The sequence below is a fragment of the Pararge aegeria genome, chromosome 9, assembly GCF_905163445.1.
Source record: "Pararge aegeria chromosome 9, ilParAegt1.1, whole genome shotgun sequence".
Taxonomy (NCBI): Eukaryota; Metazoa; Arthropoda; class Insecta; order Lepidoptera; family Nymphalidae; genus Pararge; species Pararge aegeria.
In genome coordinates, this window is record NC_053188.1 from 13,807,790 (window position 1) to 13,944,340 (window position 136,551).

Genomic DNA, 136,551 nt, shown 5'->3' on the forward strand with positions numbered 1-136,551 from the left:
AATGACCTTCTTATTTGGAATCTTAGGGAGATTCGGCTTTTCGAACTATTGAAGGTTACTAGTACAAACAGGTTTACTTGACGTTACAAATGTGGTTAGGTTTAAATGAGGCCTTTGTAAAACCAATGATTTTAAGCTCTAGTTAAGTGTCTTACGAAGAGCAATATATTGCGGAGACATCTAAGATAATAATACGACAGCCAGTGAAAAGCTTTAGTGCAATGTGTGTAAAAACATTTAATGCAATCCCAAAATCATCCGTATTACCGTATCAAAAATTTAAGAATACATTAAAAAAGTGACCATTGAGCAATGTATTTTATTCAATTGATGAATTTCTCCAATTTAAGCGTCACAACTAGATTCTTTATTTAAATTGACCAAATTTTGTATGTTGCCTGACCTGACATGTTCATACAAATAAATACATTTCATTTCATAACATGTAAGAACCGAGAAGCCTGTTTCTCCGTAGGTATATGTCGCAATAAAATGTTGCGAAGTGATTTCATAAATTTCCGAATTTCTAATGAAGTATATCATGGGTTCCATTACCTTATTGTAAATAAGTATTGTAATAATAAAAATACTACACGCTGAACTACGCGGTCTCGAAATAATGAAACAAAAGTTCTTTTGTGTAGTTAGAAATAAATAACCACGAAGGCTGTGGGGCGGGAACTTCACTCCGCTCTGCTCTCGTCAGACTGTTAAACCAATTACTTACCGTTTGTTGTTCCTTTATTTCGAGTTTTGAGAAAAATCAATATAACATCGACGTTTTGTTTGTTTTAGTGCCACTACACATAGGTACGTCGAATAAAAATGTCGTCATATTGGATTTGTGGTTTCTGTAGACATTTAACAAAATCCATGTGGTGATGGCAGAACAAAAATCGGCGGCATGCTTTAATTTTTTTTCTGATATGTGTGTAACTGGTGGTTAGTACTTTGGTTAATATACCGTAACCGAGCTGATTGGCGAGGTTCGGAAACTCATTATCATTTAATTAATTTAGGAGTCTACTAATTACTCTGTACATAGTTTGAATATTAAATACGTTACAAAAGCACGGCCTTGACTAAGCAAAGTAGGTACCTATTTGAATTGTTGATGATAGATCTAATTCTTGATAATATGTAACTGGTGGTTGGTAATTTTGTTAATATACCGTAACCGAGCTGGTTGGCGAGGGTCGGAAACTCATTATAATTGAATTAATTTAGAATCTACTAGTTACTATGTACAATATGTATGAATAGTAAATACGTTAAAAACTTGCACGGCCTTGACTAAGCAAAGTAGGTATCTATTTGTATTGTTCATATTAGATCTAATTCAACAAAGTTAACTACCTCGTTGGTCTTTTGGTGACCATTTTATTTATACCATGAGTCCCGTGTTCGATACTCAGGTTGGACCAATGAATAGTATTGGGTTTCTCTATTAAGAAATTCTTAGTACCAACACAGAGTTTGCAGATTGGTGTTTTATTTACTCGCGTGCATGTATAGAGCTTGTGAGGCTGTCGTAAGAAAAATTCCAATACCGAAGTAAATATTTATAGCTACGTATAATCGTACGACTAGTACTGAGAACATCTTCGTGAATATGAAAAATTATACGTTTAGTTATATTTACATCGTAAAAAATTATGAAAGGCGATATACTGATAAGCTTTTTATTCTACAACCGAGCTTGAATGAAGCAACGGAAAATTATCAGTGTAACCAATTCTACGTGACGGGGCAAATGGGCGAGGCGACGGAATTATAAGACACGTGTGAAGAACAAAGTTGTATTAAGAATTTACTTAGAATTACTTGACAGTCAAGAACAGTGTCCCTGGCGAAAGCACGTCCTGTAGGTTTCACTAGCAAGGTTCCTAACTACAGCGTCCGGCAAGTGTCTTCGAGAGGAAGACGTTTGCTGAAGCACTGCAGGCAGGTACCGCTAGTGATTTAAAATGGCGGAGTGATCGACAATGGTTGGCCGTGGCACCGTCTTGTACTGTGTGAAAAAATCTCTTTAGCGCGATTTACATTTCACGCAACTACAACTAACGCCATCTAGTGTTAGCGGGTCAGTATTGCGTTTTATTGTAATGCTACATGAGGACATTTAAGTAATACAGCATTTATGATATTCGTAGAACCTCTCTTGCATGCATAATAGGACCATGCTTTATTCAAAACTGCAAACACGTCTGTATTTATTTGGGCCATGCATGCTTAGAAACTTTAATTTTCTGTATTGCGTGCTATACTCAGAAACTTATACAACGTGTAAATGAAAACCGAAATAATACTTCACAGGCTTAAGTGGTACATTATGTACTATCGCCGAGACTTATCTGTGAACCGAAACGCTAATAGTTTTGAAGTAAACCACAGGCATAGTTTTTACTGAAATAAATTAGATACAGCCCTAACATGACGTGCGAAATTAAAATCATGTGACTATTGTCACTTTATTAGGTACGCTTCGCGTAGCGTAAGTACTTACGTATGTGCGTGTCGGACTTTTATCTTCATTAGGGTTGTCATAAGTGAAAACTTAGAATGTTTTGAATTCGTTTGTACCTATAATTGTAAGGGGATGGTGATAACTTTGTTCGCCAACTTAAACCTAAAGCTACGAGGGTTTCAAACGTGCTCTTGTCTAAGAAGAGCCCACAACAAATTTAGCCGGGTAATTTTATTTTTGTTATTACCATCTCACAGTAAATTTATATTAAGCTATGAAGTTAGAGCAATTCACACCCAGACTTTTCTGTCGTTTAAGTAATCCTTAACATTATAATAGGATTTTTCTGTAAGCTTACGTTTTATATAAACTTTGAACTTATTGAGAGACATCGCTATAGTTTAAGATATTCAAACCATTTTTTTGTCCCCTCATCTTGCGAGGCGGCTAATTTTGCTTTGAGATGAACGCCGGCCAAGTACTTGAAAAGGTTTTCCGATTTTCCGATCATGTCCGTTTTCTAAGAATTTCTAAATTGAAATAAACCCTACTAATTTGTCGCAATTTTTTCCTTTGAAATTCAATGCCACTATTTCGATGTTATTATTGAATCAATAGTTAAATTTCGTGGACCGCTGACATGTAGGTTCTGATCTTCAGGAATGTTTAGCAGTAGTGCGGCTCTGTGGATATTAACCTGGCCACAGAATCCAAAAAGACAAATCAAGCCAAAAAAATATAAATACACCCATAGTAACATAAAAGTAAAAAAAAACATCGTAATACTACTTTGACGTGGTCAAACATCTGAATACGATAAATACACAAAACTATTCATAGTAAAGCTATTTTAGCCGAAATGTACCTACCTACTCCTAATAGAAAGCTGCTAAGAAATCAGCTTATTTTAGAAACTTTTAAATATATATTTCGTAGTTTAGTAATAATGAATTATCAAGTTATATCTTTACATTTGGATGATTTACGTTTATTTACTTTTAGCTATGTCTGTAGCTTGATTGCTAGAAACGGGCACAGGCATCGCGGGAGAAGTTCGTAATTTTACCGAATACCAGAAATTTTGCGGAGACTAACTTGCTGCAGACTAATGATCGTTTTAAATATCGTCCAAAAACGCAATGCCTAAGTAGGTAACGCCTAATCAAAGATCGATTTTTATTAGGCAATTCATAATAATCTAGCTTGTCTTTGATTCTGGCCATAAGGTATTTTGTGTTTGTATTAAATTATATTTTATTTTTCGCATAAAAAGGAATTATATTTTTTTCATCTATCAAGTGTTAGTGTATAAGTTCACTAAACATTACGCACCGCTACGTAGTATCATATTAATCTGTACGAACCGCGGAATCGTTGTCTTAACTTTAGATGGCGCCTAGCGTCATTGTTCATGATTTAAGAGATGGTGAAACGTTTTATTATATAAGCATCTTCCAAATCATTAGGCGTCTGATTTAAGCGTTTCCTAGGTTTAGTGAAAACGGGAATATCAAAATAAAAGAACAAATTCATAGAAATAGAACATTTATTTTAAAAATTGAAGTGTATACATTATGGCACTTAGTTCCAGCCATTGGAAAATACCTTAAATCATAAGTTTACCTACTTACATAAATATTGTTATTAGACAACTATAAATACTGCATACAAAACACGTATTATTCATTTAAACACACCTACAACACATCTTTGTGGATTTATCACGTAATGAGTACCGTGAAATCTTACATCTTTGCCCGCTTTTTGTTTTTCGATCTACATTTTAGCACCATTCACATTTGGCCTTATAGGTAATCTAAGATTCTTAGAAGTCAACTGAAGATATTTACATATTATCAGGTATCGATATTGTAAATACATGAAAGATTTCTGTAATGTTGACAAATTAAGCTACATTAAATTTGGCTTTCAGTCAAGTTTCGGTATTGTGCAATGTTGCCTGTCACAGGCAAAGTTGTGATAGTTTCATGGTAGATTCTTATTTTCATTGATGCATTTTTTTATTATATTTCTAATACATTGTCTACTAGGTCTCCTAGATTTTTCCAGAGATTCTGAATTCGCTGAATTTACTATAATAATACTTTTTTTTAACTTTCATTAAACGACTAATTTTCCGTCGCTTACAGCAGTACGCAATGTAAACAAGGCGTAAAAATACTAAATCTCTACGAAAAATGCTTTGAACAGAACTGAATGCGGACGTCTCGTGCCAAACATACGAAATCCCAACTCCATGGGCATATTAATACGAACTGATTTTAACCCAAATACAGTTAGGTAAAATTGTATTTAGGATACTCCATCAATACGTCCAACTGATTTGCAGGCGTTGCAACAATACTTTTTAAAAGGTGGTACAACGCAGTTCCTCTCGAGCTGTTCTCTTGTGAAGAACTCGCAGTATTGCGTGGCGTCCTGCGCTGGACATGCTGCTGGAGGGCAGCGGCGTAAACGGCAGCGTCTGCGGCGTTCACGAGGCTTTGTGCCGCAGAGGGCATCGTTTGGCGCTGGGCAGACTAGTGGCCGGTGTGACATTCCTCGACCGCAGGTTGTAGAGCACTATACCATAAAAATATGATCATTATCATCATTTCAAACAATTAACGTGCACTGCTGGCTATAGGTCTTTTGTAGGGAGTTCCACAATACACATGTGTCTGGTACCCAAGAAGTTGAACATTGCCATTCACGGGCGACAACATCTTGGACACCCTGGGGAGATTTGTATGGCGTATATATTTGGAAAGATTTTTCGGATATTTTTTCTTTTTTTGACACATTGTAAATCATCCTAGTACTTTATGAGTTTTTTATAACTAAAATACTCACGTAAGATTGGTTGAGGAAAATGTATTTGGGCATGTCATCAAGTGTATCGTGATGGCAATATGTGTGGATGGATATCTGTGGATGGATATCTGTGGATGGATATCTGTGGATGGATATCTGTGGATGGATATCTATGGATGGATGCTGTTGGATGGATATCTGTGGATGTGGTCCTAGCTAACAGGAGCACTCTCACTTATCAGGTCCGCAGAAACATTAAGAGTTACAAGGACTATATAGGTTCGTAGGACCAGGTGAGAGGGATTAAGAGCATCGAATCGCTGCTCAAATACGGATTGGCAGGTGATTGACGACTATTATTACCGTACGTTTGTGATAACTAACCAATGTAACTAGGATTGATGATTTACGTGCTCTTTGAAGCAAAGGAAATTATTTTTTTAAATCTTTGATTGAGGTAACGTTTAGAAATGGCTACGTTTTGAATCTGTACCATGCAACTTATTTGGGCCGGCGACGTAAATTTTGATACCTACAAATCGTATTATCATTATTAATCTTAACGTAGGCTGTTAGAAATGTCTTATAGAAATGTTCGTTCGTAAACCTTCTAGCTTTTGTTTAACATTACAGTTCTTTTGCATAAGGCTAGACTATAATGTAGGTACCTGAGTCCAAGGCATCTCTTGCCAGTAAACCGGACAGGGTATTCGGCTGCAGGGCTGCTTCTTAGTTGGTTTAGAGGGAGGGCAGAGTGACGGCGATACACTTTGCCTTATCATATCTCTTCTTGTTATTAAGCTGCAAAGAAAATAATTGTCATAAAAACTACATTATACAACAAATTTAAATGAGCTTACTTTGTAAGCACTTTTGAAACGTAAAGTCTGTCGGCTTGTTAAGTCACCTTGCAACCCACTTCTACTTTAACTAACTATATATAAATATATATATATATGTGGGATATTATAAAGAATTGGGGCGAAACACTCACATTTTATATTTCTAGATGCAAACAAAAACAAAACACAGCGTACATCTTTTATTATATTTGACAATCACCTCTGACATTACATCCTTCAACGGTTGACATCTCGAGTGACAATGCTACCAAAGTACAACGACAAAAAAATAGTTGTTGTTCGAATCTCAGCACGCACCTTCAAAGTTATGTGCGTTTCAAGCAATTGAAATAACATTTTTTATTATTTCCTGAGAATGAACCCGGGACCTCCTTTATAAGACAACAGAGCGAGGTCATCGACTTCGATGACCTCGCGCTGTGGTCCTTAACTACATAGTTTCCATGTTAGAATCCTAAACTACATAGTTTAGGATTAGTTTAGCACAAAGAACTCGGATGCATTGTGCATTGTCGGATGAAAAGGATTTTAGTTTTCCAAATCACTTAAATGGATATACCTAGTTTAAAACTGCGCAGAACCTAGTTCGTGCCGAATATTAAGTTCGGGAAGGGGATGGTGGACGGCACTCGCATTCATTTTCATCGTTTGTTTTATTCTATCCTAAAAGCATTAAAAATGGTTCTATGCTAAAAGAAAAAAAAATAGTTTTCAATTGGTAATAATTCGAATCAATATATATAGTTTAGTGCGACGCTGACGCTGCGGGCTTAAGTTGGAGGTCCCGGGTTCGAATACAAGCTGTGGCAATTTGGGAATTCTTAACTTCTGAATTTTCTCTTTTTTGGTCTGATGGAAGCCTTCGGCCGCGGCTAGACATCACGCTACCGCCAAAGAGTTGCCACTCATCGTTTTAGCGTTCCGACACGACGTCGCGTAGAAATTCGCCACTTTGTGGTGGCGGCCATTATTATGGATCGTTTTTCATCAAACAGAGCTAAGAACACTTCCCACTAACTCACCTGTCTAACAAAATCACAATCAAAATCAGTTCATATGTTCGGGAAAACGATGCCACAAACAGACAAACATACTCACACATCCACTTCAAACTTATAACCCCGTCATTTTAGCGTCAGCGGTGACAAAAAAATAATAAAAAAGTAGACAAAATTACAAAAAAATTTGGAAAATCCAAAAGTGCACGCCTCATAATCTAATTTTTTACATGTTAATAATTACATGGAAATTTAACGACAGTGAATTGAACGCTCATATTAACTAAGAAATTATGTCGTGTGTTACTTTAGATAATTAAAAAAAAATTATTCCGATACGATCACTTTTTCGACCAATTTTGATGCCACATACACCCGTCCATACACGGACGTCCAGAAAAGATTATGTTTAATGTTATTATTTACTATGTTAAACAAAAAAATTGTTATTGAAATGTATTTTATGTGCCTGACAAATTATTTGACTTGACATTAGTGTACTCAAATTAACCTGTAAGTGCAATATAAATAACAAAAAATCAATTTCAGCTTCGAGAAAACTGCTGTTTTTGAAATGTCGAGAGTAGAGCACAACCTCAACGCTTCGCTTATGAGGCGTGCAATATCGCTTTTATAATATAAGCATGGATTTCTAATATATAATTTGTCCATAGAATTACGAACATACATAACCCTCATTCAGGGATTATTGCATACAGTGCAATGTGTCCATAAAACGCGAACTCGCCCCGCATTTATCTCACCACGCACCCGCGTAATTGCGAGCTCAAAAACTTTCCCATTTTCTCCACTTTATGGTATTTAGCACATAACACATTAGAGGTGAAATAATTACTATCGTTATATTACTTCGGGAGCACTACCAAAAGTGGAGTGGTCTTTAATGCTTCAATATTAGTCGCGTACACGGTTTCTGTGTGTTTTTAATTCTGTGAATTTATGTGGTATGTACTATTACCGTTCCAATAAGAAACTGGCCTAGAAGGAACTCGGCCTTATAGAAACTACCGTCTTCATAAAATGCTAAAAAGATCAAATAAGATAATACGAGAACATTACTTTCTTCCTTTACAGCAGACGTCGACTTACAAACTGAGTCAGTAGACATGCGAGATCTTTGGCATGTTATTGGAAATCGCGTTCTGTATGTAAATTTATAAGTAGCGAAACCTATATGATACAATAAGATGGGGAGCACACTTGTAGATACAGTACAGTGGTATTCCGGGATTTTCTTAAAGATAATTTTTGATTAAGATGGATAGATTTTTAATTTTCCTGTAGCCAGGCGCCATTTTTTTTTTTTAAAGGTACTTATGTCCTTTTTTATACTCTTGGCAAAGTAGATGTAACAGAACAAGAGAATGCCTAAGTTCATGATGTCAATAATTCCTCTTTTTATTTAACCGGAAAAAAGGGGGAGATTCTCAATCCTGTTGCATTTTTACTGATGTTTGTTAGCGCATCTGATTTATAAACTGATATGCTTTTTTTAAAATAATTGCATACCTTCCCACTAAAAAGCGGCAGAAAAATTGACAATACCGACTTTGTTATAAAGCAAGAAATAAATATTTTCTCCATCATTTTAAAGTCGGCGTCGGAATTTTTTTTTAGTGATAGTTACAACGTGTAAACGACTACAAATCTATCTTTTCAATTCTTTCAACATAAGTTATTGAAGACGAATTTAATTATTGCGAACCCAATAATCAATGCAGAGAATTAAAAAAAATGCCAATGATATTATAGTGACCCAACCGTCCTAGGACCCTACGATCCAACGTGTCGTATAGTGTACATTATATGTACATTTGATACTCACAGATAATAAACTATAATTAAGAGTATGATGATCGGTTCAGTAGTTAATGCGGGAGGCAAAGAAATCTTAATAATTCAAATCGGGCAAGCCGTTTCTGAGTTTTCAATGAATTAATTCATTTTTATTATAAAGTTTCCGTTTTGAGTAAAGATAACTATTGAATGAATGAATACACGTTCATGAGCCTAATTTTCTCCCCCGCTGGGCAAAAGCCTTCCCTCTCATAGCAGAGAGGATAAAATATGTAGAGCGTGAACAAACTAGGTGCTCTAATGCGTGCTCTAGTTTTTGCCCATGACTTCGTCTACGTGGATTTGTTTTCTCGGGATAAACAGTAGCCAACTAACTCGGTCTAGCGGTGATTGCCTAGTTATTAGGGCTTCCTCCTCCCTTTTGTGGGACGGAGTTCGATCCCCGGTACGCACCTCTAACTATTCGTGAGTTATGTGCGTTTTTAATTTATGCAATTAAATATCACTTGCTTAAACGCTAAAAGAAACCGTCGTGAGGAAACCTCAATTTTCGTTATCGCATTGAAACCTTAACTGACCACGTAATGCATTTATGACGTAAATTTTGACCTATCTACAAACTAGAATAATTATAAATGTTTACATAGATTGTTTTGGATAGAAATACTAGAAGCGTAATTTTGCGGATTTCACAATGAACATTAGGTCATAGATCGTGTAATTGAGTGAGTTACGTTCGGAATTTTAACGAAAATCCCGTATGAAATGCATTTTAAATTCGATCTTTTCAAGGCGTTAGTGTGTTTTCTTCCTAAACACAGAGTGAGGCTTTGATTCGTTTATCCATCTACATAGAATTTACATTCTAAAGTCTATGTACCATCCGCATTCATAAAACGTCTGACTGAAAGCTCCCAGAGTCAACGTGTTTGCACTGAGTCTATGTAATAAGATCGTTTCTATTTATTTTTTAATCCTAGGAGGGGTTATGTTATCGAAACATGAAATCTTATTATGCTAAATCTGATAACGATGAGAAAAGTTTTTGGAAATAGCTCTGACGTAGAACGATGTATTGAAAAGAAAATAAGGTACGCGCTCGAGGCAAACACGGCATTACGTCTTTAGGTGGCCCCGACATGTTCTAGATTCTAAACTAAGTTAATTGTCTCTATATCCGCCGTTATACCCCTTAACACGTCTAAAACTATAACAGAGCAACTTATGCTCGTTATCACTAAACCTAGGAATAGCCCTAAGAGGATGCCTAGTGTCTTCATTTAATTTCATTTCGGTGATTCCTAGAGGTAAACAAACGTTTCACGAACCATTTTAAATTTTTTGAATTTCTTATGTTATATACGTATAAAGACTAACGACTTTAGTCGTATATAACATAAGACTTAAAATATTAATTGCTTTATTCTTTTAATAACCTTTTATCGAAACGAAAAATGAAAAATATGATAATACAATAAGTAAGAAAAAGCAGACTGTTGACTATTTTATTTTAACATAATTGAGATGATACAACTTTGAGTTTATAAATAAATAAGTTATGCTGTAATTTGGTTACAGGGAAAAGTTTGTTTCGATAGAATGATAAAATCAATGTCAATACTGTAGTATAAAAAGCAAAAAAAAAAAACAATGTTGTTCAAACAATCTAATTACAGTTAGCCATTGACTGCAATCTCACATGGTGGTAAGCATGGTGGTAAGCATGATGATGCAGTCTAACTCGGTACCGTGCTTACCTGTTAGGAAGTATGGTCGATTATACCCATATCTCTAATGAGTTTCTACGCGGTAACTAGCCACGGCCGAAGCCTCCGACCAGACCAGAATAGGGAAAATTCAGAAAATAAAAATTCCCCAATTGCCTACCAGGAATCGAACCCGGCACTACTAACCACCACCACCACCACTGCGCAGGATGTCGTCAAAAGCACACGATTATTAAATTCCTTAACGACAAGGCTGCTTAGAAGCAGGCCACTCCGCTCTCATCTCTCACAAAACAGAAAAATTCTAAAGTTGGTTAAACTATAAAATGATGCTGGAAAGAGCAATCTCCTGAGTTTACAAACAGACTGACTTGACGTTTCAAGAAGTGCATAGAAACTAGGCCTACTGGAAATAATTTAGAATTTAGAATTTTGCTTCTACAAGCGTTTAACGCTAGGCTGCATTATCACTTATCACAAGCGCTAGTCTATATTTACATTAAAAACAATGCAGTTAGCTTTTATGGGAAAAAATCAAGTTCAAAAGCGAGTACTAAATTATTAGTACTTCATTATACGTGTAAAATGTGACACGTGCAACACAAAAGCTTATATTACAATAAAAGCGGCGCATAAAGCAAAGTATGATAAAATACGGCTCAAATACCTCACGTTAGCTGGAACACAGAATAGCTGTCTCTCCTGAATCCCCCCATCCCCGCAGGTGGCACTGCATCCCTCCCACTCACCCGTCGCCCAGGTGAAGTTGCAACTGCGAAACAAAACGCATCTTTATTTGTTTCTATTTTTAGGTTTTCGAACCTGGTAATGGGAAAACGGGACGCTTTATAGTATCGCTTTGTGCATTCGTCTATCGGTCCATGTACCTACTTGCTTGCAAAAAAGTCAGAGCGTGTCTTTCAAAGGCTCTTTTTCAAACATTTTCCAATAAAGAGGCTACTAGATTCGGTGCATTTTTTTAAAGTATCTTTGTTTTAAAGCTTTATAATGGTAAGGCAGATTTGAAGGTTCCGTATGCGAACTGTGCAACCGAAATATATTGCTAAGTCCGTCCATCCGACTACGGGCTGTATCTAATGAAGAATTTTTTTTTTTTTTTGCTAAAAGTTAGCCCTTGACTGCAATCTCACCTGGTGATACGTGACAATGCGGTCTAGGAAGGTGGCAGGCTAACCTGTTAGGGAGTATGGTGGTCATACCCCTAATCGGTTTCTAAGTGACATTGCACCGGACCATTATCTCGCTTAGCGGTACGTCTTTGGCGGCAGAGTGGTAACTAGTCACGGCCAAACCGTCCTACCAGACCAGACCAGAGAAAATTCAGAAATAATAAATTGCCCCTGCAGGAAATCGAACCCGGAACCTCCTACTTTAAATCACAGCGCTCACCGTTGCGCCAGGGAGGTCAACGTTCTGTTGTAAGAAATAATAAAAATAAATAAAATAGCAAATAAAGAGGGTGATACCATAAACGTTTAATTGCTGTTATTGCACTCTCATCTTAATGTTAATACTATAGTGTTTTGTATTGCACATTGGTACGGAACCTTTCACGTCCAACTTGTACTTAGCCTGTTATTAGAGTACCCAATAACTTAAAACACAACTATCTTATTAAGTATCGTGTTACCTCATGTTATGTGAATAAGTATTTTGAAATGGAGACATGGTTTTAAAAGCATCGTTTTTTTACTTTCCTGGACCGGTAGCGAGAGCTTTGGTCTCGTAAATGGTTCCAGGTTCGATCTCCGTCGGAGCAATTTGGGAATTTATAATTACTGAATTGATTCTGGTCTGGTCTGGTGGCAGGCTTCGGCCGTCACTAGAAGCTAAGCTACCGCGTGGAAACCGATAAGGATTTCGGGGTATTAATTTAATACCCTGAGAGCCCTGAGAGCCTCTCTTGAGATACTCTGAAAAGTTTTCCTTTGTACAATTCATGAATCATATGTTCACAATTACAATTTATGGTACATAATATATACTTATAATAAAACTGTAACTGGAAGATTTCTGTACATTAAATATATTTTGTAAATTTTGAACGGGAATGCTTTAATGGATACTGAGTCCAAAACAGATATAGTTAATTTTTGCCTGTCTGTCTGTCTGTCTATCCGGGCATCACGTGAAAACTAGGGAACGGATTTAAATAAACAAGGCAAAGTCGCGAGCAACTGCTAGTATTATAATAAATGTAAGAACGCTTCTTATGTGCTCACGAGAGGTCTATTTGAATTTGTTGTGAACCAACCTGTCACCTGTAACAAATAGTCGGGAAGCTGAAGTGGCAATAGGTGTGGCGAATAGGTCGGAAGAGTTTGCAATGTGGCGGATCAGAATACAGGTGTCCCCACTCAACCTGTACCCAGTGGCGTGCATAGAGGGTATGCACAGGGAATGCAGATGATATAAAATAAAGAAAAGCTTAAAGGTAGGTTTTTTATAACTCTTACAAAGCCTACCCTTAAGTTTTTTATAACTCATACTGGAGATTTTTTTCATTTTTTATCATCTAACCGGTCAGGGCATACCCTGTGCGTACCCTGTATGCACGCCACTGCCTCTACCTGCGGCCGCAGTGGCGTGCATAGGGTTTTTGATTACGGTATGCATAAAGCAGGTAGATGGAAATTTTCCCCTCCCATATGACTTATATATAATAATTTGGGTATGCAGTGCTTTTGAGCATGTATGAAGTGCACGCCACTGCCTGCGGGTGTCGTGCGAGGTGACTAAGGAAATATAACGGACAGCGAAGAGCAGCGCCCTCCGTTCTACTACCATCTACTGCGACTACCAACTGTCACGTTAGGAGAGGACTTTAGTCTAGCGGTGGACTTTTATAGGGCTGCTCGAATGGCGATCCCGCATAAAGTAAACGTATCCGCTGGTCACAGGATGCGTGTGGAAATCTCTGCATGAACTTTGTCCAGAAGTACTTCGTTGATACATTGATGATAAGCAAACCTGTGCGTATTGCAGCGCTCGTATCGCGACGGGCCGCAATGCTGGTCTCGTGGGCAGCGCGGTCGCACCACTCTAAGCCCACCACCGCAAGACGCCGAACATGGACCACGCTCACTTGACCACCTAAAACAATTTAAAATTACAAGTTCTAAATTCACCAATATTAATTACCTGTTTTATTTATTTTTATTTATTTATTTATACACATTATTCGTACACCACAAATACTAAAAAAAAAAAACAATGGACACAACAAAAATAAACTTAAAAAGTAGGATACAAAGGGCGGGACTTAAAGGGTAGATACCGATTGGTTGGGTGTATTATTATATACATACTTACGAACAATCACACACTAATACTTATCAAGATTACACACATAAAATACTATTAATAATAAATATAATCATTACTCTAGACAGTTTCACTCTAGACAGGGAGATTTTTATCGTCGATCATTATCAGCTCTTTTAATCCCAACCGACCCTTTAAAGTTTTGACAACCCTTTTAAGTTTTGGCGACGGACGTTTGAGTTGGAGATCCCGGGTTGGATTCCCGGCAGGGAGATTTGGGCGTTTCTGGTCTGGTCAGCTGTAAGTGACATTTTTTTTGGTCCTCGTCTAGTTCTCAAACAATAGTTTTTATCGGTACATAACGAATGTAAACTCTTTAAAAAAAAATAATGATCAAATAAACGAAAACTGACTGGCAAATTTATCTACTATCATACGATCTCGAGAATGAAATTTATATTCCTGTACATAATCAAAATTTCTCAGTAAACAGAATTTGACGAGGGGAAGACACTAATCCCCTTGAATTTGTGACTGAACAGAAATAAATTTGCCTTATCACATGATATGAGATTTTTCGGTATAATTCAGGAAAACGTTACGAGAAAGTTGTACTGGTTTTATTATATCTAATAGAGACTACACAACGAAACCCCCAATTTTGTAGCATATTATAAAGTTTTATCTGATTAAATTCTAGTATAGATAAGACTAATATAGTCTGCAATAGCACCTATCTAGGCCATTTTTATCCCAGAAAAATAAACGTTTACAGTGGGATCTGTATTTAAAATAAGTACTTACTGTAACCATCTAAACATTATAAAAAACGAAATTTATTTAAATGTCATTATATATTATTTTTATAACAAATCACCGGATAAAATCTTGAAGATTTATCTAAATAAGTTTTAAATTTTATAAATCGTAAGCTTACGTAAAAAATACTATTATAATAATGTAAAGAATTTCATTAACGATAAAAAAGCTTACGAAAGGCCTGTGTGTTAATTAATCTGACTGTATGAACCGACTGTAAGATACTCGTAGTTAGACCTTACAAGCCAGCTAAGTTTGTAGTGGGCTTCTTCTACCACCGGGGCGCTTTTGGAAATTAATTTCACGTTAACGAATATACCTTTAGCTATCTAATATCCTCACAATATAGGAAATAATATGTGAGAATTCCTCGAGTAAAGAATGAATGTCAGAAAATGTTTAATTTTTAAATATATAAAATTTAAATTTAAAATAACATTTTAACATACTGCAGAGTTCAGGTACATTGTTCTCCTAGCCAAGCCCTTTTATTTTATACCCATATTGAGGGAATTGTGAAGAAAAAAAATGTGATTCAACATTCTGTGTTGGCGGCCATCTTTTATTTTTAATTTGCCATAGTGTATAGTAGGTACTCGACTAGTCAATCGCACTCATTTGAAACCCATAATGAGGGAGTTATGAAAAAATATGTAATCTGCCATTTTGTTGCGGCAATCCGCAATTTTCATCACACATTGAATCAACTAAGAACACTACCGACTATTTCATCTTTTAAACAAAACACAAAATCAAAATTCGGTTTAACCATTCGGTAAATACGATGCTTTAAACAGACATACACACACACCCACACAGCCACAGACACATCAAACATATATATATATATATATATATATATATATAACACTCCGTCGTTTTTGCGTCGGGGGCTTTATATATCAACTATAAAAGTTAGTTGAAAAGGATCATATACTTTTTATGTTTTGCCTACTTGAATAATGGCTTTTTGATTTGATTTATTGGATGTTAGACATATAGTATGGAAACTATATCATTCGTCGGAAGATAGCCCAGCCAGGATATTAAGTCATGAATTAAAACAAAGTATTTCGCTCGCTCGCTTTCACAGCGGGCTATTTGGAAATGAAGAAGCGTAGATAATCTAACAGCAAATATTATGTCAGTAATTTCGCAGTAAAATAGCGGTCTTTGCGATTGCGCTTGTACTCTTGTCGTTTCAAGCTCAAAAGGATTTTACTTGGCAAGTTTTCTTACGTATTACGACGTGCTTTTTAAATCTTTACATTACTACGTTTTATTTCGTACTATTGCTGCACAAACAAACAATTACACCAACACTGAGTTCATTGTTGCATACTTCATGCAGTTTATTTTGCATACTTCCATAAATTAAAATTCAAAAAATGTTTTATTCATGTAGACCTTATCACAGGCACTTATGAAGCGTTTATACATTTAACATGTTACACTAATATTAGTGATGGTGATAACTGCATTCGTTAACTTAAAACTACAGCTAGGAGGGTTCCAAACGCGTCCTTGTCTAAGAAGCGTCCACAACAAACTTAGCTAGGTTGTTTTTTTTTGTTATCACCATCTCACAGTCTAGTTAATATTGAGCTATGAAGTAAGAGCAATCATACCCAAGATTTTTTATCATACATGTAATCCTTAATATTATAATATAATTTTTCTATTAGCTTACGTTTTTTATAAGCTATGAACTTATTGAGAGACATCTCAAGGATTTCATCTGGTATTTCGTTATAAAATTATATACAATTATCCTTAAATGAATTAGTAATTTTATGCAGCCTAGTAAACGACACTACAAGTTTATGTTTACTTCTTATATTTTTATTGTTACAGTCCACTTTATTTTTAAATTTTCAAATATGTATTGATTATGCACCGTCACAATTTTAGCTTCTTTGAATGTACCTCTTAAAGACTCTGTTGGGCCCAATTAATATACTGCTCGAACAGCCCTCTTCTGCAGTACAAAAATAGAATCAATATCAGCAGCATTACCTCATGCCGAAGGACATATTGCTGTGAAAGTTACTAAAATACACAAGCCTGGCAGTTTCTATATCTGTCATACTACGTATCTTTTTAACAGACACAGAGCTAAGTCTGTTCGACAATTTATTTATATAATGTGGGCCCCATTGAAGTATAGCATCTAACGTTATACCTAGAAATATTGTCGTATCCAAATGAATTTTGAATTTGACTGCTTGACTATTTCGTATCACCGTTTCCATGCACATGGATTGCTTGTCAATTTTGCTTAACGTTAATTTTATCAGCCTTTCAACAACGGAGTTTTTTTCAACAATTGAAGCGTGAAAGTGACATTGAAGTTGTATACATTTCATTTTGTTCATAAATTCGCCAAACTGCGCCTTACCCAATCTCCTACTATTTCAATGTAAACGTTTGACGTCATAAATGTTGATGGGGGTGGTGGGAGGAGGGTGGACAAAGGGATCAGACAAGAAAGGTCACTTTGGCCCGATGCTCTTTAAACACTTTGCATAAACAAATGGTTAAATATTTTAAGATACATCTGCCTATACACCAGTGATGTATGTTAAATTTTTAAAGAACTGATAGGTATAACCAGCAGTGGCGTGCACAGGGTTTTTGACCAGGGTATGCATAAAGCAGGTACATGGCATGAAATGGAAAAATTCCCCTCCAATTCGAGTTATATAAAATAATTTGGGTATGCAGTGCTTATCTGCATGTATGATGTGCACGCTACTGATAACCAGGGATGAATTTACGTGCGAAAGAACTCAAGTAACACCATCGGTTGTGCATTAGTGACAACCAATAAAAATATGGCTGTCAATATGCTATAACTGGAAAAATCGAACGCCAATGTAACAGATTTTAGATTCAATTAATTTTGTATGCAGATGGCAGGTCGCGACCATCACGCAACGTTCATGAATAATTTTCTAATCAGCGGGCAGATCGGTTTAGTAGTTTAGAAGCAAAAAAGAACATGCCTATCTAATATAAACACTTTTTACTAGCGCAGCTTAGGACCGTGTCATGACAGGATTCGATTTCAGAACGTTGCAAAGTAAAAGGCGACCTAAAATATTATTACTTGCTAAGTGCAAGTCTACTTCCACTTATATTTTTGGGAAATTTTGTTTGTATTGTTACAAAGAACCTTAATACTAGGAGCGTCAAGTTTATAATACTTAACGTGTTTGTGTCGGGAGAACGTTTGTACGATGCAACAATTTAATTCCGGGAATAAGGATACTTGATACGTTTCTAGATTTTTCCGTTTGTTTTTTCCGAGTTAAAGAAGTTATAGGCCGCGGCCTAAGATATCTATAGCATTATTAAACCTTACTTAGCAACTTATCAACAGGATACCGATAGATTGGATGTAGAAAATGAACGTAAGTCGACGTTTTTAATAAAAAGAAAGCCGCAAAATAGAATTAAATAAAGAAACATATTTAATGATGTGTGCCATTTTACAAGCTTATTTAATAACACAGAAGCTTTGTGTTACGACTTCGTTAGGCAAATGTTTTGAGTGAATGTTTCAGCAGCTTTTCGTTTACATTATTCACATGTTAAGTAACTCGAATACCTCTTCAAACGAATTCGTTTGTAATTAACATGTGAATAGAGATATAATTCTATTGCTGGGGGGTGAGCCTTTAATACTTTAAAGTTTTATCGAAAAATGCGAGTAGGGGGTAGTGCAATCGTGTCTGTTTTGTAGGGGTCTAAAAGAACAAGAACCCTTAAACGATCGCTGTCAGGACTTCACTCAGCGGCTTCCTTCTTAACTATTACTGATGACCTCCTTGGTGCATTGGTGAGCGCTATTGATTTATAACTAGAGGTCCCAAGTTCGATCCCTACAAGGATATTTTGGGAATTTATAATTTCTGAATTTTCTTTGGTCTGATCTGGTTTGGTGGGTGACGAGGGTTAGATACCAACCTACCGAACAAAGTGATTTAATGAAACCGGCTGAAACATAGCTCTCATATACCTAACAGGTTAGCCCGTTACCATTTTAGACCGCATCATCATTTACCATAGGTGTGATTGCAGTCAAGGGGTAACGTGCAGAGGAATGGAAGAAAAATTACAGTTTCACAAAAGGAGACCGCGCCCTCAACGCTATATCTCTTACCTGTATTCCATTGGCCTAGTGCGCCCAGCTGGTGTAGTGTAATTAACTGATACTTCAACAGCGGCCGTTTCGTCGACCGGTATCGGATGTTCGGGGACAGCCTGCAAAACAAATGTAATAATAATATTGGATAGAAGCAGGCGTTACTTTGTGGAAATCCATGATATATTATTATTATTACCATTATTCATTGTAAAGTCAACATCTCCTGAGGATGCTCCGGTTTCAAGGGTACATTTTTAAGGGTACATTGCCGAATACTGTTTGGTATGGAGTATAAGGATTGAAAAAATTATAAATTACACCATACTCCTAGATTCTCCTGCTTTTAGTATAGCAAATTCATCTTAATTTTCATATATGTTATAATATAATAAATGCTAAAGTGTGTTGTCCTTCCTTTATGCCCTAACTAAGCAACAATAAAAAATATTTATAAAATACTCTATGTATTTTATAAATATTTATATTTATAACATTCATGTTTATCACACAAACTTTTTGCAGTTTCACAGTACGGCCTTGGACTCAGAAATCAGGGTCGCAGCCCGTCAAAACCTATCAAAAAGTACAGAAGATAAACTAGACAACTTTTTTTTCTTTGAAAGCAAACGGTTCCAACGGGAGCCGGGTAATATCCCCGGCGGCCTAATAAAACAGGTTCTGTTACCTAAATCCGTACATGGATTCATAGCTTAACCGATTTCAGTAAAATAGACATAGATAGAAGATAGCTGGTATCCTGGAGACAGACAAAGGATACATTTTATCTCGGGAAACTATCAGTTTAAAAAATATGAAAAGACACGTAAGCTTGACCGATTATCATCACATTTTGGTGCCCAGGATCGTATGGTATTTTTTTACCGACCAAGCATATGACGTACCTGATGGTAAGTAAAAACCATCGGCTTTAAACAGAGCAACACTGGCAGGGTATACAAGGGACACGTCCTGCAACTTGCCTGTGCCGTGCTCCCCGAGACACGTGGGTGAACAATGCCAACTTCCTGCCTATTTTCTGGGCTGGCACTGAAAATTGCTTAATATAAAAAATTCAACAAGTTCTCAACTATAACTGGTAGTTTTCGGAATTCGGATTGTAGAATATATTATACAAATATACATATTGTTTCATATATCAGAATAAATCAACATAAAAGAAGCATCGGTGTATGAGGACAGTGGAGTTCCTAATTAACTTCAGTTGAGTTGAAAGCGTCCGTGAATAATTAACTGCCTCCGGACCCCGGGATCCTCATCGTCGAATGCCACGCTTCGTTTCACGTCACATAGTTCGCCCGCTTTTGTGCTCAAATCATATATTTTGTTAGTTCTTAAGACATCATTTCGCTTATTTCCCTCGAGATTAAACCTTATAACAATACTGAGCTTGAATACATTGAATGTATGAGCGAATATATGCCAAGCATATGAAACATTTTCAGGGATTTTGGTGTGCTAACAAAAATATATGAATATTTAGCAAACGGAGGCTTGGAAATCCGTGAACTTACGTACTTAGTATTTGATTAAAAGGGTATATTTACTAGTTGTCTGGGTGGGCTAAATTAAACAAAATTAGATTCGGTTATGTACTACGTAACCATAAAATAAAGCATAGGTACGCAGGTGTCATTTAAAAGTATTAAATAGATTTTATTTCGCGTTAGTAGTTATATAATACAGGTAGAATTTGTATACATCTAAATATATAGGTAGAGAATATGTCGAATATGCCATAACTGGAAAAATGTTTGTGTGATGAATATAAATGTTTTTCAGGTTGTGTTAAATATTATAAGTATTTATGTGTACTATATTCATAAAAATATTCATCAGCTAACTTAGTAGCCATAACTCAAGCTATGTTTACATTGGGGCTAGATGGCGATGTGTGTAGTGTCGTAGTATGTATATATTTATATTTATTTATTGTATTTATATTTATGATATAATATATGTTTATCAGTTCATTTGTAATCAGGCCACTCGAAACTATGAAAGTAGTTTTTACTAGTACTAATATAGGTGCTAAAGATTGAAAGAGATGATACGTCTTATCAGCACTTGTAGACAAACTGTGCGGATATACAGGCTTAAATTAAAAATACCAGAAGCTCTCGGTCTTTATTTGTTTCCATAAGAACTAACTTTTTTTTAAACTCGATTGTTTGTGAAATACTACTCTGTGATGTAACATCAGCAACAGCGAGCGAACTACGACTCTATCGTGCGTCACTGACCCGACTACGCGATGTTGTCGAATCACATGGATTTGGTTTCACAGTGTAATGTCACTTTACAGAAATATCACGATTTACAATTTTTTGTTATGAAATTTGCAAAGTGGTAAAACAAAAGTTGTTAGTTTTTATTTAAGGAACTACAAAGACTTTCTGTAAGAAATGGGATTCCTGGTATTTTTGGTTAACCCTGTATAAAAAGCAAGTTCGTACTGTAGTGTGTTTCAAAGTTTTGACAACCACCAAATAGGATCCATCCGACGAGAACATACTCGACATATCATCATCATAATGTACTAGAGGCCATACGGGGTGTGCCCATAATCACCACGCTAGGCAGATGGGTCAGTGATCCTAGGAGATGCTAGTAGTAACACAGAGTACGTTGCTGCCCGTTCTACGTTATTTTCCCTTAGTCGCCTCGCACGACACCAGCTGTATACTGATACGCCGAAACCACGACTTCGCGATATATAGAATACTAGAGGTCCCTCGGGACTTTGTCCGCGTAAAAGTCATCCTTAAAAGATAGACATATGCTGTCCAGTGATGAATTACGGATCAGAGACATGGTCGCTAACTATGGGCCTCATAAGAATCACTCAGCGGGCGATGGAGAGAGGTATGTTAGTATCTCTACGTGATCAAATCAGAAATGAAGAGATCCGTAGAAGAACTAGAGTTACCGACATAGCTCAGCGTGTCGCGAAGCTGAAGTGGCAATGGGCGGGGCACATAGCTCGGAGAACCGATGGACGTTGGGGTCTTGGAGAACTGGTGGACGTCGGGGTCTTAAGGTGCTGGAATGGCGAGCCCGCACTGGTAAACGCAGCGTAGGTCGGCCACCAACGAGGTGGACAGATGACACAGGCGAGTAGCTGTAAGCCGATGGAGGCAAGCGGCCCAGGACCGTGTATTGTGGAACTCCCTACAAAAATCTATGTCCAGCAGTGGACGTCAATTGGTTGAGGTGATGATGATGATTATGATATGCTGTCCCAGGCTTTCTTTAGAATTTTTAAAGGGGAACAACTTTTTCATACGTGATTTTATTGAAACTCTAACAGTTTACGCAGCTACGTAAGCTCTCAAAACCCTGATTTTGAAACATTCTTCATTGGTGCTAGGCTCTTATTAGTCCTAGCGTGATGATATATACTCTATAGCCTTCTTCGATACATGGGCTATCCAACACTAAAATATTTTTTCAAATCAAACTCGTACCTGTATAAATGAGTCATTTACTTGCAGTATAGATAAATAACCTAGACACCGACTGCAGCGCCATCTGTCGGGCTAATATGTGAATTTAAACCATCCAGGGTGCCAAACGCATACAAAAAATGTCATTAAAATCGGTTCAACCGTTTAGGAGCTTAGTGACATACACACGCATAGTAGAATTATACATATAAAGATATGTAAATCGATATGGCTTTTGGATTGTATATATTATACGAAATTTTATTCATTTTCCCAGTTTTTAAATGTATGCCACTTTTCCCCTTACCCTTAATATAACACAGTAATTCTATTTGGCGAAATTCTGGGTCAAATGTTAAACACATTAACACTGACGTCGTGTTCATATTACAATACGTTATACGGGTAACACCGTACACGTGAAATTGCGTATATGTATGTATTTATGTCAGCGTAGCGCCAGATTTAAGGCGCGCTAATATTACTAAATACTATATTCATCATCAAATTTGCGACTAGTATTGTATAATATAGAACGTTAATTAAAAAGATTGACCACAAAAAATATATCATTTGACTCGTATATTAATAGCTGATTTATGAAAGATTTGCAATGCGTCCTTAACCCGGCGTTTCTTTCAAAAAAATATGGCATTCAATTTGTGTTCAACATCAAGCCTACTTTTCTAGACAGATTTAATATGCAATAGGCATATCCAGTTGAGAAAGCTAGTTTTTACCAATGGGGTGCGATAGTTTCCGTAATAATAATTAGGAAAAACTTTAGTTCAACAACTATTTCCAGAGGTCAATACTTTTAGAAATTTGGTGAGAAAAATTAGATTTTTCATCTTTTAAGGAATTCTCTTTTCAAACTGGAGTTTTTTTGCATGTTCAACATGTGAAAAAAGCCCGGCAACTCTCTTTGGAACAGTGTGATGGGCAGTGTCGTGCACAGAAATTTGGACCAGGGTAAGCATAAAGAAGTAAAACGGCATAAAATGGCAAAATCCTCCTCATTTGCCAGTTACATGAAAATGTTAGGGTACGCAGTGCTTTTGTGCTTGTATGAAGTGCACGCCACTGGTGGTATATGGGTATATGCTTTAAAACCCTTTTTCAAAGAACAAAGTTTGTAGTAATTTTTTGTAGTTAAACAGACTAAGCAGACTGCCAACCTGATGATAACTGGAAAACCATCGCCTATAAATTAAGTAACACCTCGCAGGGCATGCAAGGAACACATACTAAAACGTGAAAAGTGGCGTGCATAGAGGGTATGCACAGGATATGCAGATGATATAAAATGAAGAAAATCTGCAATACGAGTTACAAAAAACTTAAGGATAGGATAGGACCGGAAAAACTTAATGCAATACAATGTGTTTGTCTTGTGCGAGGTTTCGGCCGTTGCTAGTTACCACCCTACCGACAAAGACGTGCCGCTAAGCGATTTAGCGTTGTCCTTTGGAAACCGATTAGGGGTTTGCGTTTGATATAACTGCCACATCCCAAAATGGTTAGCCCGTCAGCATGACTGCATCGTCACATACCAACAGGCAAGATTGCAGACAAGGGCCAAGTTATTGTGGAATAAACAAAAAAAATGAAGCTTGGCGGTAGAAATAAGCATGGTATCACTTCAACGACTCTGCTCGACGAGCTCTACTACTTGTTTTGTAAACAAACTCACCATAATCATCAAATCGCTGTGAAGTCGAGACGTGGACGTTAAGAACACATCGTTCTCTGTTTGCTTCCATCGAAGTAGACTGCCCGCAGCTATAACCTCACCCTCCCACGCGAAGTGGTCCCCTTCTTTGATATCAATTACATTGCTATCAACTTCGATAATCTGAAGGTTTTGCGGCACGTTTGGGTCGTATTTCAAATAGTTATCTTGTTTGTGTTCTAGTTCGACGCGTTTGGAGTGTTTGATCAGCTCGAGGATAGGACGGTCACGGCGGCGTTCTCGTATAGCGATGTTGAGAGCTATGGGCGTCCCGATGTGTACAGACAGCTGGTTTGCTTCGTGAGGAATGACAGTTAGCCGTGTCCAACCTGGTGAAGAAGATGAAGAAGAATTTTTGGATATATTATAACTTTTTTTTATTTGGATAGTTTTAAAATAAACAAGCGTTGAAAAATCTATTTATTCTTACTGGTCTTCTAATGTAAACAATTTTTCGTTACTGTTTCTTTAAGTGTAAACTTTACACGAAAAGTAACAATAACGAAGTAGTAAAGTAACAATATAATGGCATATTAAATTTTTAACAAAATAATAAAACACAGCTACGTATAGGAAATCTCATTCTACTGTTGTTTTTATTTATATTAAAAGTCTCGTTTTTTATATTTTTAGCCAAACTTTCACTAAAAAGTGAGAATGATGGAAAGATTGTTAACATTATAAGACAAGCAAGAAAAAAGGAAGTGTAGGTAGGTACGTACTTTGCAGAAATCCATTATATTAAAATTTGCTATAATATGTACCTAATCTGTGCGGTGTAATTTATATGAATTTCTTTTGGGTTCCGTACCCGAAGAGGGCTCACTACCAAGCCTTTGCGGGTCGTTTGTTCGTCCGTCTATCCGTCTGTCCGTCTCTCTAACAGCAACGGACTCATAAAAATATTGCAATATGGGGATGAAATTTACACAAAATGTGTATGTCTATTGCCGCTAAAAAATTGAAAATGCATTAAGTCTATCAGCCCGTTGGGAGGTTTCGGCCGTGGCTAATTACCATCTTACCGATAAAGACGCGCTGAGAAGGGATAAAGCGCTCCGGTACGATACCGTATGGAATTAATATAACTGCTATACCATTACCAAAGACAAGTTAGGTAAGTTTGCATTTGCGTTAAATGTCGAATGCGGTTAGCGAACTGTTGGCGCTACACATACATCGAAGAAGGTATTGGTGGGTATTCTCGTCACTTCTAGGTCAGTAAGAGTCACAAACCCCCTTCGAAATGAGGCTGGATAGTATTTTACATTTCCAGGAGGGATGCGTGAACGCAGTGAATTTCCCAGCGAGAAAAAAAAAAGGTTGCAACAACTGCTATCTTGTAGAGGAATAAAAACCACTGGTGCAGTCTAGACTACCTGCACGGCTTAAATAGGCAGGAGACAGAAATTAAATCCCCCGATTATAAAACGTATAACAGAATTACGAAATAATATTGCATAAGTATATTTCATAAGGAATCATCCTGTAAAATATTAAATCAAAAGAAGCATATTTATTTTTCCATACAAACGAATTCAAAACATTCTAAGTGTTAATGACAACCCTATTGAAGATAAAAGACTGACACGCGCATTGTACCTACGCTACGCGACGCGTACAGTACCTTCGCTAAGCGACACGTACCTAATAAAGTTTTAGGAGTCACATGATTTCAATTTTGCATGTGATGTCAGTGCTGTATCTGATTTCTGTCAATTAAATACTATGGCAGTGGTTTATTCAAAAACTATTAGGTTTCTGGTGTCACAGATAAATCACAGAAGCAGTACATAATGTACCTTGAAAGCCTGTGAAGTATTATTTCGGTATTCATTCACACTTTGTGTACCCTGTCAAAGTATAAAATGAACGTGACCACATGCCGAAGCACTGCAACAGGGAATAGGAGAAGTTTACCCCCGTTTATTGTTACATGTATATTATTTGGACATGATTTTCATCTGTGTGCCAGTGCTCAGAGAGCTGATAAAGCTGTGGTAAAACATAACATTTTGTCCTTTCCCCAGAGAGATTAAAAGTCTCCCGTCCATGCTAGCCGTGCTGTAAAAAAAAAAAGAGTAGGTACCTTTGCCAAGTTGTCTGGTATATAGATGTGTGTTATTGTTGCAGTATCCATCTGGGCACCAGTTGCAGGCGGGGTCGGAGCCGTTGCACTGGCCTTGTACACATGTGCCCTGTGATTCATGTTAAGAGGATATCAAACAATTATATTTATTACATGAACAATACATATTTTTTACTTGTAATTTTATTCGATTGATGTGTATTTTTTTCTCAGCGTCAGTCTCGAGGCAGCTGTGGAATAGCACGCTACCCTAAGATTCTGTGTTTGAACGATTTAAGCGGTAAAATCACTACTCAAATTATAAAGAAAAAATATAATGAATCTTCTTGGATTATATATATTAATTGATGTTCCATTAACAAGTCTTTAAATAGATTGATGTAACCTAATGTCCATTAAATAAGCGCTCTTTACGTAGGATTAAGCACGTGTACCGTTTTCGGTATACGGTTAATTATCAAGATTCTTAAATCTATCAATGTGTAGGTTACTTAAGACTTAGGCCTCATCTCTAATAAGAAGATAGAAGGTACTTATTTATGTGGGAAGAATCATCTAATGATAATGGGCGACTTTGGGATTTCTTGTACGGCACAGAGGATATCTTGTCAAAAAATTCCGATACCATAAAATGTTTGGTCCAACCCAGAAATCGAACCCTGGAACTGGACATACTCATCACTAATCTATTGAGGTCATCCAGTTTATATCCAAAACTTACTGAAACGTGTAATCACTTCGCGATTGTTTCAGTTTTTAACTCTGTAGCCTAAACTCAATTTATATTTCCGAATTGCGAAAATCGTAATCCATGGTAGGTATGCCAAGTTGTACGATAACAAATAAATTACCAGCCGATAATATGGCTCATCGTCTGTCATTAAAATGCAAATGTTTTGTTAATTATTTCTGAATGTCGAGATAATAATGACAACAACAACTTCAAAATCAATTAAATTATATTAATGGTAGCTTAAAATGACGTAGAAACATTATTTTATTAGTTAGGACTAGCATAACGCTCATTTGCGATAAGGAATACAAACTAAAAACAAGTTAGTTTTTAGTTAACTATGCTTAAATCTAAGTACAGAAACAGAATCTAGACTTAGTTACAATGAAGAGATATCTCGAAGATGTAAGTTTAAAGGCGGGAGAGAAAATGTGACTATATAGCTTTATAGACTTTTCGTTATAAAAATATTTTCTATACTCGTTGGTAATATATAAATTTCGTAGAAGAACCAAAGTTACCGAAGTAGTGTGGAGATTCGTAGAAGAACCAAAGTTACCGACATAGCTCAACGAGTCGCGAAGCTTAAGTGGCAATGGGCCGGGCACATAGTTCGGAGAAAGGATGGACGTTGGGGTCCCAAGGTGCTGGAATGGCAGCCCCGTACTGGTAAGCGCAGCGTTGGTCGACCCCCAACGAGGTGGACAGACAGTCGCAGGTAGCCGTTGGATCCAAGCGGCTCAGAATCGTGGAACTTGGAATTCCCTACAAAAGACCTATGTCCAGCAGTGGACGTCTATCGGTTGATGTGATGATGATGATGATGAATATATAAATTTTAAATTAAAAACACCCCCGAATTTCAATATCGTGTACATTATTTTAGTATAACTACTTCCTTTCATTTGTAAGCCGCCATTTTGTGGCAGCTGCCATCTTGGACCGATTTTCATCAAACATAAAATATGTTCATCCGTTCGGGCGCTACGATGCCACAGACGGACACACACATCCAGACACATCAAACATGTAATACCTACTCCGTCGTTTTTGCGTTGGGGGTTAATAATGCCCTTCTGAAATTTTTCCATTTTGAGATGTATTCTCATTGTCGCAAGAGTACAATTAAAACAATGCGCTACATTATTTTAATATATTACTCTTAGGCATATATAACTATGAGAGATTGTCAATTGTTTTCCTAAATTAATAAGTACCTGGTAGCAAAGATCGAATGGGCGCTCATAGCTGCAGGAGGTTCCATCCGGCAGAGAGCCAAAGCTCGAACCTTCACCGCCGGCATAGTCAACGCACCATATTTCACAGTGCTTGGATTCTGTTAAACAAATAATATCAAATACACAGAATTAAGAACATACAGACATCGTGTACACGACTAATATTGAAGCATCAAAAACTACTCCATTTTAGATTGGTTTTTAGAACAAACGGTTAGTCACTGCATACCATTTAGCAGTTGACAGTTATTTTACCCCTAATGTTCTTAAGGTTCACCATAAAATGGGAAAAAAAAAATTATTATTCGAGATTTGCGCTCACAATAAATACATAAAATGATTATTTTTATTATTATTGCACACGTGAAAACAAAATACAAGGAGAAACACATTAAAAAATAAAAGACAATAAAAAACTAGTTTAGGTGACCTACCAACATTCCGCGGATGTATAGAGCGACGCGCGCGGGGCTTTGTTACTTTTTTTGAACACTATAATGGATGGGATTCTGAATGTTCTTAATTCAATGATAATATATAGTATAGCATTGTATATTATATAGTAGCTATGTCAGAAGACGTTTCCGCTGCAGTGGCTATGTTCTGTTACGATGAACTATTGAATGGCTCTCAAAGCGACTAGAAGCACTAGAAGTTGTTAAACAAGGAACAACAAAGATGTAGCATTCGTTACGAGACACGCAAGGAGCATGTCTTGCGCCCTGTGTCCTGTGGCGTAGGTGTTTAGCCTAATGTGCCTGTAATTACACCGGCAGCCGCGTCCGGCTCACAGCATTGCAACACTGCTGCTTGGTAGCATACATATCAACATGGCGATAGTACTTAACCGGACGAGCAAAATCAATAAATAATAATCCCTACTAATATTATAAATGCCAATGTAAGTATGTTTGTTACGCTTTCACGCAAAAACTACTTAACCCGTCCTCATTAAACTTCGTACACATATTCTTGGAAGTAATAGAAGTAATATAGGATACTTTTTATCTCGACATTAAGCTCGGTTCCTTTGGGAGGGGGGATGAAAGTGTTTGACGATTTTACACCGTAACTCCGACAAATTATAACCGATTTAAATAATTATTTTTGTACTATAGAGGTTATAATATGTGTTTAATTTTTCCCAAACTTTGTGTAGATCTGATGAATGTGGTTGGAGATAGAGGACTCATCAGCGGACAGCAGCATAACCCTCATTTAAGGATTAGCGATACTGAATTCTTTAAAAACAAAATCAAAGGCAGACGAAGTCGCGGGTAACAGCTAGTAATAAATAAATATACAACGACAATTCACACATCGCCATCTAGTTCCAAAGTAAGTAACAAAAATAAATAATAAATAAATAAATATACTATGACAATACACACATCGTCATCTAGCCCCAAAGTAAGCGTAGCTTGTTTTATGGGTACTAAGACGACTGATGAATATTTTTATGAATAATATACATAAATACTTAGAATATACATATAAACACCCAGACACTGAAAAATATTCACGCTCATCACACAAACATTTTCCAATTGTGGGAATCGAACCCACGGCCTTGGACTCAGAAAGCAGGGTCGCTGCAAACTGCGCCAATCGGCCGTCAAAACAAGCTCTACTCCTACTAAAACTGCTATCACACCTCATAGTAAGTGATGGTGCAGCCTAATATGGTAGCGGGCTAACTTGTAAGGAGTAGGGTAGTTATCGGTTTCGACGAGATATCGTACCGTAACGGTAAAGCTCTTGGAACGTCTTTGTCTGTTGGGTGGTAACGAGCTACACCTACGCGTAAGAGTGTCAAATTTAAATGTATAAATTTCCAAATTGCTTCTAGTGGGAATCGAATCAGAGACCTGCTCACCACTGCCAGGGAGGTAGTCAAAAAAGCTAAAACCTTTCACCAAACATTCAAAGTCAAAGTGAATAGTTTATTTATTTAAATGACCTATAAAACTTTAAAATTACATGAAATACAAACATTTTTTCCGCTTCAGTGAGGTGATGGTCATAACTATATTTGTTTCTACGATACGCAGATTAATGAATATGCATCGAGTTGTATCCATATTAGGTTGCAGAGCTGAGCTTCACATTTGATTTGCTTAATTCAAGTCTGAATACATTAGCAACTGTCATCAGCAGTTAAGACAACGTGGCGATTTGAATTCACGGTTGGCATTACATGATTAATTAGGCTCTGTGTTTATTAATTAACTCAGGATATTAGATTATTAGAACAACACAGCTAATGTTTAGAGCTGTTGAGCAGACGGCCGATTGGCGCAGTGGCAGTGACCCTGCGCAGTGAAGTCCAAGGCCGTGGGTTCTATTCCCACAACTGGAAAATTATTGTGTGATGAAATATTGCATAAATTATTTTCAGTGTCTGGGTGTCAGTATCTATATATTAGAGATTATTTATATAAAGTATTCACTAGTCATCTTAGTACCCATCACACAAGCTGCGCTTTATTTGATGCGAGACTGTGATATATTTATTGTCGTAGTGTATTTATTTATGGTTTTTTTTTATACCTTCGGGATGTAAGTATGGGATGAGATGGCTGGCTTTCCGGAAGCATACATCAGCACGCATGTCCCTTATCGTACCGCAAGCATTTCCGGACCAACAAGTGGCTACCTGCGACCCGGCGCCTTCGCATGCGGTTTCTGACGTAGATCTGGGGAAAAAGGTCTCTTAAGTTTATTTTACATTCCACTACAGTCTGAGCTATAGCTGAATTCTCACTTCATAATGCCGTCTAAGGGTAGCGGGCTTACCTGTGAGGTTGTAGCAGTTATGTTAAATCCATACTCCTAAACGGTTTTTACGTAGCATCGTAAGGTGGTTAGAAGTCACGACTGAGAGTCCTACCAGACCAGACCAGAGAATATTCAGGCATTAGAAATTCCACCTAATTAGTTTCTCAAGGCTATTTTCTCAATCGTATCCGAAAGCTAAATCGCACAACAGTTTTATTAAATGAATACACCTATACAGCATCATACCTGAACGCTAAATATCTTGGTGACACATCTTTTTCAGTACCGAGTCAGACTAGAGAAAATCCAGAAATTACAGTTTCCCAACTTTGTGTCCCTAGGGGGGGTCGATATTGCGTAGTAACACTGCGCCAATGTTTGGGCTAGCTGATATTTTTATCCCTACCATATTCATTTTCCTACCACCTGAATATTTCTGCCACAAACTTGCAAATTCAAGAGCCATCTCCATTCTACGGTATTCCCGCAAAAGTACACTTTGAGATTGTTCAAGGTCATCAATCAGATCAGGATCAGGATCATAAATTCCTTAAAGTTTGCAATGCTTTATATTTAAGTAGCTTAGCTTAGCTACGTAGCCGTAAAAAAATAATAAGCTTCATACTTAGTAAGTATTCGAAGCTATAGATATTCATATGTACCCTTTATGTCGGCAACGCCGCATACGTGAACGTAGACCGTAACCGCAGTCAGCATTACATTTGCTCCAATCACTCCACTCCCCCCATTCTGGCTTAGACGGCGCTTCCTTGTTCCCTTTATTGTCCACAGCGTGTCCGGGCATCGGCTCACAGACTCGGTCAACGCACCACTTAACAAAAACAGGAACTAATTAGTATAGCAAGTAACGTACAGCAAGTAAACGATTAAGAAAGAGCTATCAGGAGAATAACAAAAGAATGGCGGAAGAAGCAAAATCTTTCAAGGTTATTTTCCGAGTGAATAAGCGTTATCCTCCCACGGTCTATAGAAAACAAGAATGAAAAATTCTGCGAGTATTTGCGCTTGAATTCTTAGCAGCTGCTTCATTTTAAAACGATTAAAGTCAGAAGTTGGCAGCATTCAAAGATTACTTTCTTTGTGTTTATCGCGCGTTTTCCAGCTGAACTTTATAAGCTTTTTTTGGGAACAATTCCTTTACTTTTCTAATAGGTAATTATTAAAAAATTTAACTCTAAAGTGAATTTTGTTACTTTTCTATACTAATGTTTTGATGGAATATATATATAAATGAAGTATTTGTAAATATACTACACTAAGTACTTGTAAGTATACTAGCAAGGCTAAGGCAGGCACTGTTGAATGTTTTTTTTTACGACAATACCATCAATACACACATTACACATAGCCATCCAGCCCCAAAGTAAGCATAGCTTGTAATATGGGTACTAAAATGACTGATAAATATTTTTATGAATAATATACATAAATACTTGTAATAAACACCCAGGCACTGAAAAACATTAATGTTCATGACACAAACATTTTCCAGTTGTAGGAATCGAACCCATGGCTTGGACTCAGAAAGCAGGGTCGTTGCCCACTGCGCAAATCGGCCGTATTTTACAGTTGTAGTGCGTAACGTATTCAAAGAATAAATATAATGATTGAAACTCTTTGGTTGGATATATGGCTCGGAATAACAGTACATTAAAAAGGGAAAAGTTAAAAGCACTAGTGCGTAAAATCGAAATTTTCATACGATAAACAGCTACAGTAAGCACCACGTTTAAGAACTGTGTTCAAAATAATAATTATACGGATAGAGATATGACCTTTGGCCACACGCCAAGAAGGACACCTAAACAAAGAGACGCGAAATGAAATCATAAAATTAACAGGTTCATCGTGACGGCACAAAAACCTTCATAATTATAAAGGATGGTGCCAAAAACAACACAAAAGTTGACTGTCGAGGTCGTTAGGTAAATCATGCTTTGTTTACAAACAGTTCTGATTGACAATATTATTAAACACATCATGAAGTCATCAATTTTGTGAGTATAATTTATCATCATGTTGAATTATAATTGCATCAATGATATTCACTAGCTCTGCCCCGCTGTGTTACCCGCGGTAAATTACGTGTAGTTCAGACTAATTCATCGCGTCGAGTGAAGGACGATATTTGGTTTAAAAAAGGGAATATTCTACAGGAATATTCCCTTTTTAAAAATTTAAATTCCTAAGTAGTTATTTTCTGATATGGTCGTTGTTCTTCAAATCAAGTTCAATTTGATGTTTTTTCAGGACCGAAAGTAGGAGTGAAATACCAGGATAGACCATCCTTTACAGTATATAAATATATCAACTGAACGGTTGCTGAGCTACAGCGAGAAGGAAGGACTAACAAACAATAACACTTTCGCATTTATAATATTTAGGATAAAATTCTTTCCATGCAAAGTTTTTTACTGAAACTTGTTTCTCTAGAATAAACACAAAAAAGCTCTAATTTAAACTTATTATATTCGCATTTGACTATTAAAGTGCTATTTTGAAAGCTACGTACATTATTTACCTCCATATTTGTGTCTATGTGTTAATAATTTCACTCTTTAACTTGACAAAGCTACACGCGTCCTGTTTTGAAAAGAAGCTTACAACTAACTTGGCCGGGTTCGGTTATTAAACTAAGTACATTGTTAGAGTAGTTTATTCCCAGGCTTTTATAATAAGATAGGGTTGATACGTAAGTCATATATTTTTAAGTTAAACATGAAAATCGAATGTTAGGTTAATCATATCAACCTATTACCGGCCCCCTACAATGCACCGGTACCTCCCCCAATTAGAAGGGGTTAAGGCCGTAGTACTCCTCATGTGGAGGCGTGTAGAGTCCACCATTCCGCACTGGGTCAGCTTGGTGGACTACGATTTAAACCCGTGTCATAGTGGAAAGACACCCATGCCCGGTAGTAGGTAGGTAGTATAGCCCGATAATAGGTTGATAGGATGATGATGGTGATACATGAGTATATAGTTAGTTACACATATACGTGATAACTGGAACCGATGCATAAAACGTTTTAATAAATTAATGCGCGCACACGGACCCTAAAAATCGTTGATGGAATCCCAAACAATATGGATATTGCTTTTTGATACAATTTGGAAATATTGACGTGGGCTTTAGCAATTATGTAGATGAAAGTGTTCCGAGAGATAAAATAAAATCGGAAAAGTCGTAAATCCCTCACACCTGTTGAACTTGTCACAACCCTAGAAAACTGGCTCTGAGTTGAAGCGAATAGGAGAAAATTTAATACTTAATTCTGCAATGGATGAACAAAAGCAAAGACTTCTGCTTCCTTAAAAGGATTCTTTAAAGAGAAAACTGATTTTATTCGTTTATAACGCTAGACTGAGTTGCTAATTGTCTTTTTTATTTAACTACAAGTTTGCTCTTGACTGCGAACTCACCTGATGGTATGCCAGTTATATTAAAACCATACCCCTTTGGTTACTAGAACGGTCAATCGGAAGAGTGGTAACCAGCCACTGTGGAAACCTCACACCAGACCAAATTGCCTCTGCCGGAAATCAAACTCGGTACCTACCTCTCACTTATTTCTACCTCACTGTGCCAGAGAGCTCGCCAAAACGACAAGAGGTTTTTTGATGAGTTCTAACTACGAAAAGAAACTTATCGTTTTAATTAATTTTCTTTTGAAAGACTGTTGAATAATAATGATTGAATTAGCTCTTAATAATTTATTCTGTCTGTAATTTGTTTATAATGAAAATGGAATGTAAATTTAACAACCAAGTACAAACTTCGAAACCTGCAGAAATAGATATGAGCTTAGCGGTTTGATGGCCCTGACCTCAATTTACAGAATGACCTATATTCCTGTATTTTTTTAATATGGAAAGCGGTAGTAAATCACGACCTAAGTATAAAGTATCTCCAGTACTCAATTTAGAGATCTGATTATAATGATGAGAACTTATAGATATGATTACAATGAAAAGAAAATGGACGTTCGTGTTATTAACTTATTAGATTTTTAAAGTACCTGCTTATTTATCCACTTATGATTTTTGTAAGTAGCAAAGTTATAAATATATTGGTTAACAAATTTTTTTTTTTTTTTCTATCAGTTATTTAAATACTTTTTTTTTAAATCGTCAACACTGAAATTATAACAGAAAAATAAAAACACTATCAAAATTTATAAACAAAAACCACTCCTCCGCTTGCGGGGCTTTTTAGTACCCAAGCAACCGGCGTTCAGGGCTCCAGAGTGAGGAACCTCCTCACAATACGCGCTGTTTCAAAGACTCCTGCCTTCTGATCGAACAACCAAGCGAACGCTACTTAAGCTGTTTGTCAAAGCTTTTCGCAAGAAGATCATTGACTGAAACGACGATCGGAACAACAGTCGACTCAACACCCCACATAGCGGTAATCTCGTGAGCAAGGTCCAAGTATTTAGATACTTTTTCCTTTTCAGCTTTCACCAGATTATCGTCATGTGGAATAGTAATGTTAACAGTTATTGCACAGAGCACTGATTGATCGACTACCATTATTATTATTATAACTTATTAACATTTAATTTAGTTTTTGATATAAACCTGTACAAAACATTTGTCAACCCCATACAAATCTTAATAACAAGACACTAGAAGTGTTGAGTACCATATACCCACTGGCGTGCATAGAGGGTATGCACAGGGTATGCAGATGATATAAAATTAAGAAAATCTCCAGTACGAGTTATAAAAAACTTTAGGTTTGCCATTGTAATAAAAAGCTTACCGTCAAGTATTTATAACTCGTACTGGAGATTTTCTTCATTTTATATCATCTGCATACCCTGTGCATACCCTCTATGCACGCCACTGCTGATATACCACGCCTTCCTTATTATGAGACGATAGTTTGCTATAGTGGGCCTTTAATCAGTGATTATGATGATGACGATGTATATAGAATATAAGTAAAATAAAATAATAAATAAATAAATACTACGACAATACACACACCGCCACCTAGTCCCAAAATAAGCGTAGCTTGTGTTATGGGTACTAAGATAACTGATGAATATTTTTATGAATAATTACATAAATACTTATAATATACATATAAACACCCAGACACTGAAAAACATTCATGTTCTTTACACAAACATTTTTCAGATGTAGGAATCGAACCCACGGCCTTGGACTCAGAAAGCAGGGTCGCTGCCCACTGCGCCAATCGGCCGTCTAATATATATAGCGTTCTCCTCCTTTTTAGATGTCGGTTCATAAAACGTTGCTGAAAACAATGTTATCGAATTAAATGTCAGCACCGTTATTTTTGGGCAAATAATGGAAACAACGCTTGCACGAGCTGACTGCTGATATTAATTTTACTGTGCAATTTGGGCTGTATGTTTTATCCATATATTATTCATTTTGTTTGTTATTACAGCGGTGGTAGCTTAGTGGTTTACACTTCGGCTTCGCTTTCGGGGGTATTCAGTTCTAACCCCGACCCCTCTAACTATTCCGTGATATGTGCGTTTTTAAATTATATTTAAGGAATTAAATATAACTTGCTTTACGGTGCTGGATAAGATCGTGAGGAAATCTGCGTGACTGGAAGTTCTCCGTACTTTCAAAGACGTGTGAAGTATACGCACCCGCATTTGGCCATCGTGGAATACATCCTAAGTCCTTGTTATTGTGAGAGGAGACCGGTGCCCTGTAGGTGGGCCGATAGTGGGTTTAAAATGATAACGATGATTCATTTAACTACGTTTAATACTATTATCCATAGAATTAAGAATATACAGAACCCTCACTCATTTTTAAGCTCATTAAAACATTACAGTTAATATAATAACTGTCAACTGCTAATGGAATACTAGAATGGATAACCCCATTCTTCTCTCTAACCGCCTGTTTGAGAAACATTACTAAAGTGGAGTGGTTTTTGATGCTTCAATATTAGTCGTGTACGGTTTCTGTATTTTCTTAATTCTACGTGTTACCTATCTGCTAACCTACCAATGTTATAAAAATTTCCAAAGACGCCAAACTCAAGTAATACCAAAGTTTTAATCCTTTTTTTAGCATGATTACCGGCAGGTAATCAAAGTAGCATGACGCAGGAACTCGCTCATATTTCCCGAGATAATAAGATAGCCTTTGTGCGCTCTTCCAGACTAAAATCTAATTTGTTAGATATATAGAGAATGCAACAAATTTCAGCCAAGTCGGTTCAATCGTTGCGATGTGGTTGAGTAACGAGCATACAAATTTTCGCCATTATAATATTCTAGCTTCTGCCCGCGAATTCGTCTGCGTGACTTTAGTATTGGTTCCGAAAATAAATGAAAAATGTTAAAGTAATAGAAATTCCCGAAAAAACTCTATTTCCTACGGGAGAACACGCTTAGAGCGTGATAACGAATAACACTCGGACGAAGTCGCGGGCGGAAAGCTAGAATGTTATAAAACAACAATTACATTATTAAAAAATTATTGTTGTGTAGCAATTATTTATGCTTTTCCCACGGGAATATTTTGTAAAACTTCAAGACGCGTGGCGTAGATTACAATAGTTTGTTAGTTGTTACTAACTAGTTTTTGCTTCAACCGTTGTCTGCATATTAACATAACTAGCTGACCCGTGATACTTCGTTGCACCAAATCGGTTATTTTCGGAAAACACGAATAAAATGACATTTTCTAAAATTGAATCCTAGCTAGATCGATTTGTCGCCCCCGAAACCCCCCTTATACTAAATGTCATGAAAATCGTTGAAGCCGATTCCGAGATTCCAATTAAATATATACAAGAATTGCTCGTTTAAAGATATAAGATATCATAATTCAAAATATTTAATTCATAGAAAAAATAAAATATATGAAGCAAATAGGTACGTTCTATATCGATAGAGGATACATTGACTTAATATTCCATTCAGTGTTCTGTATCCAATTCTTTTGTTTGAATAGCGAAAATGTGGCGAAACGGATGTTTTATTTAAGGTACAAAGTGATTGGCTTAGTTTTTTTATCCCACCGCATGGAGGAGTGAATGATACGAGTTTGTTAGACCCCCGCTCGGGGTTATGTACTTACATTTTATGCCTAACAATAAAAAATGGAAAAGTTACGAGCGCTAGAGTCGTTTTGTTTAAATTAAATAGTTCTCTTAACTATTTCTTTCAATACAGGAATAGTTAGTATAGACAAAGTTCAATATAATGTAATTTATTGCATTAATTATTTGGAGTTGACAATAAAATAAGAAAAAATAAAAAAACATATAGTTATATTTATAACTAGTGAGCCTATAAAGATAGTAACATATTAAATCAATTTCAGGGGTTATACTTCAAGTTAACTATCATCACTAATTTTAAAGTCATCGTCATCACACATCAACCAATGACCGGCCGACTACAGGGCATGGGTGTCCTCCCACAATAAGATGAGGTTAAGGCCACCACGCTGGCCCAGTATGGATTGGTGGACTCCATACACCTTGAAAACATTATGGAGAACTCTCATGCAGGTTTCCTCACGATATTTTCCTTCATGCGTCGAAGCAAATTATATTTTAATTGCTTAAAACGCAATTTCACTCGGCTCGGGATTTACTCGGCTGTTATTGCTTACAATACTCTACATCTATTCAAAACAAACACGTTACAGCAATATAGTTTCAATACCCCAAACATTTGTATAGTTATGAGTAAAGTTGGGTTTGTAATATTTGCACGTACTTATATGTAAATATACGAACAAAATTTGTGATTAAAACATCATCTATAAAATATTATAAATGCGAAAGTTTGTAAGGATGGATGGGTGTTTTTTACTCTTTCACGCAAAAACTACTGAACCAATTTGACTGAAGTTGAATGGCGATAGATTATAACCTGGACTAACACATAGGCTGCTTTTTATCCCGGCAAAATGTTCGGTTCTTGAAGGATGCATGAAAAATAATAAAACCGCGTATGAAGCCGCGGGCAACATCAATAAAATCAGACTGCAAACAGACAAGCATCACTTACTAGTTACTACCATGACATAAAGTAGTGTTATTTTAATATTGGTGACGATTTATTTCAGAATAATGCTTATGTTAAGGACGTCAAGATATGCCGAATAAGCTGTCATTTATAAAAAAATACTGCTTAAAGACAAGGTAAGCTCCCAGCAAGACTAGCACAGGCTCTGACAAGGGATAAAATTGACTTGTCCACCGGCCAAAGCACGGTAATAGCGAAAATAAGAAGCTTCATCACATCAACCCATTACAGGCCCACCATAGAGCACGGGTCTCTTTCCACAATGAGAAGGGGTTAGGGCAGTAGTCCATTACGCTGGCTCAGTGCGGATCGGTGGACTCCACACACCTTTGAGAAATTTAGGTGGAACTCTCAGGCATGCAGGTTCCACACGATGTTTTTCTAAACCGTTGAAGCAAGTCATGTTTGAATTACTTTTGAAAATGAAAAGTTAGAGGTGCGTGCTGGTATTCGAACTTGACCTTCCGAAAGTTAAGTCGAGCTCCTACACACTGCGCTATCACCGCTACTTCGCTGTTTCATATTACACGTAAATTATTCAGAGTGGATAAAACTGTAAGTACTGTAATTATTGTTGTGCAGAAATTATTAAGGGGGCTAATTACCAATGCTTAAGGCAGTATTCCGTCGTAGGACCGTAGTCCACCAAGCTAGTCAAGTGTGGATTGGTAGACTCAACAGAATATTTTTAAAAATTGAGAACTCTCAGGCATGTAGGTCATCGCGTCGTTTTCCTTTACCGTCAAAGAAAGTGATATTTAATTTCTTAGAAAGCAAATAACTGATCAAAATGTAACGCAGCTGTAATCGGGATTATAGTGATTGCATTATGATAAGTAAAAAATACTAACTTGACTGACTCCACAAGGTGTTCCTTCAAGAGGCGGTGCTCGTTTAGACCGGCATACGTGGGGCATTGAGCGGTGTGCACACCACAGTCGAGCGCAAGAAGACTTCACTTTCACCGACTTGCAAACTGAGAATCTGTTGAAATAAAATAAATATGATATAAAACCATAATCATCCTTAATCAATTAGTGTCCGACGGCTGCTTGCAGTCAATAAGGAGAAAGACTCACCGCGGTGTTTAAAGATTATTAGCACATGTTCTAAAATCCAGAGACAAGGCTTATGACCTCTGAACGAGCTCGTCATATCTTAGGTAGCACTCCAACAACACACCGCCACTAGACAGGTTCCGAGTGGTGGTGACAGGCGATCAGTATACAATTGTCACCAACCGCGGGTGTCGTATGAGAGTTACGAGCTGTTCTGGCCTGAACTATCGCTCGCGACCTTGTTCAGGATGCCCAGTTCTTAACCGGCAGTTTTAGCCTTGGATTCGATGCATTTTCCAAAGTTGAGATTGGGCGATATATTAATACCGTCCAAACTTCTTCATTCAAACACTTAATTCAATTCAAACTCGTCGTCTTTTCTATCTTCTTTTCCCATCTGGTAACTGTCAGTGGCCTTCTACCCAAATAAGCTAGTATGTTTAAGGTACGTACGAATGCTAATCTATTCCTGAAGTTTTTGGCCCTAGGATCTAGGACTATTAGGGAAAGTTCTACACTCGAAGGGTACTCCCTCCCTCCCAAAAGTCTAATTACTATTATTTGTTTGACCACTTCACTTTCGTAATGCTAAATAATGATCTTATTAGTAAACGGGGAGTCCCAGGTTCGATCCCTGGCACGGGGGCAAACTTAATGATTTCTGTAATTACTCTGGTAGGCGGTTTAAGCCGTGGCTAGTTATCACCAAGCAAGCAAGACGGCAAGAGATTTAGCGTTTCGGTACGATGGATAGCAACCGATAAGGGCTGAATTTAACTAGAATAGCCGACGATAATTAATATGTATTATATAATTAATTGTTTTATTTTATTTTATAGCTCTATAGCAACACAAAGTTAAATCTTTTGCGAGAATCGAACGCAATTCTGTGATTCGTGAAATCAAGAGCTGTAATCGTAAATGAATGGACCCTTATCTATTGTTCCCAATTATTGAGGGCGCGATCGGGGCTAACGAGAAATTCCTGCCATTCGTACTTACACGTATCAATACCTAGCAACCGGGTAAGGTTTCCATTGTGAATTTAATTATACTTTAATGAATATCTTTATCTTCGCCGTTTGTCCAGACTGCATATCCCCTTACAAACCTTGTCAACGGTTGTTGAATCACGCAAACAATTGCGTATTTTTTTTACTTTCGCAATTGTCTTTTTTTTGAGTACATGCGCATAAATTTTGAAGATAATAAAATTCAATACTTTTTTGTATTAAATTAAATAATAATTATGTTTAAAATACGTTAAATCAGATATGAAAAATTAGTAGGTACACGATGAAACAGCTTATTTTCGATAGGAAATAATCCGGCCAATTCCAATCACTTTTTAAGTATGTTAGGTTATTAAATTTACTCGAAAGAATTACGTAATAGTTAAAATATTAAGAGCGTATAGTATTATGGTATTCTTGATGTGCGTGTTTATTACATTCTTGAAATATAAATAATTAAAAAAATGCAAAATCAATTTAAAAAAGTTGTATTACTTTGACAGTTTGTATTAAAAGCAACCTGTTGCCTTCCCTGACATCTGTGTAAGCTAATATGATATAGGGATTTTATAAAAGTAGAAATCTTTAATAATAAAATAGATTAAGTTATGATAGGGCTGATATATTTTTGTAAAAAAATATAATATAAATATAAATCATATACAGGATCCCTTCAACAGATCCTGACCTGATAAAAATGGGACCACATGGGAAGTATACGGTTTATAAATGACAGAGTTCTGAGCTAACAAACATAAACACTGTGGACCTTCTCCTTTTTTGTAAGTCGGTTAAACAGATAATACATAAACACTTTCAACATATGTTACACACATTCATCTTCATTCTTCATTATTCTACTAGTCAAGCATTTTTTTTAATATCGAGGAAATTGTGAAAACATTTATAATACGCCATTTTGTTCTGGCAGCCATCTTGGACTAATTTTGATTAAACATAGCTAAGAAAATTGTCAAATAATGTACCTTTTAAACAAAAAAACAAATTTAAAATCTGTTCATCTAGCCGGAAAATACGATGCCACAGATAGACAGACACACACAGACACATCAAACCCCCCAGTCTTTTTTGCATTGGGGAGGTAAAAACAACCACAAATGTCGTCCCGTTACTATTAAGTCAGATATGCTAGTCATCACTACAAACTATTTTCTTGAGGTAGAAGGGCTTCATAACAATATGATGACGCCAGAGCTTTCCTCGAAAATAAGACTCACCCACGCTTTTATGAATAAGTATAAGACTATTCGCAATATTGACTTCCGAATTCTGTATTTATTCAATAAACATGTACAGATTTAGAGTCAACCGGAACAGTTTTATAAATATTTAGATATTTGTGAAAACTATTTTGTTTCTGGCTAAAAACTTGTTTTGATAGGTACGTTTGTGGTATCTAAACCTACCATAGCGCTGGGTGTTTTATTCTCCGACTATTTGCATTCAAATATCGAGCCATTACAGCCGATTTAGCGTAACGGCCAAATCAAATATATTGTTTAAATGTTTTAAAACCTATCAACGTTGAAAAGTCGCAGTACCTGTGGTTTTCTTGGTACGTTTTTTTTGCTTATTATATTATATTTTTGGTCATGGTTGCCAAAATCAGGCCCTTTTTATACTATGAAACAACTACAAAGAGTTGAAGAAAAAACCCGTTAACAGCGTGTTTTTAAAATGTACACTTAAATCGTTAAAGGCGGATTCAATTACAGCAGTTCTGTGACAAACTTCTCGCTTACACAGCGTGCTGTCTAGCTAAAATTGTAGCTAAAATCACATTAACCGTGAAATCCGATCAGCGATTTCTTGTTTATTCAGTTGGTACGAATAAGTGTGATGCAACATTAAAAGTTTGTTAAAACCACTAGGTAACTTATGTTTTCAGACAAACCTCTCCTGTATGAGAGAGAAGGTATTTTGTGTAGTAGGAGAAGATTCTTCTTCTTTTAGCCATGATGCTCTTCTTCAGTTGGTAGGAATAAGTTGGATGCAAAATTAAGAGTTTGTTAAAAGCTAGGTAACTGATGCTCGTGACATAGTTCCTTTCAGACAAACCTCTCTGGTATGAGAGAGAAGTATTTGTGTAGTAGTAGGAGATTCCGTTTCTTTTAGCCATGATCCTCTTTTGCGGTCAGGTCTTCTTCTGCATGCTACCTACCTACTTTACCTACCTTTACCTTGTTTAATAAGTTGAAGAAGTTCATACTTTTTGTTGTACCGCATCATATGTCCACAATATTGTATCACATGTCTAAAATCCATTAGTCGGAGATTGAATGATAAATTTTTAATTCCACTATTAGCCCCTGACTGCAAAATGGTAAGTGATTGAGCAGTCTAAGATGGTAACGGGCTAACCTTTTAGGGGCAGATATATTACACCCAAACCCCTAAGTTACATCGTACCAAAACGCTTTATCGCTTAGCACGCCCAAAGCCTCCCTCCCATCAGACCAGACCAGAGAAAATTCTATAATTATAAATTTCCAAATTGCCTCTGCCTAGGATCAAGTCCGGGACCTCCCACTTAAAACACAGCGCACACCGTTGCGCTAGCGATCGTCCAATGAAGATGGAATAATATAATGTACCTACTTAATTTAATAATACTTACCCTTCGCCAAATTCAGTGCGGCACTGCTCATCCATAGTAAACACATAGTTTGAGAGCTCCTTAGCACCACCAAGTTCTACCCCCTCGTCCCGACTCCTTTCATGCAGGCACCACCATTTCCTGAAAACAAATCACTGTATTTTCATTTGACCTTGAAAAGATTGCGGACGAGAATCGGTTCAACTAATTTCAAAGTTAGAGACTTTTAAATTGTATGACCGGCCATACCGGCCATAATGTAATATGACCGGCCGACCGGCCGGGCATATTACATTGGCTGAATGTTTTGCTGTTGTTCCTTAAAGAATTCCACCCGATATCTCCTTAGAGATTCAGGGTGGAGTACCCTGTAGCTCTAAGGAGATATCGGGTGGAATTCTTTAAGGAACAACAGCAAAACATTCAGCCAATGTAATAGTTGCAATATTAACTTGTGCTCTCTTTCTATGTTCTATCCACAATGGGAAGTGTTCTAAAGATTTGTTTTCATTTATGACACCATAACTTTTCTCTAAACGTTCTTACGCGCACTTGCAATTTGTAAATACTTATACATCTACTGTGAAAACTACAATTTAAGGAGGTTAAAGAGGCAATTCCTGAAACCAACAGCAACCAAAAGCAAAGTCAAACCTGTATCATCAACCGATTAAGACTTTGAGCTGTCAATCGACCCTTGTGTGTCGTGCCAATTTGTTTTATCGTGTTAATTCTTCTTCTCCACCGTTTCCTTTAGTTAATGAGATGATGATTTTTCGTGATGAGATAACACAAAAATACACCCTTCACGATTTTGCTGCTTATTTCTGCCTATTAGTGGCATATGAAAATTACTACAAATGGTCGGGTCCTACCAGCGGAAAATTTTTAGATTGCGAAAGCTTATTATTTTCATTTCTGGGGTTCAACTTAGTTGCTTTAATTTACTAACTTCGACTTTTCATGAAACTGCTCCTTGGAGCACGAAGACCAGGCATAGTTGTGAAGCGTTGCCAGTACAGTTGGCGCCATCACTGATCCTCTGAGCCCGTCCGTTTCACACTGTCCGTCGCCATCGTGAGTGAGACCCAACCTAGAAAAAATGTAACAAAAATTAAAAATATAATCCAACATAGAGATTCATTTTACAAAAATTCAACAGGCTAGTAGATTCTTTCTAGGAAATCCAAGATTTTGGTGTCATCATTTTCATGCTATGGTTGTTTTCACGGTGGCCAAGAACAAAAAAGATACTTCGTTCGGCCATCTAATATTTCAAAAATTATAACAAATTCGTTGTCGATTTTGTAAATAACAGCTGATCCAACGAAAACAAATTGCTTACAATCTGAAGACGACTTAAAGTACCTCCTTATCCCAGAAGAGCAAGCGTGCTATTCCAGCGGGATTCAAACAAATAAACTTTGTTACGACTTAAGAGGAAAACCGGTCATGACAAAATTTTAGTAAAAAATAGCTTCTTGCATTTTGAAGAAATACTTTATACTAAAAGGGTTGTAATAATGTAATTTTACTTTAGAATAATGCCTACAGGTTAGGTTAGTGATGATGCTGTCTAAGATGGCTCGATAGCTGGATAACCTGTTATGCGTATGATATATAATAGTATTATATTATATTGAATCCATAACGCTTAATCGCTTAGCTTAGCCACGATTTTGTCGGTAGGATGGTAATTTCACGGAGCTAAGGACCGAAAGCCTTGACCACACCATAGAAATGACCCTTGCCGGGGATCTACCGCGGGACCTGTAACTTATAAGACCACAGCGCTAACCACTGCGCCACGGAGGTCGAAAAGTTCAATATAAACTCGGTGTTGGAAAACCTTTGAGAAGTATTAGTTATGAATCAAACAATTACGGCGTTGATTCAATGAAAGCCACGCACAACGCTGCGCTTTTATTAATGTTGGGATGTGGGATGATTGAATATGCGGCAGTAGTGTTACCATGTCGTATTTTACTGTGGTACAAGTGTCAATTAAAAAAAATGCCTCGTTGGTCTAGTGATTAGCATGTCCAATTATAGATCCAGGAATCCTGTGTCCGATACTGAAAAAATGTATTGGATTTTTCAGTAAAACCTTCAGCAGTAGCCCAGGGTTAGGAAATAGATGGTGTTTTATTCCCTGACCATAGAATGCACAATAAGCAATCAATCCCGGTTGGATGACCTGCTATGTCATGCTTATGTTAAGGTCATCAAATTTTACTCACTTGCTCTATGTGTATATCTCTGTAACAAATTTTTTTTTTCTTCGGTGTACAATAAAAGTGTATTCATTCTTTCGATAATCATAGCCAGCTAAAATAAAGTGTCCAACTGCCAAAGCACGGCAACAGGGAATATGAGAAGTTTAGCCCCGTTTATATATTATTATTTGGATACAGTGGCGTGCACTTGATACACGCACAAAAGCACTGCATACCCTAAAATTGAAAAATAGCCCTTATAAGAGGAGGATTTTTTCCATTTTACGCAATTTTCCTGCTGTATGCATACCCTGGTAAGAAACCCAATGCACGCCACTGTTTGGATATACACGTATATTATTTGGATATTTTTTCAATGCGCCAACGCTCAAAGAGTTGATAAAACTGTGGGAAAAGATAACATTTTGTGTCTTTCTCCGGAAAGAAAAATATCTAATGTCCCTGCTAGCCGTGCAGATGTTTGCAGGCTGACGGTAATATAAAGTGGAAGCCACTTCATACACATCTAATTAAATGTAACGTGAGTGTAATGTCAGTTCCTTGCCAGCTTCCGCTGAGTAATTACGAAATACAAAAGTGACATTAGACAGCAAAGCTCGCAAGATTTACTTCTGTCGTAAGTCTGCCGTAAGACTCGTTATCACCTTCACAACGCACTACTTCAATTTTAGAACTGCGTAAGTTTTTTTGACCAAGTAACATTTTAATTTTATATTTAACTAGTTGAATGTAGATTTATAACAATATTTACCACCTGTGTGTTCTCGCTCACGTTGCCCTACACCTAAGCCTACCTGGAAGAGATCCCTGCTAAGCGATAAGGTCGCCTTCGAATCCTATTTCCATCTTTGTATTTCTATTCTTCTTTTATTTTCTTAACTTCGTAGTGAAAAAAATAAAGAGTTTAAATAAAACAAAAAAATAATTTCTGACACGCATACGCCAATGATGTTATGAGATAGACAGCTAAGAGCATATTGTGTGAATTCGATTATGATTTAATATATAGGTGTTAAAAGATACTGGATTTTATTTTTTTTAAAAACAGACAGCTGCCATAAATCTCAATGTTCTTATGCTAAAGCAATCTTTTCGAGGCGAAAGCAATTCGAGAATGTAAAGTGTAGCGGCGTAATATGCAAAACATACCTCAAAGATTTGTTAAGTCATTTAAAAATGCTACTATAAATATATATTTTTAACGTTGTTCCAGCCTAAAAAAAATTGTTGGAACCTATTTGTTTTTCGCACGTTCACTAACGAACTACCGTTACACAAAAGTTTAGCGAATTTTAATCGACAGGAAAAATCGAAAAGTTATTTCTGAAAAGTTAGCCGCTATAAAAGGGTTTTAGATTTCATTGTTTCATGGATCAGGTGACAGGCGTGAGTTTGGCATATCCAGATATACGAAACCTTTTATTCGAATCCGTAAATAGATTTTCAGGGCCTAGTATATAAGTTATCGATCAAAAATGGTAAAAATAATAGAAATTAGATTCCAAAAACCAAATCAAAAAGTAAAATACTTCTCGACATATAAATACATGCTTATTTATAATATTAAGTATGGATATATTGAGACATGGTTTTTGTTACTTATACTCGGCTACTGAAATTTCGCAATAATATAGCTTGCATCATAACGACGTAAAAAGTGAATAAAAAAAACCGTAACATAAATCATGTTCTGCCGCTAAACAGCATTGTCGCAATTCTTTGTTCCGATCTGCAGGGCGTGGTTGACGGTGTAATTAGTGGCACACAGATCTAAGCACTTACTCCTCCAGTTGTTGCGTTTTTCATAGGCAATGATTTTCCACATACCATCAGGGATATCTGCTTGTTCCGCCAATTATTACAATAAAAAAAGTTAAAGATGAATTTATTATGTCCTTCAAAGAAATGTATTACAGTGTTTATTATGCGATATATGATGTACGATGTATGATATATGATGTATAACACGATATATGATTATACGATTATGAATATGATGTCAAATTTAGATGTTTGGTGCAACAAAGTAACCAATTTACGCCAACGTTAGATTACATGAAAACATACATTATTCGTCAGGAGCATATGCTAAGGCTACTGAAGGTTCTGAGACCACAGTAATTCATAGAACGTCTTACGTTTACTATCTTTTGTCCCTTCTTCTGGCTTTACACAGATCAGGAGATGTCAGGTGTATAAATAGTAATAGTTGGAAAACTATAATATATAAATATTTTTATTCTATTCCCTCCCACAGCCACAATTTCCACGGGTGAGTATTTTTATTCTGTCATGTTATGTTAGATTTATTTTATTTATGTACCAATATTATAGTCTGTGGTTGTTTGTTATGCGTTGCACTTCACCAAATACTTAGTGTATTTGGTAAAGTGCAACGGTATATCAATTATTATCTAAAACATTATCTGTAGTAAACTTTACCGCCAAGAAGTACGAAACTTCATGGACGAGAGCTGACCAAATGATCGTGCTAAATTTGACAAAGCATAGTTATTTTAGTACATCCTCCATTTTTTTAACGTTTGGCGACTCTAAACCGAGGTCAATGTCAGACATACCGCCTAGTATTGTATTAATAAAAACCGTTATTAATGAAAGGCAGCTTCTTCTTATAGCTATCGATATTTTAGATTTACTGTAAGATATTTCAATGTCCGTCCAAGTAGTTATCTTATTAAATACCGTAATATGACCATTTAGATTTTTATCAGTGATCGCATTATTACCTTTGTCCAATTTGAAAAGTTATTTTGGAAACTTGACCTATAGAAGCGAACAGATGTCTGTATGTACCCTGTAACTAAATAGTGATGGCCTATCTGTATATATGTCTGCCCGCTAATTTATGCAATAATAAAAATCAAGATTATTTGCTATTAAATAATTATAAACAAAGCAAATAATACAATAAGTAATTATAAAATTTATTCTCGTAACAATTGGTTAGGCAATTATTTTTTTTTAACAGAAAATGCCAGTAAAACAATTTATAGTTTCTAATGTTTAGATATTAACCGCAATGCATACAATTTAAAATTTAAAATACTCTGACTTTCAATACATATATTATTCTACTAGTCGAGCCCTATCATTTGGTACACATATTGAGGGAGTTAAGATGAAAAATGTATTTCGCCATTTTGTGGTTGCGGCCATCTTGGATTTGAAATTGTCACAGTGTATAATATGTTACTAGTCAAGCCCTTTAATTTACCCATATTCTGGGAATTGTGAAAAAATATGTAGGTAATCCTATGTAATAAAAAATCATTGATCAATAAAAATCCTATGAACTGAAATTGATTTTCATCAAACATAGCTAAGAAAATTACTCCAAACAAATCCTTTCAGGCAAAAAAAAATCAAAATAGGGTTATCATTCATTTTAATACTTAAAACGCACGTAACTTAGAAAAGTTAAAGGTGCCTGCTGGGACTAGAACTCGGTCCCCGAAAGTGAAGCCGAAGTTCTACTATAAGTAAAGTTTTTAAACTATGTAAAGTAAAAAACAAATCTGTTTACCTTTAAATTCTAGTCATGGGCCTAAAAATTGTCACGTTCCGCGGAAATTTCGTCATCTGGTATTCCTAGTCATATGGCAATTACCAACTGAAACTGCCTGTCATGAATTGATAAAAACCATCAAAAGGACCGCCTCAGTAAGCGAAACTCGTGCGTATTTTAATACTCGTATAATGGAGATGATAATACCGAGGGCTTATGTAGACGGGCGACATTGGGAATTTAACTGTCTATCTTCCGTTTAAACCTTGATCGAGAGTCAACATCAAGTATTAAATTGAAAATTACATTATAATAAAGTTTTAATACTCGTATGTTGTCGCGGACTTTATTTTAGAACTTATAAAGGGGGGCGACTTTGTGATACATGATTTTATCAAAACTTGAACCGCTTACACGGCGCACGGAGCGGAAGCTGTCAAAAGAAAAAAAAAACCCTGGTTTTGAAACATTCTTCATAGGTGCTATGCTTCTGTTGGTCTTAGCATGATGATATATAGTCTATAGCCTTTCTTGATAAATGGGCTATGCAACACTGAAATAATTTTTCAAATCGGACTAGTATTTCTTGAGATCATCGCGTTCAAGTAAACAAACAAAATCTTCAGCTTTACATATAAGTATTAGATTGTCGTTTGGCCAAGATCGGTTTAGCTATGAAGCCGAGCATAAGTATAAAAGGCTATTTGTAAATCCCCTCGAAACCCGGATTACATAGTATCCTACGTCCATCTCTAGCTGGAAAGCTTTAATTATGTGTGTCAAAATGCATCACGATCGGTGCAGGGGATGACCCGAACAAATAGACAAACAGATACAATTACGCCTTTCTACGGATTGTATCTTAACAACTTAACTTTGGAGTAATATCTGTGGAATGTCGTTGTCGATGAAATCTTTAAAACGACAGAATGTGATTTCGGTTACAGTCTACAGGGTGCCTAGTGTGAGATTTGCTTAACGTTTACTTAATCGACCGCGTGAAATTTTATTATGATGCTATTATATGGCATCAAATTAAGATCGCCATATAATTATAATACTTACTGTGGTGTATATTTTACGTATAAATATCGCGACCCTCAAGTATATTTTTCCATTTGAACAAGGTAACGCTTCCGGGGATACGGTCGCACTGTGATTGTTTTTATGGGTTCTTTGTTCAGAGAACCTACGAACTTAAGTGGCCTTAAGTATAAAGGATTACTTAGATCCAAAATAGATGGATTAAGGCCCTTTTCGCGGAAATAAAAGTCTTTAACTATCGTATTAGGTAAATTCAAATTATCTTGTACATCAACCCGGTTACCGGCCACTATCAGGCACGGGTCTCCTCCCACAATGAGAAGGGGTTATGGCCGTCGTCCACCACGCTGGCTCAGTGCCAGTACGGTGGACTTCACATACCTTTGAGAACATTATGGAGAACTCTCGGGTATGCATTTTATTCAGGTATTTATTTCCTCACGATGTTTCCCTTACCGATGAAGCAAGTGATATTTTTATTTCTTAAAACGCACATAACTTAAAAAAGTTAGAGGTGTGTGCTGGGATTCGAACTCGCCCCCCGCAAGTGAACTCAAGGTCCTACCCACTGTGCTATCACCGCTTATTTAACTTGTACACCGTAATTGACATATTATCCATCCAAAGGCTCTTTTCTTTGATAGTTTAATAGTCAAGCAACAGCTCGGGGATTCCCCTGTCCGTGTAACTATTTATGGGGATTAATTTCCTTTTAAGAGACAGTTGAGTATCAAACTTAATTCGAAACAGTAAACGTATTAGACTTATTTTGCTAGAGGCCCATACAAATAGATGGTGGTATCCTGGCATTTTAAAGAAAACGTAAATGTTAGTGATGAAAATGAGACTGAGGGCGAGATTGCCTCCCACGTATGGCCCTGCGGCTCTGTGTCTAAGTCTGCACGACAGACTGACGTAGGGAAAAATACGTAATAATAAACAATGAATGCCACTTTTATAAGTGAAACTGACATTAAGGCCATAATTTTGGGGAATTAGTTAAGTGGGAGGAAGATTTTAAATAGACAAAGAATATGATAAGCTAATACAATATTTTTACCAAAACAAACTAACTTTTAAAGTACCTATTCTACTATAAAGTTATCTCTAATTCAATCGAAATCCATTGAAGTAAAGGCAACATGTAAAAAAATATTTCACAGTACGCCTACAAATATTTTGAGTACGTATTTATGTTTATATGTTTGTGTAATAAACTTTAATATATACACGCATTAGCGCGTTTCTCATTCTCTCATATATTTAACACATCTCTCACAGCAGCCTCCCTACTTCTTTGCTTCCCCAGTATGTGAGAGAAGTGAACCGTCGCTACAATGAAAATACTGTGGTAATAAAAGCGCGAAGAGCGCTTTAAATTCTCTGACCGTTTTAGTATTGTTGCTATCGGTAATATTATTAACATACAAATTGAATAACGCTTATGGTTTCAATGCACCGAGCCATATTCATAGTATTTATTCTAGTTCAATCGCGTATGTGTCGCCTGTCGCATCGCAGCCTAATGTAGCCTTGGCCTACGAATACGCAGAACGAACGACAAACGAATATACAGATAGTCCTTAGCCTTAGTGCTCCAAAGCAATCGAGGAGTCGTTGTCGAGAATGGAAATAAAAACACAGACGAAATCTTATGAAGATTTCAATAAAGCTCAAATTTGCTCATTTGTAACCCAAAAATTCGACATATAGGATTTGCGATTCTAAAACGAGTTTTATTAGGTCCATTTTACTTTGACAATAAAAAGATAGATACGCGAAAACGACTCGAAACGACTCACGAGCAAATCATGTACTAAGGCTACTCTTGTTTAAACGCCACGCACGCAACTCAGTTCTAAAAATGTAATAATTTATATCATTTGCGTGCTTCGATAATAGTCAAGACCACATTATTTTTATGACACTACAAATTAGCCTATAAACTGCAATCTCACCAGGTGGTGAGCGATGATGCAGTCTAAGATGTTAGCATGCTAACCCCGACCCCCACACCTCTAATGGGTTTCTACGCGACATCACACGTCTTCATCGTCAGGGTAGTAACTAGCGACGGCTAGAGCCTCCCACTAGATCAAACCAGAGAAAATTCAGAAATTATAAATTCCCACACTTTATGAAGAAGAAAATCTAGTCTTTACTAATCTCTGCTAAGACCATTGTTCCTGAATACTATAACCCTGTGTTGTTCAGGAACTGAGGAAGTATAGATAAAGGCGATAACGATAAATTGGCGTTGCTATCGACGACGTAGCGTCGTTTCAGCTGACTGATTTCCATTTAAACTCGCTTAATGTTAACTATTCACGCTTCCTTAGATGAATAGTTCCCAAGCTTGACCAGCCATACGATTGATTTCGATTTCAACTCGCTTAGTATGAACTATTCCGGTTTCTTTTAGGTGAATAGTTCCAAAGCTCGACCAACCTTACCCTTACTTTATATACTTACCCTTCATACTACCCTTTATTGGAAAACAAATTATTAGCGCAGGCGGGCAATGCATCGAGTGTTTGGGTAGAATAGCGGATGTAAGTTTGTGTAGGAAAAAAATCACAGATGCGGGGTTATCACTAGTTCTTTATCACTATCAAAATAAATATTTAAAAAGTATTTTATGTATGTATAAATACATGCTCACGTTATATTTAAACGTCCACCGTAGTTTTTGAGAGGGATATCCCGGGCATATATATATTACCTTTGAGGCTTTGGAGATCGAAACGGGGGGAGATAATAATTTCTAAATAATATTCCTTCCCTCAAGTAGTCCAAAGCATATTACGCTTGGGACTATGTGACTATTGCGGCGTCGGCTGAGGCTTTAATTTTCGCCACGCCCGCCAGCATAACAAAAAATATGTTTACAGAAATAAATTAAAAATCATTCATTTGGCCAAAATAAAATAAGACATAATATTCACGTACCTACTAGACGTAAGTAAAAAATATTTTAAGTGTGTGTGTGTGTGAAGGTGACATGTTTGTGTATAAAGGCGAGAGATTCACCAAAAACTTGTGAATTTTCCGTATCCCCTACCCTCTGGCTCTATCTCTCCTACCTTGGTTATTTTGCTCTCATCTCAGACTGCACGATTTACACGTGTAATAGGCATTCCAAATATAGAACATAGTTTCTAGGGTGGCCTTTTTTGTTCGAGTACAGAAAAGGCTGAGTGGCTCCGATGAAGCACAGACCTATGACGCAACATGCAAGTTATGCATATCTTGCCATCGCTCTGAGCTTTGGCACAGTGGTTAGTTCGATTATAAATCACTAGTTCCCGGATCCGATTCCTGCCTGGTGCCCAAAACTAAAAAAAAAATCCAGCATCCAGCATTGACACAGCCTTAATTAGTGTCACCGTAATTCTAGAAGTTTTTCAGTTCCTTCTATAACACAGGTGAGACGGGATTTTTTCACAAGCCATCCGCATAGGGTGAAACAGGGGTGAAAGCTCGTTATCTAAAGAGCTAATTTGAATATAACTTTGAAATAATTTCGCAGACGCTCCCAGTCTTTGGAAGTTCAATAAACTGAAAAGTACTTACACGTTTATATTTAAATTGATGGAGCTTTCGTAATGTTCTCCGCAAAAGGTAAAATGTTATGTCGTTCCCAAAATGGAAAGCTTTAAACCTTACTTTTAGAAGCCCATCGTAAAACCTGTAAACGTGTAAAAGAACTGCGAGGCTTTGTTAAAAAATTGACTCATATACCAACGACAAAGACCTAGTTTTGCTTTCCCATTTATAATTTGTACACAACACAAAGTCCTAGACTGCTCTACGGACCTTGGTTTTCCCCACCGCTTATGATACGTTCAAATCTTCTAGATAAGCGTACACAACCTGTGATTGGATGATCACACCATTAAGCGTGATTGCAGCTAGTCTATAAATATAAAAAATAAATAAACTGTACCTGCATATTTTACATTTGTTAATAAAGCCAATCACTCAAATATTTAAGGACCTTCAAAAATTACCCTTATAGGTTATTTAAAAGGACTTAGCCATATTAGGTAGATATATCTCCCTTCCCCAGTCTACCCCACATATTTTGCGAGCATCTGGTCTGTAAAATGAACAAAGAAATTCGCGGCACTCTATGTTCGCATTGCGATTTCTGAAGTGACTATTATGTCCACCTGGGTTACACATTTGTAATTTACTTTGAAAAGATCGATTCTGAATAATTAAAACAAAAATTATCGGCTAGTACTCGTATAGCGTAATCTTTAAATTTTCTTTTATGCTATTGTTGCGTATATTATTGTTTTTGAGCTTGTGTATTTAAAAATGTGTGCATGCAGTTTAAAAAAGTGCGGTCGAACTGAAAACAGCCATTTTTGTAACTTTTCACGAATCTCAATACCAGGAGTGTAGAAATAGGAAGAGATTGCGCATGTAAAAGAATGGCTGATTCTTTAGCTGATGTTTATTATAGCGACTTAGTTTGGAATAATATGAGAAGTTTATGGCCTACCTAATTTTGAGTAGAAAAAATATCGCCTATAAACAAAGCGACATTTCGTAAGAAATGCAATCCACAGTGCCACCCTATGTCCATCAACCTGAGCGTATGTTTTAAGCCTCGTAAGCCTGTAATTACACCTGAAATCACGCCCTTCAAACAGTAAATCCCTTTTCAATTGTAAATCGGTAAGTCCATAGAATTTTGTATCATGGACGGAATCATAACGTTTGTTCTACCATACTAAACTCCAGCGTTTAAAATTCAAAGCGGTCTCGCCGGGTAATTTTATATAACACGAGCTGTTACCCGCGACTTCGTCTGCGTCTGATTTTGTTTTTATCGTATTCAGTGTCGCTAAGCCTTAAATGAGTACATGTGACTGTCAATTAATTATAGACAAATAATTTGCAATAAAATAAAATTGCGACTATAATTAAATATCTAAGCTATCCTATCTCTTAAGTTGGACCAGACTGCTCACGGTGTGCCAATTTAATTTAAAATCGGTTAAGTAGTTTAGGAGTCCATTGCGGACAAACATCGTGACAGGAGATTTATATATATTAAGATTGAAATCCGATTGCTAATTCAAAGGAAAACTTTGACGCTAGCCACTGAAACACGAAAAACCATTTACACTTTAACGGACCCATTTAACACGCACTTTTTATTGCCAGATACGAATTTAACGGTCAATTAAAAATTCCCCAACCACGATAGGGCCAGTAAAAATAACGAGGAGCTTTCCTTAAAAAAATATTAAGTCCGTTCCGGTTGAGGAGTCAGGTACCTACGCAATTTTATAACTTCACCTCATTTAATGTTAATTTATAAATAAAGCTTAGTATGTTGTAAAAGTTTTGGTTTTCCGTGCAATAAGATAGCTCCGTTTCCGTTCATAGCTTACACATAACGTATACTAATGTCTATACTTTATAGAAATGAATATTATAAAATCTGAACTGAAATATGTCATACCGATTTTCCAAAAAAGCTTAAAGACGTTTTTTAAATTTATATTTGTAATAAAAGTAGAAAAAATCTCCATACAAACTATAATTCCACGTTTCACACTTAATTATGGATTAAAAAAAATCCCTTTCATATCATATAGAATGTTTTAATTTATTATAAAAGTGACATAGTGACGAACAAGAAGAAGAAGAAGGTGTTAATTTTTTTATAAAAGGAGGAGAATAGGTAGAGCAACAATATAAACTCGTATGATACTAGAATGACACTCAAAAGTGTTCGTGTGATTATTCGTACCATTTTAGTTTTTCTATCTTTAAACTCTACAAACCTAAATAAATTTGATATTATTAATCAATAAATATACTACGATAATACACATATCACCATCTAGCCCTAAAGTATCCTATAGGTACTTAGATGAGTGATGAATGTTTTTTAATGTAGTTATACAGATAAACAACCGGACATTGAAAACCATGTCCACTACAACCATCACTCAAAAATTTTTTCAGAGCTACGGACTCAGAAAGCAGCGCCTAAGAAATCCAAATGTGTTTTAATCTTTAGCGAGTAAAACTGACAGAATGTGATGTGCAAATATCTTTCAGTCTTTAGCGGGTTGGACTGTAAATTGTAATCCCGAAACTCATTTACCTTCGTATGGATTAAGTTAGGGAATCGTAGATTAGATTAAAAAATCGAAACTAATAAGTATTTAAAAAAACCGAATGTTAATTTAGAATTGGGTAAGTGTTAATCTGTAAGTGAGCGGTGATAGCATAGTGGGCAAGGCTTCAGATTTCCTTTCGGGGGCACCGTACTATCCCGGCACGCACCTCTTGCTTTCAGAGTTTTATTATGAAAACTAAGCTTAATTTTCTATACTCCGCGAAAAGCAGGAAAATCTGTATGGTGTAATTATAATTTCTTCCACTTTGATAGTCCATACCAAACCAATCTTCGGCAATGTAGTATTTAGGTATGTTTGCCCCGACACTGGAGCATCCTGAGGGATAGTGTGATTTTTTTAAAGAAAAGTTAAAGAAATCATAATATATTAATAATTATTTTTAATAATTATTTTTTTATTTCTTATAGAAAAATGTATACAGCAGGAATCTTCTTTTGAACACAGTGATGCTCTATTGATATTTAATATACTTTTTAAGTTTCTTACTGCTGCGGGGCCCTATGAACTAACCCTTCATATACGCTTTGAGTGTGTAGTGCTGTTGTGTTATGAAATCAAAATCTCCTCAGGAGGGCGTGTGATGAGTCATAAATTAAACCATACAGATTCTCCTGCTTTTCGCGCAGGATAGCAAATTAAGCTTAATTTTCATAATACATCATGGAATTCCGAAAACGCCTGCTTCTTTCGAATATTTTCTGAGTTTTGCGTGTTTTTGATTTAATCTATAAAATATCACATGCCTTCATGGTGAAGGAAACCTTCATACCTGAGAGTTCCCCTCAATGTTCGCAAGGGCGTGTGAAGAATACTTTTCCTCACTTGGTCAGCGCGGTGGACTATTGCCTTAACCCCTCTCATTCTGATAGAAAACCCTTGCTCTATAGCGGGCCGTTAATGGGTTGATATGATGATGATGGTGAATGTAAATATAAAATCGGGTACTGTGTAAGTAACATTTGCGGATGGGTATATTTATAAAATGCTCAATCAATTGAATCGAAATAGATACGATCTGAATCTGCTCCGGGAACTGGGTCACGGTACATACCTAATCTAAACTTATTTTGGTATATCAGACACAATAATATGTTTTTCGTCTTCATCAGCAATATGCAGTATTTTATTTCAGTAGTAGAAGAGCTTTTTGTGACAGAGCTCGGTCGGGAAATTACTACCGCCACGCTTATTTTGCGGTCTGCTTGACCCGTTAATCTATTGATAAACAAAAACATTTTTATGGCTTCATTCATAAGGATCAAAATTGCAAGTTTCAAAGCTGCCTGTCCGCGGCTTAGCTCGTCAACAATTATCAATTTTCCCTCGGGAATTTCTTAATGAATCGTAATAAAAGGTAGCCTATGTTCTTTTCCATGTCAAAAGCTACATGCATGCCAAATTTCATCGAAATCCGATAAGCTTTTTTGCGTGATTGAGCAACAAACATCCACACTTTCACATTTATAATATTAGTTGGATTATTTTGTAAAACTTATACTTTATCATTATAGTCTTAGTATTTGTGTGATCTAAGTCTGTATATCGAACGCACAGCTCCTCTCTGTTCCTTATATAAATATGAGTATAGGTATAGTTTCGACAGACAAGAGACTTAGACTGTAAAACACATTATTTCCCATTCCTCAGTATTCCGTAGCGAAAGTTACCCAACTTTCGCTACAAAAGCAAAAAATAAGGAAAATCTTTCCGGCCATGAGCGTTATAAGATTTTTTCCGGCCGATGGGACTAGTCTCTAAGCTATTCCATGAAATTAAAAGAATTCCTTCTTCCAATTATGCGGATTCATTACTTAATGTTTACAAGTTGATTTTTTCTTTAGTTGTATCGTTAAAGTAGAATTAGAGACGAAAAAGTGAAACGTTAATCCTTCGGATTTTTTATCAAACATTTCGTAAGAAATACCAGTCACCCCGTCGGTCTACTTGTAGGAACGTCCAACTACAAATCACGTGTGTTGTGTTACTTAGTCAGATCAAAAATTTGATTGGATTTTCTGTGAAATAGTTCTTAATGTCAACCTAATAAGAAAATCGGCATTTTTTACCCCCCGTGCTTTAGCGAGCACGTTAAATCGTCGTTCCCGGTTTAAAGTAGCCCTGCGCAGTTTTAGGACAATAATTGGCTGACTATGGTCGTAATTAAAATACAATATTTAAACGTGAGAAAACTAAATTAATATAAAAAACCACTTACCAAAAACGTAAATATTTAATCATATAATTTTGAAAATTAAACTTAATTTGCTATACTGCGCGAAAAGTTAGCTTTTCGCGGAGTATAGCAAATAAAGCTTCATTTTCATAATATATCATGGAATTCCGCAAAGTAACGCCTGCTTCTATCCAATATTTAATCAGTGATTGAGTTGGAACAAAACGCATCTACCCAGCAGTATGTACAGAATAATTAAATTTTAAGCTGGACATCCACTATTCTTTCTACTTTCAGTACTAACTGCACTATGAACAAACAGTTCTTGGGCAGTTTCTGTAGCCTCTATTTTTCACTAAGAAGGAGCACAGAGCACTTCAAGTTCATGGACCGTTATTGCATCGGTATCATCATCCCAAGTAGCAAAAGCACACATACAACCTCTGAACAACGAAGAACCTCGATCCTCGTCGGCAAAGACGAGGCTCTGGATTTGACGACACCCAGACGTGTTTCCTATCTACGACTTCACGACCTGAAGTCTCAGTTCAATAACCATACCTTATAGTTCAATTGAGAGACTAGATCTCAAACACAGACGTAGCTTTGCGCTAACCCTAGCTCCGGCGACTCTTTTTCTTAGGTTAATGCTCTTGGATACCTTTTTAACGGACAAGCGAGGAGACGTTAGACATTAGACTTTTATCGGCTAAAACCCTACGGTGTTCCTAATTACGGTGTTCCATTAGTATAACATTTATACGCTTCTAATCGAATGAAGGTTTCGACTATCGACAATAATCTGTGGAATTGATGCACCTTGTTTAAAACCAATTTGTCTACACGTCTACGGGCTATTGGTAAAATAAAAAAACAGGATTACAGAATTTGTGACCGTAAAACGTGTTCCATTAGATCGATTTTACTTTGGCATTACAATATTTTGTTACTCAAAAACGACTCCACGATAGCGAGCAAATCTTATAACAAGCTTCCGTAAAAGCTTTCGCTCACAAGCGCAACTCAGCCGGAGGAAAACCCAACATGACGCTGGTCGACCATGCTAGAGTAAGCAGTTTCAAGCAACCCGAACTAAGCTACCGGATTGTGTACACTGTGGACTCTCAGCTTTACCAGACGAGTCTCCTGTTACACGGCACAGGAGAATTGGGTACTAATAGAGCTTGAATACTAATTAATGTCTGACAAAGGCGCCTTTGTTGCTCACACTGCAGCAATGATCACAGACAACCTACCGATGCATTCCTAAAGCGGTTTACGTGAATTAATTCGCTTCAGTAGTTTCATTAATGGTTATATTCCGATTTCTGAGGTCGTTGGTATACTCATATAACAAAATATTTTTAAATTATTTTTTATCCAAAGAATTACCCAATACTTCTACTAAAGTGCGGTCAATTTATCCGCGGACCAAATATGAATAAACAAATGACAGGTCATAAATATTTTAGATTAGGTTAAGTTAGGTAATTTTAGTATAAGAGTCTGACCTGACCTTTGCACCTCCCCGTGGTTCGAATGTGGATTTCCCCATGAAAACAAAAGGTCATTTAAGTATTATAGTAAAAACTGAGTAAACAACATATTTTCTGTTAATAACGGCCCAGTGGCGCAGTGGGCAGCGACCCTGCTTTCTGAGTCCAAGGTCGTGAGTTCGATTCCTACAACTGGAAAATGTTTGTGTGATGAACATGAATGTTTTTCAGTGTCTGGGTGTTTATCTGTATATTATAAGTATTTATGTGTATTATATTCAAAAAAAAATACTTACTTACTACTATACTTACTAATTACTTTGGGGCTAGATGGCGATGTATTTATTGTCGTAGTATATTTATTTATTTAATTATTTACAGAACATAAAATTTAATATTTATTTGTTTTTTTCAGAATACTAAAATGCTGCTTATATTATCACTTCACTAATGAACATGCTGACATTTGTTTATTTATTTAGATTTCACGCCACGCTAAAATATACGGTTCATGATCGGTTCATCATCACTTTACGGCACGTACTTAGACCGTAGTACACCAAGCTGGCCAAGTGTCGATTGATAGATTTCACACGTTTTTGAGAACCCTATGGCTTGCTGGCTTCCTTACTCTGTTTTCCTTCACTGAGAAGGTGGAATAGTGATAGAACTAGCGAATGTTCATGCAAGCGAAGTCGCGGGCAATTCTAGGATTGAATACAAAGTAATGGAAGGTTTCGAGTAACATTTTAATCAACCAAATACACTTTTTTGTGCATGTAAGTTTGTGCAATCATTCGTACTGACATATTACTTTACAAAGGGAATGTACAGTCAGCGTCAAAATCTATGGGCGTACTGGTTTTGTAATCGAAAATAATCTTATATCGCGCTATAGTTACTAATTCATCTACATTTCTTTCAGCGTTATGCGTATCCCAAATACATATATGTATTAAAGATAATAGAATATCTATGATTTAAATTAATTAAATAACTATTCTAACATATCCTAAATTTCATAACAACGGCTTTTTTTTATAAATAAACATGAAGGTTTAAATATCATGGTTCACTTGTCCCGATAACTAGAGCTTTTCGGAAACGTACAGTAGGACCTTTTTCGTTTAAAATGTGACCTATTTGAAATTGAATTTGAATTTAAACAACAAAATAGCCTTGTATAATATGTACCAACATAATTTTAACTGTGACTGTACTTTTATTTTTAGCCAGCAAAATACGAAGCCGAGACGGTTATCTAATTTACGATTGGTAGGTAGATATAATTCACATTTCCGTTTGATCATTCGGCTTTTCGACTTCAAATGAAGGAATAGATTTCCAATTCATATGCTTACTATTAACTGTAATGAAACTTGTTAATGCAGTAGTATCAAATCAGAAATGAGGAGTTAAGGAGGAGAACTAGATTTACCGACATAGCATAGCGAGTCGCGAAACTAAAGTGGCAATTGGCAGGGCACGTAGCTTGGAGACCCGATGGACGTTGGGATCTTAAGGTGCTGGAATGGCGACCCCGCACCGGTTAAGGTGGATTGGGGAACTCCCTACAAAAGTCCTATGTCCAGAAGTGGACGTCCATTGGTTGAAATGATGATGACTGAAAGTTTCGTTAAGCTTACTTAGACCACTTGGAATGGAAGTTATTTAATAATTAATTATCCAGTATACGAGTAAACCCGTGCTAGCGACTGCGATTCGCTTTTAACGCAGTTAAATAGAGAAAAACAGTCAAGAGCACTTGAAGTTTGATTAAAGGCATCCGATTTCGAGTTAAGTGCTTTTAGACCAGAATACTTTATGCCTATCTGGTGCTAGAAATATCTAGTTGATATCTAAGTAGGACTATAAAACTGTAGGTTTATACAGTTTTATAAGAAGTAACAATTAGAAAGCATTAATTATTTTGCATAGTTAACTACTAGTTTGTTTTTGTTTTTAAAGCATCCAGTAAACAGTTTATTGGAGAAATGTTTTGCAGTAACAGCAGCAAAGAATAGTCGATTGCGATTGGGTAAGCAACGTTAACTGGAGTCAGTAAATGGGTACCCAGTTTGGGGGTTTGAAGGACAGTTTAGTGTACCGACATCGGTTTCAACTTTTATAACTAACAACGAATAGTGACCGTTAAATTTAGAGATGAACTAAAATACGTATTCAGTATGCATTCAATTTAGGCGGAGTACTAAAGATATTTTGTTGCTATGTATTATGTATTGTATGTGGAAAAGTCGGGTGTAGTTTTAAAAATAACTTATTCAATTAAGTGTAGCTCTAAAATAACAGTTTTGTTTAGGTTAGGTTAGGATAGCCCTTGGCGATGGAAACGGGGATACTTTCGCCGGTCGGAGATAAGTCACACCCGGTGTTCCTGGTTTGCCTACGATGGCGTTTAGGGATATTGATGTGGTCTCAGAGGAGGGTCTGCCTCGGCGTTCCCATGACCCAGCACTGGACGGGTTGGAACACCATCGTAGGGTTTTAGTAGGTTAAAGCTCGACATAACCAATGCATCGCCCCGAGGTGGTATCCATGAGGAATTCCGAACAAAAAAACAAATGTTAGGTAGCCCTTGAATTTTTAAACTCAGAATAACTTCTAAATTCAAATGAAAAAGTATTTTACTCATATATAAATACCCTTGGTGATAAAACTACTTTTTTATATTTGTTTCTGCACTTTTGTACAACAGGCCTCTTACATTATTTGAAGCAAACATACATATATAAATTAGCTAGTAGATAACATTAAAACTTCCTCAAACAGAACTGATAAGAGTCGCTCAAAATGTACATTTTATTAATGTGTTAGTCTACTAATTGGTTTCCCTATAAACAAAGTCGGTGCGTTTACGAAACCGGTGTCTATCATTCATCGCGCACGCACAGAGAACGCTATTGGCGGCTCCATATGTTCTGCTGAGTTCAAGCATCCACAGATGTGCCAACAAGTTACCCGTCGACGTATAATTTCAGAAGCGGTGGTAGCCTAGTAGTAAGAACTTCGGCTTCACTTTCGGGCTTATTTATCTAAGTTATGTGTCTATTATGCAATTCAAATATCACTCTCTTCAACGGTGAAAGAAAACATCGTAAGGAAAGTTGCATGCCTGAGAGTTCTCCATAATGTTCTAAAAGGCGTGTGAAGTCCAGCAATCCGCACTAGGCCAGCGTGGTAGACTACGGCCTAAACTTTTGTTGCATTCTGAGAGGAGACCACCCTATAGTGGGCGTAATGATGTCCGGCTTCTTAGGCTTAGGTTTAAAAAAAAAAAACTTTTAGAGATAAGGCCGCCTTTGCACCCTTACTGAAGGTACTGTTTGTGTTTTCTTGTATTGTTTGATTGTTGTTTGTTTCAATACACAACGTACAATTTATCTGCATAGTAACAACACCTTTTATTTTTTCTGCATATTCCTTATCAGTATGTATAATTTATACAAACATAGATACTAAAATCTCTTTGAACTCTACTCTTAATGGTAGGTATGTGTTACCTGAGAAGTGTGTTTACAAAACTAGTCGCTGGTATTTGCTTACAGAACTATAAGTAGAATTTTTTTCACACGTGGCTTTTGAGACGTTCTGTCAGTAAATAATCATATCCTACCCTATCCTACTAATATTATAAATGCGAAAGTATATATGAATGGATTGATGGAGGTCTGTTACTCTTCCAGGCAAGAACCTCTCCACACATGAGAGTACATTGAAAGTCGCGCGCATCCGCTAGTAATCTATACTTATCTTACTACTATTATATATAAAGCTTAGCAATCTATGTTTGTAACTCAATCATATAAGTAACTAGCTTCTGCGCGCGACTTCGTCTGCGTTGACTTCAGAATTGGATTTAAAGCTTCTCTCGTTAACAAACTTTAATCCTACCACGCGAACTATTTGAGAAATCGGTATAGAAAGTTCAGGTCCTTTTCCATAGCATACCGAACTAAAATGTTGTCTGCGAACTAAAATGTTGTCTGCCCGTGCCTTAAACAATTTTCAATTTTCCCTGGGGAATTACTTAAGGTATCGAGATAAAAGGTAGCCTATGCCCTTTTCCATATCATAAGCTACATACAAGCCGAATTTCATCCAAATCCGTTCAGTCGTTTTTGCGTGATCGAGACATCCAAACTTTCACATTTTTAATATTAGTATCACATATTTAACCATTGACAACTAGAGCGGTTCTTTCAAGATTTGTGAATAAACCGTAATCAACGCGGACAAAGTCGCGTGCATAGTAGATAGTAGATAGTAGATCACGCCAGAACGCATTTGTTTGTGTTATTCTCATTTAAACACGTAAAACATTGTGTTTTGTGTAATAATAATTCTAACTAGACAAATTTATTTTATATTAATCTTATATTGGAAACACGATTAAGTATGTTTAAAGGACGCTAAACTGTCGTTTAAGTCGTTTTACGTTGGTACCTACATGCTATTGGAGTGTTACTATTTATAATTTAACGGTTTCGGTGAGTAAATATAGAGTTCACTCGAGCACAAATATGTTATTACGTATAATTCATTCACTGTAACATCCGTTTTTTGGCATAACAATGACGCGAGTTCGTCCGAAAGACTATTGATCAATCGGTTAATTTGAAGATGACGTAATCATGTAACATCATTTTAAACCCAATCTGATTCGTGGAAACACATCTTTAACTATCCTACGCCTAAGGATGCCCTGCAGAACTTTATCGTTATATTTAAGAATATGGTTGCAATATCTCAAATTATAGTAGTAGTTTGAGATATCGCAACCATATTCTTGAAATTTTATTAATGTATTGAGGATCTATACGTACCTGATTCATAAATAATGAATAGTCGTAAGTATGGAATATGGATGGATGTTTGTTACTCAATGATGCCAAGACGGCTGAACAGATCCAGATGAAATCAAGCACACCGATAGATAAACTATAGTCTGGAATTGATAAGCTACCGGTTTATCCCGGCATAATATATAAAGGGATAAATTTGGTTTTGTTTTTGTTTCTCGCAGAGCATCTGTTGCTCTGTCAAAATATCGTATCTTTTTTGTAGGTAGGTATATAGTGGTAGTTAAGGGGTTTGAGACTGAGATTAACATAGGAATACACAACATAGTTACATCTACGCGAATGAAGTCACGGGCAACGAATAAAAGAATTAAAAATCCTTATGTCTACCCAATACTCGGGCAAAAACAAGAGCTACACGCTTCCTCGGAAGGAACTAATACCATTACCATTATTTAGTATTACCATTTTCCGTAATAAAATGGTAATACAGAAGCCGGAAGGGCATTCAAGACATTGCAGTAAGTACAAGAAAACAGAAAAAGAAGCGCGTCGTACTCGTCAATGCGATAAAACCTACGTCGCAATGCAGGCATAGAATTAAGAACATACAGCACCCTCATTCAGTCATTATTGCATGAAGTGCATTGTGTCCAAAAACGCCCCGCGCACGTCTGACTTGTGTAAGTCAGATTTATACTTAATCATCAATCAAGTCTAATCTTAACAATTATTCATTGTCAACATCACCTGAGGATGCTCCGGTTTCGGAGCGAAACGTGCGTAGAGGGTACATTGCCGAGGATGTTTGGTGTGGAGTAGGTATACGGATTGAAGTAATTATAAATTTCACCATATAGATTCTCCTGCTGTTTGCGGAGTATAGCAAATTAAGCTTAATTTACAATGGTAAACGCAAGTTGGTAGACCCACAATTTTCTTTGGGTAGACCCTATAAAATGCGGCTTTGCAACTTTTAATGAGTCGCTGAACCGAGAGCACGAGACGGTGTCAGTTACACCGTCTCGTGCTCTCGGCAGCACGTACGAAAGACGCTATTTTCAGCTGTGAAATTAAATTGAACTAAATATACCCTGTTAGGGTAGTGCTGTCCTTTTAACACTGTAATTATGTACTGGAAAAGGATAGCGCTATTTTAAGGCTTAAATTAAATGTGTGTGTAAATGTACGCCGTGTGGTGACGGCGGATCAAAATACATTTGTCACCACCACTTCTCTTCCCGCGAGTGTCGTACGAGGCGACTTAGGGAATATATCGTAGAACAGGCGGCGGCATGCTCTGTGCTACTACTACCAAATGACCAATCCAGCGCGGGAGCTTGCCCACAAGCTCTCCGTTTGTGAGAGGCCTTTAGTGGACTGTAAGGCTGTACAACATAATTGGCATATCGAACAACTTTTACTGTAAAGTACATTTGTAATTCATCAATCATCAATAGCCTATAACAGTCCACAGCTGGACTAAAGGCCCCTCCCGTTATAAATTGTACGTAAAATTACTAAATATGGTATCTTCCTACTTACAGATGTGCCAATTCGTGAGCGATGACAAATGCGCTGGTCAGGCCTTCGTCTCTATCAATGGCAGCGGATCTTGTTCTGGTACAGACTCCCCCGACCGGGGCGAATCCAGAGGGCCCGCCGAGCGGTGCCCGCGTCAACCACACGGTTGCGTCCCACCCGGTGCTATCTGGACATAAAAGTTGGTAATTTATCGCTAAAGAACTGATAAAAAATGTTAGTTGTTCTCTTTTAGAAAAAGATCAGCATGGAGATTGAGTAATCGGAAATACTGGAGCTTTCGGAGTTTTTAGTTCGATCAGGGTAGAGCATGATATTCTTGTCATTCGGATTTGCTTACTTTATAATGCTTGCAGAAGCAGCTGGTTTTTTAGTTAATAATAATAATAATAATAAATTTTATTTCATTAACAATTACATTCATATCTTAATTATTACGCTGAGATCTCATTTTAAGCATATAATATACTTGTACCAGGAGGTCTCGCTCTTCTCTAACAAAATAACTGTATATTATTCATATTTTTTTTCGTGCTTCCATACAAACATGTGGAGTGTGTGTGTGTGTGGGTGTGAGTGGGAGTGTGTGGGTGTGTGTGTGATGGTGTTTGTGAGTGTATGCTTATGTATTAATTTATAAAATTGGCTTATTATTTATTTATTAATTTAGTTGTTCTCCTCATTCAAAAAACAAACACATGATCTCACATAACTTAGAATATATTTATTATTCGCTTTACTTGATTATCATCTCATCTCTTTTCGTTGTTAATTTTGTATTGTTGGCATAAATATTATTTCGCATGGTTACCTTCTAGTTAAACGATTAAATAAACAAATTCCTAAAAATTGTTAATCCAAGAGAGGCTACTACTTAGGCAGCAAACAAATATTAGCTTGGTAGGTCTAAGCTTTAAATCCCTCTTCCATATGAAAGAAGATACGTAGCTTTGAGATGATAATGACTACATACCTATATGTTTTCTTGTATACGTAAGCTCTCCACGTTGCCGTCCTAAGCAGGTATAGAGGTAAGCCAATCTCTTTACTTTGGCATGGTAAAATATCTTTAACGGAAAAGCTTTAAAATGTTTAAACATAAAAATACAAATAAATCATGCTAATTATACGTCAGACGAGACAAAATACTCTCTTGCTTGTTAGCGGGAAACCTACGAATCACATTAACCGGATGCCCAGTGATTTAGGTTATTCCTAGAAAAAAAAAACGTTTCACAGCGCTTATGTGATGTTTAACGACGTTAGACGCAGTCTGAAGTTACGACACCGAATTCCCTCCTATCCCCTTTAAAAGATCACTTTTAGTGATAAGGCCGCCTTTGCACCCTAGCACTAAATACTATTACTGTTTTCCTAGTATTTTTCCTTTTGTGTTGTGTTGCAATAAAGTTTTTCTATTCTATTCTATATCCATACGAAAGATGAAATATATGATAATAAGAACACCAAATATCACACCCTGTGGCAAGAGCTATAGACTAGTTACATTTTATGAGTTGCCTAGTAAAAAGCGATTGGTGACAGGTAAATGTATAGTAATCTTCGTTGATTAGGCGTTAGTGAACACGGGCATAAAAAAGGTTTCATAACTAATAGTGGAGATTTCTTAACATCATGGTAGTTTGATAAGATAAGATATTAAGGTTACCTTTAGATTAAAGTTTATTTGTTCTTAAACTAGTAGGCCCTAAATTTGACATGTTTATTTAGGTCACATAGAGGCATTTTATTGCTCTTCAAAAATTAGGCATGCATTCCACATGACCAAAAAGGATGTATCATCATCATTATAAATCTATAACCGGGGCACTACAGTGCACGTAATAAAGTGCCGTGTGATGACGGTAGATCAGATTACAGTTGTCACCACCCCTCCGTCGGGTATCAAGTCAAGTCAAGTCAAAAATATCTTTATTCAAGTAGGCCCATAGGTGGCACTTTTGATGCGCACTTAAGAATTACACGGTAGTGAGATGATGGCGATAACCACATTCGTAAACTTAAAACTAAAGCTACGAGGGTTCCAAACGCGTCCTGGTCTAAGAAGAAGCCCACAACAAACTTAGCCGGGTGTTTTTTTTTATCACCATCTCACAATGTCATTTAAAATTATTAGAAGAGCAACCTGGTTAGAGCAATAATTCACACCCAAGCTTTTTTATCGATTACGTAGTCATTTATACTATAATAAGACTTTTCTATAAGCTTACGTTTAATACAAACTTTGAACTTTTTAAGAGACATCTCCATCGTCAGAGGCGACTACGGGAAAATAACGGAGCACGAATAGCAGCGTCCTCTATGCTAAAACTACCATCTGCGATCACTAACCTGTCTGCCCAGCATGGTGATAATGCAAAAGGGTCTTTTTGAGATGACTGTTTTAAGCTATTGATGATGATGACAAGGCCCGGGTCTTCTCTGAGTATGAGAGGGATAAGGTTGTAGTTTACCACGCTGGCCAAGTGCGGATTACTGGACTTCACACGTCTTTTAGAACATTATGGAGAACTCTCAGGCATGCAACTTTCCTTACGATGTTTTATTTCACCGTTGAACCGATTGATATTTCAATTGCTTAATATACACATAACTTAGATAAATAAGCCCGAAAGTGAAGCCAAAGCTCTTACTACTAGGCTACCTTCTGAAATTATACGTCGACGGGTAGACTTCACACGCCTTTGAGAATATTATGGAGAACTCTCAGGCGTGCAGGTTTCCTCACGATGTTTTCCTTCACCGTAAAAGCAAGTGATATTTAATAGTATGTATCAAAGAAAAACGCACATAACTTTGAAAACTTAGAGATGCGTGGAGGGGATCGAACTCTGACCCCCAAAATGGAGGCCATATCCCTAACAACTAGGCAATTACCGCTTAGTAAGAACAGATAGCTATATTTTTATTATATCGATGACAAGGCAAGTCTAGGTCAAGCCAAGGCCTATTGCTTGTTCAATGATGTGCGAAATATGAAGCCTAATGCGATCTTCAACCACACAAACTTATGCCCTAAACGATAATCTTTATTAAAATTCCACTAATCTTTAATAGAAGTGCGTTAACCTGAAAAGGATATGACATTTTCAATAAATTGCCGCACAGATAAGAGATGGGTTCAATAACCATACCTCTTGTCGGTTTTACCGTGGCGTAGTACCGGTACGCTATAGCCTCAGGCCAAGACTGCTATAGTTTAAAAAGTAAAGAAAATTTAGATTTACGTGTTATTCTTAACTTTTTAAACTAAACGAATAAGATCATTGACTAACTGATTTATTATCGGACAGATCAAACAACTGGACGACTAGGGCTGAAATTTGTATACAGTCAGCTTTTATACGTAAAATAAAAGATAAAAGAAAAACATTAAAAGTTTCTCTCTTAAGCTTTCTTGTTTTTCTTCAATTAGGAGGATTCAATTCTGAACATGCTACTCTCATCGGAGCTACTTAAAATATCTTCGTTACTGCCTACACTTGATGGACACTTTATAGATATCATTTATATCTGGCATCTTTAGATAAAGGAAGCGCCAAAACAGTGTTACGGACACCCAGTTCCTACAAATTAAATTTTAAGTGAACCCTAAGCTAGAATCTTTCTAATTTGTTTCGGACACATTCCACCAAAATAGGATAAACAGCCTCGATAGCTTTGCACTTACAAGCTACAACTACATAACACAAGCTACGCTTACTTTGGGGCTAGATGGCGATGTGTATTGTCGTAGTATATTTATTTATTTATTTAACGTGAGAGAAGTCACGGGTAAAATTAGTATTCAATAAAGTCTTGGTTATAAAATCCTAAATAATTTAAAACTATTAGCATCTTGTTACGATATTAATATTTCATGAAACAATTAATACTAAGCACTTTATACCTCGGTTGAAAATAATAAACTTTTGTCTGTATTTGAAAAAGTGCTTTTAATAAAACATTTCGATTCAACATCTTCATTCGAGATAAATCTGTAGCAAATGTATACAAACTGAATAAAGGTTCACTCTGAGTGCGAAAGTATATAAAATTCTACTTTTCTATATAAATAAATAATTCATATACTACGACAACGCACACATCGCCATCTAGCCCCAAAGTAAGCGTAGCTTGTGTTATGGGTACTGAGATGACTGATGTATATTTTTTTGAATAATATACATAAATACTTATAATATACATATAAACACCCAGACACTGAAAAACATTCATGCTCATCACACAAACGTTTTCCAGCTGTGTGAATCGAAACCCACGGCGTTTTACTTAGAAAGCAGGGTCGCTGCAAACTGCGCCAATCGGCCGTCCAAAATATGTCTATTTAAACGGTTATTGATATTATAAATACTGTCCTTTACTGAATGACTTGGTTATCCCGGGCTAAAAAGAAGCCAGTAAATAAGAACGGTATTTTTTTAAGTTGTTTCGTTATTACGGGAAAGAAAGACAAACCAACAATCAATCATACTTTCGTATTGATAACATAAGCAGAAAACAATAATTAAATGATTGGGAAGTACTACGAAAGAGCGACGCAATCTTTTTTCTCGGTCGATCAATCAATCTCTTTGATCAATTGAATCATCCTGTATTGTGTTTATGGCAAAGATAAGAACATAATATTATTTTATCAATAAACGCGCGATACGCCCTGGCTTCGCACGGGTGCAATACTGATGTGGGGCTGTTTGGAATGATTAATATTATTAATGATTATTTATAACAGTTATCATGATTATTTTTAAACTTTTTAAAGGCACGCCATACGTCCGCAAACCACCGCGCTGCCAACCTGCGCCAGACGTTAGGCCCGATAGCGGCTCGGCCCTATCTTTGAATATCTGATATCCTCTTACATATTGATTTTAATGATATGCTGTAAAAGACATCTTTGATCGACATTAAATGCACGACCTACCTATTTAAAGAATAATACTGTATCGTTTAAAATAGTTTGGTACCTGACCCGTATTTTAAAATAAAGAAAAAAGACAAAAATGGCTACTGTGCGTCCTCCTTCCACAAAAACATGTACCATGTACCATGGATTGTTTTTTGATCTATTTAAGATATACAATTTTATACATTGATTCAATATGTCTTGAAGTTTTAGCCAGCGTTTGCAATGTAAGCGCACAAAAAGCGCAGTTTTGATGCGACATCATAAAATTAAGTTTTTTTTTAATTTCCGGGCTTTTGCTTCTTTAATACTACACGTAAACCTTTCTCTTGAATCACTCTATCTATTGCTGAAGCAGCATTAAAACTCGTTGCGTAGTTTAAAAGATCTAAGCGTACCAAGGGCGCGAGCGATTGTTTTTTATACTATGAGTACAGATGTAAAGCATAAAAAAGTTTCAACGACTATGATATCATATTAACTGTAGTATAATTGATACTTTGAGTGATTCGTTGTTTCGTGGAACTGTCTTTATTGGATATGTTTATCTCCTGAGTGATTTGAGAAGCATCTGCGAATTAAACATAGATAAAACTAATAACTAATTAGGATAGAAAAAATAAATAACTTTCAAAATAGTGTACTTTATTCTACTAGTCAGCCCTTACATTTGATACTCATACTGAGGGAGTTGTGAAAATAAACCGATTTGTTACCGATTTTCATCAGATGTAGCTAAGCATACTCCCGACTTTTCACCTTTGAAACGAAACAACAAAATCAAAATCGGTCCATCCGTTCGGGAAATAGGATGCCACACAACACAAACACAAGTCGTTTTTGCGTTGGGGGTTACAAAATTAATGTTTATATTTGAACTGCTTCCTTGAATAACGACAAGTATAAGGACAAGGTTGCTTAAGATCATCTAAATGAACGTTATAAGGTGAATTGTTGATGTTGGAAAAGAGCAACTTCTGAGCTTTTCGCTGGCTTTTTCTCGGTAGAATCTGCTTCTCGAGCTCGGGGTAGAGTCTCTCTGACAGACATGGCGCATCAAAATATATTTTAAGGAGTAAGCCTGCTTGAAAAAAAAAATAATTAGATATATTATTACATAGATATTATTATTACCTAAATAGGGTGAACAATAAACGATAAATAATAAAAATGCTGCTGCAAAACGCCCCTATAGATTTAGTATCGAAAAATAATATAATCCTTGTTACAAACAATACCGTTGCTTTGATTCTTCGTGTAAGACGAAAAAACACACTAACAAACATACAAAATAGTATTAGTATCTATGGATAATTAACTTAAAAAAACTAATAACTCGTACCTGTTGGTAATTTCATCAGGTGTCGGTAATTCCATTTGTTCACTGCTTCCAAAGATTTCTTTACATTCCCATACTTTATAACAGGATCTTTCTCTTCGTACATGAATAGCTTGTTGATAACGAGCGTCATGTTCGAACCCAGGGACTGGTCGTTGAAGATAGCACTGACCTTAAAAAATTACAACAATGTCTGAATAACCTAACGCACAATTGTCATTAATTGTATACAAGTTATAATTTCGACGTGGGAAAGCATAATTGTTGCAAGTATTTAATATTAAAAATATAACATTATCAACTTTAGAAGTGACTTATCTAAATGTTCTTTTTGATTTATTTCATTGAACCTTGGGGAAAGAAGAAGTAGAAGCTTTCTCATTTCAGGCTTTGTGAATAATTTTTGATACCATTTTCTTTCCGAACCTAATCGAAATCATTTTCGGTATTTAGCATACTTACAACAATAATGCTTTCTCACGTAGGTATGATGAAAGTTTCTTAAATCTTAAATTTGTGTACTTACGATGTTCATTATAGCTAAGATGTAATGTTTCACTCGCTCTCGACCGTGGAACTTCAGCATCGTATGATCAGCAACTATAGCTAATTCGAGCCACAATCCTTTCGCGCCTGCAACAATAAACACAATAATGTCGAAACCATTTAACTTTTCATGGATAACACTGCACTGGCACACACCTGAAACTGGTCTTGTGTAAGTCCGGAGTCCATTTCTGTGGTACTCGATATCTGAATGGTCGGTGTGTCGCGGGCGAACATGTATCGCTGGCATCACCTCGTCTTCATCGAAGTCAATGTCAAAGTCATTGACCATGTCACCGGTTAGGTTGTACGCTATCGGTTGCTCCGCCTGCAGCACATCCCGCCTTCGCAACACATGACCACCATCCGGCTTCGTCGGCTGCAGAACGAAATCCTCTCCGCCAACTTGGAGTAACCCGTAAAGCTGTCCCTCGCATTCCGTCACCGTCACTGTAGACTCTTCTTCGTAAAGCACACGTCCTTTGTAGAACTGGCACTGGTTGTAGTAGGGTGAGCGTATAGCGCGGTTTTCTTGCAGCTCCAAATGCCACCCGAGGATGTGAAGGTGGTGTATTGTATTTCGCGCGTGTCGGGGCACGCGGGAGTGTGAGATCGGGACTAGAAGAGGCTGTTGGGGTGGCCTCCACGCGTCCACTGCGAAAGCAGCGAAGAGCGTAGTTGCCCACAGCCAGCGCGCCATCGTCCGCGCGCCGCCGCGGGCAGCGCCTCTCTGCCTGCCGGCGTACGCCATGCGCTCACGCATCTACGCAAGTATACATTCGCGCGGCACGGAAGGTAAACGACTCCGCACTTAGATTGCATTGAGCGAGCGCCATGCGTCACTAGTAAACAAAGGGCGACGATTGCCTTATTCGCGACATGCCCATGCGTAATTAGATGTTTTATGTCCCCGGTTGGGCATACGCATGGCATACGGGTCTTGGTGATTGCATAATGTGGCGTTCAAATACCAGATAAAGTTATATATTTTTCTATTTTAAGATACGAGTAATTTTAACCAACCTTCGAAAGAGGTAGAGGATAATTATTTCAACACGTGGATATGTCTCTTAGAAGCTTTTATTTAGTTCCCGGTGTCTGTCTGTTTACTACCTAACCAAATCGTGCATGAAAATATCAATGAAATATTATAACAATATGATCTAAGTATGCAGCCGGAAAGTTGCTATAGAAAATCTGTAATGAAACGACGCAACCATCGTTTTAGGATTTGTCTTGACAGAGACACTGGATCTAAATTATGATAATTAAGTTGTTCGACTATTAAAAAAATGAATACAATATTTATACCATATGTTATTTCAGCTTGTTTTAAATTAGTTTCTTTTTTAAATTTGTATCCCTTTATTGACGGCCGATTGGCGCAGTTTTTTATTCAGCAGACGATTCTTACAACTGGAAAATGTTTGTGTGATGAGCATGAATGTTTTTCAGTGTCTGGGTCATTCATAAAAATATTCATTAGTCAGTCATTAGTAGAATTAGAATGGTTCAGGCCGTAGTTTAACAAGATGGCCAAGTGCGGATAATGGAGAACTTGCAGGCGTTCAGGTTTTCTCACGATGTTTTCCTACAGCATAAGGAAGTGATATCTAAATTATAATCCTTCCTTCAAATATAACCCATTAACTAGTAGATACCTACAAAACTATGGTTTTTTTTGGTGGCTAGCCCTAGGGCTCGTAGAAACCAGTAGATTCTCGGCCTAAAGGCGCCTAGTCGGGAGTCAGGCGATCCTAACTTATACGGTTACAGCTGAAAAGAGTAGGTTTGGCATTTGATTATACAAAATATAATCCTAAGATCGGTTTCTACACGAGACGCTATTGACAGCGTATATTTCGAAGGGTAACGATAGGTGGTGGAGCCTCCAAACGAATCAAGTCAAATCAAAAACTCTTTATTGAATGGGCCAATAACAGGCACCTTTGAAATGTTTATGCATAATTTTCATTATTGTGAGATGTTGTTGATTACCTACTAAGTAGGTAAATGCAATAACTTAAAACTAAAGCTACTGGGTTTCAAAACTCTTTCTAGTCTAAGAAGCCAGATACTTAGTCTGAATTTTATCTTTCTAGATAGAGTAATTCATAACCAATCTTTTAAGTCGATGATTAAATATATCTATGGTATATATGTATGATATATATGTTTTTCAGTGTCTGGGTGTTTATATTTATATTCTAAGTATTTATGTATATTATTCTTAAAAATATTCGTCAGACATTTTAGTACCCATAACACAAGCTACGCTTACTTTGGGGCTGAACGGCGATGTGTGTATTGCCATAGTAAATTTATTTTATTTATTTATACCATCATCATCATCATCATTATGTCTACTCATTACCGGTCTACTACAGGATAAGGATCTCCTTCCACTACGAGAAGGGTTTACTATACTATATGGACCAAAATGTCACTCAGTAGTTTTTATATTTAACAGTACATTATGCTCTTCAAACGTATTAGGTTTTATTTCATAGCTATATAGGCCTAAAAAACTGATCAGACCAGAGCTTATTATAGCGAAAATAAAAAAATAATAAACAATTTCAAACCAACTGTAGTTATCATATAATGTAAACACATTCTGGCAAATTATTATATCTGTTATTATAAATGTTTTCAAGACACGCTGACCACTTTGAGTAGATTATTATCATATTAATAAATAGGCACCGACGTCGGACTCCACCGCTAAAGGTAGAATTTCGTACCTATAGTGCTTAGCGAAACCGGTCTGATATAATCAAGAAGCGTCTCGTTCGTATTTCGCTTCAATCACTCTACAATACTCTACATGTAGGTATGCGGTCATCATTATAAAACAAGCAAAGGCCTCTGTGTAGCTACTCGTAGGTGACTGACCGGGATATTGTAAGTAATGGTAAGTGAAGGCAAATCGCTAATTGAAATGTAAGTCCATACTCGAGTTCGGTCAGTAAAGGCAAGTACTCATGACTCGATCGCTTAGCTCCATTTTCACAGTAACGATTAGGGTTTAGTAGACAATATGTTTTTGAATGTTTACATACTGGCCGATTAAGAAATTAATATATTACTTGCCTCGATGGTGAACGAAAACATCGTGAGGAAACCTGCATGCCTGAGAGTTCTCCATGATGTTCTGCAATGCTTGTGAAGTCCACCAATCCGCACTAAGCCAGCGTAGTGGACTACGGCCTAAGCCCTTCTCATTGTGTGAAGAGACCCGTCTCCTGTAGTGAGCCGGTAGGATTCTCATCACAATAGGCCTATGAATTTTGAAAACTGTCCGATGTTCAGAAGTATTTACTTTATCCGAAAATATCTTATTTTTGCATGCATTATAAGTTGATGATTCCAATTGCAAATTATGTTTTTAAAAAATATTTCCGGTTCCGGTATATCGCCGGTTGTCATGGCCATAGTCGTGACGTCATAAGCAAATTACAGCTACCTGCCTTAGTGAGTGCTTGTTTAATAGCTAATTATTATTAAATTTGTTATTGATAAGACAAAACTGAGCAATTCCAACTCCAGTTTGAAATCACAAATACCTAATAAAGGCAAATAACAAGTGCTAAAAGAGCAAATAAAAGAGAAATACCAATCTTACTCAGAATATGAAGTAAAGTTTTTCGTAATAAATGAGTCATGTATCATGAGATAAATACAATATATTTGCGATTCTATGTTATTGTCGTCATGCTTATTTGCCAGAAGAGCAATTTAATGTTGGACATGTCGCTTTACTGTGGAATTAAAAGACTTAATAACTTTTGAGAGTTAGGTACCATCTTGAGGCAAAATTCATGCCTGAGAGCTCGGTGCTAAATTTATTTATGATACTTTTCCATCTTTCATATCAAAAGTACGGATGTCGTAGAAATAATTTATTGCCTAAAATCTTAAATAGTAACTGCGCCCTTTAATGTTAAAAATGTACACAAAGTATAATATAAACTGAAAAAAGGATTGTTTTTGAACAACACACTTTAAATGGAAAAACATTTAGCAAAATATTATAATGAAATAACCTCGCTAATGCATGTGTATACATAAGGGCCGCAGCATACACGATACTCCTGATAAGCGGTATTATAGTTGCATCGATGCTGCTTCGCTTAACCGCCCGCCAAGCCATCATTAAATTGCTGCGAATGTGCGCGGAACGTAGCCCTCGCTACATCGCACTTACAAAATCATAAATAAACATGAAATGGCTACTGCTTGACATAGGTCTTTTATTTCAGGAAATTTCACACACCACGATCTTGTACTGACTGAGTAGTGAGTCAAGATACTACGCTCTTTTTTAGGATTTCAAAGCAGAGCCTTGCTTCATTTCTTATGCGTCGTATGTAGCTTTTTTACTAAGGATAGAATCAAGATATATGCTTTCAGGTTGAAAAAGTGTACTTCGATTTTATCAGGTTAATAAGAAAAAGATAATTTTTGAATTGATTGCAAATAGCCGTTGTAAGAATACAATGGCCATTTCCAATAAATTCATAAAGAATTATTTGCATTACATATACAGCATTTGCATTACATGTACAGGTTATTTATTATACGCTATAAGTTTGCTTTTCGTCCCTAACAAGATATCTCCCTGGTGGGTGAGATTGGATTCATTTCCCACCTATCTCTTCTAGTAGGGATGAGTATACACAATTTTTCCTATGTGTGTTGTGGCCCTAAGACAAAATGTTCGCAATCAAGCTTGCACTTTACGCTCGTGAGTGCTCGTCTCTATGTGGAACAAATGGCTGACTGAGTAGTGAGTCAAGACGCTACGTCCTTTAGGATTTCAAAGCAGAGTCTTGCTACATTTCTCAAGAGTCGTACGCAGCTTTTTCTTTACTGAGGATAGAATCGAGACGGTGCATGTGTTAAATGTGTGGAGGGCGTTTGATCAAATAAAAAAAAATCTTAAGACGCTATTAACAATACGTACTTCTGCGCAGGTTACACGCTTTAACTATGCTATTACTTTGCTTTACACAGGTCTCCAACCACATAGAGGTCAACCATTCCGCACTTGGTTGACAACGGCCTAAACCCTTCTCATTGTGCGAGGGACCCATTCCCCAAAGCGGGCCAGTAATGGGTTGATATGATGACACAGGTCACCTGAGAGTAGATTCCTTTTTTGCGAGAGTAATAAAGAGTAAAAATACTTTATAGTATGCATTAAGTAAAAAACTGATATATTTTACTTAATGCATAATAAATAAACATGATAAATACTATTTACGATTATATGGGCAAATTTAATCTTCTACCGTCTGCATAAATCCTGCATATTTCCTCCAACACATCTGTAAAATGCAAAAGTTTTACTAAAAAGTACGAGTACAGTTTTAAAGGTTTGCAAATAAAATCTCTGAGATACATTGACTGGCGCACAGACAGACATGATGACTAATTAATAAACGGCTTCCTCGTCTTACTACGGATATCAGAACTCTAAAAATAGGCGTAATTTTGAACAACGCATGCATGTAGGTATACAAGATTCATAAAACACGCTGATAAAACAAAACGGAATTTATAACGAAATATAAAACAATACCTCGGTATTATGTTACCGTTCCCAATTAAATAAAGCTCGTGTACGTACATTCGATACTGAACATAACTCTGCAGTCCGAACATAAATCATGTATGCATTTGTTTTTTAACCGACTTCCGACAAAATAGGTTTCTTTTTCATTCAATTGAAAAGGCATTTATTTCAAGTAGATCTCATTTCGCACTGAAATACATTGACTGGTTCGAAAAGCAGGTTCTATTGGGAAAAGTGGCAAGAAACTCGTAGTAATAAAAGTCGAGATTTTTGTGACAGAGCGCTTCCAGGGAAGATCTACCGCCGTGATTATTTCTGCCGCCAACCAGCATTGTTTCTCTCTGGAGTGAATGGTTGTTGGTTGTAATAAAAGTTGAGACTTAGCACAAGTCTCAGGTTCAACAAAAGACGGCACTTTGCTGGACTTGTTAATTGTTTATAGGCGATGGCGATTATATTTTTTTACTTGCTATCGGCCATCTGTTTGGTGCCTCAATTATGCGATATTTATAAATGAACTGCTTAGTTTTGCGGCGTCTTTTCTGTAATCCTGAAATCATTCACATCAGGTATATTTGTGGGGCAGTGCTGAAAAAACTAATAAAATAAAAATAATAAAAAACTAACTTAAAATGTCTTCAAATCATTCAAAATAAAATTATCAAAATTCTTTACAACTAACTATAAATTTCTAACACCAACAAAATAATAAAAAACTAACTTAAAATGTCTACAAATCATTCAAAATAAAATTATCAAAATTCTTTACAACTATAAATTTCTGACACCAACAAAATGGATTTATACCGAAACTAAATTAATGAACATACAACAACTATATTACTATAATACATGTATCCTTATAGAAAAAAAAATCCAGAAACATTCATACACAATTAAACTTTACAACTAAAAAGGAACATGGATAACAACTTCTTAGTGCTAATAACATTTGCTTAAACAAACCACGAACAAATTACGGTAAGAAAAACATAAGCTTTGAAGGAGCATTAATGTATAATAAATTACCTAACGACCTTAAAATAGAACAAAATTTCAATATTTTTAAGAAAAAAATCAGGTATGCAATTGTCTTTTAAAGTGACTTCCGATAGAATAGGATAATCATTTTTTTTAAATTAGTAATTGTATTTCAAAAAGTATTTTATAATCAATTTTGAAATGTCCATACCATTTGTTAGTAGTAGCTCTACCATGGTTCCCAAAAGGAGATTCTACCGAAAAGTCGACATGAACCCCAGCAGTTGCTCTTATTCGATATCTACATTCATAGATATTCTATCATGTAATAGTAATGCAAATGGAGTCTGCCGTCTTTAAGGTATCCATAAATTAAACCAAATATTTTCAGTCCGTAAAATAATACTTTAGCAATAAGGCAGCCTTTGCAAAAATCTGTATCGTTTCTTTATAGTGATATATTTATTCACTAAGAGGAAGCCTATATCCACGATTCAGGCAAATAATGACGTTGAAGACTATCTTAAAATTGATTAATGATCTAACCTAACTTCGTTTTTTAAATCCTATTTAGGTACGATTTGAACATCGCTAACATCGATATTTGACACCGATCGCTAATTAGCACGTAAATATGATGGTTTCTTGGATTTTTTTCATAACGCTATAGGTTTAGCCGTTTGTCTTTGTTCGACTTCGGTTGTTATTTCGCTAGTCTTGCATTTCAACAAACTTATCATTATGTACAGCAGAGATCCTTAAGAGCCTATTAATCTAATTGGAGGTTTCGGCCGTGGCTAGTTACCACCCTAACGACAAAGACGTGCAGCCAAGCAAAGCGTTCGTACGATGTCGCGTTGAAACAGGTAAGCCCGTTACTATTTAAATCTGCACCATCACTAAACAGAAGGAAGATTGCAGTCATGGGCTAACTTGTAGTGGAATAAATAAAAAATATTATTAGTTAACGTAATACTAAAACTGTAAATAAACGCGGTAAGTATTTATAGTTTATAGCATCTCAAAAACTTACACGGAAGTGGTATTAGTTTCAAAGACGCTCCGATTCAGCATCTGTGACAGACACGCCCCTTCCGTAATTATATTCTGACATGTGGCATTGATTATATTTTGGTCCAAGAGGACGTGGGCAATTTCGAGGAGGTGGTCTAACTGCGGATTACAAGGTCCTGAGTTTAAATCCCTTGCAAAGCCAAAATAAATAGTAGAAGTACAGCTTTTTGTAACATAGCTCGTCCAGGGAAATATAAGCGCCATGCCTATTTCTGCATAGTAGCATTGCTGTCACCAAGCAGCATTGTTTCGGTCTGAAGGGTGTTGTTGCCGGTTGTCAGTACCGGCACACGAGGCTTAGGCTGCCAGTCCACCGGAGCGGAGCGAGGCAACGGAGCCGAAAAACGGAGAAATATTAACCAATAGGATTGCACAAAATTTCCGCTGCTGTGAACCAGACACAGTACGCAACTGCGCTCCGCATTAGTCCGTTTCTCGGCTCCGCTGCCTCGCACCGCTCCGGTGGCTGGCAGCCTTAACACCTACGCCTCGGATTGATGGGCACGGCGCGGCGGTACTTTGACTGACGTGTCCCTCAAATACCTACCGAAGTATTGCTCTGTTAATAGGCGATATATACTTACCATATAGAAAAACGTTCTTACAAAGTTCACTTTAGTATAACACCCCCACAACAAATTTCACACCCTCTAGGCCTACTTGTACTGAAATACTATAAGACGCTAGATCCACAAGCGAAAATCCGTCAGAATTAACTGAACGTTCAGGATAATTATTTGATGATTGGCTCTTCATGTTAAAAATACAAAATATAAATATTTTTGTAATTTTTTTTTTTTTTACTTTAAATAAAATAATTGTTTAAAAAAAATATCAAATAAGTTTAAACAAATGGTTTTTCTTGATATATATATAATAATATTTTCGTATAAGTGTAATGTGAGAGAAATACAGTCATTTATACTACAGAAAAGAGCTGTGCGATCGATATATAAAATTAGATCACGCGAATACAAATTTAAAGAAATAGGTATACTTACAGTAGCCTCGCAATATTTTTATAACTAGCTGATCCGTGCAACTTCGTCTGCATCAAATCGGTTATTATCGGATTTAATATCTTTTAGCACTTCTATACCCGTAGTAACGTCTAAACGATAGGTCCAATTTGAATTACTATTTATTTGGATCTGATAGGACCATCTTAAGATTGTACCCGTGTTTTGATTGACAAATAATAATAAAAAGCGGTTATTGTGTCCTAACAATTAGGCATTCAGCCTCCCAGACATTTTTGTAGGTACTAATGATTACTTTAAACATGTCAATCCATCCATCCATACATTCTTACTCACAAACTTTCGCATTTATAATATAAGTAGGATGGTACGCATGCATTCGATCACTGTCCCATATGCTTTGCAACTCGCTGTTATCTGTGAATAGTTATGTCCTTTATCTCCGACAATATTTATCCGATCTTCATTAAAGTTACACAATACATGCTTGATAGTATACACTTTCAAATAACAAAAGAATTATTAAAATCGGTTCAAATTGAACGGAGCTATAAAGTAAAATTGATAAAAATTTTCATCTCATTTCCCGGGAGAAGCTTATTGTTTATCGGGATAAAAATATCCCTCCCTATACCCTATATGTTGACCCGGAATATCAGCTACCACTATACCAAATTTTATTTGAATCCGTACAGTAGTGTTCACGTGATGCCCGGACAGACAGACAGACGGACAAAAATTAAATAAAAATCTGTTTTTTTCAGTATCGTTTACAAAGCATCCCCCGGTCAAAATTTTCAAAATATATTAAATGTACAGAAATCTTCAAGTTACAGTTTTATTATAAGTATAGATAATATAATCTTTATTAAACAAAACATAAGTAATTATAAACAAAAAGTCGATTAAACAGTCGACTAACTAGAAACGGACATAAAATAGTGATATCTGCATATCGTCTGAGATAAGTACAGAAATCCTTTGTGGGGATGGGTACGTGCTTTTATAACATGATATCGAAGGTAATATTAGATCTACCTTTACCTAAGTTTAAACAATATATTAAAACACATTTAACAAATCGTGGTTACTACACGATTGATGAATTCCTTAACGACAAGGCTGCTTGGAAGCAGGCCACTCCGCTCTCATCTCTCACAAAACAGAAAAATTCTAAAGATTGTTAAACTTTAAAATGATGTTAGAAAAGAGCAATCTGCTGAGTTTCTTGCCGGCTCTTCTCAGTGGAATCTGCCTTTCGAACCGGTGGTAGAGTCACTACAAACAGACTGACTTGACGTTTCAAACGTGCTTATGAATTAGGCCTAATTGAAATAAATTAATTTTGAATTTCGAATTCTTAGAATTTTTAGTTTCGAAAAGTCCTTGACTTTCATTTATCGGGAGTAGAGCATCGCTTCAACGCTTTGCTTATGAGGCTTGCATTTATTCTTAGAAATATTATAAACGAGCTGTTGCCCGCGTTGTTCGTCCGCATTTACTATGGTTCATAGTAGTCCCATCACTCTCCGTCCCATTGATTTTATGTTACTAGTAGCTCATTGCTCCGTCCTTTCAACTTACTCTATACAAATTAAACAAGTTGATTGGTTCCTTAGGGCTTGAAAGAACCACGAACGAACAAACAAACAAACGTGCGCATTTATAATATTAGTTTAGGCGGCCTTATCGCTTAGTAGCGATCTGTGCCAGGCAACCTTTGGATTAGGACAAGATGAGCGAGAGCGGACAGGTGGTGTACACAGATTTATTTAGGTGTAGAATATTTTTACCTTTCCCAACCAGCTGGCAGTTTAACGCTGAGTTACGTACGGGTTGGGATGGTGCCTAAGTTTTTGGTATTTACTAATACGCTGTTGCAGTTCTTCTTTTACGTTCGCAATCGAACGTAACTAAATAAATAACCATTTCATTGTTAAGGACAAGAAAAAAAAAATTGGACTGGTACATTACTTATCTTTAATAGTGACCCGTGCCATTGAAAGAGTTAAACAATAAAGAGGATAAATAAACTATTCTAAAATAATCTTCAGGTATAAGATATTATTTGAATTTAACGAAACCGAAGAAGAACCGTGAGGGCACTGTAAGAAGTTTTCACCACCTGAAAATAAAGAAGTAGTTATAGTGACGTCCGCGTTTGTACAATATAGCGTGATTTACGCTAGGCCTGTCGGAAATACTAAACCCAATCCTGAACTGTCTCACGAGCGCCTGGATTTGTTTCTTATCATACATGGGAGAGCGAGTTAATCCGTGGCTCTCAGTTATTATTACAAAGATTTGATATAATAACCCATAAAGCCTGCCATTCTGTACTGAAGCCTCGTGGTGGATCAATTCTCTAATTCTCTCTCTCTCTCTCTCTCTCTATCCCTTATAAGCGCGGAAGCCTGTTCCTAGCTGTAGATCATTAATAGATTGAGATTCATTATCTTACTGTCGCATAAGCTTCCAAGGAAAGGTCGTACATTCCCCCAGCAGAAAGGCGCACGGGCTTGTTCGCGCGCGCCAAGATTAACAGGATCGATGTGCTCACCCCCGGCACCGTAACGATACCATTCTCCCAGCCTGAGTAGTACACCGCTTCACCGATCCCCTCACTCTAAAAAGTTCAAGCAGCTTGTTAAATATATCATCAAACAAATAGTCCCCATAAGGATCCTTTCGATGTCATAATCTTAAATAAATTAAGACTTAGTTTGTTTGGTTGAGTGCGCTAATCACAGGAACTACTGGTTCGAATTGGAAAAACATATTTCTGTTTGGTAGTCCATTTATCGAGGAAAGTTATACAGGCTATATCAAGGCTTTCCCCCGAATGAACGTAACCGACAAATCAAAAATTATCGAAAAGAAGGTTTAAAAAGTTTTTAAATAAACTTCATGTGCTGCTGTATAATGCTGTATTGTATAATTATATATTGTATAATTTCTTCAAATTTTTATACTCTACAACGGCAATGTACTCTCAACACAAGTTACGCTTTAGATGTTGATTTATGGAGAGGTTTATAAATATTAGGTTGTTCGGAAAGTCATTTCGTTTTTTTTGGGGAACATGAAAGACAGTTTTCGTATAATGAATAATCCATGCCTTTCAAATGGCCATAAACAGTTGAATTCGACAAATTTAACCTCTCACCGATCTCTCGTGTGGTGATTCGCCGATTTGCATCAACTAATGCCTTTATCGCATCTTTGTCAGCTTCGACCGGCCTTCCAGACCGTGGTGCATCTTCGACATCAAAATTGCCGGATCGAAATTTTGCAAACCAGTTCTGGCACTGGCGTACTGTTAACACGCCTTCTCCATACACATCCGTCAATTTTTTTCTCGCTTGGACAGCATTTTTACCTTTTCTGAAGTTAAAAAGTAAAATATGACGAAAATGCTGCTTATTGCTCTCCATATTTAAAAGGGCACCAACCAAAAACTACTGGGTAGAATTAATAGAACTTTTTCACACACAAGCCTTGCAATATCAGCTCTCAAGACATATAATGGTTATGGGGCTTAAGTGTGAAGTTAGTTTCGAAAAAACGTAATTAAGTCCTCTGGCGGGAAAAAACGAAATGACTTTCCGAACAACCTAATATATTCATCAGTTATCTTAGTCATCAGTCAGTACAATCCCATCACACAAGCTACGCTTACCTATTATTTATAAATATACACAAACACCGTGAGGAAAACATCGTTAGGAAATCTTGTTCTGGCCTGAGAGGTCTCCATACTGTTCTCAAGAGATTGTGGAGTCAACAAATCCACACTAGGCCAGCATGCAGGACTAAGGCTCCTCATTGTGGGAGGAGACCCGTGTCTTGTAGTGGGCCCGTAATGGGTTGACTTGACGGTTTAAAATAATAATATTCAGAAGGCTTAAAAACAAAACCTGAATTTTTATTTCCTCACACCATCTGCATATGACGTATTGAACGAACATGTTGTATCCCAAATAAAACACACTCATGAGCCATTTTGTCAAATTCACGTTCACTGACTGAAAATTTAATATTATTCATTAATTAATATGTAGCCTCGGGGATAAGGTAACTCGGTTAGGTAAAGGTAACCAAATTTGATACACACCGCCAAAATTTGCGGAGCATTTAAAATTAAATTATAACTCATTTCGAGGAGGACTCGTCGTTCGTCGTCGTTAGTCATCGCGGGTGTTTACTGCTAAAAGGTCCTGAGTGCGAAGTTTGAGATTTTCTACATACGTTTATTTATTCGATCACATGTAAATTAACTATTTATAAGTATTACAAAAGCGCCATCTAGTGAAAATACGGTATCCCAGTATTGTAACTAGATGGCGATCTTTCGACATGAAACATAGTTAAGTTTCCCGCATCCGAATATGTAAACGTAGGTTGAAAACGTCACACTAGTCATTCAGGAAGGCAAGCTTGAGCGCCACGAAAATATTATACGTACGAGTATCTACTCATCTTTTTCTCTTTTTGTCTCGCAGAAAAAGGACGAAGAAATACACATAAATATCTGTTACCATGACTGTTGGCCCTACAGGTCAAGGGATGTCCACATTACCACAGTTTCGTTTGTCTTATTTATCTACAGATGTCGATACTGCGGATTCGATTATTGGATCAGGCCAATATATTTATGGTATTGGGTTTTTCTGTGAAGAAAATCTCATTATCAGCCTTCAATATAACATGGCTAGGTCCGAGCTCGGTCATGATCCCTCTAATCTACCTGTCATAATAATCTTGAGACCACCTACCAACTCCTGGTGGCGAGTATTGTGCCGTAAACTTTGAAACCTTTTCATATTAGCATGATGTCACAAAGTGTGGTTAAAAGGTATATACCTTTCCATACTAAACAAATTCTCGCGACACGATTAATCCATACAAGGTTTACATTTAACGACAAATAACAGCCACGGTTGTTTGGTTGGGCAAATAGATTGCAGAGCCCTTTGTGTCAAATTTCGTCCAGGAAAGTATGTCCGCCATGCGTATTTCTGCCACAAAGCAGCATCGCTGTGTTCCGATCTAAAGGATGTGGTTTCCGGTGTAATAATAGGTAAATAAGGCTTAAACCTACGGCTTACATAGATTGGCACATTGTGGCACTTTGTAGTACGTTTATAGGTGATGATTTTCCACTTATAATCAGGTGGGTCATCTGCTTGGTCCGTCAATTATTACTACAAAAATATAAATAGGAAGTCAAACAAACTTTTGTATCCGATCACATGGAGGGAGTTGGTGAAGAGGTGCCTGATGCTTTGTTGCAAAGTAACGGGTTTACTCTGTTGAGCACACCAAGCGTTTTGGAAGCTAGTTTAGTTTTACCTTCCAAGTGAGCGCGGAATTGGACTTTGTTCGAGATTTAGACACCTCGATTAAAGTCCAATTCGAGAGCATCACCCGTGCTATCATCTGCATAACTAAACATATTATTATCCAAGGTGATAACACTGAACCCTGCGAAACGCCAGCATTAATTCGCTTGGAGTTGGAGCGAAAACCGTTGACTGCGAATTCAATGCTGCGACCATTAAGGAAGCTTGCTGTCCAAGCGCACAAAGTCTTAGGTAGCAAAAATGGTAGAAGTGCCTTATGTCATACCCGATCAAAGGCTTTTGGGTAATTGAGAGGAAAAGGAGAGGCTCTAGGCTTCTCTTTTGCTATCAATTGCCTCCGCCCAACGGTGGCTGAGATAAACCACGTCACCTGCTGATCTACCATGTCGAAACTCATATTGTCGGCGCTCTCCCAGGTATCTTAGCAATTGGGAGTTTATTATAGACTCCATCACCTTAGATATGAGGGAGGTGATTGCACTTCTCACTTTCCAAGACCCAAGACGAAACTATGCCGTCAAAGTAATAGTGCTGAAACAGACACGCACGTTTTTGCAATGGGTTTCTCATTGATTTGATAGCACAATTGGACCTGGTAGGTGGCGCTGCTTTACCAAATAGGAGGAACATATTTTTGAACCCTTAATGTAGCAAACAAATAGAAAAATATCTTTGGGGTCGGGTCTGGGTCTCAAAAGCATTTTCCTCGGCGTATGTACTATGATGTGATCCTTACAGTTGCCACTTGGAAACCGATGGAACAAATAAGCACCGTGCTGCAGATCAGCTGGGCTAACATCGGCGTGCTCATAATGTCACGGAGCTCGAGCGTATTGCTGGAAAAATAAAAGATATTATACAAAGCTTATTATCAATTTATGTGTATTAAATATTAATGTACCCGAGTACGTCGTTATTTTAAATGTACTCGAGTATTAGTTGTTACTTTTATGTAGAAAATTACCGGGTACTTACTTTGCTACTTTATAAAAGGAAATGCTATAGGAAGTGTAATTTTTACATTTACTTGGCACCGACTTAAAAGTATTGTAGAAAATATTTATTTGTTGAAAATATTTTAATAGTTGTTTAACAAAGTCGTTTTTAAGCAATTAGTGTTTAAAAACCCACTTTCTAAATGACCTTGTATGTATAATCTAATGGAGTCATTTTAACTTCCCGTAGTACCTATTAAATAAATCTTTAATGAGATTATGTTGTTTATTATAATTAGGTACAAGTGGCACTGGCACTCACTTCAAAATGAAAACATGTTGATCCACCAAGTTTCCAAGTCTTTTAATGTATTCTCGCCTGAACATTTCGTTTAAATGATCATTTGCTAGATCCATAGTATCTTCATCTGTTAAAAAAAACCTATAGATTTATAAGATACAGACTAACGAAGGATTTCTCCTTTTTAATTTTTCGCGTTTAATTTTAACAAATATTTTTTTAAAGATTATTATTGAATTTTATATCAAGCTGTTTCACCGCTTCTAACGATTTAGATGACTTTTAAATTATTAGATAGAAATATAAATATAAAAAGGTATATAAATATTAGGAATAATTACCTTTTAATAATAATTTACAGTCTGTCAAAATATTCTGAAAACAATCCTTCAGCACAGCAAACTGACAAAGCAAATGCATTAAATGCGACTGCATGATGAGGTCAGTTGACATCACAAAATAAGAAATGTAAAATAAAGCTATCAGGTTTCCCATGTATGCGTATGGATATCGTGACGGTGTTTGGTATTGAAAAGGCAGTCTGATCTCCAACAGTAGATTGTATTCCAAGTTATCCATTAGAGGGTAAATGAACCTGTCACATCAAAATTATAAATTAAAATTATTAAAATTTTCGACTAGTAGCATAATTCTAGATTCGAAGATGGCGATGAGTGAGTAGCCATAGCTTTTAAAAGTGCCAAAACTCGTGGCACTTAAGGAAATAGATTTAACTGGGGTTACTTTTTGATGATACAGGGTGAAGTGTGTGTCTTTCAAATAATATTTGACATAGCAAGATCAATTAATTAAAAATCTAACGTCTCTTTTTAAATCTATAACTCTTGTTTGTTTATTCCACCACAGTTAAAATGGTTGCATTTGGTAAGCGGTTTTCTGCCTCTCTTATAAAGGTATCGCAATTTATTCTCCCGTTTGCCTAGGGACTAAAAGGTCGTCATGGACAAGATATTAGTTACAATACACCGCAGGTGTACTGGAACAAAATACAGTTTAGAACCAACCATTTCATACAGCACTGTTCACGTATAATAGAATTGTCCTTTTTAACATGTGGAAGTATGAAACGTCGCAACCTTTAGGTTTTCTTTTTTTTTATTGCAATGTTTAAAAGATGAACCGATTAAAAAGCGTTATTCCTTAAAATTATTATTTAAAACAAATTAATTACCACGCAATAAGGGTACTAGATCCTAAGAACAAGAGTAGTTTCAACGACGACTCATTTCTGGTACGCCAAACATTTAGGATCACTTTTCTCTGATTCGTAGACAGATCGAAATTTTGTGATTCCATTGACGATGCAAGATTCTTGAAAATTTCTTTATTAATCTTCTAAAATTATAGAGGTTTAAACATGAGATACATATTTATCATTTTTTTTAGATCTTTATACTATTCAACGGTTATGAGTTCAGCGATCAAGTCATAACCAGATGTGATTGCTGGTGCTACCTCACTTTGATTGCACCGTACCTGATCTACCAACTGACACGCTAGCTTCCCTTCCTCTAATTATTTTGTTGAATTCCAAGTTGTCCACCGATGGGTTATTATGCTTAGTCTCCTTAATACCATCGCTTAGAGCTATTATCGCTTACTACGACCTCGAGGTAACAATTGCTCCATCTGAGCCTTAATTCAAGACTGAAGTGTACCTATATCATGAAAGTTCGGTTTAGTTTGCTATAGTCCTAAATTATATAATTTCTTCAATCCTTATACTCCACACCAAACAGATCTTCGGCAATGTACCTTCTACACACGTTTCGCTCCGAAACTGGAGCATCCTCAGGATTATAGCAAATTAAGCTTAACATTCATAATATATCATGGATTTCCGCAAAGTCACGCCTGCTTCTATCCAACACTGAAATGTACCACTAATGCACCCGTATTTATAACAAAATACGCACTGACACATATCATGAACATTCGTTGTACGGTAGTATAATTTTAATAATTTCTTGCAAACAATTCTATAAATTGAAAAAAGATTAATGGCACAATTGGAAAAAATCCTAATTAATGTCGGACACATGCCAAGTTATAGTTATCAAATGTTATTTATTTACCCATTTCGCAAAATTACTGATGCTTATTTAATTTTGTTGAAGTTTTGTTTCTTGATGTCAAAAAACGTAAACTTTAAACTAATATTGCTTTAAACGATGGCAGTAAGTCACAATTTTACAATAACTTACAATGTGTAGTCGACCTCCCTGGACTTCTTGTTTTTAGGTTGAAGGCCCCGGGTTCGAGGGGAGATTTGGTAATTTAATAATTCTGAATCTTCTCTTGTGTGTTCTGGTGAAAGGCTTCGGCTGTTGCTAGTTACCACCCTACTGACAAATGTTTTCTAAGGCGTATGGTGTCCAACAATACGCTCTGGGCCAGTGCGGTAGACTACGGCCTAAACCCACTATAATGAGTCATAAGTAAAAGCATAAGTAGTTACCATGATCTTGTATCTGTAGTAGGCACCAAATTGGATAAGTATTACGTTCATACAATTTGTAATTCCATCGATAGTCCAAGTTACTGAGAACAGGTACCATAGTTCGAAAGCTACCAATAAAATCTGCAATGTTTTCACAGCAGAACTGTATATCATATACGGCACCCCGCGGTCAGAAGCTGAAAGACCTGAAGTATTTCATTCAATTTATTATGTTGGTTCGGAATGATTACCTACTGTTTTGTTTGGGTATGAGGTTTTTGTATAGGGTTGTTGAGTAATATTAAAGTATATGTATTTTGTCTCGTGGTAAGGGAGGTCGACAAATCAGATCAGAAAGTCTTTTCGATTTCCGGTTAGGGTCATGATTAGTTATTTGAATGAATGAAGGAATGAATATACTTTTATTGCACACCACAAAAAGTACATAAAAAAAGAAAAGTAAAGTAAGGTATGACAAAACAACGTATAGGTACAATTTGGCGGTCTTATCGCTGCATAGCGATTTCTTCCAGGCAACCAATGGCGAAGAAAACAAAAACAGAAAATAGTTAGGTGGTGCATAGATGAATATACCCATAAAATAAATATTTCATCACTTAAATAAATATATATGAATGAATGAATGAATGAATATTCTTTTGATGCACACCACAAAAAGTACGTACAACAAAACAACGTATACAATTTATATAAATATTAAACAATATTTGATGTTTTGTTAAGAAGTTCTCTGTTTCGGTGAGGAGCGTAGAGGTTTAGCCTTATATGCCTGTAATTACGCCGGTAACCATATCCTGTAGACCGGATCAATGCTGCTTTTCTGCAAAAAGCATGGCGGTAGGACTTCCCCGGACGAGCTCTGCCACGAAAAGTTCTACTAGTACTTGAAACTTGCATTAAAAGAGCGTTGCCTGCAATCCTGGTTTCACAAGACAGAGAGAAGTCCTGTGTATAGTGATAGGATATATTAGGATGTCGATGATTAATTTCAGTTTAAATTATTTTCAATACCGATTAAAATAATATGCAGATCTGGGACAAAGAGTTCAGATACATTTATTATAACGAACACAATTTTCCTACCTGCGAAATAGATAACTCTATACACAGACTCAAAAAAATCTATTTCGAACTGTCCACTCGCTAACTCAAGAGCGTTTGTATTTGTGAGCTTCTTCCATACAAGACCCAGTACCTCCATTATGCCCTGGTACAATTTGATACGTTTTCGTAATACGGATATCTAAAATGATTTGGACAAAAACCAAGCTTAAATATAGACTTTGGCGCGTTTCCATGTTTGTTATTTTATCAGACGATAATGTACGATAAAATAATACAATTGTTCAATTTTTATAAAACTTCGTTACAATCATCAATGTAGTCTACTATAGTCGTAAAAATGTAATAGGCCCGTTTTGACATTTGTCATCGCGACGTAACTAGTTATGGAACCATAAGACTCTGTACTCGATACTCACGATAAATCAATTAAAGTTTGTATCAGTACTTGATTGATATTATTATGTATTGTAAAGTGTTCGTTCGTTCAAAGTATTCCTTTAACTTCACAACCAATACGCGTGACTGGCTGTTAATTATACGTCCACTTTTCAACATGTTGAAACAGACTTAGTACTATATAACAACAAACACAAAAATCGAGTCAAATCACTATGTTTAAATTAATGTCCAAATTAGAAGAGCCATAGTTAACGTAATAGTAAACAATATACATCAAACTTAAACGAGCGCACAGTCAACTTTACAAGATGAGGAACGAAAAACTGCGCAGTGCGCGCGGGGACGCTTCAGTCATGTGCCGCTTGGTCAGATACATCATCTCAGACTCATTATTTAGAACCCATTTTGAGAACCAAGCTCATTCTTTGCAGTAAAGATAACTACTCAATATTTAATTTCGATATTCAGTAAAAAAATGGTTACAGCTCTAGTATAAAAAAAAAAAGACTGAGAACGTAACTGTTTTCGGAACGTTTCGCAACAATTATAAATTGCATGCTACTATGAAGTAAGCGCAAAAAGAATACTCGCGATATATTCTTTCATATTATTTAACGTCCAAAAAAAATTTACGTATTTTTTAAAACACTGTATGTAATTGATTTTTATTTTTTTGTTTCTTTCAGTTTCGTTCCAAGTTACATTCTATGGTCTTGCACAAATGTCAAAACGGGCCTATTACATTTTTCCGACTATAATACTGCTCATAAGGGACATCAAAACTAATACCGTATTTACTCTAATAAATACAGTATTTGACCGACTGACAATAAATGACAAGGTAAAGTTAAGAAACATCACACGAAAGAAATGTTAATCTGTCAATTTTGTATGGAGTTTTCAAATTAAAATACTATATATATTAAATTAAAATACTATAGTGGAAGATTTAGGTACGAACTTTTGGTTAATCTGGAACACTGTTTATCATTTCACCCATCTCACAATCTCAATCTCAATCACATCGTCAGCACGATTTAAAATTATTTACATATAAAAAATAGTCTATAGCCCAGCAGTGGACTGTAATTGGCAACTGATTGATACCTTAAATAATAATGCCTCGTTGCTATAAGAATTTTCGAGAACTTTAAATCAATTTTTTATTTCGTTAACGCAAAGATAATGGAAACACCGGTTGAAATCACTGAAACTGTAATTAAGTTTCAATTCTGATTATTCATTCACGAAACTTAATCCATTTGGTCATTGCATGATCGCACAAATGAATCGTAATTAATAACCTATACGTATAACCTAACCGTGGGAAATGCTGCAGTGATTTTAACCTAAGCTTTAAAATATATTGTAGGACTATTAAATAATTTTATTATTTTAATACATACGAGTACTAGAAGCTAGGTTTAGAAGCTAGGAAAGTTAGGATTTTGGCGACACTTTTGGGGGTCGAGTTCGAATCCCAGGCACCTCTAACTTTTCTAAGCTACGTGCGTTTTAATCAATTTCTTCAAGCATACATATGCTTTATACAACGTGTAAATGAAAACCGAAATAATACTTCATAGGCTTTCGCAACATTATGTACTGTCTCTGAGACTTATCTGTGAAACCGAAAACCCAAAAGTTTTTGTGTAAACCACTGCCACAGTTTTTACTGAAAGACATCAGATACAGTCCCTCCTTACATCACATGCCAATTAAAAATCACCAAATGTGACTCCTGTCACTTAAAAATAATTTTTGTTGATTTTTTTCTTTTGTGTACCATAGAAAATGTAAATGAGTTGAGAATGAATTCCTGGACAATTTCTTCTTAAGGTTTTCTTTTAAATAAAGTCAGCTGTATGGATATAAAGATATTACGAATTGAAGTTGTTTAACGTATAGTGTTTGAATCCTCTTTGGTTTATGAAGTTTTATTTTTTACAGAAATTGCCAAGCGGAAGCGAACTGTTTTTACTTGCTTAGGAAAGATTTATTTTAAATTAACAAAAAATAAAAAAAATATAAGTAGTTCATGAATATTCGTGAAAAAAACGGGGTCGCGGTCGGCGCGGCCCTGTGTGAAGCCCGCCAATCCCCGCTGGTGGACTATGGCCTATACCCTTCTCATTGTGGGAGGAGACCCGTGCCCTGTAGTGGATCGGTAATGGGTTGATGTGGTGATAATGATGACTAAATACTTAGTGAGTTTATTTAGAATGAACATTATATTTAGTCTTATTTGCTTTATTCCGCGAAAACCAGTAAATCTTATACTCCACGCGTAACAGATGAATAATTGCTAAACGTACTTATTAATTGTCAAGGAAACATCTCCTGAGGATGCTCACACCGCCATCTAGCCCCAAAGTAAGCGTAGCTTGTGTTATTGGTACTAAGACGACTGTATAATATTTTAATAAATAATATACATAAATACTTATAATAAACAGATAAACACACAGGCACTGAAAAGCATTCATGTTCATATTCACACAAACATTTTCCAGTTGTGGGAATCGACGGCCTTGGACTCAGAAAGCAGGGTCGCTGCCGACTGCACCACTCGGCCGTCCATTGTCGGAGCAAACTGTGTGTAGAGAGTATTCGATGCATTTTAGAAGATCTGTTTGGTGTGGAGTATAAAGCTTGAACAAATTATAAATTGCTGCGTACCGATTTTTCTGGTTTTCGCGTTTTCAGCAAATTAAGTTAACTGTTCAATGAATATCATATAATCCCGAAAAGTAGCACCTGCTTCCATCAAATATTTTAAAACAGTGAATTTTACGTAACTTAAGTTGCAAGGAACGTCACCCAAAATTGGTAATTTAACTTTTCTTTAGCGCACGTTTAGAAAAAGGAAAGAGCGAAGAAGTGAAACCGTAAAAAGCTCTTAAATTGAATTTCAACTTTTTAGAAATTATTTTAAACTGAATACCTAGTGTATTGAATATGGTTATTAAAATAAGTAAAAGAAACAGTGTTACACACGTTGTTTACGAGTGGTTAGAGTTGTACAAAATACTAAACAGATAGGTCTAACTTTCTAAACTCATATCGATGTTGGGCGATAATTGTTACAAATAGTGCATTTTGTTGGTAACTTCTCAATACAAGACTAGAATTAGGTAATCGTCGGAAATAGTTGTCCCCCGTGCTTCAGAGAGCACGCTAAGCCGTCGTTTCCGGTTATTATCACCATCTTGTAATTATTATTGTTAAAGCCCGCCAATCGGTGGAGAATTTATGAGAAAAGATGCCTGTGTCCAGAGGTCTGAAGATGATGATCATGATCATCACCCTTAGCCTGCTGTGATGATGATGATGATAAATTAATAACTAAATACTAAGTAGAATTAAAAAATAATGATCATAATTTTTGTTCTTTCGTCCTATCGGAACTTAATCACCACGCAGGCCCAGTGCGAATTGGTGGACTTTGCCTTTGTGAAAGTACGGAGAGTTCTCAGGCATACTGGCGATATTTTTCTTCCGCATTGAAGAAAGTGATATTTTAATTACTTAAAACGCACATAAGCCAGAAAACTTAAAGGTACTGGGATTGAACTCTAACCCCCGAAAGTGTAGCAGAACTTCGAACCACTGGGATATCATAAAAATTAAAAATGATCACCTTAAGCAAAAATGTTAACTTACTTTTTCGTACTTAAACAGCTACTACATTCTTGTTCACCATATTGGACTACGCAGAGCTTACTTTTATGGATGTTTTATCACATGTTCACAAAACAGTCAAGTGCGTACCGGACTCGCGCACCAAACGTTCCGTATAAACTTCTCTCTCTGCTGTCTTGATACTCGGATTGGTCCCTTTACTTGTAAGACATTGGTTCTTGCCAAAATTTCAAGACTTTAGGGCTTTCCGTTGCCCTTGAACCTTGTTATTTTAGCACCCTTTCAGTTTAGATTCTCTTGAGAGATTCGAAATATGGTAAATAAAAAGGTCGACTTTTTTATTGTTTTGGCAATGGAGCCCTATTTTTTTTAATTACAGATTCCATATAGAAGTGAATGAATGAATACATTTTTTTGTCGCAGATCCGAAAGTTTGTTAATCTGAGCATTTCATGTTAATAATTGTAACTTGATACCTTCGACACGTTCTTGAGGGAAAAGGTATTGAATGACTTAACAGGCGGACAACGAAGTGATGAGTGACGCTTTTTTTTAGTACAGAACCCTAAAAAGCAGCCACGATTTACAGTCCATTTTAGTCACGATTACTAATGCTATCATTCTGTGATACTTACTCAGACATTAACATTTTTATCTCAGTAGGAAACTAGCTGTACCCCCAAATATGGTTATCTAACTCTAGCAAAACGTCAAAAGTTTTGCGTACAATTTTAGATTTTAATTTTTGTTTTGCAAGAGAACTTTACTAATTAAACATAAAATTTCAATGCTTTACAAAAACAGATTCCCAGAACGATCTACAAAGTAAATAAAATTTCATTTAAATATATTTAGTCCGTCGTTTCTTATGCCCGACCGATTCCAAATATTTACTTGTGCAAACAAAACTTAAGTTTTAGGTTAGGTACTTTCCGGTTTTTACTCCTGAGTTAAGTTTGGAAGTCGTTTATTTATTTGTCCAAGTGTCCATTGGCTACATTCCTTTCATGATTGGCAAATGGTATATTACTAGATGGTGCTACATGGCTAATAAATCCAAAAAAAATATTTCAAAAACGAGAGACTGGCGAGTAGTGTGTTTAATCTAACAAATAAACATCAGCTTTATAAATAAATAGATATACTACGACAATACACACATCACCATCTAGCCCCAAAGAAAGGTTAGCTTGTGTTATGGGTACTAAGATGACTGATGAATATTTTTAAGAATAACACACATAAATACATGTAATATATCTGTATATTATAAGTAATTATGTGTATTATATTTATAGAAATATTCATCAGTCATCTTAGTACCCATAACACAAGCTACGCTTACTTTGGGGCTATGTGGCGATGTGTGTAATGTCGTAGTATATTTATTTTATATTTATTTATATATATACATTTAAACAAACAGACACTGAAAAACATTCATGTTCATCACAGAAACATTTTCCAGTTGTGGGAATCGAACTCACGGCCTTAGACTCAGCAAGCAGGGTCGCTGCCCACTGCGCCAATCGGCCGTCAAATCATTATAGTTAGATAGATAAATGTTAGTTATAATTATTAAGACCAATGCAAAATTAGAAACTTTAGTCGTACAGCTATCCTGCTACCCAGTTTTCTTCATCATCATCATCATATCAACCAATGGACGTCCACTGCTGGACATAGGTCTTTTGTAGGGAGTTCCACAATCTACGGTTCTGGGCCTCTTGCCTCCAGCGGCTCCCAGCGACTCACCTGATGTCATCTGTTCACCGCGTTGTTCCCATCTGTACCCAGTTTTACATTAAAATTAATATTTAATCTGGTCATAGGAAATGATAAATGCTCTATTTCCTATGGGCAAAAGGAGTAACACTAATTTCAGCCGGCAGCAATCGTGATAATCACGATGTCATCATCAGTTGACTCACAGGAGTTTTATAAATGACAGTGTAAAACTAAAAAAAAACTTAAAACATGAAAATGAAAATTCTAATGAAAGTAAACCTAAAAGTGAAAAGAATGTTCCAGACTATAACAGTAAACCAGTGCTTGTTAAAGCTGAAGAGATTATGGATGCTGAGAAAAACTCCGAAACGAAAAGCGATGGATTTAATTACGAACTTAAAAACAAATCACACCCAAAAGATTATAACAATGAAAAAACAACAGATCAAGATACTACTGATAGCATATGCTCGGGCTTAGACAGTCCAGAAAATCCCCCAGTGCTATAAACTTATTTCGAAGTTAAAAAAAACTTTTATATGGATTTAAATAAGCGTTTAATAATATAATAACAATATAAAAGTTAATCGTAACGTGCATTCTATATTAGGAGCATGCCTTACAATGTCATTATTTTTTTTAAACTAATGCTTTTTCAGTGCAGTTTTTTTTAGTGTTACTTTTTTTTCTTCTAAATCTCAATTAGACCTAAGTAAAGACTAAGCACGCTTTACGGATCGCAACTTTAGTGTGCTTGGCTCATGCTAATCTTAGTGTTTAAAACAATATTAACCGATCAACTACTTTTTTTAATACAATTCAATTCTGTTGTAGTCTCCGTAAAACAGTGATGGCTGAGTAAGACGTCTTCACTAACTGAAATAAAAAAATAATACATTTCTATTAGGTATACTTCAATTTTGCTGCCTGTAAATTTTAAAAGATATATTAACTATTATAATTATAGATAAGCAATAATGTATGAAGACCTTAAAGCTACGGTGATAAAAGATTCGTCCACATCGCCATATTTTCAGGTACGAGTAAAACTCGCTATGTCCCTTCTGTGGTTAGACATCGGACTAACCATCTGAGAAGGAATATACTTATATACTTAAACACAGCACGCCAGTTTTGGTAAAATGCCGTTTATTTTACGACGACGACATTTTGTTTTAGGATCATCGCTGGACGCTATTGGTGGACTCATTAATAATTCCTTGGCTAATTAATTATTAATATAAAAATTATTAAAACATGAAAATTTGCAAATGGTACTGACTTTTGCTACGAAAGGACCAAAGTATTGAACAATTTACACTGATTAAATAAATAAATAAATATACTATGACATACTGATGTTATCTAATACTGATGTTATCTAATATTGCGCAACTATGTCTAGGGTACTCGAAAATTTTATCATTCATTCTGACAAACATTCATTCACTCAAGAACGAATCGCCGCCAAATGTTTGGCGCTTTAAATAGAAACAAAATGTATGCTGTGTTTTTATAGGGACAGCCAGCCAGGTCTGTGATCGAGTCTCACAGTGGTATACGAAGCGAGTGATAGGTCAAACAAGCCTCCCGCAGCGAGTACAAGGGGCTTGCGGGCCCTACTGGCCACGATGAGCAGAGTTGCGCGCACACCCGGAGTAGTGGCAAGACCTCGCTCCCAGCCGGAACAGTACACCGATTGGCCGATGTTTTCACTCTGAAAATAGTTCATCGTCACATTCTTCTTACATACTAGATAGGGCTTCAGAGCTGTTTCTTAACAGAAAAAATCAAAATCAACAGAATTTTTTTTAAGTGTCAGTTAAACTTCACGCGAGGGGTCCATACAAGAAAAAAACACTAATCTTCTTACATAGTAGGCAGGGCTTCAGAGCTGTTTCTTAACAGAGAAACTTAATAATTAAGCATATTCAAAATAAACAGAAATTTTTCTAAGTGCCAGTTCAACATCACACGAGGAGCCCCTACCAGGAAAAAACACGTTCCTTGTATATTTTATATTTTACACTGTTATTTTTCTATTGGCATATATGTCAACCCTCTACTTATTTCCGGTTCATGAGATCATAAGTTATGAGGTAATTAATTACGGGGACCTGATGGCACCCTACGGGTACTTTACCTAAAAGTTACTGTTTAAGAAAAGTGTACTGTTAAGCCAATAAGGAAGTTTATTCTTAAATTGGGATATCTCTAACAATTGTTAATTTAAATAATCTTTTCTTAACTATCTCGCTATATTGATGCAATCGGGAGGCCACCAAGATACCTAAAAATGAATCATACAATGTTAGTCTCTATTAGACCACGTACAAGAAAACGCATTATATATCAAGATGATACAGAAATAAGCTTAAATAAATCATTCACAAAAAAAATCGGTGAAACTATCTAATATAGGCATTAGGTTTTTTCAAACGTACCTGCAATTTTATTTCATCGCACCATTTGCAAAATATAGATAACTCGAATAGATTGTACATTAAGTACAAGAGGCTCATGAAAAATTTCACTTTATTTCGCCCAACAGTCTGCAATGAGGACAAGAATTAAAGTGGCAGCTATTCATCATATAATATTTATTATGTTGTCTATTGTATATACAACTTCTTCATTATTAACATACTAAGTTTGTTGGTTTGCGAGATTTTCGGGGTAAGCTGTGGATCTACTGAACCGATTTTGAAAACTCTTTCGCCAATATAAAACAACATTATTCGTGAGTGCCATTTGCTATATTATATTAACCTGAAAACTGAAACGGCCATTTTGTTGTAGTCAAATTTACAAAGTAAGTCGGAAAAAAAACGCTCGAACGAAAACATTTCTTAAGAACGCTGTCTTAACAATGAGAGATGTAATATAATTGATTTCTAGAGAAAAGTTGCAGAGCTTGATAATGCCTTCGAAATAATCAGCGATAGCACATACATAACTTTTATATTTAAGTGACAAAACGCGATATTTTATATTTAAAAAAAATATTTTTAATCTATTGGTCGTATTATAAAAAAATATGAATTCTTATCAAAATGAATAGTAAACTTATAGTCTCGAGTATTTAAAATAAAAGAGTTTTCCCTTTTACTGCACATAATTTGGACAAATTGCCAAGAGGAATAAAAAAAACTCACAGTGGTAGCTTGGTAGCCGACGAAACATATTAGCATAGCACTCGCTGCCAGCTGACCTAGCATCGGTACGCTCAGGGAGTGTTTTAGATCCGTTGTGTTGCTGTAAGGTACGGACATTTTTAAAATTAGTAGTTGCCCGGAAGAGATCACTACCAGTGATAAGGTCGCCCTGTATTGTTCTTTTTTATTATTTGGTGTAATAAAGAGTTTTAGTATTATTATTATACTTCTACAGAAGTAATACATTGCACTATTGTAAAACTAATGGCAAAACTCTATACCTCCAGCCATATAAATTATATACACAACAATTGGTTTCAGTTCTAACTTTTCTTGTTCTAACCAATATAGCACTTGACCATTAAAGTGGCGTTCAAATGTAACCGTAAGATTTGACGCTCAATTCTCGTGTAAGAAATTAACTGATTCGCTAATTAAATTAAAGTATTACTTCAATAAAAGCTTTGGGCATGTTTTTCATTTTGGTCGCGACTTACGAACCTGGTGTGATCGTCGATATGTTGTAAAACATACCCTAATTCGTAGTTCTAAGGTGCAACTTTGTTTGAGCGCTAATTGGCTAGGCATATAATCGCTAATTTGCTTAACTGAGCAAATTAACATTTTGCCATCTATACTGTGCTGATGGTAATGACATTTTGCTATCTATTCTGTGCTGATGGTAATGACATTTTGCTATCTAGTCGTGCTGTTGGTGAAAAACATACTGCAAACAAAACCACTGCACAGTTTGAGTGTAATTTGATGTTATCCTCTAAGGAGTACTGAGTATAACACCTCTTGTGATTACGTGTAATACTGTCCGACAAAGACGATAAGCGATTTAGCGTTTCGTTACGATATCGCGTAGAAACCTATTAGGGGTAAGGGTTTAATATAAGTTCCTCCACCTTACTCCCTAACAGGTTAACCCTCTTGGACTGCATCATCACTTACCACCGGGTGAGATTGCAGTGGAATATGACATACAAAAATATATTCAGGTTATTAAGGAAATAAAAGTAACAAACTTTAAAATTATTTTGTGTTGTTCCACCAAATTGCTGAGTCGCTTTAAATATCTATCCTTGAAAGAGTCCATCATGACAAATTTCATATGGTCCTTAGCTGAAAACAAAAATAGTGTTTATTTTAATTATAATTTATTATCTATTTTATTATAATTTACTTTATTAAGTTACAACTTAGTTGTAATGTGTGCACCTGCATATGATAATAAAGTATGCAGAGAGGACAATTTTAAAATAAGCTAAGTGATTAAAATTATAAATTTTAACAACGCACTTACAATTTTCATCCATGCAATCAGAAATAATGCCTTCAAAGCAATCCGCCAGTACGGTGTATTGGCACAGCAAATGCATGAGATGTGCCTGCATGATCAGGTCGTTCACCATCACGAACAGAGATGCGTAGTTGAAAACTATCAACACTATAGCATAGAATATGGGAAATCTTATCGGAGTCTGGTAATCGAAAGGAAATCGAGCTGATACCATTAGATTATAATCAATGTCGTCAACCAGTGGATAGATATGCCTGTGTAATAAAATGAGTTGATTATTCCTTAGCTTTTTACCCTAGACACCAAATGATTAAGAAAATAGAACCAGCTCAACACTTTCTGACCCTACAGATACGTTAACCCATCTTATTTTTTTACTACAGTCTCTGAAAGAAAATAATAAAATTCATACGATTATTTATGGTACTTTTACTCAACTGGCACTTTTTTTATTTTTACATAATGTGTACGGCAAAGATACGGCTGACTTTATACAACACATTAATTAAACTCGTGTAGCATGCTGTAATATATAAAGTCCTAACCTAAATCTGGAGTGATGCTTGTCATGTCATCATGACAAGCCTATAACAGTCCATTGCTAGACAAAAAGCCATTCTAGCGGGAGCATGTGCCCACAATCACCACGCTGTGCAGACGCTTTGTAGTTGTAGCACAGAGGACGCTGCTGCCCAATGTTCTATTACCCTAGTCTCTTCATACGATACCCGCGGGAAGAGAAAGTTTGGTGACAACTGTACCATTTGTTGTAACCAAAAATTAGTTCGAATTAATAATGCTTGGATTAACAGCGGCTACTATGGGCCTCATAAGAAGGCTCAGAGTCACTCAGCGGGTGATGGAGAGAGCTATTAAGAATATAGAGCTCGGAGTATCTCTACGCGATCGAATCAGAAATGTGGAGATTCGAAGAAGAACCAGAGTTACCGACATAGCTCAACGAGTCGCGAAGCTGAAGTGGCAATGGGCCGGGCACATAGTTCGGAGAAAGGTTGGACGTTAGGGTCCCAAGGTGCTGGAATCGCAGCCCCGAACTGGTAAGCGAAGCGTTGGTCGACCCCCAAAAGAGGTGGACAGACAACATTAAGCGCGTCGCAGGTAGCCGCTGGATCCAAGCGGCTCAGAACCGTGGAATTTGGAACTTCCTACAAAAGACCTATGTCCAGCAGTGGACATCTATCGGTTGATGTGATGATGATGATGATAACAGCGATAATGACACATATTAGTCGGTAGCGCTGGGTAAGCAACGATGACCTAAGTCAGAAAATTGAGGGGTTGGCCTGTCTTTGAAAGTTTGCAAGACAATTTGGTATCCAGTCTCTGATCCTATGAACTAACAAAGAATAGTACGTAATCGTAAAAGGAAGAATCGAAATCGCTTTTTAGTTGATTCGTTTACTAAAGGTTAACCAAGAAGATTTCTTATCTAACATTTTCCATTAAGTCTGTTTAATTTAACTCCTCAGCGGACAGCAGCAAACTCCTCATATAAATGAGGACTTCAGCACTGAAGTCCTCATTAATATGTAAACAATTCATGTATTTAGTATCGTAAAGCCAAAATGAGGGGTTTGCTACTGTCCGCTGAGAAGTTAAATTACAATGACCTAAAATTTTCTCCTTTACTTAATAAAGAAACAGGTCCCCAGGTTACTTGAGGAATTAATTGTTATAGATATTTTAATACTTTGCTAATAATATATTGTATACAAACTCTCAAGTCGAATATGTATATCTGGTTCAAAGTGAATCCTACAACTCATGCATTTTGTTTGAAAAGCTGAAAGCTCTCAGAAACTTCGTATTACAAAAATTTCAAACAAAGTTTAATATTTTCTTCCAGTTCATGAGAACCAGAAATAATCATGCAAGTCTGGAACTAAGCGTAGAAGCTTTTCAGCTCCTATACAAATATAAATTCAGAGCAAACAACTTCTCCCCGAATGTTAGGGAGAATTTGTGGAACAGGAGAACTTGTTTGCAGCGTGCAAAGTATTTCGTAAATACAAATGCTACTTACCAAGCACCCAATGTGCAAGAACCTAAAGCAAGGAGTAGTTTTAAGAATTTTTCGTTCCTAGCTGCCCAAAATTTAATCAAAGCCTTACGTCTGGATGTTGACGTGTCGAAATATGGCGATTCCATAGCCGATGCTAATTTCTTATAAATGGCTCGATTTTCACGCTGAAAAATTATTATTGTTAAACCTTTACTTTACTTTAGCTGAGATAATAAAATATAGCTATAGCACATTATTAATGCCTTACAGATTCTCTATCATAAGCGATGATAGCACAGTGGGGAGGAATTCGACTTCACTATTGGGGAGCCGAGTTCGAATCCCAGTCGTACGCACCTCTAACTTATGTGCGTTTTAAGCAATTAAAGTACCACTTGCTTCTACGGTGAAGGAAAACATCGCGAGGAAACCTGTATGACTTAGAGTTCTCCATAATGTTCTCAAAGACTCATGGGCCAGCGTGGACTACGGCCTTAACTCCTTCTTATTCTGGAAGAAGACCCGTTCACTGTAGTGGGTCCGTAATGGGGCACCCCATGATGACAGACAACTTACCATATTTTTGTATCTGTATAACGCAATGAAGTGCATAAGCGTTACGTTCACGTTATCGATGATGCCATCCAAGTTACTCGAATCACTAAACAATTGCCAAGTTTCACAGCAAATCAGAAAACCAACAGATGATTTTAGAATTCCGCTGTAGATATGGTACAATATGCTGCTGTCGAGAATTGACCATCCTAATAAAGAAGTTGCTAGTTAATAAAAGTGAATTATTTTAGACTTTTTAAGTGAAGTAACTATTTAACTAGTTGAGAAACTGAGATGTTAAATATAGATTATGAGATTTCTACGCTCCTAATCAAATCGTCAGTAGGTAAACATAGTATAAGATTTGCAATCTCGCAATCATAGAGTCGGTTTCTACTCTTTATACTCTCTAACGCCAAAGTATAATATTTTATTTATTGACATTATTTACACTTTCATAGCAAGAGCTCTTAGCAAAATAAAAACAGTATTACGGAATTTGCGACACTAATGGGAGGGAATTAACGTTCATTTTGCTTTGAGGTTACAGTGTTTCAATTCTCGTAAACGACTCCACGATTGCGAGATTCCAAATTTAATACTGTGTTAACTGACTATGAGTGGCAATGTATGTGGCTAGTTAAAAAGAAGGGATTGTTTATTAAAACGTAATTGATATCTTCACGATCCCCACGGTGCCCCAGACAGTCTCCCACCAGAGCAGACATCAGCCAATTCAGAATTAATACGTTCCAGGAAATATAATTTAGAATATCTCCCAAGGCAACGACATTCATCACTGCGTCGAAAAAATTTACAATAAGCTGACTATACTTATAATTTCATACGGTTATGTTCTACTAACACGTTCACACACTACACGCTCTACTAACCCTCCTTGTCCCTTAAAACTTGGTACCCCTATTGGGGCTTTAGAAATAAGTTTCTAATTTAATTTCCATCTAAAAAAGTTATTTAATAGTTTTGACTGTTTTCCACCAATAATTAAAGTTCTAATTATTTTCGACGTACTCCAGTTAATAGCATTAAAATATTAATCCAACCCTCAATCCCAGGATTACCTGCAAAATACGTTACACGGTAGACAGATTCGAAAAACAAAGTTTCGAGCTCGCCGCTTGACTCTTCTAAAGCTTTGCATTGGGTAGCTCTCCTCCACAGGCGGTGGAGGAACCCCATTATTTCAGCTTTTGTTTGAACTTCGAAAGCGAGCTCAGTAAATACGTCGGCTTTATTTATCTGTGTAAGTTTGCACTTTGCTATCCATTGTAAAATGTAAGTCTGTTTCCATTGTACTTATTTATTTCGGCTGGATAAACAAGATGTGCAGCTTTGTATTTTGGAGTATGACGCATTTACATTTTTCATCCGCCTACTAATGGGTGGATAAATTTATAGCGGTTTTTGTGAGGGTTCAATATGTCGGTTTTGACGAACAAAATAATACTATATATAGATTCAGTATATTATTGAATATTGTTTAAAAACAAAGGTGAAAGGTTTGACTGTCTAATTAAATTCGTAGTTTGCGTATGTCAATAAATATATATATAATATATATCTTATTTTAAAAACAATAACATTTATTACTCTTTTAAAAACAACCAACTTGTGGTTGTTATTTAAAAGTATAGTTTTTGAACATGTCTGCCTAGCAGTTTCTTTGTACCCGAATATTGTTTGAGAATGCAAATCTTATACAAGTTTACTGATGATGACTGATAATGGACTAGTAAAGTTTTTTGATTTTTCCATGGCATCTAACCGAAACACTGAATCGCTTTGTAGCATTGGATTTGGTGTATTGGATTCGATACATTGCGCTTGAAGACATATTGATTTCAAAGATTTAGAAAATAAATCCATATTCTGCATTCTGAAAACCAAGTTTTAAACTGAGTTGAAATAAGATCGGTTGGCAGATACAATTGCTAAATTTATAATAATTTGACGGCTGATTGCAGCAGAGCGCAGTGACCCTACTCTCTGACTGCGGATTCGATTCCCATAACTTGAAAATATTTGTATGATGAACATGGATGTTTTTCAGTGTCTGGGTTTTTAACTGTATATTATAAGTTTTTATGTATATTATTCATAAAAATATTCATTAACCATCCCATATATTTGTATATGGCTATAGTATGCATATATATAAAAATATTGGTTTGATCGTTATTCGATGGCCACTTACCGCAGTGGCTAGCTAAATTTGGTGTCAACTGAGACCTGCTGGTCTATTAATACAAATGTTTAAAGGATTTATTTTTGTTTCTCAAAAATATCGCGATGTCAATGGAAACGGCACATCAGAAATATTCATCACCACTTTGAAACTAGCAATAATTACAGGGCAGTAGATTAAATACGAATCTGTTTGATGTGACCGCATTACGCGTTCTATCGGCCAGCCCGCTATCGCAAAGTAAACGGAATAATTTAATGTTTTATTGCCATTTTATTGCGCAAATAATTACCTACGATGGAAAGTCCTGATTGCCTTCGCATCGGGACATAATATTGACAGATGAATAATTACCTTTACTTAGTAAGTACCTACCTTTTAGTTTCTCGGAATCTAAAATGTAAATATTTATGCGTTAGGATATAGTTGATTTATTTTTAAACGAACGACCTCCCTGGTGCAGCGTTGAACGATGTTGTTTTAAATGGAAGGTACCGAGTTCGAACTTCAATCCCAGGCAGGGGCATTTGGGACTTTATAATTTCTGAATTATTCTGGTCCGATCTAGTAGGAGGCTTCGGCCTTGACTAGACACTTAGCAGTGCGTCTTTGTCGGTAGGGTGATAACTAACCACGGCCACTACAACGGTTCGGACGGACAGAGGGACAGACAGGCAGACAGACCGACAGCGGAGTCTTAGTAATGCTTTTACCCTTGGGGCACAGAACCCTAAAAATCAACGACAGAAAATGCCACTATAAGATAAAATAAATAAGGAAAACTTTCGTTATAAATTCTTAAACAATTTCTAACGCTTGCTAATATAGATGAAACTCCCTGAATTTATAGTTAAAGTTTCTTGTACAATGTATAAAGGTACCTGAGTACTTGCGGATGATAAATCGTATGAGAGACCGACACCACGCACGCGAAACTGGTCAATTTATCAAGCTCTTTATTGAGTATTCCAGTAAGGAGACAATAATTCACACTTAATATAGGCCAAGGATAAGTGATCCTGTAATATTTTTGAAGTTATACTTCTTTTGGTGCGTTATGGGAAAATGATGAGAGTATTTTTTTACGATGCGCGCACACACCGTCACAAAAACCGACACCATGAAGTTATGTATAAGGTTTGACAGTGTAATTGTCAAAGTCTGCGGGCTCATTCCCGTGATTTAATTGATTCAATAGTACAAAAATCTCACATTTTAATGTTTAGTGAAACTTGGTTGTCCGAATGAGTCTATTAGTATTCCCAATTTAATTATGTTTATTATATCCATTTCTTTAATTATGTATTGTTAATGTCGTTTTTTCTACAAACTTAGAATAAAGAAAAAACTTTTGAAAAGATTTTTATTTTGTTACTCTAAAGAAATATAACTTATAACGCAAGTAGGAAAAACGTGTGTTTTTTTCTATATACTTATAATGAAGCTGAAAAGTTTATTTTTAAGTGTACAGCCTAATTTTTGATGAAGACTTTTAAATATATATTTTTTAAAGGTTATAAGGTTATCTCTAAGTGTGTAAAGGAAATAAAAGTTTATAATGTCATAATAGTCAGTAATAAGAACAAAAAAAAAATTATTTGGTTTGACAAACAAAAATCCTGTAAGGGAATATGAATTTATGAATATATCCGATTTGACCATCTTGAGATAGAATACCTCAAGATGGTCAAAGCGGGGGAGATATAAGTTCTATTAAAAAAAAATCGTCTCATTTGATTCTTGAGGTGTGGAGGCGGGTGGGTTGTCGCAGTGGGTCACGGTATTTATATTGTGTAGAATAAAGGAAGAAAGTTTTTATAGGAAACTTATCAGACGTTATACGCGAACGTAGTTTATACAATAAAATCCCTGCGATTTGCGACCTCTTTAAACGAGTGCATCAACAATTTAACACTGTGATGCTTATAAATGGCCGACAAGGGCACACAATTTTTACGATTACCGGCTTATTATTCGATTTATTATCGCCTGGAATGCGTACATCGCAAAAGCTAAATTTGGACACTGCCATACACTGCTTCTTTGGTGCAATTCGCATTTCGCACGTGCTGCAATGAGCCACAAGTGTTGAAAAGTTGTAAGACTTTGGATTTTTATGTACCTATAGATATTTATACTATTAAGTACCTTGAAATGTCTACCCCAAAGCAAGTTAAACCGTCGGTTATCATCACTTTGCATAACCGATAAAGTCCGCCAAACCGTATTGGAGCAACGGGGTAGTTATATAACATGTTCACCCTAACACACACACATTCTCTGTCTCTCACACTCACACACACACAATGTCACATTACCAAAAAAAAGCACTCCTTTGTGCACAAATCAATAGTAAGTATCACTGTGTCTAGTCCATAAAAAGTTTATGATGATATTTTAAATAACACTATACATAAGACACTGAAAATCATTCATGTTCATCACGCAAACATTTTTCCGGTGTTGCAATCAAATCCACAGCCTTGGACTCAGAAAGCAGGTTCGCTGTTCACTGCGCAAATCAGCCGTTAAATATTAAATATATATTAGGACGTTGAAAAGACAAACAAACAAACAAACACATCTACGTCTAATTATTATATTTGTAAGGAGTAAGGATTGACAAGAAGCAGAACGTTTGAAACAGTAACCTTTCCGGTTTTCAGCGCAACTTCCCTTTTAAAGTCACTTGTTTCGCCTTAGTTTCGCTATTATTAATGTACCTACTGCCGCCAACTTCATGTGGAACGTCTACTTCCATTGAAATATATGTGTAGGGAGGTTCAGAGCGAAAGTGGTAGTCGTTTACTCGTTTGTGAATTCCCGTCGCACTTATAAAGTAGAACTTTGCGACATTTCCTTCGCTCCATAAACGTTACACATTTTGAGCAGTGGCACTCCACTCACGTACTTAAAGCTCTGCCTACTCCAACATAAGCATATTAACTTTTGTCTGCTTCATTTTTTTAACCCTTCTTCACACAAAACACGCGTACAAGCGTGTTTTTTCGTTGCCACAGTAAATATACCTTATAGTGTAGGCATAGTCCGTTAAAAACACACATTCCAGTTATCATATTACTGGATTTTCCGCTCTGAGCCTAGTGTGAGATTTTTTACGTACGATTACAAAGGTCGCGTGGAAAATCAAGCGCCATCTAGTTAAACTCTGGAAAACATAAACATATTCTCACTAGTTGGCGCTATTTTAATATCAAATAACTTTTACGCAATCGAATAAGTAAACGTAGGTAGAAAATCTCGCACTATGCACCTTAACAAAACGTCAACGCCATTGATATAGTAGTTTGAATGGAAATAAATAAAGTAAAAAAAGTTTTTTTAAACTTAATTTTTTTTTGTGCATGGTCATGATTCTTGTTTATTAAGTTAGTTAGTAAGTTTTCAAACAGTGCACCGTGGTAAAAGTAATAGGTTAGTAGTTAAAGCTGCAAAGAAAACTTATTTTATGTACATAATAATATATTTTCTTTATTAATTAAGGAACCTTATTATTTTGTTACAATTTTACGTTTTTTATTTCAATAAGATACATTTTAACAATATTGTGTCACTTTATATATTGATATAACTAAGTAAAAATCACTTAAAATTTCTTACTTATATTAAAGCTACACACGCTGTTCATCCCTCGGCGCTACAGCTCTCTGTTTGTGTCGGTCTACCCTACTCTTTCTCCACTGGGTTCTCTCTTTGAACAAATTACACAAAGTTTTACACATATGTTGGACAATAAAGTCGATTTTTCTTTCATTCATTCCTTCTGCCACAATTTAATCTCTACCAACGCTCTAACAAATCAAACTATTAAATCTATGAAATTTAAAAAAAAACATGATTTAGGCACAATTAGCTAAAAATATCGGTCTTATACGATTTGTAACTTCGCAAGACCTCTTTATCTAAAAATAATCGATAAGCGAAAATATTCTTTACTTATATAATATCTTTAGATATATATTAATGATATATTTTTCCCTAGAACTTTAACAATAATTATCTGATGCTTAAAAAATAAAGAACATGAAAGTCAATATATCGAACTAAGAAAAAAATACTTGTGCTTACTACACTCTTGGTAAAGTATATTACGAAATTTAACTATAACAGCTTATACTAAATAAATTTTATTTACATTATACATTTAATCAATGTCTACAGATAGAATATATTGCATAACTAAACATAAATCATGCATACTTCGAATGTATTATATATATAATTGCAACCCAATTGGCCAAAATAATTGAAATTATTATTTAACAACAATATCTGCCTCAGTCTAACGATTAACATGTGTGACTGATAATTGCTAGCTACTGAGTTTGATACTTGGGTTAGGCCAAAAATTTACCGTAAGTACCTACTATGTTTTTCTATTAAAAAAAACCTCATCAGAAAAATGGACAGTTCCAACCCCAAAGTGCCCCGGTGTATTCTTTAGGTTTCCGACCAAGGTTATAATTTATTGTTGATAATAGTCGCTAAAGCCAGCCAATTTAAAACATCCGCCAAAGTATTCTCTAAATCCCTCTCTCCTATGAGAGAGGAGAGGCTGATAATAATGTTTTAGTTACGGATACAGTAAATCATCATTTTAAACTCGTAAACTCGTAAGTACCGTACTCGTTACCGCTTGTGATTCGCGAGTGTGCAGATAAATAATAGACACGATTAAAGACGGTAACATCTTTGGTGCTTTTTACAAATCGAGATAAGTGATCTTGGTAGCAGTGAATGCTGCGGCGCCTGCCAGCGTGGCAGCAACGGCTACAACTGCGGCTGTTGAACCGGTGATTTTCACCGCGAATCCCATGATCACCGATATGAGGAGTTGAGCCACAAAGACACAGCTGCTGACCACTGCAACATCGGTCCCGATGCCGCGCTCCTGTTCACTGCCACCTCCTTCGCTGTCCCACTGTAAAACCAAATATCCATATGAGTACTTTGGAGTACCTATAAAACCTAACGTGCTGGCCACGGGACAAATCGCGTCGCGCGAATTTTTGCACGATGTGTATACAGTAACGTGCACCAAGCTCTTGGAAAAACCCGTCTCCTTTATGAGACTTACAAAATTTTTAGGGTAGGCAGTGCTTTTGTACATATATAAAGTGCACGCCACTGCACTGAATGTATGTATGGGTACGAGGCACGGGTATGTAAACTGTAAAGTAATACAACAGTAAAAGTGTAAAGCTCGTAAGTAAAGAGTGTTTGTTTTTATGTCCTTCCTTCACGTCTTTATGTCTTTTCTTCAAAAACACGGACAACTGCTAGTATTTCCAAACATACATTTCAGTCATTAGACGCCTTACCGGTCACGTCTATTCCGTGACGCTACGAGCTTTATTAATAATAGTGGCATTCCGTTGCCCCTACTTATACCAAAGTAGCTACTTTTCACTAACAGCGTGGACTCTATTAAGCTAATCCACATGATATTTCATTCACACGTTCGTTAAAACCTGCAAATCGCGTTATCTAGCTTTATGCCTTATATGGCTTCTAATACGTTTATATTTCGTAGGACTATTGTAGCTGACGTATTATTGTAGCAGTAAGTAAAAAAGTCTGATCATGTGTTAGTACAGAGACTACAGTATCTGAGTCTTCCCGTCATAAAAATCAGTAAAGATAAGGCTATATCGCGTCGTTCACCCGTGTCCAATCCAAGGACGCGTACGAGCAAATGTCACCTGGTAAGAAATTGTCACCAGCCCTGAAAATGGAAAATTAGTGTCCAATCCCGTGCCTTGGAGAGCACGTTAAGCTATCGCTCGTCGGTCCCGGTTATCGTCACTTACATATGATTATGATATATAAGCCCACCAATCCGTATTAAAGCAGCGGTGTTGGTTTATGCTGTGTAACCCTCTGGCTAAAGGGGAGAGGAGGTAGCCTGTATCATTATCAAGGCATTACCGGCCCACTACAGAGCACGGGTCTCCTCTGATAACGAGACGGGTATATAGGCCGTAGACCACGATCTACAGTATTTAGTGGTGGTGTGCCTGACCTGTGTCTAACCGTAGGACAAAAATAGGCTGAAGTTGTTGATGATACGATCAAAAGCCAGTACAAAAATATTAAAAAAGTGATCATAACATTATAAGGGTTGTGCTATTTCTTCATATCTATTTGTGATACAAAGGAATCAACATCAAAAGGTGACTTATAAAGCTGTAAGCTGTACAATACGTATCTCATTTATGATGTGAGGTTTATTTATCCCTTTCGTAATTTTATAGCAATACCGGGATAAACATTTTCCAGTGAGTGATTTTATTAAATAGGCAGAATACTGATGGAATACATTTAACGTAGGAAATTAAACTCTCTATTCCAGGAGGTTAATACGACGGCTTAAACAGCGGTTTGTTTTGGTATAAAATAAATAAATCTGTCGATTAAACTGATTTTGTAACATCGTTTATGCATATCAGTAAATTGATGGATACTAGACTAGACATAGGATTTACTGAGTAACTCAAAAAATCCGTCCTAAACCCTGATAATCAACTTCTTTTTCTTATTTCGTAAAACACATAGTTAAATGTGGTTTTGTGTGCCTTCTTGTAAATAAGTTATGACCAAGAGCTCTACGCAAGTTTCCAAAGACTCAAACACAGGACACTACCGTTTCCGTTGATTTTTTCTAATATTTTTAGAAGAAGCTTACCGAAATTACTACTTTTGTTTTAATAACAGTAGATTCGCTCACTTTTATGCATTTTTTTGAAGTAAATTATTTTTTTGACCAACACTGGGAGAATAAATAAATAAATAAATAAATATATTACAACAATACACACGTCGCCATCTAGGCCCAAAGTAAGCGTAGCTTGTGTTATGGGTACTAAGATGACTGTTGAATATTTTTATAAATAAAATACATAAATACTTAGAATATACATATAAACACCCAGACACTGAAAAATATTCATGCTCATCACACGAACATTTTCCAGTTGTGGGAATCGAACCCACGGCCTTGGACTCAGAAAGCAGGATCGCTGCAAACTGCGCCAATCGGCCGTCAAATAATTTGAAATTTAAATCATCTCTCGTTTAAAGTCAAAAAAATGCGGACGTTCGAAAATATTCGAAATTACAATGTTTCCTACCAATAAAAGAGTTAACAGATGCTAGAGGCTGATAACAAGGCAATTATATATTAATTTCAGCATTGGTGCCTACCTAGCTTTGCAAACTGCCCAGGTTGGCAAAGCACTCAGAGCCCTAAGTGTTAAGTCAAGTTAAGTTACTCGTAACTCAATAGAATACTATTGAGTTAACTAATTTAACTTTGGACTAAAGTAATTCTGTCAAGTAGATTTGGAGTTGTCAAATTTTAACGTTTGATCATCCATAAAAAACTACAGATGTTCTCTAATGAGGATGTGTCATTAGCTCACATGAAAAATTATTATAAAATTTAATAATTGCAAACTTACCATGCCAGTAGCATGGTAGTGCGCTACCAGGAGATAAGGCATGGTGAAGAGAGTGGAGTACATGATACCCGCAGTCCAGCTGAACAGTATAACCGCAGCACGAGCTCGTAGGAGGCACAGCATCATCATTCCACAGCTGTACGTACATAGACCACCAACGTACACTTTCTTTGCCCTGTAATGAGATACAAAAAAGTGTATTTGTATTGTGTATTTTATTAGAAGCAGGACAGTTTGCCGTTTGGTGACGGCAGATTAGAATACAGATGTCACCCCCCTCCTCTACCTGCAGGTTTCGTACGAGACGACTAAGGGAAAATAACGTTGAACGTTCAGCAACGTCCTCTGTGCTGCAATTACTATCTACTGCAATCACCAATCCGTCTGCCCAGTGCGGCGTTGTGATTTTGAGCAAAACCTGAGAGAGGCCTTTATCCAGTAGTAGTTTTGATTGATTTGAGTTTTTGTGACAGTGCTCATACGGGGAAGAACTACATCATACCAGAACGCTAAACTACTCGGTGGTACTTAACGCTTGGTGGCACGACTTTGTCGATAGGGAGGTAGCCACGGTCTAGCCACGGTCTAAGAGCCTTCCATCAGACCGAAAATTCTGAAATTATAAATAACCAAAGTTCCTAAAAGCACTTATTTTGAAAGCAAAATAAAAATTATACAAAAGAAAATCTATATAGATTGTGTCTTCTTTCATGGTTACGACAAAGTTAAAAGAAGAAGGATTTTTTGCAGGATAACGTGCTGTTATATTAAAGCAAGCACTTCTCTCAGCGCCCCTTAGAATTCTTATAACACAAAATTTACTCTCTCGTCAGAAGACCTAATAAATACATTTATTTATAGACCTTGCATCGATAGTTTTTTGGCAAAACAAACAGACAGGCAGACTCGCAAAATTTCAAAAAAGGTAATTGGCGTCATGGCGTACTCAAAAAAAGCCGTCTTTACCCAGGGTTCAAGGGGTACGTTGCATCGGTTGGCAGGCTACATTTCCTACCCCGGCGCTGCTTATGCTTTTAAGTATGGAGGCAGTTCTTCCCCGGACGAGCTTTGTCACAAGTAACATTTAACAATTATGATTATTAGTAGGAATAGAGCTTTATTGCTACTGAAAATCATAATTGTTAAAATATTGGATAGAAGCAGGCGTTACTTTGCGGAAATCCATAATACATTAAGAAAATTAAGCTTAATTTGCTTTTCTCCGCGAACAGCAGGAGAATCTGTATGGTGTTATTTATAATTTCTTCAATCCTTTTACTCCACACCAAACAAATCTTCGGCAATGTACCCTCTAGGCACGTTTCGCTCCAAAACCGGAGCATCTCTAGGAGATGTTGACTTTACAGTGTAGGTGAAGTTAGCAGAGCATTTGCCAGCAGATCAAAAATAAAACGGAGTTCTCTTCGCATGCAGCTGAGTTCTAGAGTTCCTGATGATTTTTAGGAATAGTTCTGGCGTTTTTACCCCCAAAAAATGGGTGTCAAAAAATGATCTGCTAACTTCCGATAGCAGATCATTTTCGAGCAAATCAAAATTTGATGCTTGTTCTGGGCGCATGCAGCTTAGATCTATAGTTCCTGATACTTTTTAATAATAGTTCTGTCGTAAATACTGAAAAAAAAATTCTTAAAGAAAATAACCCTAAACATCCTATCGTACACAAAGACCTTTGAATAAAACATTTTTTAGACCCGTACTCTCTCGAAACTCTTTTCTTTCTCACACATCAGTATATAAACTATAATAAAAAAATATTAAAGTTCTTATAAATCAAGTTTCAGAGTCATCACAACAAACATGAAAATTTATTTTCTTAAATAATTACATAAAATAATACAAAACATTTGTTTTTGAAAACCCTACCTATTAAAGGGGTAAGAACTCTTTTGTTTCTGTTGAAGCATCATAACGCCTGAAACATAACATAAAACCAAGCCTCAAACACTGTTATTCGAGACTGCATATCAGACGTCAATATTTTAAATCCAAAAGAATTATATGAGCAATTATTTTTTTGAAAACCCTTTAAACTTCACAGCTTAGAACTCTTAAATTTCTGATAGAACGCTACTTACACTATAACACGATTAAAATTCAAGCCTAGAACACACGTACTTTAGACTGCATATCACACGTCAATATTTTAATGTCTAAAAAATTAAATAACAGAAAGTATAATTTTTTTTGGCAACCCTATAGACCACACAGCCTAGAACTCTTTAATTACTGATAGAACACTTCTTACACTATAATACAATTAAAATTCAAGTCTAGAACACTCGTATTTTAGACTGCATATCACACGTCAATATTTAAATTTCAGAAAAATTTTATTCCTTGAGTTGTATTTTTTTTTTAGCAACCCTTGACATACCACAGCCTAGAACTCTTTTGTTTCCGATAGAACACTACTAACACTATAACATAATTAAAATTCAAGCCTAGAACACTCGTACTTTAGACTGCATATCACACGTCAATATTTTAATATCGAAAAATTAGATTGCTTGAGTTGTTTTTTTTTTAAGAAACCCATCCTACAGCCTAGAACTCTTAAAATTCCGATAGATCACTACTAACACTAAAACATAATTGAAATTGAAGCCTAGAACACCCGTACTTTAGACTGCATATCACACGTCAATATTTTAATATCGAAAAATTAGATTACTTGGTTTGTATTTTTTTTAAAGAAACCCATCCTACAGCCTAGAACTCTTTAATTTCCGATAGATCACTACTTACACTATGACACAATTAAAATTCAAGCCTAGAACACTCGTACTTTCGACTGCATATCACACGTCAATATTTAAATTTCAGAAAAAATTTATTACTTGAGTTGTATTTTTTTTTAGAAACCCACGACATACCACAGCCTAGAACTCTTTTGTTTCCGATAGAACACTACTAACACTATAACATAATTAAAATTCAAGCCTAGAACACTCGTACTTTAGACTGCATATCACACGTCAATATTTAAATATCGAAAAAATTACATAACAGACAGTTTAATTATTTTTGGCAACCCTATATTCCACACAGCCTAGAACTCTTTTGTTTCCGATAGAACACTACTCACAGTATAACATAATTAAAATACAAGCCTAGAACACTCGTACTTTAGACTGCATATCACACGTCAATATTTTAATGTCTAAAAAATTAAATAACAAAAAGTATAATTTTTTTTGGCAACCCTATAGACCACACAGCCTAGAACTCTTTAATTACTGATAGAACACTTCTTACACTATAATACAATTAAAATTCAAGTCTAGAACACTCGTACTTTAGACTGCATATCACACGCCAATATTTAAATTTCAGAAAAAATTTATTCCTTGAGTTGTATTTTTTTTTTTTGCAACCCTTGACATACCACCGCCTAGAACTCTTTTGTTTCCGATAGAACACTACTAACACTATAACATAATTAAAATTCAAGCCTAGAACACTCGTACTTTAGACTGCATATCACACGTCAATATTTTAATGTCTAAAAAATTAAATAACAGAAAGTATAATTTTTTTTGGCAACCCTATAGACCACACAGCCTAGAACTCTTTAATTACTGATAGAACACTTCTTACGTGACGTGTGATATGCAGTCTAAAGTACGAGTGTTCTAGGCTTGTATTTTAATTATGTTATAGTGTTAGTAGTGTTCTATCGGTAATTAAAGAGTTCTAGGCTGTGTGGTTTATAGGGTTGCCAAAAAAAATTATACTTTCTGATATTTAATTTTTTAGACATTAAAATATTGACGTGTTATATGCAGTCTAAAGTACGAGTGTTCTAGGCTTCAATTTCAATTATGTTTTAGTGTTAGTAGTGATCTATCGGAATTTAAAGAGTTCTAGGCTGTAGGATGGGTTTCTTAAAAAAAATACAACTCAAGCAATCTAATTTTTCGATATTAAAATATTGACGTGTGATATGCAGTCTAAAGTACGAGTGTTCTAGGCTTGAATTTTAATTGTGTTATAGTGTAAGAAGTGTTTTATCAAAAATTAAAGAGTTCTCGGCTGTGTTGTCTATAGGGTTGCCAGAAAAAATTAAACTTTCTGTTATGTAATTTATTCGATATTAAAATATTGACGTGTAATATGCAGTCTAAAGTACGAGTTTTCTAGGCTTGAATTTTAATTATGTTATAGTGTTAGTAGTGTTCTATCGGAAACAAAAGAGTTCTAGGCTGTAGGATGGGTTTCTTAAAAAAAATACAAACCAAGTAATCTAATTTTTCGATATTAAAATATTGACGCGTGATATGCAGTCTAAAGTACGAGTGTTCTAGGCTTGAATTTTAATTATGTTATAGTGTTAGTAGTGTTCTATCGGAAACAAAAGAGTTCTAGGCTGTGGTATGTCAAGGGTTGCTAAAAAAAAATACAACTCAAGGAATAAAATTTTTCTGAAATTTAAATATTGACGTGTGATATGCAGTCTAAAGTACGAGTGTTCTAGACTTGAATTTTAATTGTATTATAGTGTAAGAAGTGTTCTATCAGTAATTAAAGAGTTCTAGGCTGTGTGGTCTATAGGGTTGCCAAAAAAAATTATACTTTCTGTTATTTAATTTTTTAGACATTAAAATATTGACGTGTGATATGCAGTCTAAAGTACGTGTGTTCTAGGCTTGAATTTTAATCGTGTTATAGTGTAAGTAGCGTTCTATCAGAAATTTAAGAGTTCTAAGCTGTGAAGTTTAAAGGGTTTTCAAAAAAATAATTGCTCATATAATTCTTTTGGATTTAAAATATTGACGTCTGATATGCAGTCTCGAATAACAGTGTTTGAGGCTTGGTTTTATGTTATGTTTCAGGCGTTATGATGCTTCAACAGAAACAAAAGAGTTCTTACCCCTTTAATAGGTAGGGTTTTCAAAAACAAATGTTTTGTATTATTTTATGTAATTATTTAAGAAAATAAATTTTCATGTTTGTTGTGGTGACTCTGAAACTTGATTTATAAGAACTTTAATATTTTTTTATTATTGTTTATATACTGATGTATAAGAAAGAAAAGAGTTTCGAGAGAGTACGGGTCTAAAAAATGTTTTATTCAAAGGTCTTTGTGTACGATAGGATGTTTAGGGTTATTTTCTTTAAGAATTTTTTTTTCAGTATTTACGACAGAACTATAAATAAAAAGTATCAGGAACTATAGATCTAAGCTGCATGCGTCCAGACCAAGCATCAAATTTTGATTTGCTCGAAAATGATCTGCTATCGGAAGTTAGCAGATCATTTTTTGACACACTTTTTTTGGGGGTAAAAACGCCAGAACTATTCGTAAAAATCATCAGGAACTCTAGAACTCAGCTGCATGCGAAGAGAACTCCGTTTTATTTTTGATCTGCTGGCAAATGCTCTGCTAACTTCACCTACAGTCTTAACTCAAAATGTCTTAATAATTATTCATTGTCAAGTAAACATCTCAAAGATCAGTTTGGTGTGGAGTATAAGGATTGAATAAATTAGAAATAACACCATACAGATTCTCCTGCTGTTTGCGGAGTATAGAAAATTAAGCTCGATTTTCATAATATATAATTGTTAAAGCCTGCCGCATTAAAACAACGTTGCGGATTCAATCGCTGGATTCAGTGGAACGAAAATTAGGACGATAAACGTACTTCGTTCGCATTATTAATAAAGTTTACTAGGAGAGCTAGTAGAAAACTAATTACGGCAGAATCTTAATTAAACTTGAACTTGAGGAAACTATCACAAATCGTTTCCACTTTTATAAACTTAAGCGAATTCTTACCTTGGTTTTATAACTTAAGGAATTATTTATGAATGAACTTGATGAGGCCTTGACAAAACGTTGTTTACAGGAATTAAGTAACTGTTTATATTTTATAACTATGTATTAAATTAACTTTTACTTAATGGTCGGAAAACATTCATGACCAAGGTTCAGTAAGTTTTCAGGAACCTAATCTGTTCAGGCATTGAGAAGCTATGGTCGAACAATTATACATACATACATTCATACATAGTACAAACATTCACAGAAGAACCTTAGACACAACGGCAGTATACGGTCAGAGAACAGAAACGGTGCAGTAGGTAAAATAAACAACTCTTCAGAACACCTCAGTTACAAAGTCGATAAATCTTACAATGATAGAATATTTTTGGTACCCTATTCTCGTGATCTATGTTTTCCTTGATTTGAAATGCTGAAGATTCTTTTAATTAGCCGATTACTTGAATATAAGCCAGCTAAGCTTAAATTATAATATTGGCTAACAGCTACGGTTTTATCATACACGGCTAAAATATTAGACTTAGATGATAAACAAAACTAAGTAGGTAGATGATAATATTTGTAACTGATACTTCGATATAATACACTCCAGCAATTTCATAAATTCACAAACACTTCCCTTACAAAAGTCTTACACGTGCACAAAACAGAATATGGCTTCACATCGAATGCAGTGTTTGTATACTCTTTGGCTTCGTAATCTGTCAAGTTTCCCCGGAACTACTTAAAGTTACACACAGATAAGATACAAGTGCTGTTAGGCATTGAATTCTAAAGGTGCATTTAAATCTGGAAACCTCCCAAGTGCTGGCTGAAAGTCAAGGGCCGTCTGATCTTGTTATAAGGAAGTAAAACTGCAGTCAAGTTGAAGGGTAAGTAATATAAGCACCCTCGGTTTATATGCTTAGAGTCAATAGGTCTAGTTAAAATGGTTTGCTTCATATGCGATTTTTTGCGTACCGAGCAATAATACCTGTTAAAGGTATTACGTTCGTTATGCTTATTTTAAAGAACGACCGAAGGGTACCTACCAGTTTACACTTCACACAAAAGAGATGTCAGATGCTGGACTCCTTAGGCGATTTGGCGTTTTGAATGGCGCCCTCGCAGCGGACCCCCCAATCGGTGGACAGATGACACAAGTGGCAGGGAGCCGCGGGATTTAGTCAAAGGGCCATACAAAGTTCTAACGATCACCCTGGCGTAGTGCACACCCGCTATGCTCTTAAAATTGGGAGGTCCAGGATTCGATCAGGAAATTGGCAATTTATAATTTTTAAATTTTCTTGGGTCTCAGCTGTTGGGCTTAATACCCGTATCAAACGTCTGCATCATCACTTACCACCATGTGAATTGGCAGCCAAGGGCTAACTTGCTGATGAATTCAAAATTTATTTCAGTAAGTATTTATTGGTAAAAAACAACATATATAGTTAAAAATCTTAAGTACAATCTTTAAATGTCGTTTGGTATAAATATATTTTTTTTAAATTACAGATTTCCATTTGTGTTGGATTGGATATACCGGATGTTTGGTGCATCGTGTGCCAAATCGAATCTGATGATTGGAGGGGTCTTTGGCTATCTCTTCAGCCCTCGTAAAAAAATCTTGCTCAAACGGTTTTTTTTATACTGATTTTAAATTGTTTTTTTAAAAATTGTAAAAATTCTACATTTAAATTTTAATAAAAAATAAAGTTGTTAAGTATTAATTAATTTTCTTTTTAATCTTTAATTTGTAACGTTTTACGCTTCTTTTGAAACTAGAATTACACGCCAGCAACATCTAGTTTTTGTTTTACAGCCCCGCAAAGTTTTTTTTACGTAAAAAAATAAGCTTGAACGTCAACTTTCGGTTTTAATAAAAAAAAAACTAAAAGTGATCATGTTCTTCCAATTTTTTTAAAACATCTCTGGACTGTCCCCTTTCTAATGGTGTGCAATATGCCATGAAAAGTAATTAGTAACATCACTAATTTTCAAATTTTCTAAACTTGGTCGCAATTTTCTACGTCAAAGATGTCGGGCCTGCATTCGAAACAGGGGTGAACAATTTGAGCAGAATTTGTAAAAATTATGAAATAAATGTTTCAAATGCAATGTATTATTTTTATTTCAAGTAAAACCTACGAAATTTAAAAATTTTACCTGCTTGTGAGTTTTATTTACGCAAACCCTTGTTTTTCTTTCACCTGTTGAATATTAGAAAATTGCGACCAAGTTTAGAAAATTTGAAAATTAGTGATGTTACTAATTACTTTTCATGGCATATTGCACACCATTAGAAAGGGGACAGTCCAGAGATGTTTTAAAAAAATTGGAAGAACATGATCACTTTTAGTTTTTTTTTTATTAAAACCGAAAGTTGACGTTCAAGCTTATTTTTTTACGTAAAAAAAACTTTGCGGGGCTGTAAAACAAAAACTAGATGTTGCTGGCGTGTAATTCTAGTTTCAAAAGAAGCGTAAAACGTTACAAATTAAAGATTAAAAAGAAAATTAATTAATACTTAACAACTTTATTTTTTATTAAAATTTAAATGTAGAATTTTTACAATTTTTAAAAAAACAATTTAAAATCAGTATAAAAAAAACCGTTTGAGCAAGATTTTTTTACGAGGGCTGAAGAGATAGCCAAAGACCCCTCCAATCATCAGATTCGATTTGGCACACGATGCACCAAACATCCTGTATTTTGTGAATTTTGAGCAATGTTTACGTTCATATGAGTTTTCAGATTTTTGAAATCCTTAAGGTTTTAACTTTACCTTCCTTGTTGGTTTCGCCCATGTTATAAAACAGCACTATGATAAATACTAAGTTTATACTAGGAATGCCTGATTATTTGCTTTAAATCGATCTTCTGGATCGTAATGGATCGTAACTTCGGAAATCGGACATCCCTAGTTTATACCCTGTGAGTCGGGTAGTTACTAAATCATAATTTTAAAAAGTATCTTACCCAAGCATTTTTATAAGCTTTTCAATAATAGTAGAGTAGCAAGCGCAAGATAACGAGTACATCGCCATCCCCCAGCATCCGAAACGGACCCCAGCTTCATAATTTATACGACTTTCACTTCCCACCGGCGCCTGCAATAAATTAGGAGCAGTTTTTCAATTTACTGTAAATGATATTACTTCGCGTCAGGCTCTTACAGTAATAGAAAATTTTAGAGTTAAATATTTTCCATCCTATAAAATATATTTTGATTGCTTTTTAGAACCTACTTGGCCTAGGTTTCATTTTTTGATTAGGAGTAGATGAATGAAATGGGAACTTTATCAAGTACAAACAAACACACTTCCGCATTTATAATACTAGTAGCAGGTATGGATTTCCAAATAAAACAGAAACTGAAACATTGTAAAAAAAAAATCATCAATAAACACGATTTTTTAATGTAATTAGGCACCGTGATCGAAGTCTCAGTATCTACCTACGTACTGACTAGGTTAAATTATAGGTTAGCCTACTTTAAGTTGATGAGTCATTATAAAGTTAATCTAAACGACAACATTATATGAAGCCATTTTGCTAGGCGTTAATCCTTATTCTAGCTAATGTAATTTATCTTTGTTTACTGACTGAATCACTTTACTGAATTTTTATTAGTACGTAACATATAAAGGAAAGAAAAAGTGACCTATAATTATAATATGAACACGTTAATGTACTACAAATCACTTTAGATTACAAGTCATATGCTAAATTTAAATTCTATATATGTTTAGTTTGCTTATCAAAAAAATGTCTGTCACTTCAGTGCAAGTCATTCATTTATATATAGTAAACAGTCTAAGGTACAATAAAGAAAGTATCAACATGTGAACAAAAATGTAGAGAAATTGATACTCACAGCAGGGTTTCCTCCAAAAACTGATTCTCCGACAAAATCAGTGAAATAAAGAGAGTAGCAGACATGAGCCATCCAGCAGAACAGGTTTGTGAGGCACACAACACGTAGAGACTTGGGCATCATCACAATAGACTTGAGGTAGTGCTTGAGAGACAGAGGCTCCCCAACGTGAGCTTCTGGTATCTTTAATGTTATTGTGTTTGTACCCTGAGCATATTGAAATATAACTTAGTAAAAACTTACAGCATTTGATAAAGTCTAAACATTCTCTTCATGAAGAGGAATGGAATTAAAAACTTTAGCTAAGAATCGTTATCATTATTATCATCACCGTCATTATCATATCGACCTATTACCGGGCCACTAAAGGAGACGGGTATCCTCCTACATTGAGAAGGGTTTAAGTTCACCACGCTGGATCAGGGAGGATTGGTGGACCTCACACGCCTTTGAGAACATTTTGGAGAACTCTCAGGTGTGCTGGTTTCCTCCAGACGTTTTCCTTTACCATTTAAGCAATAGTTTATGTACTTAAAATTAATTAAATATTTAATAACCTTCTTCATAAGAGATCAAACCTTTGTTAATTGGATTTAAGATTACAATTCTAAAATCTAAATCAAAAGCAATATCTAGCAACCATCCTCGTGAATTGTTCAATGTATAATTAGTAGCTCCTAATTATACAGATGCTTCTAAGGGGTCCATTTTCTAGACTTACATTTACTTCATCCTCAACGATTATGTCAGGTTGGTTTAAGGAGCCATATGAAATGTTTTCTTTCTTTAATCCATTCTTTTCTATATTCTCTCCCTGATTAAAATTGTCTTCAATTTGATCTCTATCGTTCAATTTGTTGTAGTCATCATTGTCCTTGAGATCGTTCAATGGGATTTCTTTAAAACTTGTGATGGTAGCAGATACACATACGATAAAAATAATAGTGATCAAAAAGAACACCGCTCTAACATGGCCGCCGAATAAAGCACCTGTAAAGTAAATCATTAATTGTTTGAACAATAATCTTGTAATTCCCGATGTTAGTAATGATAAATTGAATCCGAAATCTTCAGATCGCAGTTTATTTAGTAGTGCTAACCTTTTTCTACTCTTCCCTGTCGAAAAGTATTGATCTGCTAACTTAATTTCTAACTTTTGACGGCCGATTAGCCTAGTAAACAGCGACCCTACTTTCTGAGTACACTAGTCTGTGTGTTCGATACCCACAACTGGAAAATGTTTGTGTGATGAACATGAATGTTTTTCAGTGTCTGGGAGTTCAACTGTATATTATTAGTATTTATGTATATTATTCATTAAAATATTCGTCAGTCATCTTAGTACCCATAACACAAGCTTCGCTTACTTTGGGGCTAGATGGCAATTGTCGCAGTATATTTATTTATATTTATTAAGGGTGTTAATATATTTTTTCTTTAAGTTTCCTGTTGATAAGAGTTGTTCTACTAATTGTATCTTCGATGATGATAAGGTTTTTTATATAAAAAAAATATTAGTTCGATCAGCTTCTTTAGGTTTTTTAATGAAATTGTAAAATAACTATACAAGTATCTATATAGTAGGTTAAATTTGGAAATTTTACATACATTTAGCACGCGAGTGAAAAGTTTCGAAACAACCTTCTTACCTAACGAAGTTTCGTCCCAGTTTATACCTCCAAGTGAGTAGCCCATGAATCCTCCAAGTCCAGCCATAACGGTGAATGTACTGAGGCCTTTGGCATGATCCTCTGTAAGAATTCATTAGAATCTATACATACAAGTAATTCAAAGTTACTGCTTCTTATTTATCTTGATAAGCGGTGATAGCCCAGTGGGTAGAACTTCGACTTCACTTTCGGGGGGCCGAGTTCGTATCCCAGCACGCACTTCTAACTTTTTTAAGTTATGTGCATTTTAAGCAATTAAAATATCACTTGCTGAAACGGTGTAGGAAAACATCTGAGAGTTCTCCGTAATGTTCTCGAAGGTGTGTGGAGTCCACCAATACGCAGTGGGCCAGCGTGGTGGACTACAGCCTTAACCCCTTCTCATTGTGGGAGCTGACCCGTGCCCTGTAGTGGGCCGGTAATGGGTGTATATGGTTTAGCTCATTTATGTTAAGAAATAAGCCTTTTTTCATTAAATGCCACGGAGAGCAAGTGCAGCCGTCAAGAAGTATTTCTCTTATGACATCTATAGAGTGCATTCGAATCACAGTGCCAGAGACAATCGAAAATGTATATCGTCCCAACGGATTCATCAAAATAATCACTATCTCAGTCTATTATTGAACCACAACTGGGCAAAGGCCTCCCTCAGGCCTCTTATTTCAGAGGGCATTAAAGAATATACCCATTACGCTTCTACAATAAGTATAGCGGACATAACGATTACTTAGTGATAATAACCGTTAAACACGAACCATTACAGTGATTATTAGATAGGTGTTCAGCTATATTTGCTTGGTGGGCTATCACGTTAGTGATAAGAATTGAGAAAGGCTTAGCGTGCTCTCCGAGGCACGTTCCCATCAGGTTTAGTTTAATTATTTGCACTACTATAGAAGGCTCTATCTAAGAGTAAACACTTGCGAAAATCATGACCTCAATAAATTGGGAAACTTGAAGATATTCTTTCAATCCCAACGTAAATACCTTTATCTCTTAAAATATTTGCTTGGTAATAAAAAAATTGCTTCTGAATTTTAGACTGAATGTAAATAGTTATGAAAATGTTTGTTCTCTTATCATTCGGACACTTGTTGATTGAGTTTGATTATAATAAAATAAGAAACCAACTTAATTGCAAGTGATTCGAATCGTTGCTGGGTACCTAAATTGAAATAATGGCTCTTTGGCGGAAAGCGGTGAATACGCAAGCGTGTCCCGTACTATCGCCTATATGTTAATCGAAGGACATGCAGAGTTTTAAGTGGATGCAAGAGTTAAGAGTTTTCAAAGCCAAAATATACTAATAAATAAATACAGTATAGAGTAGAGGAAATCACAAGATAGCAGATCACTAATTTACATGGAGCTGTAATGAAATTAGTCCAAAAGTTTGTAAATAGTCGGAGCTCTACCTGATGGAGCTTCAAGAAAGGTTGTGTATTACAGCCAACTCGTTAAGAGCAATTAAAACAAAGAACAAAGCTAGGGTCTTGCCAAATCACCAAACTTATTTGGTCCTTTATTCTAGCCGATAGCAGTACCTTTTTAAAATGACAGTTTTATGGAACAACTTGACATCCCTTCAATTCTTAATAATACAAATACGAAAGTATTAGATGGATTTTGATACAAAATAACTAACTACGGCTGATCGAGTCTGGATGATATTTAACTCAAAGCTAGATTATATCCCGGAAAAATTTGTAGTTCTCGTGGCATGGATTTGTTTTTGTTTTGCGCAGAGGAAGAAATTGACATGTCTTATTGCATAGTTCAGAGGTCTAGAGAGGAGAATAATATACACATCAAAATTTAACTAGTAAGGATTCTGTTTTTGAAACAAGTACTGCAATACTGCTTTAAGTGACTGTTGTTTACCTTTTGACGTCTAAATTATACTACCTTTTGACGTGACAACGTCTTATAAATTGGTTTGCCGGGTGACACTTCAAGAAACTGCGTTACGCTCCGCTCACGTTATGCGCTCACAATGAGAGCGAGTGAGAGGCACGCGTCCCTTCCACTCGGGCATGGTTAGCCCGCCTAAGAGCGAGAGAGACAGACATAAAAAGTGAAAGGCACGCGTCCCTTTGTAGTAAACGCTGTTTCATTGTACGCAAATGTATTGCAAGTTATTGTATGTATATTTGTATATAAATACGTATATATGTGTAAAGGTAAAAATAAAATTTTGTTAATATGAAATTCAGTGCGAGATTCTTTGTATAAATTAATGTTTTAAATATAATTCTTTGTATAAATAAATGTTTTAAATTGTTACTATTATTTCATCCTTCTTCCTACTATACGAATGAATATTCACATTAAAATTATTTTACCACTCAAAGTCGTTGTCACGTAAAACTTTCGCCCGTATACCGACTTTACAGGCAACCAATTTTTTTAATAACAATTGGTTTCTATTCAAGTAATAAAACTGAATAATGTATTTTCCTAAAAAACCATTATCACTTTCTATTTGAAAGAATTATCACTTAGGCTTGTATTAGGTATAATAAAAAAAGTGTTTCTCATGAAAAATACCAAAAAACAAACGTATTTTTTCAAGATAAATCAATCACGCTAAGCAGGTTCTGATAAGAAGGCGTCCTCTTGGCCGCTCAACAGCAGAATAAAGTCACATGTTCTGACGATTCTTCGCACAAATATTTAATTAAATCACACGCTTATACCCACGAAAGTAGGTTAAGAACGCGCTGTTGTTAAAATAAAATGTGTTAAAATAAAATCAAACAGGCAATATTTGGCGGGTCCAAATGCCGTGCGGTAAGGGTGGTTTAGAATACATTTGTCACCATTCCTGTCCCGCGAGTGCCGTACGAGGTGACTGGGGAAATATAACGAAGAATGGCCTGTATTATGTAATTTAAGCCTACATTGCTTTGCTCCGCGAAAAACAGGAGAATCTTCATGTTGTAAGTTATAAACAGATCTTCGGCAGTGTACGTTCTACGCACGTTTCGCTCCGAAACCGGAGCATCCTCAGGAGATGGAGACTTAACAATGAATAATTGTTTATAATTGTTGAGTAATTTTTACAATGAATAATTGTTACTTAACAATTGTTACTTAACAATTATTACATAAATTACTAATATTAATACAATATAAATAACACCATACAGATATACAGATTCTCCTGCTTTTCGCAAAGTCTAGCAAATTAAGCTTAATTATCATAATATATCATGGATTTCTATGGCAAAGTAACGCCTCGCCTGCTTCTATCCAAAACGGCCTATCTGCCCAGCGTTTTGATTATGGGCTAACCATTTCGTTGGGAAATGCTTTTATTTTATTAGTGGACTGTTATATTGATGAATCCGTTCAATCAGAAAGTCCACTGCTGAACGTAGGCCTTTCCGAGAGGTAGCATTGAAAGAAATATGATGACCTCCCTGACGCATATGATTTCTGAATTTTCTCTGGTCTGGTCGAATTATCCCAACCAGGTTGGCATAATAGTTCATGGCTAGTTACCACTCCATCAAAAAAAGCGTTCCGATACAATGCCGCGTAGAAACTGAATAGGGGAATGGGCTTATTATAACTGCTTTACTCGGATTAGCAGTTATGCGGTTGTCGGTTCTCTTACGGATTTCCTCATTGCCCTATTTCTAATATCCCTAAGAGAAACACCCAACATAGCCCATTCTATAGCACGCTGAGCGACTTTCAGTTTGTGGATAACACCAATCGATCTTCTATAAAAAAATAGCCTACGTCACTTTTATGTTGATTAAATTTTATATTAATCCGGGAAAGAAAGACAAACCAACAAACACTTTTACATTTATAATACTCATATGGCTTAGACATGCACATAGACAGTCACGTTACATTTTTAGAACAGAGTCGTTATATTCAAATATCAAAAAGATACAAAATAAAGCTTATCTCTGATATATCTCCAGATGTGAGCAAGATGAAGTATCTACCTATCGCAATATATATAATTGTTTGTCAAGATCTCATTACAAGGCGAATGATATATTTCAGCGTAGGTATTACAAAATACAATTAAGAATGGGTATAAACTGATATGATTTAATATATTATAGTGTTCTACAGGTAAGAAAGTATATTCACGAAGGTGTGCATCAAGTCAACGAGTCATACCACAAAATATAACTGACTAGTGTATCTTAAATTTAGCAGTTTAAACACTCTAAAAGCAATCAGTGTCAAATATGACTGACGTCTAAATGTCACAAAAGAAGTACGATTAGCTTCATTCAGGTGATGTTTTTCTTTTTTCTGAAATAAGTGGCCCAGCAACGGATGTCAGTCGGTTGAAGCGATGATGATAAAACCACACTTAGCGGTCATTGCAGTAGCATAGCCAGAAATACTTCAAAAATTATCCCGTAACAAGGAATAAAATTAATATCTACACCTGCCAAAGTACGGCAACAGGAAGATGGAGAAGTTTACCCCCTTTTATTATTTACATATATTATTTAGATATTATTTCCACCTGTGGGCTCATTGTCAGAGAGTTTAGAAAGCTGTGGGTGAGGATAAATTCGCAAGCTATATCGCACTACTTACACAAGTTACTAGTGTACATGACATGCAATATAATACCTACTATTTACACAAATTACTGAATAGGCCATTCTATTTGCACAAGCTTTCCGTGATGCCGGCCCGATGCAAACGAGTCAAAGCAAGCTTCGCTCACGTTCATTCAATTTATCAATATAGAAGAGTAGATTGTGTAAATCCACTCGGGATGTATAAACTGACAACAGTAATTTATTTCTGGATAAAAATTCCCTATGGATTTTTCTATACCCTTGGCAGCGGGTGTGCAAAATTTCATGATGATTGGTTGGGTAGAAAAGCGTGATAGCATAGCAAGCAAACAAACTAACTCTAACTCGTATTGATAATATTAGTTAATATTAGACTAATATTAACTTGTAAACCATAGCTCAACCTAACTTAGAAGTGACCATGTAACTTTAAATACGATATTAGTTGAATTTTGGATGCACAAGTATATATCGCTATGCATTGAAGTTAGCTGTTGTCTCATGCTTTGTCAAATCATAAGCTAAGTTAGGTTAAGAAAGCTTTGACATTAGCCTCTTCCCGAAAATAATTTAAAGAGCAGCCGGCATTTATTACCATATGTATGTTTTTAAGTAACGGTTAACCGTTACTTAAAAACCATCAACCTCCTTTGAAATGAAACAATTCATCTATTTGAAATAACACTTCAAAACTTGAAACGGATTTTTATAGATATCTAAAACTGAGCTACATAAAAGCTGAAAATAAATAGGCACCTATAACAAGTTTTTAAACCTGTTCAAATATAAAATTAACAAAAAGGCGTTGTCGGTGGTCACCATAGTGTTGATAGTACAAATTGTAAACGTGTAAAACCACCGACTACACCTATTTGTACATTATATTTACTCGTGGTACTAGTGACGTATCTGATGGTAAGCAGGTTCTACAGGCAAAAATAACATCCGTCATACTACTTGTAGTGCCACTTGCAGTTCCACGGTTATGACCTATGTATTGTGACCTGTGTAAGAGCATTCTTCACGAACTTATTCAGTCATAATACTCACAAACCCTTACCTGGAACTGTCACATCTAGTAAATAAGCTCTAGCGGGACTTTGACAGGCATCGGCATCGAAATCCAACAACACAGTCCCGAGAACCGTGAACAGAACGCCCCAGGGATGGTGGTTGTTACTCTGGATCTCAAGTGCGGAACTACGTGGGCCTAACGATGATGGGACAACCGTTCTATTCACAGACCCTTCGTCACCCATTGCGTAACCAATGTCCTCTCCATTGGGAACTAGAATTAAGCCTGAAAAAAGCAATATCATTTCAATAAAACATTACGTAAAAGTACTATAAACGTGAAATTTTGTTAGGATGTATTGTGTATTGTAATTTGACGGCTGATTGGCGCAGTTTGCAGCGACCCTGTTTTCTGAGCCCAAGGACGTGGGTTCGATTCCCACTACTGGAAAATGATTGTGTGGTGAGCATGAATGTTTTTCAGTGTCTGGGTGTTTATATGTATATTCTAAGTATTTATGTATGTTATTCATAAAAATATTCATCAGTCATCTTAGTACCCATAACACCAGCTACGCTTACTTTGGGGCTAGATAGCGATGTGTGTATTGTCGTAGCATATTTATTTATTTATTTATTTATGTATGGATGTATGGATATTTGGTACTCTATCACAAAAAAATAGAAAATTGACCAATATTGAACAATAAGTGTAAATAAGGCAAAAAATCTGACTTCTGAGAGCCAGCCAGGGCGTGCGCTGCATAGTACGTAAGATTAAGACGTCCTCCCACTATACTATATAGCGGTACAGAGTCCGTTTAATGCTAATGGAAACTTTTGAGGTCGTTGGATCTAATTGATTACATGGAGTTTATTAAATCGTAAGCGTCATTAAACTTTCGAAACCAACTTCTGAAAACCAACTCCATTTAATTTGTCAGCTCGGTAATTTCTTTGGTATAGGCATGTGTATCAAACGGAATACCTAAAGATTTCATTGAAAATATTTTAAGTTAGATACTGAGTCAAATTACTTATTAAGCCCGCCAACCTGTATTTGGATAGCATAGTATCCTACTTTCTTGTGAGAGGAGACTTGCTCCCAGCAGTGGGACTATAATAGGCTTAGAACATAGATCCACTACGCTTCTCCAATGCGTGTATGTTGGCTTTAATGGTTATTATCGCATACAAGCGATAGCGCATTGGGTAGGTGATAGCGTATCGGGTAGGTGATAGCGCATTGGATAGAAGCTCGACTTTACTTTCAGGGAGCCGAGTTCGAATCCCAGCACCTCTAACTTTTCGAAATTATGTGCGTTTTAAGTAATTAGAATATCACTTGCTTCAACGGTGAAGGAAAACATCGTGAGGAAACCTGCATGCCTTAGAGTTCTACATAATGTTCTCATAGGTGTGTGGAGTTCACCAATCCACACTGGGCCAGCGTGGTGGCCTTAACCCCTTTTCATTGTGGGAGGAGACCTGTGCTCGGTTGTGGGCCGGTAATGGATTGATGTGATGATAAGCGATAAAGACCGATTTCTTAAAATGCTCCTTGAGGCACCACCACCAATTTCCTGTCACAGGAATGCGCATCACGAATAATGCACGAAAACCTACCTAATACTGAAAATTAGGTATGTTTTGGTATACATACAGTTTAAGCTTACTTACCCAAAAAAACTCCAATTGACATCAAAACAATAAACGGTCGTCGTCTTCCATACTTGGACTGGCAACGGTCACTCAAAGAGCCCAGGAGCGGCGTCATAAAGAACCCTATAAGCGGCGACAGCGCCCATACCAGGGTCATTTGTTGATGAGGAACACCGATTTGCAAAAGTGTTGGCGAAACGAATGCAGTCTCTCCGGCGTATGAGAATTCTATACCCATAACTGCTGCCGATATTCGCATCAGCTCGAGTCTACTTTTTCTCCTGTTAAAATCAGCGTAAATTAGAGGGTTATACCGTATACGATATACAGGGTTAATTAAAAAATACCAGACCTCGTACATTTTTACATAAAAACTAACAACTTTTGTTTCAAGACTTTTTGTTTAACTGGATAGTTCGTGAAATATTGAATATTCAATATTTTACATAGATACCTACTCTACTTGTTATTACTCTGTAATGTAACATCGGCAACAGTGCGCGAACCACGACTCGCACTCTCGCACTCTCGCAGTGGTTTCATTCGCACAGTGTATTGTCACATTACAGAAATAACATGTTTTTTTTTTTGTATAAAATATTACATATATATATACTGAATTTTGAAAAGTCTTGGAACAAAAGATGTTAGTTTTAATGATAGGAACTAGAAAGTCGATAGCATTTTGGTATTTTTTATTTAACCATACAATTTATTGAACAGTCAAGTCTTACTAATATAATAAATACGATAGCGTGTTTGTTTCTCTGAGTAAGAAACCCTTTAACTTAATTTTCTACATAGAGTTAGTTCAAAGGACGGAGAGTAACATAGGCTATTTTTTATCCCAGGAAAACAAACAGTTTTCACGGGTTTTTTTAAGAACCGTAATAAACTCGCACAAAGTACGACGAGTAGACGAGTAGACGAGAAGACTCAAAATAAATTGGCAAAGAAAAATAAATAAATACTGTAGATACTATTATCTTATAATGATATCTTTATTTAGTAGTTTTCGGCATTGACTTTAAGATCTATAACAAAATGTGTTAAGTTTTTTTTTCTGGGATAAAAAGTAATGTTATACTTGGTCGATGGACAAAGGAACAAACAATTCCGCATTATTATTCTTAGTAATGAGTAAGCTTAAAGCTTATTTTTCTATAATACGCGAAGAGTTTTGACTATTGTAATAATATACAAAAAAAATATCTATTATAGGTATTTCAGCGTGATTACATTATACATTCAAAGTCAAAGTCAAAAATATCTTTATTCAAGTAGGCCCATAGGTGGCACTTTTGATGCGTACAAATGTAGGGTAATCGCTAATGAGATACTGTTCTACATTAATCCTACACAAACTAAACGTTAATATTTTAACACACCTAATTATTATACCACATGAATATTTTGCCTCGTTGTAAAAGCAATTGATGGCAGACGTAAGATTGAAACTTCACAACACCATTTAATAAAGCGACCTGAAATACTTTAAATTCCCATTTTAAAGTCATAAATCGTGCACCTACCATGCATATATCTGTGTAGGTAGGTCTAATTTTCCTTAATTCAGTAACAACAAAACTTCTGGCTTTAAAGCTACCTTGTAATTTTTTTTAAGACTTACCTGTATAAATCACTATATTCTCCCTCATGTGTCACCCTCTCAGGAGGCTCATCAGATGTGGGTACGGCGAATAAGGCTTCCCTTACAGCCTCTTTCACTCCCCGAGGATGCTCTTCCTTCCATTGCGACCATCGTTCCTTGCACTTATCCCTCGTAGAATGCAACCTCCCCGTAACCCCTTGATACTCATTCAACTTATCAGCCATTATCAAATAAAGTTTTATTCAAACCACAATTTAGTTTCTCACACAATTATTTTGAGCTCAATTATATTCATCGTTCTAAAAATGTTCACTGAATGAATGGAGTAGACTTTTAGGTTTATCGTTTAATTTTTTTCTATACATTGTTGTTTTTAATGAGAGAAGTTGTTAGGTCGGTTGTCGGCAGTTGGACTGTCGCGAGTTAGAAAGCGGAAGGGACTGAGGCGTGTACGCCGCCTTCTGTCACGGCCGCCCGCCCTGGCCGCCCAACAGCTACATAAAATACCACTAGAAGAGATATATGAATATTTAATGATAGTATCAATGTCTGGCATAAACATAGAAACTAACGCCCGAAACGAATAATTAATCCATCCCAAACTTTCAGATAACAGATTGAATTTAGTAGTGTTATCCTTTTCCTACTCTTGTCTGAAGATAAGGATAGATCTTCTGAATTCAATCTGCCATTTGAAGATTTACGTTCTCTTTTTTGATTTCATTGATTTTTAACACCCAGCGTACATGGTTGGGTCAAGGAATTGAATGTCATTTATAAGTACAACAATTTAAATCTAGGCTTGCAAACTTCAAACACCCATTACTTACAAATATCCTTTCTTATATGTCATGTACTACCTTACAATTAACGTGGTGTCGAGCGACCACCCGGCAATTGTTTCCTGGAAGGCATCAGTGAATAGGCATTTTCTAGGCAAGCGCGCTCAGGCCTAGACATCATCGTTGCTTTCTATAAACCATGACTGGCGTTGGTCAGTGGCCTTTTAATTTTATACTCAAGGTTAGAATACCAGTAGAACATTGTTACAGTTTTACGTAAAATTACACACTGAGACACTTTATAAAACATTTAATTACAGACACATTGCCATTTTTTTGGATGTTTCCGCCCGCTTAGTTTAACTGTGACGTCATGCCACAGTAAACGTTTATTCTTATCTATTATTAAGATTATCAGGGAAAGATATCCACTGTATATCAAGATACATGTAAATATCTTAGAAGACGCTAGGATGAATCACGGTAATTCAGATTTTTTTGTTGAAAAGTGCAAATCTATCTATTTAAACACCAACACAGTATATATTAAAGGACAATTACAAATATTTTGTTTCTAATCAATGTGACTAGTCACTTAAAGGTATGCACAGCATTTAGTACAAAATGACCGATGTTAACACTACAAACTATAATAAAATACAAAAAGTTGTACAAAAGAAGAAGGTTAATACCTACACCACTACATCAGTAGAACTTTATTACGGTTATACGTGAAATTACACACTGGATACATTATCTGTAAAACATTTAATTACAGACACATTGCAAT

The 136,551-nt window shown here is 36.1% G+C and overlaps 3 protein-coding genes across 3 annotated transcripts; all 3 read right to left on the reverse strand.

Annotated features, from left to right (window-relative positions):
- Window positions 1-3,995: 3,995 nt before the first annotated feature.
- LOC120626264 (A disintegrin and metalloproteinase with thrombospondin motifs 3-like) lies at window positions 3,996-74,330 on the reverse strand. Its single transcript, XM_039893700.1, has 17 exons — window positions 73,697-74,330; window positions 73,521-73,627; window positions 72,998-73,166; window positions 66,732-66,897; window positions 44,676-44,816; window positions 43,745-43,864; window positions 39,887-40,019; window positions 31,638-31,807; window positions 30,748-30,893; window positions 28,177-28,295; window positions 26,227-26,335; window positions 24,099-24,466; window positions 18,957-19,057; window positions 13,679-13,801; window positions 11,355-11,459; window positions 5,950-6,082; window positions 3,996-5,050 (listed from the first exon to the last, which is right to left on the reverse strand). The coding sequence occupies exons 1-17, from the start codon at window positions 74,301-74,303 to the stop codon at window positions 4,781-4,783; spliced, it is 3,087 nt and encodes a 1,028-aa protein (XP_039749634.1). The 5' UTR covers window positions 74,304-74,330; the 3' UTR covers window positions 3,996-4,780.
- Window positions 74,331-84,144: 9,814 nt separating this feature from the next.
- On the reverse strand, window positions 84,145-106,307 carry LOC120626486. The gene is made up of 19 exons (XM_039894014.1): window positions 106,190-106,307; window positions 105,129-105,316; window positions 104,574-104,737; window positions 102,483-102,783; window positions 102,255-102,319; window positions 101,224-101,323; window positions 100,513-100,620; window positions 99,621-99,785; window positions 98,892-98,944; window positions 98,055-98,127; window positions 92,318-92,441; window positions 91,232-91,419; window positions 89,945-90,108; window positions 89,094-89,347; window positions 88,774-88,879; window positions 88,253-88,352; window positions 86,071-86,178; window positions 84,615-84,779; window positions 84,145-84,278 (listed from the first exon to the last, which is right to left on the reverse strand). Exons 1-19 carry the CDS (start codon window positions 106,305-106,307, stop codon window positions 84,228-84,230), a joined length of 2,595 nt encoding a protein of 864 aa, XP_039749948.1. The 3' UTR covers window positions 84,145-84,227.
- A 5,081-nt stretch (window positions 106,308-111,388) lies between these two features.
- Window positions 111,389-135,398, reverse strand: LOC120626591 (proton-associated sugar transporter A). The gene is made up of 9 exons (XM_039894144.1): window positions 134,998-135,398; window positions 133,386-133,648; window positions 131,752-131,991; window positions 126,109-126,210; window positions 125,181-125,449; window positions 124,460-124,666; window positions 123,562-123,692; window positions 114,795-114,969; window positions 111,389-112,255 (listed from the first exon to the last, which is right to left on the reverse strand). Exons 1-9 carry the CDS (start codon window positions 135,201-135,203, stop codon window positions 112,037-112,039), a joined length of 1,812 nt encoding a protein of 603 aa, XP_039750078.1. The 5' UTR covers window positions 135,204-135,398; the 3' UTR covers window positions 111,389-112,036.
- Window positions 135,399-136,551: the final 1,153 nt, after the last annotated feature.

Bases quoted from the DNA above. Each gene is read 5' to 3' on its own strand.
- LOC120626264 (XM_039893700.1), bottom strand. From the start codon at position 74,303: ATGCGTGAGCGCATGGCGTACGCCGGCAGGCAGAGAGGCGCTGCCCGC. The intron at 66,898-72,997 runs GTACGAGTTATT...TTTTATGTCCAG, and splicing joins CCTGATGAAATTACCAACAG to ATAGCACCGGGTGGGACGCA. The intron at 44,817-66,731 runs GTAAGTAGGAAG...CATTTTTTCTAG, and splicing joins GCTCACGAATTGGCACATCT to GTTGGGTCTCACTCACGATG.
- LOC120626486 (XM_039894014.1), bottom strand. From the start codon at position 106,307: ATGGGGTTCCTCCACCGCCTGTGGAGGAGAGCTACCCAATGCAAAGCT. The intron at 102,320-102,482 runs ATTGTCCTCTCT...GTCATGATGGAC, and splicing joins ATCACTTAGCTTATTTTAAA to TCTTTCAAGGATAGATATTT. The intron at 84,780-86,070 runs GTTTTGTTTTTA...TGAACTTTTTAG, and splicing joins GTGAGGAAATAAAAATTCAG to AGTGAGGGGATCGGTGAAGC.
- LOC120626591 (XM_039894144.1), bottom strand. From the start codon at position 135,203: ATGGCTGATAAGTTGAATGAGTATCAAGGGGTTACGGGGAGGTTGCAT. The intron at 123,693-124,459 runs GTGAGTATCAAT...AATTTATTGCAG, and splicing joins TTTTTGGAGGAAACCCTGCT to GCGCCGGTGGGAAGTGAAAG. The intron at 114,970-123,561 runs GTAAGATACTTT...ATCTCATTACAG, and splicing joins AAGCTTATAAAAATGCTTGG to GGCAAAGAAAGTGTACGTTG.